Consider the following 144,179-nt stretch of genomic DNA (forward strand, 5'->3'; position numbering starts at 1 on the left):
GTTTCATGGTGCTGAATTCTCTTAACTTTTGCTTGTCTGTAAAGGCTTTAGTTTCTCTGTCAAATCTGAATGAGATCCTTGCTGGGTAGAGTAATCTTGGTTGTAGGTTTTTCCCTTTCATCACTTTAAATATGTCCTGCCACTCCCTTCTGGCTTGCAGAGTTTCTGCTGAGAGATCAGCTGTTAACCTTATGGGGAATCCCTTGTATGTTATTTGTTGCTTTTCCCTTGCTGCTTTTAATATTTTTTCTTTGTATTTAATTTTTGATAGTTTGATTAATATGTGTCTTGGCATGTTTCTCCTTGGATTTATCCTGTATGGGACTCTCTGTGCTTCCTGGGCTTGATTGACTATTTCCTTTCCCATATTAGGGAAGTTTTCAACTATAATCTCTTCAAATATTTTCTCAGTCCCTTTCTTTTTCTCTTCTTCTTCTGGGACCCCTATAATTCAAATGTTGGTGCATTTAATGTTGTCCCAGAGGTCTCTGAGACTGTCCTCAATTCTTTTCATTCTTTTTTCTTTATTCTGCTCTGTGGTAGTTATTTCCATTATTTTATCTTCCAGGTCACTTATCCGTTCTTCTGCCTCAGTTATTCTGCTATTGATTCCTTCTTGAGAATTTTTAATTTCATTTATTGCGTTGTTCATCATTGTTTATTTGCTCTTTTGTTCTTCTAGGTCCTTGTTAAACGTTTCTTGTATTTTCTCCATTCTGTTTCCAAGATTTTGGATCATCTTTACTATAATTATTCTGAATTCTTTTTCAGGTAGACTGCCTATTTCCTCTTCATTTGTTTGGTCTGGTGGGTTTTTACCTTGCTCCTTCATCCGTTGTGTGTTTCTCTGTCTTCCCATTGTGCTTAACTTACTGTGTTTGGGGTTTCCTTTTCACAGGCTGCAGGTTCATAGTTCCCATTGTTTTTGGCGTCTGTCCCCAGTGGCTAAGATTGGTTCAGTGGGTTGTTTAGGCTTCCTGGTGGAGGGGACTGGTGCCTGTGTTCTGGTGGATGAGGCTGGATCTCGTCTTTCTGGTGGGCAGGACCGCATGCAGTGGTGTGTTTTGGGGTGTTTGTGACCCTGTTATGATTTTAGGCAGCCTCTCTGCTAATGGGTGGGGTTGTGTTCCTGTCTTGCTAGTTGTTTGCCATAGGGTGTCCAGCAGTGTAGCTTGCTGGTTGTTGAGTGGAGCTGGGTCTTAGTGTTGAGATGGAGATCTCTGGGAGAGCTCTCGCCAATTGATATTATGTGGGTCCAGGAGGTCTCTGGTGGTCCAGTGTTCTGAACTCAGCTCTCCCACCTCAGAGGCTCAGGCCTGACACCCAGCCAAGCACCAAGACCCTGCCAGCCACACGGCTCAGAAGGAAAGGCAGAAAAGAAAGAAAGACATAAAATAAAGTAAAATACAATAAAGTTATTAAAGTAAAACAATTTAAAAATATTATTAAAATTTAAAAATACAAAAAGTAATAAAAAAAAGAAGAGAGCAACCAAACCAATAAACAAATGCACCAATGATAACAAGCGCTAAAAACTAAACTAAGATAAAGATATAAATCAGAAACTAGTCAGTCGCATACAGCAAACCCCAAGTCTACAGTTGCTCACAAAGTCCACCTCCTCAATTTTGGGATGATTCGTTGTCTATTCAGGTATTCCACAGATGCAGCGTACATCAAGTTGATTGCGGGGATTTAATCCGCTGCTTCTGAGGCTGCTGGGAGAGATTTCCCTTTCTCGTCTTTGTTCTCACAGCTCCCGGGGTTCAGCTTTGGATCTGGCCCCGCCTCTGCGTGTAAGTCGCCCTCTGGCATCTGTTCTTCTCCCAGACAGGAAGGGGTTAAAGGAGTGGCTGATTAGGGGTCTCTGGCTCACTCAGGCCGGTGGGAGGGAGGGTACAGAATGCGGGGCGAGCCTGCGGCGGCAGAGGCCAGCGTGACGTTGCAACAGCCTGAGGTGTGCCGTGTGTTCTCCCAGGGAAGTTGTCCCTGGATCACGGGACCCTGGCAGTGGCGGGCTGCACAGGCTTCTGTGAGGGGAGCTGTGGATAGTGACCTGTGCTTGCACACAGGATTCTTAGTGGCTGCAGTAGCCGCATTAGCATTTCATGCCCGTCTCTGGTGCCCACGCTGATAGCCGCAACTCGCGCCTGTCTCTGAAGCTAATTTAGGCGGTGCTCTGAATCCCCTCTCCTCGCACACCCCAAAACAGTGGTCTCTTGCCTCTTAAGCAGGTCCAGACTTTTTCCCGGATTCCGGGTTAGCTGTGGCTCACTAGCCCCCTTCAGGCTGTGTTCATGCAGCCAACCCCAGTCCTCTCCCTGGGGTCTGACCTCCAATAACCAAGCCTCAGCTCCCAGCCCCCACCTGCCCCGGTGGGTGAGCAGACAAGCCTCTTGGGCTGGTGAGTGCTGGTCAGCACCGATCCCCTGTGTGGGAATCTCTCCGCTTTGCCCTCTGCACCCCTGTTGCTCCACTCTCCTCTGTGGCTCCGAAGCTTTCCCCACACCTACCCCACCCCATTCCCCGTCTCCACCAGTGAACGGGCTTCCTAGTGTGTGGGAAGTTTTCCTCCTTCACAGCTCCCTCCCAGAGGTGCAGGTCCCGTCCCTATTCTTTTGTCTCTGTTGTTTCTTTTTTCTTTTGCCCTACTCAGGTACGTGGGGAGTTTCTTGCCTTTTGGGAAGTCTGAGGTCTTCTGCCAGCGTTCAGTAGGTGTTCTGTAGGAGTTGTTCGACATGTAGATGTATTTTTGATGTGTTTGTGGGGAGGAAGGTGATCTCCACATCTTTCTCCTCCGCCATCTTGAAGGTTCTCTAGACAATATATTTTAAGAATTCAGTCTACTCTCATCTCCTCCTTATAGCTGTCATTATCTTTTCTATCCCTGGAGATTTATTCTTTCCTTCAACAAATATTTATTAAGAACCTACTTTGTCTAGGTGCTGGGATACAGCAGTAAATTTTAAAACAAAAACAAAAAAACCCAATAATCTCTGCGCTCACAAAGTTATATTCAGTGTGAGAGACAGGTAACAGAAAAACAAAACAATAAATAAATATAATTCTAGACAACAAGTGCTATGAAGGAAATAATCAGGGTGTTAGGTTATAGAACTTTTCGATTAAGCAAGCTCAGTAGAACCAGAAAGAAGAATCTATCTGGAGCCCTGCTGACTTTAAGTGGCCAGGAGGAGGGCTTTCCATCCCTCCCCTGGGACTGACAACCCTCTCTAAAAGATAACAAACTGTTAGGAAGCAAGGGATTCTGATAGAAGTGCTCAATCCAGGAAGTACTTTTGTACCCAGCAGACCTCTATACAGGCCTAGGGAAACTCCTTCTACTCTCTCAGACAGCACTGGCAGGATTCTGTGACAGCTACAGGCACCAGATAAACCAAGCAGATCAAAATAGTACCACAGGGCTTCCCTGGTGGTGCAGTGGTTGAGAATCTGCCTGCCAATGCAGGGGACACGGGTTTGAGCCCTGGTCCGGGAAGATCCCACATGCCGTGGAGCAACTGGGCCCGTGAGCCACAACTACTGAGCCTGCGCGTCTGGGGCCTGTGCTCCACAACAAGAGAGGCCGCGATAGTGAGAGGCCCACGCACCGCGATGAAGAGTGGCCCCCACTTGCCACAACTAGAGAAAGCCCTCGCACAGAAACGAAGACCCAACACAGCCAAAAATAAATGTACATAAGTAAATTAAAAAAAAATAGTACCACAAAGGCTCTGAAATTAAAATGACATTGAAACCAGTTTCCAAAGTAGGCTAGGACTTACATACTAAACCTAAACAGGGTGACTGTCTTTTAAAATTAAATATTAAATAAGATCCAGAGTCTTCTGACATTCATGATATTCAGGATACAATGAAAATTCACCTATCATATTAAGAAATAAGAAAATCAAAATGTGAATGAGAAAGACAACAGATACCAACACCTAGATGAATCAGATGTTGGAATTATCTGGCAAGGATTTTGAAGCAGCCATCATAAGAATGCTTCAACAAGCAATTAAAAATGCTCTTGAAATAAATATAAAATCTCAGCAAAGAAACAGAAGGTTATAAGAAAGAATCAAATGTCAATTATAGATCTGACAAATACAATAACCAAAATGAAAAAAACTCACTGGATGGATTCAACAGTAGAGTGGAGATTTCAGGATAGAATCAGTTTGCATAGAATTAACTCAGTATGAACAACAGAGAGAAAATAGGCTGAAAAAAAATGAAGAGACTCAGGGACTCATGGGGTAGCAACAAAAGATCCAACATTAGTATCACTGGAGTCCTATAAGAGAAGAAATAGAGTGGCTAAAAGAGTATTCCAAGAAATAATGGCTAAAACCTTCCCAAATTTGGTAAAAAGTAAACATAAAAAATAAACCCACAGATACAAGAAACTGAGTGAATTTTAAATAGCCTAAACCAAAGAAACCTATACCAAACACATCATAATAAACTTCTGAAAACTGAAAACAAAGAAAAAATCTTGAAAGCAGCCAGAGAGAAATGACATTACCTATAGTATGAAAACAAATTTGAATGATAGCAAATTTCTCAGATTTCTCACCTGAAACTATGGTGGCAAGAAGCAAGTAGAACATTTTTCAAGAGCTTGGGGGGGAGAAAACACTGTCAACCATGAAATTATATCTGGCAAAACTACCCTTCAGGAATGAGGGGGAAATAAACACATTCCCAGATGAAAGAAAACTAAAATGATTTGTTGCTGGCAGACCTACCCTTAAAGAACAGCTAAAGAAAATTTTTCAAAAAGAAAGAAAATGGTAAAAAGAAGGAAACTTGTAGCCTCAGGAAGGAAGAAAGAACAACAGAAAGAGCAGAAATAATGAGCAAATACAATAGGCCACCCTTCTCCTTGTGAGTTTTCTGAATTATATCTGATGTTTGAAACAAAAATGATAACACTATCTGATACTCAAGACAATGATATTTAAAACTTGAAAAAGGGATCTAAATGAAGGTAAGTTTTCCTCACTTCACTCAAAGTAGTAAAATGCTGATACCATTAGACTGTGATAAGTCACATGGGTATATTGAAATACCCATAGCAACTACTGTGAAAATGATATAAAATGATACGCACAAAAACACTATTAGCTGACAAGTTCATCATTTGTACAAATTCACTGAGCCTGGTTCTAAAAAACACAATGTTTTACGTTTAATACTTGACAATTTAAGAAAAATGGGTGTTTGACTCAACCAGAAATTGTTATTATAGCCTGTCAACAATATATAAATTACTAGATGGCCTGCTTGATATTTTTCTCCTGAGATGTGTTTAAGAGGATTTTCTTTATCTCATACTGAACTTTATGATACTCACTTTCTTGGTAACATAGATGAAATTACCATATATTCAACAGACAAGATAAGATTAGCAGGAAAGTATATTTTTAAAAATCCCCCCAAAAAGGTTGGTCCCTTTATTAGGACAAAATTAACCACTGAGGTTAAAAAAATAAATTTCTAGCTCAGAGAGGGTTACTTTAGAGAGAGAAGTCAGGAAAGGTCTCTCCTTAAAGACAATGCTTGAGAAGATCCTAGGATAATGAATTCCAGGTAGAATGAGTACCTTCCTTACGCAAAGATTCTCAAGCAGCAAAGAGCTTGGGTTTGTTCAAGTATTCTACTAAGTCTAGCTCATTCATGTGTGCACCTTCTCTTATAGTTTTTATTCCCTATAACACATGGGTTCTTTTTTCCATAAAAGTTTTATTAACACTTGTTAGATGGAGAAATAACCAAGCAATAACAAAATCAGCAAAAATAGGGAAGTTACTAAGGTCCCAGTAAAGTCATAGTAAATGAGGCCTGAAGTTGTCTTGTAACCATCTTCTGCATCTCTTTGCAAGTGACTCCACGGAGGCATCTATCTTTCTACCTTACCCCTCCCTAAGACACACACACACACACACGTGCGCACACACACACACACACACACACACAATTTAATCTTATGGATCACTTCTCTAGCTTGGTACTTTTAATATGGAAAATGAGTGTCAACTTGTGAACAATTTAAAGTGACCTTAGATTACTGGTTCTCAACCAGGAGCAATTTTGCTCCCCAAGAAACATTTGGCAGTGCCTGGACACATTTACACATTTAGATTATCACGAGTGGTAGTTATGTGCTACTTAAGTGGGTAGAGGTCAGGGATGCTGCCCAATAGCCTACAATGCACAGGACAGCCCCAGATAGAATTATCTGGTCTAAAATGTTACCTGACTTAGATTATGATTATAATTTCCATCCCAAGGGAATTTCAAGACCTCTGTCTCCCAATCCAGTGTCTAATCCGGACTTCTCCTTGAAAAGTTACCTTACTCATTTCCAGAAGATCAAAACACTGTGGGCAGTAATTCCCAATGGATGTTTCATGTTCCAACAATTATATGACAAAATCGTTCTATGGTTAAATAAATTTTATAAATGTTTGGTCATCATAGGTTCCTTTTGTATAGGACTTCTTTGACCCAGCTAGGTCAATAGCATGGCTAAGGCCACAGGTCAGAATGGAAATGAACACCAAGCATTACAGCAAGAGCTCTTTAATGACTACCAAAAAGGTAGACAAAGAGACTCGAGTCTAGCAATTCTGCTGATGGAGACTAGAACCAAATAGCACTGCTGTTATGCACACCCATTGATTATCTTCACCCAGACACCCAGCTGGGGAAAGCTAGGGAGATGCATGTAACACCAGGAACAATAAATATCTAGGTAGGAATTTAGATCCAGTATTAGTTTCCTAGGGTAGTCATAATGAAGTACCACAAACTGGGTAACTTGCACAACAGAAATACATTGTCTCAGAGATCTGGAAGCTAGAAGTTCAAGATCAAGGTTTTTTCAGGGTTGGTTCCTTCCGAGGACCGTGAGGAAGGAGCTGATCCGGGCCTCTCTACCTGACTTATACACAGTCTCCTTACATGGTATTCCCTCTACGTATGTCTATCTCTGTGTCCAAATTTCCGTTTTATAAGGACTTCAGTCATTCTGGATGAGAGCCTACTCTAATAACCTCATTTTAATTTGATTACCTCTATAAAGATCCTATCTCCAAATAAAATCACATTCTGAAGTACTGAGGGTTAGGACTCCAAAACGTCTTTTTGGGGGAAACACAATTCAATCCATAACACAAGCTAGTCCAATCTCTTTGTTTGGGCCAATGGTTGTAGTCAAAAGCCAGAGTAGGGAGGAGAACAGAAGAGAAGCCACATGTTGAATAATCAGGACTAATTATGGACATTTGTGCTTTCCAAGGTAAATAAACTGAGCTATCATAAATGCGTCAGCATTTACTTTCAGACTTAGTGTGACAAGAGTTTAGGCAAAGGGCAGTTGTTCTTCTCACTGTCAGAAGCAATCCCAAAGTCTGTCAGACACTGGACACAAAGCTCACATCTGCACCTGTGGTGGCCCTTTCAAACCTATCCTGTCTTCTGCACCTGCTGCCATTTATTCATGTTCAATGGCATTGCAAACTGCAGCAATTACATGGATGCTGACCCAAAAGTTACCAGTGCTCATGAACCCCTCCCCAGACATTGTCCCCCCCTAGAGCACATGCTGCTTTCTGTTAGGAAGTCTGGGTCTCTTGGAAACTAGTCTGTGGCTAGTGTGGACAGCAATAAGTGAACCGCTGAAGCTGGTGTGCTTTGAAGTTTGACTGGGAGCCATAACCCAGGGAGATGTTCTTCCATATCAACTGTCACTGGTAATCACATGGCACCAAATGTCTGCACACTCTCACCCCTCCTCTCTGTATCTTTAATTTTATTTAAAATGTCATTTACTATGTCCTTACTATGTGGCAAGGGCACAACAACCCTGTGAGGTAGATACAACCTCTATTCCCATTTTATATAGAGATGGGTAAACCAGAAGGCATTGAACAGTTAAATAACTGGCCCGAGGCACACAGCCAGTGAGTGGAAGAACTCACATTTGAATCAGGCAACCTGGCTCCAGAATCCAACTTTTAATCACTGGGCTCTGACTTTCTATTGGCTTTGAGGGCCAAGGTGGGAGGTTTCCAAAGTGACATGACAGTATTTGTTTAGACATGATTATTGAGGCAACCTCTGAATGTTCCACTGTAAGTTCTAAATATACAGACACTGCTCAGAGTAACCCCATGAGATAGGTACTATTTCAACTCCCATTTTACGGTCTGGTAAACAGAAAGACACAAGGAGGTTAAATAACTTGCCCAAGGTCACGTAGAATGTATCTCCAAAATAGTGCTAGATGCTGGAGATAGATCCGCAAATGAGGTAACCACGGTTTCTGTCCTAACTGAGCTTACACCACACACAGAGGCTCAGACAAGTAAACAGGTAATTGGAACACTGTGGTAAGCGCCAAGGTGAAGTTCCACGTGCTATCAGAGCACATGCAAGCAGTATTTAGCCCTCGCTGGTGATGTTAAAAAGACTTCTTGAGGACTGATACTTTGGCTTAAACCTCACAATTGAGTTAGACAGGCACAGAGGTAGATAAAAGGAGGAAATTGTTCCAAGACAGGAAACTGTACTTGTAAAATCAGGAAGCAAGACAAAGAGCATGGTTCGTTCTAGGAGACAAAAGAAATGCAGTATGGCTTAGTGTGTAGAATGCAAGCAAAGGGGGCGACAAGAGGTGAAATGGGAAAATAACACTATGCTCGAAGAGCAATGAGGACTGGCTGAGTTTTAGGAGGTAAAGTAGCATGATCAGGTCTACATTTCAGAAAGACAAGGATGGGTTGGTGGGGGGAGACTAGAGGCAGAGTGACACATGTCTCCATCCTGGGAGTCACTGCAATAAGCCCAGCTTAATACTATAGTGACCAGACCTAAACTTGGTGATTGATTGTCTATGAGGGGTGTGTGGTATAAAGATATATGTTTGGTCTTTCCCCCAGTTCCTGGCACAGAGCTCCTAAAACCCTTGGAATTTCCTGAGTGATAGGATTGTCTTTTTTTATTCGTAGGGAGCCCTTTTAGAGCACACCTGACTTATGTTATGTGACTTAGAGTCACAGAAAAACCAAGAGATTAGAGGGTTGGAACTTTCAGCCCCACCCACTGACCTCTGGGCAGGGGGAGGGAGTTGCTGGAGATCAAGTTCTATAAAATCTCTCAAACATAATTTGATGAGCTTCTGGGAGAGAAAACATAAGGAGATGCTGGGAGGGTGGCATAGCCAGAGAGAGGATGGAACCTACATGTTGCCTCCCCCATACCTGCCCATGCATCTCTTCCAGTTGCCTGTTCCTGAGTTGTATCCTTTTATAAATAAATCAACAGATCAAGTAAGCAAATTTTTTTCTCATTTCTGTGAGCCATTCTAGCAAATTATCAGACCTGAACAGGGGCTCATGGAAGTCCCGATTTACAGGTCAGAAGTATGGTGAGAATCTGGACTTGAGACTGGGGTCTAAAGTGGGGGCAGTCTTGTGGGACTGAGCTCTTACCCTGTGGGATCTGACTCTATCTCCAAATCGTGTCAGAACTGAGTTAAATGTGTGGGACACCCAGTCATTACCCACTGAGAGTTGGAGAATTGCTTGGTAACTGAGAGTTGGAGAATTGCTTGGTATGGGAAAAACCCCACATATCTAGGATCAGAAGTACTGAGAGTAGAGGAGAAAAACAGAGTTTTCCTTTGCAGGGTGAAAGAGGGATGTCCAGTGTAACTCCTAAGTCTCTGATTTATACACTTAGATAAGCAGTGTTGCCATTTGCTGGGTGGAGAACACAGAGGAGAAATAAGTTGGAGCACAGCAGTAAAAATGCGTTCCATTTTGGACATTTTGAATGAGTCCCATTTCGAAACCAAATGGTTTCAAAAGCTGTAGGACTTCCAAAAGCAAATGGATAGATGGATCCAAAGCTAGAGAGAAATCTGGACCTGAGACAGAGCTTTCAGAATCATCAGCAAATAGGTGGATATAGAAGCCAAGAGAGTGGGTGCATTGACTCAGGACAGTGAAAAAAGAGAAGAGGGTCTCATGTGACATCATCATTTAAGGGTCAGCCCGGAAGAGGAGCCTACAGAACAGACTGAGAAGGATCCTTCAAAGAGGTAGGAAGGAGTTCAAGCAAATGGGTATCATGGAACCCACAGGAAGCTAAAGGAAGACTGCACACAATTTCGTGCTCTAGACAGGTCACTTAGGACAGTGACTGGGGTGTGTCCATCTGATTATGCCATATTAGAAAAGCAAAATGCTTGTTTCTGAAGATTGTTTAGGAAGACAACAGCGAGCCCTATGAAAAGAGATGAAAAACTAACAAGCAGTCATTTCTTATCCTTTACCATTCTGGGCTTGGCTGGTAATTAGATGGATAAATCACTCATGATCTTTGGGTGTCACTTGCAGCAAAAGGATAGCATCTTCAACTCTGTTTAAGAGGCAGTCACATAATAGTATCTAATGTTGAACTAATTTTCTATCTTTGGGTTCTTTTTCCATCAGAGATTTCTGAAGAAATCCCATTATAGTCAGAGATGGAGTTGGATAAAATTGTGAAGGAGAGAAAATTTGACTTAATGATCCTTAACTTCTACCCCCTGCCAACGATCTAGTGTCCTACATTTTCCCATTCCATCTCCCCAGACACTATGATCCCTCAAGGCAATACTTCCTACAGCTGTGTGGGCCGCAGACATGGTTTAAACTTTTCCCTATATTCTTTCCACTTTCCATCTCCAAATCAGAAACATCTTTCCTACTTCCCTCTTCTTTACAGCCCCGTGGGCATGAGATAAACCACCCAGAGACATAGCAATGTAAGGGAAAAACCTATTGAATTTAGAATCAGAAAACCTGGTCTGGATTCCCAGTTTTACCTCTTATCAGAAACTGTGTGACATTTGGTAAGCCATTTTTCCCATTAATCTCTCTCAGCCTCAGAATTCCTACCTCTCAAAAGTATACAGGTTAGATTTAAACAAATGTATGTAAAAACACTTTTTTTAATGTAGTATAGAGTCATACACAGTTTTCCCAACTGTATCTTACAGAATTCTTAAAACCACAGTTTTTCTGGCATGGAGTGAGATTTCTTTGGTATCTGGTGAAATATTAGACTTTTTTCATGTAAGTTTCTGGGAGACTCTTATTTCTGAAACTCTGTATGAAGGAACAAACACCTCATTTCTGGGTGGGCTGAGTTCTGGTGTGTTTAAGTCAAAGAGGTGTGATGCACCTCAGAGGAGGAATTTCCTGTTACTTCCTGTTACAGCATCTCTGTATAGAAACAGCAAACTCCTAGCATTTTTATGGTGCTTTGTCATTTCTAAAGCATTATTGCACATATGATTTGAAATTACCCCAGGGTAGCCATTCCAAAGTGTGATATCACAACAGATTGAAGGCAGAAGCAGATATGAAATACTCAACTGTCTTCTATTAAGCCAAATATAAAAGCAATCAGCAAAAATGTAAAACAAGGTAACTTACCACAAATATTTTTTTGATTTGGAAAGTATACTAGGTTTTCATAAAAATGTGTTACTTATATTAAAATGTAATGAGTTTTTAAAAATGAATTAACGCATAATTGTTTTAATTTCTAATATGGAAAATATCAATAGATACAACCCATGTCAACCAAGCTGGGAGACTTAATAATTTTTAAGAGTTTAACAGGGTCCCAAGACAAAAAGAGCTTGAAGATTGTTGCCCTAGTGTGGTGCCCAGCAAAATGGAACTTTATTTTTTGTTAAAAGAACTGCCATTTGGAAATTGTTAATTGTTGTTTGGTTTCTGATGGTAGCAACATGCAGCTGCCTTATTAAAGTCTTCGCTTTTCTCAGACAAGTCACCCAATTGCCCTTGAATCACTCAACAGTCATTGTGCCGGCATCAGGGCCCAACTCCCTCACCCTGACCCATACCCCACTGACACAAGCTTAATGATGGGCCAACAGGGTTGGTGCATTTGCTTAAAAGGCCCAGGGGCTTCTGGTGGGGACCAAGAGGAAGGAACTGAGAACCGCACCTCCTTTTCTGCCTGCTTCAAAGTTACCTTAACTGTCACCTGACCTGTGCTGAGGGGCAGGTAAACTCAACAGTACTCCTCAGGGTCACCCTGAGATCAGGGGTCAGGCAGTCAAAAGGGATCTCACCAGGCCATGGAGGCAGTTAAGCCCACAGAAGTGCCTGCTGTTCCAAGAACAGACTGGAAAGGCCATTTCAGTAAAGAAAGTTATCACTGAGAACCTGGGGCTCTCGTGCGTGGCGCACCCCCAGGTGAGAGAAGCATTCCCCCCCCCATCCTGCCCCAAGTCAGTTGCGCCAGAGCAGCAGTGGCAGCGGCAGCGAGCTTTGTATTTATCAATCTTTGTACCACCGCACTTTCTGCAGCACAGCCCTTGAGTGGGCCTAAAGGATGCCCGGGTTGGGGCAGGGCGACAGCAGCGGGTGGAAGCAGCAACAACATCAGGCTGGAACTGTGCTTACAGCCCTGACCACTTTCCTCCTTGAAAGGCAATACTGACCAAGGCTGACCCCTTGGATTAAGTCCCTGGGGCTCATGGACTCATCATAAGAGGGCCCCTTCCCACCCTCACTTCAGATACAGGACATCCTGCTAGAAAGGCAGGTGGCTGCTTGGGTGTAGCTTTTTTTTTTTAACGTCTTTATTGGAGTATGATTGCTTTACAATGGTGTGTTAGTTTCTGCTTTATAACAAAGTGAATCAGCTATACGTATACATACATCCCCATATCTTCTCCCTCTTGCGTCTCCCTCCCACCCTCCTTTTCCCACCCCTCTAGGTGGTCACAAAGCACCGAGCTGATCTCCCTGTGCTATGCGGCTGCTTCCCACTAGCTATCTATTTTACGTTTGATAGTGTATATATGTCCATGCCACTCTCTCACTTTGTCACAGCTTACCCTTCCCCCTCCCTATATCCTCAAGTCCATTCTCTAGTAAGTCTGTGTCTTTATTCCCGTCTTACCCCTAGGTTCTTCATGACTTTTTTTTTTCTCTTAGATTCCATATATATGTGTTAGCATACGGTATTTGGTTTTCTCTTTCTGATGTACTTCACTCTGTATGACAGTCTCTAGGTCCATCCACCTCACTACAAGTAACTCAATTTCGTTTCTTTTTATGGCTGAGTAATATTCCATTGTATATATGTGCCACATCTTCTTTATCCATTCATCCGATGATGGACACTTAGCTTGCTTCCATGTCCTGGCTATTGTAAATAGAGCTGCAATGAACATATTGGGTGTAGCATTTTGAAAAAACACCATGGGGTGGCATTGTTTGCACTCTAAACTGATGGGACTAGACACCCAGTTTCAGTTTCATCCCCGTGGCAGGCAGAATCATGTCCTCCCAAAGATGTCCAAAGTCCTAATCCCTGGAACCCATGAATATGGTACCTTACGTGGCAGAGGGGCTTTGCAGATGTCATTAAAGTGAAGAACCTTAAGCTCAGGAAATTCTCCTAGATTGTCCAGGCAGGCCCAGTCTGATCACAAGAATCCTTAAAGCAGAAAACCTTTCCCGTTATGGTGGGAGACAGACTTGACCACAGAAGAAGGTGCAGAGAGAGGCCATCTGAGGAAGGCTCTCCAGGCCCTTGCTGGCTTTGAAGACAGAGAAAGGGGGCCATGGGCCAAGGATGCTGGAAAAGGTAAGGAAGCAGACTCCCTCCTAGAGGCTTCAGAACTGAACTCCGTTCTACCGACAACTTGATCATTGTGCAGGGGAGACCCATGCTGGAACTTCTAAGCTCCAGAATTATAAGATAATAAATTTGTGTTGTTTAAGTTTGTGGTAATCAGTCACAGCAGCACTAAAAACCAAATGCCATTACTAATCAGGGCCTTGCTCAGAGGGGATTCGTAAACTCTCTCAAAGAAACTAGCTTGAGAATCATGTGTGGAAAGAGCTGGAAGGGCCAGCTGAGCACAGAGTGAATGAACGCCTCTGGAGAAGTTGAAGCGGCAGATCCCAAGTAGCAGAGACATTGCAGGAGACTCGAGGAGTCCTGTGGTAGCCCACCCCCCGGCCCAGGAGCAAGTGACCTTGATGACTACCTGAAGAGCTGGGATTATTGAACTCTGTTGCCGATCACCTCAGGTCTTCATGAATTTTTGAAGTTCCCTTAGGAACCATCTAGTTCTTGCATCTGCCCAATATATGATTCTCCTCCATCAAATGGCAAAAGTTCTTTCTGTGACATTGTGAGCATTTTGTTTGCAAGTGGGGACCTTGCTATTGGCTTCCCAGAGGGCCAAGGGGAGGCCATTCTCTCATACTTCTGGGCAAGGGCTTGTGTCAGAAGAGGTTGAGGCAGTACGGCACCATGGTTAAGAGCACAGGCTCTGGAGTCAGACTCACCACTTACCAGCTGTTTGACCTTGGCACTTTCTCCGTTAACCTCGCTGTGCCTCAGCTGTAAAGTGGGGAATAATCACAGTACTTCCTCATGGAAGATTTAATGAAATGGGGCATATAAAGTACCTGACACACAATAAGTGTTTTTATTAACATGTAGCCAAGGGTTACATTACTTTATTACAGACCAAACAAATGGTCCTTAAGGAAAGATTCATCCATGTGTTCACGCCTCTCCCATCAGTGCAACTGACAGAAACAAGTCACAGCTGCCAGCCAAATTAAAGTTGGATCATGTCTGTTCCCAAGAGCAGTAAAATTATTCTAAACAACTCAAATAATAATATTTAACCCTTATTGGGGATTGGCCATGTGCCAGGTACTATTCTAAGCCCTCATTTAATCTTTGTTTAATCTCCTATACCACAGTACTATAACTACCCCCATCTTACAGATGAGTAAAGCAAGGAACAGAAAGGTTCAGTAATTTTCCCAAGATCACACAGCTGGGAAACAGTGGAGCCAGACTTGCATCCAGTCTGCTCTGAGGTCCATGCCCTTAATCACTAAAACATACTGTCTTTAAATCAAGCCATGATATGAAACATATGCCATGAATAAACCCACATCTTAAGTACTGGCCCCCTCACTAAGAAATAGGCAAGTATTGATTGGTCGTTAATGATTTAAAGGAGCTAATCTTCTTAAAGGGTCAAAGGTTTCTTGGTAAGTTTTCAATAGCACAGTGTGGACCAGGCTTAACTGATCTTACTTAAACACTTTGGTTGGGTGCTGTGAGGTGTTTGAAATTTTTCAACAAAACTAATATAGCTTATAATATTACTTGAGGAGGAACATGAGAAGTACTTTTGGATGATTTATTCTGCCTGGCCCTATGCAATCAGGGCATTGTGCAAAGAAGGAAGTGGTTTGGGACACTATGGAAAGGAAATACTAACCCAGGCACAGGCCTAAGACGTGACAATATCCATGTGTCCCTTTGCCCCACGAGTTTCTCCCTACAGGCATTCTTCTAGCACTTTTCCTTGCTGGATTATTCTGTTTTTCAGTGGCTGCCCAGTGACCCCAACTGAGTTGCTGGTTGATCTCATCTCTAAACCATTACATTCTACTTTGCGCTTTCCCTAGGTAGATCTCAAGAGGATATTTAAAAACTAATTACTTCTCCTCTGAAGGAGGCCCCCTCTGAGACCAGAGAAGAGTCATTCTGGGTGTAAATGAAAGAAAATGTCATGGGAATGGGGAAATTTGAGCCTCCTCTTCCCTGCCTGACGCTGTCCTTGCCATTCCAGTGAACGTTACGTTTGATCCCGCCTGGATCCCCCTTCTTGTCCTTGCGTTTCCTCCTGCCCAGCTGCTTTTAGGGTATTTGGGTTGAGGCTATAAAGTTAAAGTTCTTTATACTTAGTTTTCGTCCTTGCTCCCGACTCCCCATTCCACCATCTTAGCCAAAGCAATTCCCCCAAACAATGTAAAAAGACCTTAATTAAAATGTTCTCACGTGGCTCAACTTGCTGCTAAAGCTCCTACCCCTGGCGCAGCAGCCTATCTGTCTCTTTGGGAAGGTACTGAATTATCTCAAATGATATAAAAATCAGTTTCTAAATCAAAGTCACATTCACTGTCCATTATCACCTCTCCCCTCCCCAGTGCTTCCCCATTTGGTTAGATTCCATCACAGTCCCTGCGTCGTCGGGACACCATCCCTATCTTCTTGGCTACTATTGAACACTCGCCATTGATTCACTGCTCAGGAAAAGCCATGGTTCTCCGTGATTGAAAGGAGGCATTTTGAGTCCCTGAGCCCTTGCATCAACTAATTAGCAGCAAAGGATGTGAGCAAGGAGACCCTGTTCATTGGCTCATTAATTCGCATACCCTAGACCTGTGTAGCAGAGGGGAAGCCTTGACCAAAGCCTGGGGCTCTAGGAAGGCTTCCCTGTCAGTCAGGAAGGAGCTGGAACAGCGATCACAACGTTACCCGCGATGGCTCAGTGCGCCTGCGCAGAGCCGCTTCCCTTAACGAGGGAGAGGCTCCGAAGCCTCCCACGCCGTAGGAAGGAAGCAGAGCCCTACAGCGCTACATCCCCGCTTCCTTTCTGTCCTTAAAACTCGGTTCAGCGTTTCTTTGTGATGTACATCACTTCTACCAGCTGCGAGGGCAGGAGGAAAAGCAATTAAGGGCATTATTAATCACCAAGTTCCCACTGAGAAGGGTCAAACTGCAGCAGGATTTGACAAAGCGACAATTCTATCACCAGTGGAAGTATAAAAGTAGATAGCTCAACATCTTAGAGCTATATTTGGGCTTATTCTTTCTTGGTCCTAAAAATCCTTATTGAAGGTGAACATCCCGGAGGTGATTAAAAACTTGCCTTCCTTTGAGTTTTGGAACTGTTTGAGTTCTAACAATATTTGAGTTTGGCAAGCTTTGAGTCTCTCCTTTGGGAAGTTGCAGCAAAAATGAATTGGAAAATGTATCTGTGCTTTTACAGAAAGAGAAAGGGTCTAATTGCCTTTTATTATAATGTCTATACTAGAATTTCTTCTTTACTGAAATCCATGGAAAATCAGGAAAACATTTTACAGAATTAGCTATGTAAATGCATTAAAAATATCTATTGAAATTCTGTTCATTTTATAGGATTAGCTCTATTCAAAAATTCTGAAGTGGGCAGTGTTTCCTTCGGTGACTACAAACTTTTACCCCAACCAACACTCATGTAGGGGCCCACTGGTTACTGCCCCTGAGTGATCTGACTGCTCTTCATGCTGCACTTTTAACTGTATGGTTCCTACATATTAATTTACTCAATCAGTCAAGAAATATTATTGAGCATCTATTATGGGTCAGGGATAGAGTAGAGAATAAAAAAGGCACTCTCCTCCCTTGTGAAGCTTATAATCTAGCAGGGAAGACAAATACTGATTAACCAGAATTATTAAACATAAATTATAGATACCACATTGCAGATCTAAACTAAAAGGAAGTCACTTATGCCAGAGACACAACGGAGAAGGTTAACGCAGGTGCATAAAGGAAACTTAACCTAACCTTACAGGAATTTACAACTCTTCTCAGAAATCAGCAGAGGACATCAGCCAATACCCAAATGCCAATTCTGTTCATGCCGTCTCTGGACTTCCTTGTTCCCCTAATTCACGTACCCTTAGCAAATAAGAAAGAAGACCACTAGGCAACCAATCAGTGGAAAAAGGCAAATGACTTCCATATTTGTTCACATAAATATCCCTCGGCCTATGAGCAACTAAGACCTCATTGCTCCCACAGTCTTTAGTTTCCTGGCTTGCAGGTCGAAAGCCTTGCAATAAACTCATCCTTCTGTTTTGTTTCATTCAGTGTGCAGAGTTTAGTTTTATACAACATCATTTTACCTTTAAATCCATGAGTACGTACATCTAAAAGATAATCTCAGGTTGTCTTACCTATGCTGCTAACTATACTAAGGGAAGAGTTTCTCTCGAGCCCTCAGGGTCTCTGTTGCCTTTAGCTCAAAATAATCCATATGCCAAAGTGACACATCTTGGGAGGCCTGTTCTGTTGGGAGGGTAGACAGCCTCAAGTAGCAGATCGTCTTGAACTTAAAAAAGGCAAGGATCTAAAACCTCAAGGAACTCTAGCCAAGAGAACATCTGTAAGATACACAAAGACTGATTATAAAATGTATTGAAGGGGATCACCCCAAAATATGCCACTGTGGCATAAGGATTATTTTGAGCTGAAAGCAACTGAGAAATAGCAGACACAGGAGGAGCTCTATGCCCTCCTCTATCAGACTAAAAGGAGGACATAAACTTACCTTTCATAAAGGAAATGTCCATTTATAAAGGTACCCCCCTGTCCTATACCAGGAAGAGAACACCAAGATGAATCTGCATAAACAACCCTTATCTACTATTAGCTTCCCCCATACATTTCTTAGTGACCTTCCCACAGTTTAACTCCTAAAAACTCCCTTTTCCTTTGTCTAATTACTTCTCTGCAATTTTTATCACCCTTTGTTAGAATGATATATAAGTCCCCAGGTCTAACCACCTCCTTGGGTTTTTCCATTCTTTTCTGTGAAGCCCCTGTGCACGTAAAAATATTAATATCAAAAAGTTTGTATGCCTTTTCTCCTGTTAATCTGTCTTTTGTCAGTTTAACTCACAGGCCCTCAGTCACTGAACATAAGAAAGTAGAGGAAAAGTTTCTCCTCCCCTACAGTCTCAATGATGAAATAACTGTCACTAGTCCTCTTTGGCTCTTATGCTCTCTTCAATGTAGATTTTACTTAAGATTTCATAGGAGAAACTGACAAAGGAGGTTACATTATATACCTTATGGGATTCAATGTAAAAATACTCCATTTGATATTTCAGTTCTCCCAAAGTCCCTCTTTAAAGCCAACTATCTCTGAGGCATCTTACTTCCTCTGATCCTAGGGCCTTCCTCCACAACTACAGAAACATTTCAGCAGAACTCCAGCTTCTGCCCCTGAATCTGCATACCCCAATTCATTTTAGGTTCTGCTGAACAAAGAGTATCCTAGTTCACAGACTCCCCATCCTTGGAAAGTAACTGCTCACCATTTTTACTACTTGCACAAGTCCTTCATGTTAAAATAAGAGAAGCCATCTGGATGCAGCCAAGTTTCTGCTCTGTGTGGCTGGTGAGGAGAGGTGAGAAGCAAATGTAGAGATGGGAAGGAGGTCCTTCCCAAAAGATGGGTCCAACAATCTAAGTCTTGTACTTATTTCTGAGTTCTCTCAGGATGTTCAGTTTTAAACTTTCCAAAACCCATCTCTTTAGGAAAATTGAGGAAATAAAATACACTATTTCTATGACAATAGAGAAATGTCTAAATCTATATGTTGACTTCACTGAGAATACCTTTCTGTAATGGTCCAAAATCTCATTTTACTAATTGAACAGTAATCTGAATGTATAAAAATGAAAGTAGGGCTTCCCTGGTGGCGCAGTGGTTGAGAGTCCGCCTGCCGATGCAGAGGACACGGGTTCGTGCCCCGGTCCGGAAAGATCCCACGTGCCGCGGAGCGGCTGGGCCCGTGAGCCATGGCCGCTGAGCCTGCGCGTCCGGAGCCTGTGCTCCACAATGGGAGAGGCCACAACAGTGAGAGGCCCGCGTATCGCAAAAAAAAAAAAAAAAAAAAGTTAAAAATGAAAGTAAACTTTTCAAGATGTTGAATTTCCGTGGGCTACTGGCTCCCTACCCCAAAATCAACCCTGAAAAAAACACATAGATTTATAGAAAAATGACTAGTCTTTTCTTGCACTCTTAGAATATTAACAGAAATTGAATATGTGAGAGGCCACAAAAAGAACAATAAACTTCAAATAATCAGTATCATACAAACTCAGCTCTCTAACCATAGTCCAAAAAAATTTTGATCAATAACAAAAAGATAAACTTTTCAAAACAAATCTCGTATGCTTAGAGACTAAAATATTACTAAATAACTCTTTAGTTAAGACAGAAATAAAGAACTATTTAAAACTGAATGAGAATGAAGACATTGCAAGTCAAAACTTCGTGGAAGGCAGCTAAACCATACTTGAGGAAAATGTATAGCTTTAAATATATTTACCCGGAAACAAATATCATAAATAGATGACTTGGGCTTCCCTGTGGTGCAGTGGTTGACAGTCCGCCTGCCGATTCAGGGGACACGGATTCGTGCCCTGGTCCGGGAAGATCCCACATGCCGTGGAGCAGCTGGGCCCGTGAGCCATGGCCGCTGAGCCTGCGCGTCCGGAGCCTGTGCTCCGCAACGGGAGAGGCCACAACAGTGAGAGGCCCGCGTACCGCAAAAAAAAAAAAAAAAAGATGACTTAAGGATTCAGCTGAAAATGTTGAGCGTTACAGGGCAAAACCACAGAGACAAGAAGGAAACAAATAATAAAGATAACAGAAAAAAAGAATCATTGTAGGAAAAAACAGAAGATTAACAAACCAAGAATTACTTTTCCTAAGATTAATAAATAATAAATATAGAGTTTTGGTAACACTGGTCAAAGAGAAAACCAGACAAAATGGAATAAATAAAATACAGAAAAAAAGAAAATACCTAAACATACAACAGGCACACTGACAAAGTTTAAACTGACAGTAAGTATTAAAGAAATTGAATCTAAAAAAATCACAGCCTCGGATGGTTTTACAGGTAAGTTGTTCCAAACTGTCTTATAAAATCTAACTTATACAGGTTGATCCAAAATAGGAAAAGAGTCAAAGATTCCCAGTTCATTTTACACCACTAGTATAATCTTTTACTCAAAACCAGGTAAGAACAATAGAAAAGAGGGAAATTTAAGCCTGTTTCAGTTTTACACATAGTTGCTCAGAAACTAAATAAAATATTAAATAATTGAATCCAACAGTGTATTTTTTTCGGTATAAAACTGTATTCTATAAGAATTACAGAAATCCTAGTCTTTATGAGAACATAACTTTTAACAATGAAACTAAAGTTTAGGTTTATAACAGAGAAAAGTCACCTTATCATAGCCATATAAAATGAGCACACAGGATAAGAAAAATACCTTTTTCTTGGTTTAGCCTATAGCTAAACCAAAAAAAAGCATATACTTTTTTTAAAAAAGTATTTATTTATTTATTTTGGCTGCGCCAGGTCTTAGTTGCAGCACGCAGGATCTTCGTTGCAGCGTGTTTAGTTGTGGCATATGTACTTCTTAGTTGCAGCATGAGAACTCTTAGTTGCGGCATGCATGTGGGATCTCATTCCTTGACCAGGGCCCCTGCATTGGGAGCATGGAGTCTTACCCACTGTACCACCAGGGAAGTCCCCCAAGTATATACTTAATGGGACAAAAGTACACACATTCCTCTGAAGATAAGGAATAAAAGCAAAGTTCCAATATGATTTTAGAGGTTAACTCTAAAATAAAAGAAAAGGAAATAATAGGATGGGAAGAATAGGATGGGAAGAAATAAAAATATTATTTGCAGATGATAAGATCATCAATCTAGAAAATATAAGTGTATTAACAGACAGTGAGTGTTTGAGAACTAAAAGAATAGAGCAAAATTAACAAACACAAAATCATCAGTAAAAATCAACAGTATTGGGACTTCCCTGGTGGTGCAGTGGTTAAGAATCTGCCTGCCAATGCAGGGAACACGGGTTTGAGCCCTGGTCCAGGAAGATCCCACATGCCACGGAGCAACTAAGCCTGTGTGCCACAACTACTGAGCTTCTGTTCTAGAGCCCATGAGCCACAACTACTGAGCCCACACACCTAGAGCTCTGCTCTGCAACAAGAGAAGCCACCGCAATGAGAAGCCCATGCACCACAACAAAGAGTAGCCCCCGCTCACCGCAACTAGAGAAAGTCTGCATGCAGCAACAAAGACCCAACACAGTCAAAAATAAATTAATTAATTAATTTTAAAAAAAATCAACAGTATTTCTCACAACAGCAATAGCCATCTAGAAAAAATAATAAAAAATAAGATACCATTGAGCAGAGCAACAAAACTCTAAAATATCTGGCATTTCATTTAACAAGGATACACAAAAACACTGTGGAGAAAACCTTAAAACTCTAATTTGAAAAAATAGAAGATTCACTGTATAAATGTAAAGTCACTTCACTATACTTGAAAATGACAACTTAATATTCTAAAGATATCATTAATAGCCAAGTGAATATACAAATTTAATGCAATCCCAATGAAAGTTCCACTTGGATTTTTTTTTTGAGGAACTTGTTAAACTTATTCCAAGTTTATATGTATATTTAAAAGTCCAAAATTGCTAAGTCAGCCTAAAATTGGAGGGATAAATAAGGGAGCTTACTAAATAGTAAGACTTACAACAAAGCCACAGTAATAAAAACGTTCTTGTTCTGGTACAAGAAAAACATATAAAATCAAAGGAATGAAAAAGGAAACTCAGAGTCAGCAACCTAATATATATTAAAAGTAGTACTACAAATCATCGCGAAATGACGTATTACTTAGTTCCTCATTTAAGAAAATAGAAGACTCCCCTGGTAGCTCAGTGGTTGACAACCCACCTGCCAACGCAGGGGACGACGGTTCGAGCCCTGGTCCGGGAAGATCCCACATGCCACTGAGCAACTAAGCCCGTGTGCCACAACTACTGAGCCTGTGCTCTAGAGCCCATGAGCCACAACTACTGAGCCTGCGTGCCACAACTACTGAAGCCTGTGTGTCTAGAGCCCGTACTCCGCAACAAAGAGAAGCCACCGCAATGAGAAGCCCACGCACCGCAACGAAGAGTAGCCCCTGCTCACCGCAAGTAGAGAAAGCCCGCGTGCAGCAACAAAGACCCAACACAGCCAAAAATAAATAAATAAATTTATTTTTTAAAAAAAGAAAATAGCTAATCATGTGGAGAAAAATCAAAGTGGATTTCTACCTAATACCCTAATCAAAGATAGACTCCAAATGGATTACAGACCTAAATATGAAAGATAAAATATAAAGTTAATAGAAGGAAACACAAGAAAATATCTTTTTGATCTAACAAAACAAGTGATAGCTTTTATTACCTCAAAATTAACTATCATTTTTTAACAGAGGACAACATGGATAAAGTTGAAAAATTAAAAATAAGATAGTTTCTTAAGCTGACAAGTGATTAATATACAAAATATATGATAACTCCCGCAAATCAATAAGATAAAGGCAATCAGCTCAATAGGCAAAATGGGCAGACAATATGAATAAGCAATTTATAAAAGAGAAAACTAAAAAGGCTAACATGCATAGAAGAGATTTCCAACTCACTGGAAATCAGAGAAATGAACAATAAAACAACAATGGATTCTTACGCTACCCTTGTAGATTGGTAACAAGTTGAAAACTGAATAATGAAAAACGTTTATAGGAACATGCACTCCTCATAGGAGTATAGACTACTGCCATTCTAGAGAGCAATCTGTAATTACTTAGCCACATACCTAGAATCTAGAATTCTCAGAGAATAATAAAAATGCTGGGAGAAAACAGTTACTATACATATAATATATAAATATATTTATATTAATAAATATTTTAATATCAATATTATAGAAATATAAATATCCAACAAAGAACTAATATATAAATATATAAAAACTCATAAATTCATAACAAAAAGACAAAAAATTATAAAAAAGCAAAGAACTTAAATGGACACTTCACAAAGAAATATACACAAATGGCCAATAAGCAATGAAAATGTTCTCAATCTCTTTAGTCATTAGGGAAATGCAAATTAAAACTACAATGGGTTACCATTTCATATCTACTAGAATGGCTAAAATTTCAATGACAGTGGAAAATATTGACAGGAACATGAACATTGAAATATCATATATTACTGGTAGAATTATAAAATGAGACAAACACTTTGGAAAGTTATTTGTCAGTTTCTTATAGAGTTAAACATACATCTACCCTATGACTCAGGAATTTCACTCCTAGGTATTCACTCAAAAGAACTGAAACATACATCTACAAAAAGACTAGTACAAGAATGTTTGTAGCAATGTTATTCATATTAGGCAATAAACTGGAAATAATACAAATGCCTCTCCACAGAAAAGGGGATACTACTCAGAAGATAGAATACTACTTAGCAATATAAAAGAATGAACTATTGAAACCGAGTCCTCCTAAAATCAAGCTCCCCTGTCAAGTTTATGATTAACCTCTCTATCCAAAACTTTATTCCCTTCTTGTGCTTCCCCTATTCCCCTCAGGATTGAGGAGTATCAAAGAAGAGAGGGGACTGAAATCAAGGGACACTGCAGGACCCTCCAGGGTACAAAAGCCCCTCTGTGTCCCCTGTTTCTTATTTGTAGGAAAAGGCTTTGGTCTCCTAGAGCTTCCCTGAGTTCCAAAGAGCAGACACAAGCAGTTACTAATTAGGGAAGTGAGGGAGTGCAGAAACAAAGGAAAACCAGTCAAGAAACAATAGTTCAGCAATAAAATAGAGTCCTAGTTCCTCCTCAAGGAATATACATAACAATCTGATGTATATCTTTGAGTTTGATGTAGAAACTAAGACTCCTGCCCAGGTGGAGGACGGTGATTACATGCTGACCACAAGCATGCAGACCCCAGATTAGTAAGAACTAGAAGGTTGATGATTAAGATTCCCGAAATATCACCCTGTTACCTCAGCACCAACCCATCAGGAGAAAATTATACACCTTCTAGCCCTCACCCCAAATGTTGCCTTTAAAAACCCTTCCCTGAAAACCATCAGGGAGTTTGGGTCTCTTGAGCCCAAGCTGCCCACTCTCCATGCTTGGTACCTGTCAATAAATGCTGTACTTTCCACCACAACCTGGTGTCAGCAGATGGGCTTTGCTGCAAGGCTGGCAAGCAGACCCAGGTTCAGTTCGATAACACAATTGATACACACAGCAAGTAAATGAATCTCAAAAACATGTTGAGCAAAAGAAGCCAGATACTGTGAACTAAGTCCTGAATGACTCCATGTATATGATGTTCAAACACAGGCAAAATAATCAATGATGATGGAAATCATAACACTGTACCTGTAAAACTGTACCCTGTAACTTACAAGGTCCATAATGTAGAAACAAAATGATACACCAAGAACATCAAGCCAGTTTGGCAGAACACCAGGGAAACCGCAGATATGGAAACAACTTGCTGACAGCACCCTGACTAAACATTACACAGGTGCTTTAAGGGACTAGGATGACTCATAGTGAACTGGAGACCTCACAGGCCAAAAATCCACTGTGTGTTGCATACAGAACACACCCCCTCCCCTGAATTTGCACACGTGGCCCATGAAGAGGCATGACGAACAGACATGCCTGCCCTGAGCAGAAGACTCTTAAAACTTACATTGAAACTTACACTGACTTTCCACCAATCATTCCCAAGCCCCCTCTCCATCTTGCTCTCTACTTCCAAGATAAACACCCTACTCAATAGTCAATCAATGAGGGAGACAGATCTGAGCATCGCCTCCTGTCTCCATGCTTGGCCACCCAGCAATAAAGCCTTTTCTCTCTGCAAAAGACTATTGCCTCAGCATTTGGCCTTTCCATTGTGAGGCAGGAAACCAGACCACTTGCTTGGTTACACGTGTGGGTTGAGAGTTGACTTGCTGGGTGAACAAAGGAACTTTCTGAGGTGATGAAAGCGTTCTTTATCTTGATTGGGATGGCAATTATACAAGTATGCATTTGTCAAAACTCAGTGAATTGTGCACTTAAGATCTGTACATTTGACTTTTGTCAAAAAAAATCACCTAATAAAAAATATTGGGGTGATATCACCAAGAGAAGGAAGAAGAGATATGGACAAGTAAAAGCTGTGAAAGTTAACTCTGGGGGAAAAAAATGCAATGGTGAAAAGAATGAAAGTAGACACAAAAATCACAAATCTCACTGATTAAAGCAATGTTCCTTGAGATTAACTGAAATCAAACTCTTCTATCTCATTTGGCTCCAGAAAATATTTTCTGAATCCTATAGGATAAATCTTGACAACAATTAATTTTTTTTTGAAACAAACAAGTCTTCAGTGATTTTTCTTTTTTTGTGTATGTGACTCAAAATTTTCTTAAATATTCAGAACGAAAAATGAAACTTGAAAATCGCTTTATGTTATTCTGGTTGTTGTTTGTGAAGAATTAACATGATACTTTTAAATAAATTTTGAATTAAAATTCATCCAGCAGCCTTGTTACAACCTCCTACACGTATCCTGATATAGCTGCAACATTGCCTTGGGAAAGCTACAAAGTCTTGTTCATTTTGTTTTATGATCATCCTTCATTCAGGTAATTACAAGAAAAATTCAGCAAGCATGAGGCAAAGTACTATAATAAGGCTGTGAATTTCAGAGTCCCTTTTAAGCTAGCCTGTTGTGTTTTTATTTTGCATTCTGATATTTTGCCTTTTTCTTCTACTCTCTCTTTATTAAATTCTGCATTCACCTTTTAAAAACTCATCACATATATTATATTCAGATTTGCCAATGCAATAAGACAAACAGTGTAAGACTTTTTATCAAAGTCTCTCCCAACCCTGTCTTCAGTCACTGGTAAATCTAACAAATACTTTAGCTGAAATGGTTCATATTTAGTCTTGGACAAAGGAGTAAAACATTATTTTCCAGCACAAGGAAAACTCCTAACTCATATCTCCTTTAGAAAAGTTTTCTAATTTTACTTGCTAGTATCAAAAAATGAATAGCATAAATTCCCCACATTTTATAAAATTAGTGGCAAGTTTTTAAAATAAAAAATCTCTATAGAGAATGTAACATATCAAAAATCTCAAAGTTGAAGATTCTCTGAATATAACAACAGAAAAGACTTACAGATATAAAGAACAAACTAGTGGTTACCAGTGGGAGAGAGAAGGGGGAGGGGTAAGATAGGGGTAGGGAATTAAGAGATACAAACTACTATGCGTAAAATAAATAAGCTAAAAGGAAATATTGTACAGCACAGGGAATATAGCCAATATTTTATAATAACCTTAAATGGAGTATAAACCATAAAAATCTTGAATCACTATGTTATACACTTAGAACTAATAAAATATTGTAAATCAACTATACTTCAAAAAAATTAATTCTTTTTAAAAGTTGAAGATTCTCTTCAAATCACTATTGTGTTGGGTAGAAAAAAAACCATTACTTTCCAGTTTGGATCAACGGAATATGAGTTGCAGAAGGACAGGGGTGGTATCTTTTCAGTTCCGCATTGGTACTCCTGCCTGGCATCATGCCTAGCACATGCCTAGCCTATTAATATGTATTGAATGAACAAAAGGAACAGTTGTTCTCAACCAAACAAGGTATCATGAGATGTTGGAGTGCCATCATGTATTACAAGATATGTTCAAAGCAATTAGTCCTGATAATAAACCTTTCTTCTGATAACCAAATTGTTTTAAAACTTTTTATTCTTGACATACTTTTAGATTTACAGAATAGTTACAAAGATAGTACAAGGAGTTCCTGCATACCGTCACTCAGTTTCCCCTAATGTTAATGTCCTGCATAATCAAGTTACATTTACAAAACTAAGACATTAACATTGGTACAGTTCTATTAACTGAATTGTAGACTTTATTTGGATTTCACTGATTTTTCCATTAATGTTCTTTTGTAGGTTTTTTTTTTTTTTTTTTCAGGATCCAATCCAGGATACCATCTTGCCTAACCTTGATTATTTGGGAAGGATAGTATCTTTCAGGTTTCTTCACTGTAACGTTACTATTTTTCCCTTTCCATACCCTATTCCTTAAAAGCAAGCTGCTACAGGGAGATCAGCTCCATGCTTTGTGACCACCTAGAGGGGTGGGATAGGGAGGGTGAGAGGGAGACACAAGAGGGAGGGGATATGGGGATATATGTATACATATAGCTGATTCATTTTGTTATACAGCAGAAACTAACACAACACTGTAAAGCAATTATACTCCAATAAAGATGTAAAATAAATAAATAAATAAAAATAAAACAATAAAAAAAAAAAAGCAAGCTACTAAGTCAAACTCACAATCAAAAGGAGAATTAAGCTCTACCTCCGGACAGATTTGTGACTATATGTCAAAAACACCACAGTAATTAATACATGTAATTAAATGTCTTTTGGGGAAATACTTTCAAGCTATGCAAATATCCTGTTTTTCTTTAAAGTTTCACCCACTAGTTTTAGCACTAAGTGCTAAAAGAACACTTTTCTCATATGGTTATATAAATGTTATAGCCAATTGAAAATTACTCCTATAATGTCACTTTCACTCTAATAGACACTGTTGGTTGCCTGTCCCTTCCTGACTGCTAACAGAACTCTAGCTTCAGAGAAGGTGAACCTCTCTGCCATTTCCCTTGCAACAAATGTTTGGTTTAGAAATTGACCCATGGGGACTTCCCTGGTGGCGCAGTGGTTAAGAACCTGCCTGCCAGTGCAGGGAACACGGGTTTGAGCTCTGGTCCGGGAAGATCTCCCATGCCGTGGAGCAACTAAGCCCCACTCACCACAACTACTGAGCCGGCACTCTAGAGCCCGCGGGCCACAATTACTGAACCCACGTGCCACAACTACTGACGTCCGTGCACCTAAAGCCTGTGCTCTGCAACAAGAGAAGCCACCGCAATGATAAGCCCGCGCACCGCAATGAAGAGTAGCCTCTGTTCACCGCAACTAGAGAAAGCTCGCGTGCAGCAACGAAGACCCAACACAGCCATAAATAAATAAATAAAATAAATAAACCTAAAAAAAAAGAAATTGACCCATGACAGAATTTAGGCCAAGGAGACATGAGAAGAAGTCTTGTCAGGGAGGTTCCAGCAGATTCTTCTTCACTCAAAAAGAGACACAAGAAAGGGATGTCCTGTTTTCTATCCTTTAGGCATAGCTACGTGAAAATATAAAGCTTGGAGCTGCCATAGACAACTTGTGGCCATGAAAGGATAAACCTGAAGACAAAAGCAAACACACTGAAGACGGTGGAGTGGAAAGATGGAAAGAGCTTGGTCTTGATGTTGTTGACTTGCTGAACTAACCAATTCTGGATCCTCTCTAACTCTGGATTTAGTTTTGTGAAAGAATAAATCCCCCTATTATATGAGTGATGTTGAGTGTTACTTGCAGCTGAAAACGCCCTGATGCACTTCATTTCGAGAGACTTTCTTGAGAAGTGGAGAAAAGGGTAGATTTACAGCTCCCAGTTAGAAATTGTACACAACCCTGGATATGCACGTGGGTGTGTGCCCTGCATATAAACTTCAGTGGGGGAGTGTGTCACAACAGAGGAAGAAAAGGGATTGAGAAAAGTGGCTGTGTGAAAACATATCTGGTTACAGTGTTAACTTCTAAGAGTCAGCCTCAGCACTAAAGATAGGTTCAAAATCATTCTAGGAAATTTTAGCAAGTAGAAACTTTTATTATCCTCTATTGCTCATTCTTTTTGGTTCTCATTCTTTTTTCTTTCAAAATATTCAAAATCCAAAAAACTAGTATATAAGGTTAAAAGTAGAAGTAGAATTATTTTAACAGGAGGTCAGTAATTAGAAACACAAGATGTAATATTGACCATCATTTTCTTACCTATTCATGTATTTAACAACTTTTGTGAATCTGTTATAGTACAGTATAAACTAAGTCCCTCATGTTATCTTAACTCACTGAGTGATCCCATCTACCCCTTGATTAAATAATTATAAGCACTACCTAATTCCTTTTTGAAAGTCAACAATTGCTACTTTCATTTCACTTTGAAAGGACTACTTTTTTCTTTTTAACATCTTTATTGAAGTATAATTGCTTTACAATGGTGTGTTAGTTTCTGCTTTATAACAAAGTGAATCAGATACACATATACATATATCCCCATATCTCTTCCCTCTTGCATCTCCCTCCCTCCCACCCCTCTAGGTGGTCACAAAGCACCGAGCTGATTTCCCTGTGCTCTGCAGCTGCTTCCCACTAGCTATCCGTTTTACATTTGGTAGTGTATATATGTTCATGCCACCCTGTCACTTCATCCCAGCTTACCCTTCCCCCTTCCTGTATTCGCAAGTCCATTCTTTAGTAGGTCTGCATCTTTATTCCCGTCTTAACCCTAGGTTCTTCATGACCATTTTTTTTGTTTGTTTTAGATTCCATATATATGTGTTAGCATACGGTATTTGTTTTTCTCTATCTGACTTACTTCACTCTGTATGACAGACTCTAGGTCCATCCACCTCACTACAAGTAACTCAATTTCGTTTCTTTTAATGGCTCAGTAATATTCCATTGTATATATGTGCCACATCTTCTTTATCCATTCATCTGTCGATGGATACTTAGGTTGCTTCCATGTCCTGGCTATTGTAAATAGTGCTGCAATAAACATTGTGGTGCATGACTCTTTTTGAATTATGGTTTTCTCAGGGTATATGCCCAGTAGTGGGATTGCTGGGTCGTATGGTAGTTCTATTTTTAGATTTTTAAGGAACCTCTATACTGTTCTCCATAGTGGCTGTGTCAGTTTACATTCCCACCAACAGTGCAAGAGGGTTCCCTTTTCTCCACACCCTCTCCAGCATTTATTGTTTGTAGATTTTTTGGTGATGGCCATTCTGACTGATGTGAGATGATATCTCATAGTTTTGATTTGCATTTCTCTAATGATTAATGATGTTGAGCATTCTTTCATGGGTTTTTTGGCAATCTGCATATCTTCTTTGGAGAAATGTCTATTTAGGTCTTCTGCCTATTTTTGGATTGGGTTGTTTGTTTGTTTGATATTGAGCTGCATGAGCTGCTTGTAAATTTTGGAGATTAATCCTTTGTCAGTTGCTTCATTTGCAAATATTTTCTCCCATTCTGAGGGTTGTCTTTTTGTCTTGTTTGTAGTTTCCTTTGCTGTGCAAAAGCCTTTAAGTTTCATTAGGTCCCATTTGTTTATTTTTGTTTTTATTTCCATTTCTCTAGGAGGTGGTTCAAAAAGGATCTTGCTGTGATTTATATCATAGAGCCTATATTTTCCTCTAAGAGTTTGATAGTGTCTGGCCTTACATTTAGGTCTTTAATCCATTTCGAGTTTATTTTTGTGTATGGTGTTAGGAAGTGTTCTAATTTCATTCTTTTACATGTAGCTGTCCAGTGTTCCCAGCTCCACTTATTGAAGAGACTGTCTTTTCTCCACTGTGTATTCTTGCCTCCTTTATCAAAGATAAGGTGACCATATGTGTGTGGGGTTATCTCTGGGCTTTCTATCCTATTCCATTGATCTATCTTTCTGTTTTTGTGCCAGTACCATACTGTTTTGATTACTGTAGCTTTGTAGTATAGTCTGAAGTCAGGGAGCCTGATTGCTCCAGCTCCGTTTTTCTTTCTCAAGATTGCTTTGGCTATTCGGGGTCTTTTGTGTTTCCATGCAAATTGTGAATTTTTTTGTTCTAGTTCTGTGAAAAATGCCAGTGGTAGTTTGATAGGGATTGCACTGAATCTGTAGATTGCTTTGGGTAGTAGAGTCATTTTCACAATGTTGATTCTTCCAATCCAAGAACATGGTATATCTCTCCATCTGTTTGTATCATCTTTAATTTCTTTCATCAGTGTCTTATAATTTTCTGCATACAAATGGACTACTTTTTAAAGCCTTAGTAGGTTATTTAAATACATTAAATGCTTACCACTAGTCAGTACATACCATGGCTTTCCTGTTCCTAATTCTTTATAATTATGATGTATCATTTAGTTGTCCATATTTCAACATCAAATTTTTTTTCCAAGCAGAGCTCATTAATACCCTGAGACTATGTATATTGGAAATGTCTTTCTGTTATACTTATTTGTAAAATAACTTGGCTAGGTATAAAATTGGAATTCTTCATAGAAATTACTGCACTTTTTTCTGGCATTTGATATTGTCATGGACAAGTCTGAGGCCAGCCTCATATTTTCTCCCTGTAGGTGATGTTTTCCTTTTTTTGGTTGGCAAACCAAAATAGGGTCAATGCACTTTAGTCTGAATTCCCTGATTTCTACTTTTTGCATTCATTGCAATAAGGAAACTAGTTAGTTCTTTAGGAAATTATTAGTTCTTTAGGAACCTGTCAGTGAAAGAGAATGCCAGAGCAAGTATTGCTCAACATACATATGGATTCTTTAAAGCATGGTTACCATCATCTCATCTTTTAAACTCACACTACTTGGTTCCAAGCTTTAAAGTTGAATAGTTTTTAATTCCTCTTTGAAGCAGTCACAGAAGAGGTTAAGGTTGAACTGCTCTCCTGGCCTCTTCCCCTTAATGGTTGAGAGAGTGATTAATACCTCTTTGGCACAGGGATGATTTCATCCAGGGATACAGCAGAAGTTCCATTTGCTTCCTCAACCTTAATCTCCAGTTCTCTCTCACTGCTATGCCAAACTTTTTCAGTGTAGTTTATGGGAAATGAGTCATGGAGCCACTGAATTAATTGCTCTTGTTCCAAGCACACTGGGAAGTCTAGCAGCAGACAGAATCACATGACTCCAGAATAAATAATTCAGACATCAGACCATTGTGGTGTCTGTCCAAAGTGAAAATGTCTAGGAAAGGCCACAGTCTCAATTTATTCCTGGTTTTTCTTGACCTCCTTATAACACACTTGACAATACATTTTTGTTCTCTTTGTGCCAGATAACATAACTACACAGCCCAGAGTGCTAATTATTTCAATTCACATGAGCTAAGCGATTGGAAGTTTTTTCCTAAGACCTTCAGACAATCGTACAGATTGAATCTCAGTTCTAAACCCATCCATTCACTACTTCTACACCTTCCTTTTACCTGCAAAAAGTAAAGCAAACCTTGCCCTCTTTTTTTCATCTGGCTATCTGCCTCCACAACACCCAGGTGACCTCAGTCCTGCCCTGAATTGGAGAGGCAAGGAGGTTATCTAACTGATAAGGATCATGGGACCTGAAGACTCATTCACTCACTCACTCGTTCATTCAATATACATTAAATGCCTACAAAGCATTGTACTAAGTATTGTGGAAAAATAATGATGATTCAGATCCAGGGCTTATCCTGAAGGAGTTTACTGTCTACCAGTAGAGATAAAATATGCATATAAATAAATAACTATTATAATGCTGGGAGAGAGTATGATGCAATCCAAGGAGAAAGAGAGCCATAAGGAAAAGCTATTGGGTACTAACTGATAGAATCTAAGAAAGTTTCATAAAGAAGGTGGCATGTAAGGATAAGTAGGGTTTGAACCTTGGAAAGGTAAAGAAGGACATTTAACCTCAGCTGCAAGCCTGAGCAAAGGCATAGTGGTGGGACAGAGCACCAGAACATACAGCATCTCCCAACAGTTCAGTACAGTGCAAAGAATCCTGGACTTGAATCAAAAACATGGGGCAAGCCCCAGTTTTCTAGCTTTTAGTCCTGTAACCTTAGTCATTTAACTTTTCTGAGCCTCAGTTTCCTTATATAAAGTGGGAAAGATAACTATTGCTCAAACTTGCATGATATTGTGCAAATAAAATAGGGTAATGAAGAAGTGAAAGTGTATGATTATAATTAAACTCACAGCCCCTTTTCTTAAGAGTCTTCTCTCCATTTGCCCTGAATTTCTACCATCTGATTTCTTCCCACATTTTCTCTCACCTTGCCTTCATAACCCCATCCTCTCCCATCAGAAAAATAATACAAATCTCATAAAACAGTCATCCCTGCTTCTTCCGAGGGTGAGTGTAGGTGGTATTGTTTCCCTTCTGAGGATGGCTCCAGATTGACACCCTTATTAAAACTGTCCACAGAATTTACACCCTTTGATGAGCCCCACTGAGAAACAGAAGGCTTCCAAATTCCAGCACATTGGAGTTGGTATTTTTGGCTCCTCTTTCATTGCCATTTCACTGCATTAGAGATATAGATGAGATGATCTAATCATGGGTCAAAGTCAAACACACATACAGATCCTCAAACTATTTCTTCTTATAATCACATCAGGATTTCCTTGAACCTTAGGTTATAGATTATAAGCAATTATGTTTGTATGATGAAACTCCTTCTAATTCAAACCTATAATCATAGCAGAACTAAAAAATATAAATATTCATGCCCATTATAAGTTATATTGTTGATCTTGATCATTTACATTTATATATCAATCGAGGAAAGTCTTCCTCTTGGTCCTGGGTCAAAAAGCTGGATATAGCAAAAGGAAACTCACAGGGACAGAGTTTACGCTTTTCATCTTTGTATTCCCAGTGACTGATACAGTGCCCGGCATATACTAGATGCTCAATAAATATTCACTGGACAAATTAATGAATGAGTGAAAACTACATCTCAAATCCTGCCTCTAGCCCCAAATTCCAACACAAAGCATGTTCCATTTGTACCTTAAACTCAACAGGTTACAAACCGAATTCACCATCTTCCCCCTCAAAAAATAATCCTCTTTTCATGATTTTCTATTTCTATTAATGGTACCACCATCCTCTGAGTCACCCAAGCTCAAATCTGCATTGCTTCCTCATCTATACTCAGCCCCTTCCTAACAGTTATCAATTCCTATTGATGATATTTTAATGATAATCTTGACATCTGTTCCTTCTTCTTTCATTCATCTCCACTGTGGACCACCTAAGATCATGGACCAATTTATCTTCCTATGGCTATGATCATTTTGATCCCCAGAGGGTAGGGGGATGTTTCCTTTGTCAGATGAACTGTCTAAGCACTTCAACCTGGCACTATGGATCCCCCATGATCACATCTAGAATTACCTTTCCAGCCTTAACTTGTACAAGTCCATTACGTACACCTTATGTACCGATTCAACAGGATTACTATTTGCCATTCTCTTCAGACCCTACACCTTTTCTCTAGCCCGAAGGGTCTTATGTATCCTTGATGTCCAGCTCAAACATTTCTTCATCCATAAGTCCTCACTGACCTCCTCAGCCAGAATAAGTATCCCATCTATGACCTCCCAGACCACTTAGTTCAAATCTCTCTTATGAAACTTACCACATTTGGCTTTGCATTTTAGAAGTTGGTGCCCTTGTTTTTATCATCCTCACTAGTTCATAAATTCATCTACTTGTCCAAAAATTTGTATGGAGTTCCTGCCATGCTCAAGGAGGTGGAATGGACATTTAGGAGTCAGTAATAAAGAAGACAGTCATGGTCTCTGCCCTGGTGAATCCTCCTTTGCAGTGAAAGAAATAGGAGTGTCCAAGGAACAGGAAAAAGCCAGAGTGGCTAAAGGGGGAACACAGATGGAGCAAGCTCAGGGATGTGGACAGGCTCAGCCTAGAAGGGGCCTTTTGGGTCATGATAAGGAATGGCGTAATCTTCTAAGTGTGAAGAAGCCCTTGGTGGGCTTTATACAAAGGAAAGAGATGTTGGATTTGGATTTGTCAGAGGTCTCACTGGCTGCTGAGAATGGGTTGTAGGAAGACCAGTTTAGGAGGCTATTCCCACTTCTAGGCCAATAATCACAGTGCTTTGCTCTAGAGTGGTAACAGTGAAGATGGAGAAAAGTAGATGAACCAGGGGTACATTTTGGAGATAAAGTCCACAGGACTTGTTGATGGATTGAATGTAGAAGGAGAAAGAAAGAGGAAGTAAGGATAACTTCTAGCTCTTTGACATGAGCAACGGCGTGGACATCATTTACTAAAATGGAAAATGTAGGCACAGCAGGTTTAGGAAGGTGATGGGTAGATGAAAGAACCTTGAACATGTCTGAATGCTGACGGAAATAATCCAGTGGAAAGGAAATGACTGACGATACATGACAAGGAAGGAATAAGTCCGAAGGGGCCCCAGGGTCACAAAGTCTGGTGACAGTCTAGGTGTTGGAGGGCTCAGTGTTACTAAGCAAATGAGATCTCAAACAATGGACCCCGGTTAGTTAGGATGGAGGAACACTGGGTTACACATACATGCATGCAGGAATGAATGAATGAATGAATGAGTCTGTTCAATGACCACAACTCTCTACCCTGATCTTTATATCTTTCAGAAGCAACATTAAAAAAAGAAATATTAGAACATTTTTATAATTGGATTACGAATAATTTTTTCCATTGTCTGCATTTTATACATTTTCTACAATGAACATGTAGTATTTTGTATTAAAACAGAAAATGAATAAATTTTTTAGATAAATATCTTGGGCTTACAGAGATAACCAAGTTCTGGGCAATTTTTCAGGGGGAAGGAGGAGAATAGCACGGTCAGCATCACAGTGTTACTCAAGGCATTTGCTCTGTTTGCCTGGTCTCTTCACCTCATCCACACTGAGCATGTATATCCTCCCTAAGTCAGCTGCTCAGGTCCCAGGCACCATCTTCCACCTGCAGGAGCCACCACTCATCTGAGCAATCTCCTTTACCCATATCGAGAGTCTAGTCAAGGGGCCCACCACCATTTCTCAAGCCACCATTTATAGTTTTTTAATTTTTATTATTGTTTTCAATAGGTATTATATTCATATATTTTAAAATTCAAAAGTCCAAAACACCATACAATATCACTTATATGTGGAATCTAAAATATGGCACAAATGAACCTATGTACAAAACAGAAATAGACTCACAGACATAGAGATCAGATTTGTGGTTGCCAAGTGGGAGGTGGGGGAAGGAGAGGGATGGACTGGGAGTTTGGGGTTGGTAGATGCAAACTGTTACATTAGAATGGATTAACAAGGTCCTACTGTACAGCACAGGGAACTATATCCAATCTCCTGGGATAAACCATAATGGAAAAGAATATTAAAAAAAAGAAGAATGCCTCTATGTGTATAACTGAATCAGTTTGCTGCATAGCAGAGATCGGCACAGCATTGTAAATCGCCTATACTTCAATAAAAATAAAAAATATAAAATAAATACATAAAATTCAAAAGTCCAGACAGTATATAATGAAAACTTATACTATACCCCTGTTCCCCAGATACCCAGCTCCCCTCCCTAGGGGAAACAAATGTTAGCAGTTTCTTGTGTAACCTTCTAGAGATAAATTTTGAAACAATCATTTTTTAAAAAACATCTTCATTGGAGTATAACTGCTTTACAATGGTGTGTTAGTTTCTGCTTTATAACAAAGTGAATCAGCTATACGTATACATATATCCCCATATCCCCTCCCTCTTGCATCTCCCTCCCACCCTCCTTATCCCACCCCTCTAAGGTGGTCACAAAGCACCAAGCTGATCTCCCTGTGCTATGCAGCTGCTTCCCACTAGCTATCTATTTTACATTTGTAGTGTATATATGTCTATGCCACTCTTTCACTTTGTCCCAGCTTACCCTTCCCCCTCCCCATGTCCTCAAGTCCATTCTCTATGTGTGTGTCTTTATTCCTGTCCTGCCCCAAGTTCTTCAGAACCTTTTTTTTTAGATTCCATATATATGTGTTAGCATACAGTATTTGTTTTTCTCTTTCTGACTTACTTCACTCTGTATGACAGTCTCTAGGTCCATCCACCTCACTACAAATAACTCAATTTCGTTTCTTTTTATGGCTGAGTAATATTCCATTGTATGCATGTGTCACATCTTCTTTATCCATTCATCTGTTGATGGACACTTAGTTTGCTTCCATGTCCTGGCTATTGAAACAATAATTTTTAAAATGTATTACATAATGGAAAAAAATTTAGGAAAATTAGAAAATACAAATAACCACTAAGAAGACAATAAAACCACCCCTCTGATGCTGTTAATATTTAGGTGTATATCATTCCAGATTTCTATGTGCTTAAATTACTTATGTATATCTAAAAAATTAGAATAAAACAAAATAATTAAAATAATTTTAAAAAATTATTTTACATCTCTTTGTATCAATTATTTCTCAATATCCTCTTTCAAAATTTAGATTATACTGTAAACTTTTTCTAATATATTGTGAATATCTTTCCATGTCAACAAAGATACTGGTACATAATATCTTTTTTTTTTGAATTTTTGAATTTTATTTATTTTTTTATACAGCAGGTTCTTTTTAGTTACCCATTTTATACATATTAGTGTATATATGTCAATCCCAATCTCTCAGTTCATCCCACCACCACCACCACCCCCGCCACTTTCCCCCCTTGGTATCCATATGTTTGTTCTGTACATCTGTGTCTCTACTTCTGCCCTGCAAACTGGTTTGGTACATAATATATTTAATGGCCAAACAGAATTCCACTATTTGAACATAATATTTAAACAACCCTTTCTTCCAGGACATTTAGATTGATTTATATTGTTTAATGTTGTGATGAATATTCATGAGTACGTGTGTCTGTATCTTTCTATGTATCACTGATGATATCTAGAGCATATATTCCTACGAGAAAACTGCTCGGTCACTTTAAGCCTTCCAGAAGGGGCATCTCCAACAGCTGCCCATGAAAACTGGCACTTCAGTTTTGAAAGACTGCTGGTTCCTGATCGGCCGTGAGAGGAAGCCATTCTCATCTTCCTTTCTAGTTACTTCCATGCCCAGCACAATGTTAAGAACATAATTAAGAATTCACTAAATACTTTTTGCATGCAGGAGCTGAATTCATTTAAAAATGGCTACCATTTCCTAACACCCACTGTCTCTTCAAGCCTCTCCCTGTACCTCTTTTCCTCACCCCTCACCCAGGGATGAAGTTAAATTTTTAAAAATCGATGAGCTCAAACACAGAGTTGGAGAGAACATAACTACTGTAAGTGCTTTCTTCACAAAACACTTTAGCTAAAATGACTGACAATCACTCACACATAATCCAGTTATCATTTTTTGAGGGCCTACTGTGTGCTGTGCCAGGTACACCATTCATATGATCTTTTATCCTATTCTATGGGGTAGGTGTTTTATTATCCTCAATTTATAGACAGTAGCTAATGATTTTTCAAAGGGACTCACATTTATGGGGTGCTTATCATGTTTGGGGCACTGTTCTATGCATTCCATATTCATTCATTCAACAAAATGTGCCTTTAATACCTGCTATGTGCTAGGCAATAGAGCAGTGAGCAAAACAGACAAAATCTCTGGCTTCACAGAGCTTATACTGGGGAAGGTGAACACTTATGAAGCTGAACAAGGAAACTAAGTGAGATTGTGAAAGGAACCTAAACGGAAAAATGGTGATATGAAGTTCTCACTCATCCTTGCAGCAACTATATGCAGCAGAGACTGTTAACTTCTTTTTACAAGTAAAATAATTTGAGAGAGAGGTTAAGTAACTTGCCCAAGCTTTATGGAGCTTAAGTAGATGAGCAATGGACGGACCAAGGGGGGCTGTGGAGGGTACACAGCCCCCACCCCAAGCTTTGAAATGAGTAACTTGTGCTTTCTCCGTCTTCGCTACAGAGCCCTGGAAAGCAGCCTCGAAGCCCCAAGGCCTACCAAACTTGCACAACACTACCATATGATCACCACAGCCACTGCTCTGTGGAAATTCTGCAGCTGCTGCATAAAGACAGAGCTGGTGCGTGATTTACCAATGACAGACAGAGCGAATTAGCACTCATCCTGAAGACAATCGTGGGAGACAGGCATTATTATCTCAGTAGGGACACCAACGCTTTTCAGATGAGCAAAAATGAGAGAAGTTAAGTCTCTTGCCCAGTGTCATACAGGTAACAAAGGCTGAGGCAGGATTCCAACCCACATCACTCCAGTTCCTAAAGCTAAGGGAGACGATGGCCCCAGTGTGGACATGGCTCCGGACTTCGAGATGCCTTCCCAGAGTCACCTCTTCTGAGGGCAGGCACACCGGATGACCTAGAGCACAGCTGTCTGACTCTACTGTCTGACTCTTTCTCTCTCTACTCTTGGAGAGAAAGCGATAGGTGTATTGGTGAAAGAAAGTACTTATGAAATCATTTCTGAGGAAAGAAACAGAAAGACTCTTCACAAGAAACCAGCCTCAAAGCAGCAGTGTGAAGAGATTGGCTGAAAGGAGAGGTGGTCTTGAGTCTTAAGTACTTTTCCACTCCCTGAACAATTTATTGGGCTCCCTACCTCTCCCACCCTTATGATTAATAGAACTTCAAGAGCTGTTCAGTCTCCAGGCCATTTTGCTTTAGGGAAGCTTTGATTTGAAAAATGAGACAAGTCGTTTCAGTGCTGTCATCAATAGGAAATTAGAAGATAAAAAGAAATCTATTTAAATGGCTTTTAAATATTCACAGGGAAAGCCGTAGGGTCTCAGCCACATTCCTCTCCTCTGTCCCTCTTGCCCAGACAACCTGTCACATCAGAATAATGAACACAGTCTGTGCCACTGTCAGCAGATGTTGAAGACAGTGCGGCCAACGTGGCCTGAGCACTTGCCCCTCAGGAACTTGGGTCTTTAGGGATGTGCTTCCATAAAGGGTCTTTGACACGGTTTATCTCAAGCAGGATGCAAGATAAGATGGCTGGAGAGTTACAGGCACAGGAAAATGACAATCTGATTCAAAAGAAGCCTTTAAGATTAGTTCTATACAACTATTTCCCTTTCTTTCAAGCATCCAAGAAGATCAGAACCAAATTTGAGGATCAAGCACAACACTTGAGGCCCCTGCAGTCGACAAATTTGTGGTCTTCTGTTCGTCGGAGAGGCAGGACAGGACAGTGCTTAAGGGTACAAATTCCAGTATCAAACTGGTTTCAAGTACTGGCTCTACGGCTTACTACCTATGTGACTTTGAGCATCATATTTAATCTCTCTGAGCCTCAGTTCCCTATCCCTCAACAGGAAGATGATAATAGCACTTGCCTCAAAGGACTCTTTTAAGGATTAAATGAAATAATGTACACAAATTCCTTTGCATGCAGGAAGAACTCAATAAACATCAGCTGCAATTATTGGAAAAAAAAAAGCCTTTAAGGGGGTAAAAATTGGTACAACCTCTTTGAATGCAACTTGTCAAATGTATCAAAATTTAAAATGTGGATTCCCTTTGACCTACTGGTGCCACTTCTAGGACACTTATTAGAACAAGTGTGTAGATACATGGAAGGATGTTTGCGTGCACACTTTGTATTCTGAAAAACAGCAAAGTAAACATGCATCCATGGAGGAATGGTTAAGTGAATTACAATTCATCTATGCGAAGCTATGTATTATTCAGTGAGTATAAAGGATAAGATGTTTCAACCAAAAAAAAGGTCCACAAGGTATTATTCTGTGCACGGAAGTAGGATGCAAGGCAGTATATTTGGTATGAACTCATTTATATAAAATACACAGGTACATATTTATATTTGCATTTAAAAGACCAGAACGATCCACACCAAACACTAGCAATCATCAGCTCTAGGGAGCAGGACAGGCTGGGGCTTCGGGGGAGCAGCTTTTCACTCTTTACTGTATGTGGTTCTCTATTAGTTGAGTTTTGACAAGCAAGAGATATTTTATAATTTTTTAAAGATATACATTTTAAAAGACCTCATACTTTTTTGAGCTTAGCCACTCATGGAAAGAGAAAAATTAAGCAAATCAGGTACACTAGCAAATGAAGCTTTAAGCATAAAATTATGTGGTTCATTTTAGCCCTTCCAGTTGGATAAAATTCAAGGCAAAAAATAATACAATTATGAAAGTTTTACTTTGGGACACAGTGCACATTTGATCTCAAACTGTTTAACTGAATATATACTTTGTTTCCATCTTTATCTTTGCAACCTTAGTTTTATTTTCTTTTCTGATCTATGAATTCCCTTACAAACCTGCATACCTGCCTGACAGGTGCTTCCATGTGGATGTTTCAATGTACTTCAAACAAACACGTCTGAAAACAGATCTATCATCATCCCCAAATATCCTATTTTTTCTAAGGATAGTCCCATTCTCCCCACCACCCAGGCTCAAAACTCTAACTCTAGTCGACGAGTCCTCTGTCTTACTCCCTCAGCAGACTGATGGGCAAGTACTTCTTGTTCTTCAACTGCAGTATCTCTGACATCACTTCCTACTTTGCCATTCCCAAGGCTAACCCCTAACTGCAGGCCTCCCACCACAGGGTCACCTTGTATCTTTATGACAGTACCTGTAATATTGTGTCGATCAACCCACCACGCCCACACCCCAAACACAACCTCTAATAGACCATAAACTTCTCAAAAGAAGGTTCATGTTCTGTTCATCCCAGCGCCCAACATCCTGCTTACGGCCCAGTAGGTGCTAGATTAATACTTTTTCAGTGAACAAATAGATGGAAAGAAGTAATTGGTCTTTATTTCTAGCAGGTTCTCCTTTTCCCATTTCCTCATTCCCCAGCCATTTTCTTCAACAGTTCTCCCCAGTTGATACTAGCAGCAGCAGCATCGGTAATTTGCCACTTCTGGGACGAGAGCACGATCCTTTCAAGTTCAGCCATGAATAGGATTTAAAGGGCTTTGTTTGATATATTCAGTGGTTTTCAAAGAAAACTTGAAAAACTCAAAGCTACAGAAACCGAAAAACTCCAACTGGCCTTAAACTTCCATTGAGACTCTTACAAAACAGTAGAAATGAGCATTTATGAATCATCAGAGGGTTAAAGACCAAGTTCCTTAATTATCAATCTTTAAATACTATTTTATGATGGGAATGCACATGCATTAGGAACAAATCACGTAATTTAGAAATCGCTTCTAAATAGCTCTCTGACTATGATGTCCAGCTTATTAGGACTTGTTAATATTCTATTACTCGGAGGTCATTAGCACACTCCGCTAGCAGTGTAGATCATATAATATCAAGTGACAAGGGGAGAACGTGAAGTATCCCAGTTATGATCTCTCTTCAAAAGGTCTGTCGTGACCTTCTCCCCAGAGTGTGAACTAGATCTTGCAAAGTCTGAAAATACTACAACTTTTCTCCATTCAGTGGGCTACTGGGCGGGGAGGGGAAGATTGCCTAAAGAGAAAAATAGCTGACATTTCTTATATGCCTTCTACATGCCAGGCACAGTTCTAAACCTTCACAAAGACTTTATGAGGTATAGGTACTGTTATTATCCCCGTTTACAAATAAAGAGACAGAGTCCCCAGTTGAGGTTAAGTAACATGTCCAAGGTTACATAGCTTCTAAAAGGGAGCCAGGTATGGTAGACACAGAGATGTACTACCCGGACCCGCCTTCAAGGAGGGACTTGTCTCAGCTTCTGGGAGCGCCACCAGCGACAGCCTCAAGTGGTCAGCTTCTCAGAGTCCCCCTCAGCTGTGTCCAGAGCACCTCGCCAAGAGCACACCCTCCCCAGGGCAGCCCAAACCCAATGGCTGATCACTGCCAGGGTAGAAAGGTCTGACCGATGGGGCTCTGTGAGGGACAGCTGAAATGGGTCATGCCAGGGCCCACCATCGAGTGGGCTGGTGCTTTGCTGGACCTGCAGTCAGTTCCACTCCTCCCCCTGCCCACACCGTCCTCCCTCTCCTGTCCACGGGGGTCCGTCCCTCTAACTACCACGCATACCAAACTCTGTCCAAAGACCCCAGCCCAGGACACCAGGGTTGGAGCCAAGTAGCCTGACTCCACAGCCCTCACTCTTAACTCTCCACTGTCTCCTCTGGTAGAATGGCAGACAGAAGAAACCTGCAAATCATTCTATAGCCTCATCTTAGCTATTTATTCCTGCCCCTGCTTATACCAAACATATCTTAGAATTGTTAAGCATAAGCAATACTATGCCATGCTTTGGCTCAAATTCTAAAAGGAGAAAAAAAAACCTGAGGCCTTGATACCAATATCAGGCCCCCAAATACCATTTTCTATTCTTTGAATACCCTGAGATATACATATGCATTATGTTTAATTCTATAATCAACTCACCAATCCATAGGCTTTCTCTCCTCCTGCTCATCTTACACTACTCACTGCTTAAACTGTGAACTACATGTAGTCATGCTGACAAATTTTAAGGTTTCCGTTAACTCCAAGTGGCTGATTGCACACTCAGGGTCCTGACTCAAGTAACTTTAAACTTTATATTTTCTGCAGGGAAATGCTAGCACACGAAGGAAAGGACAGTTAATTTCTCTCTCTCTCTCTCACTCTGTCTCTCATTCCTTCCCTCCCTCTCTCCCTCTCTGTTCTCTCTTGCAAGATATCAACGGGCCAACTTAGAAACAAAAGCTAAAAGGACAAGTGCAGACCCAGAGGTTCTCCCAAAAAGTTTTCCCAATATCACAAACTCCTAGGTGGAACACCAACCAAATGCTAATGGAACTGTCAGCTGGGCACTGATTCATGCTTAAGGTGCAGCAAATTCATGAGAGCCTCAGAAATACTTATCCTTTAATACCAGATTACCTTAAAAGTACCTTCCGACCAGAAGAATCTGGTCGTACATAATGTACCAGAAGTACATAATGCTGTGGTAATTTCAAATGGAATCAAGAAAGAAAAATCACCTGGGTGTATAAATGAATGAATCCAGGTTGAAATAATACACACCTGCACTTGCTATAAACACTTTAATTTTAAAAATAAAACAGAAACTTCCATTTCATATAGCCTTGTTGCTCTTTTCTTCACCAAATGTTAGTGTGTTTTAGTGATAAATGCTTGTAGTACATTACAAAGAAACAAAGAGTTTTCTAAGAAGATACTCATAAATGATAAACAGAAAACCTAGTCTATAAAACTCGAAGTGAAATCCCAGAGTGGCAATTATATAACATCCTCTGAAAATGTGTAACAAGGCTTGACCTTGGCTCCTGCTTGTACTTTTAGATCATAAAAAAAAATCACCCAGGAGGGTATGAAATTCAGTGCATAGAACATAGATGAACACAAAAATGCATGTAGAAAAGAAGCCACCACCAGATCATCTCAAAGCTGTTCCTATAGTTAAAATGCTGCCTTTCTGACTTGCTTGCAAGGAGCAATGGTGTCCCATTGAACAATTTCATCCTTTTAATGTCATCAGGCACTTATATGAAGATGAACGTGCAGGCTTTTAACACACTTCCTTCGTATTGCTAAGAGTATACACCTCCTCTGGAGAATGTTCATTCTCCTCCTTAACAAAGAGCATGATCGTCTCAACCCCTGGCATTTCTTCTTTAATAAACAGGGAACTTGTACATAGGCTGAAAAACGTCATTAGACATACTTCCTTTAGTCATGCAGTAACTTAGTTGCCATGGTAATCTTTGGTAAACTTGAAAAGTACTTTGGAGGGGTCATTTCTAATGCTCGTTTTTAAAATTCTAGAACTTTTAAAAGTCATAGAGGTTAAAGAGGCTGAAAAAGCTTTTCTCTTCAATGCCTCACCATGGACTCACCGAATTGAGCATAGCTCTTCACAATATGACATCCATTACATCTCTGACAATGCTCACTTCATCATTTCCCACCTCAGGATCATTGTTATAAACTGCCCATATCTTCCCAACTGAGTGAAAGTATTAACCCAGGTCTCTGTGTCAGTGAAGGGAATTAATTCATGAAATAAGCACTTTCCCTAATAGTCCCCAAAGCTCACAATTGAGCACTGTCACTTCGGCCTCCCATCAATAATAGGGTGACAAAGTACACTCCGAAGCAGTTTAACAAAGGAACATCAGATAACTCGGGACTTGAACATATCCAGGCTGCTACCCTAGGAAACACGGTCGGACAGGAGCCTCTGATGATTCACGGCTCTAACCCACTTTGTTCGTCAACCATGTCCAGGCTCAAAAGGCTTCAGGAAACACATCTGAAAGACTTTTTGGCTAACAGTCACATTTGACAACTGACCTTTAATCTTTATTTCACATTATCCGTCTATCATTAGCCAAGGATAATACACGACCATTTTTCAAATGTAATTTCATGGACTGAAGATGTTCTAAAGGCTTTTTTTTTTTTTTTTTTTTTTGCGGTACGCGGGCCTCTCACTGTTGTGGCCTCTCCTGCCGCGGAGCACAGGCTCCGGACGCGCAGGCTCAGAGGCCACGGCTCACGGGCCCAGTCGCTCCGCGGCATGTGGGGTCTTCCCGGACCGGGGCACGAACCCGTGTCCCCTGCATCGGCAGGCGGACTCTCAACCACTGCGCCACCAGGGAAGCCCTCTAAAACTTTTTAACCAAAGAAAGACACTATTATTAGCTTTACCAGACTCTGACTATACTCTGGATTTTTTTGAAAGAACTTAATTAAATAAAATTAATGGTTTCACTAGAGTTGAATAAGCAGTCACACACTATTTGTTTTCTTCTTTTCTGCAGGGCTCTCTTGGTCACATTACAATAAGATAACACACATGAACTAAAGCGGTCCAGGCTGCATGGCAGAAGGAGCACTGACCTGGAAGACAAGAGCCTGCTTTGACCTTAAGCAAACCATTTAATATCCCTTAGTCTATTGCCTCATCTGTATATATGAGGATTGAACAAAATAGGAGAGCATGTGACTCCAGTCAGTGTAGCTGAAACACAGAGGAAGAAGTAAAACAAGGCAGGATGAGGTTTGGACAGGTAGGCAGGGGCCAGGCCATGTCTTGTAGGTCTCCTCAAATATTCTGATATTTACTTTAAGAGCAGTAGGATAAAATTCACGTATTTAAGCAAGGGGGTAATGTTGTTACCAGCCAGGGTTCTTGGCCTTCCCCAATCCATAGAAATTGACTACAGACCAGACAAGAAATTCAGGCAAGGCTTTATTGGGGCCCCTGCTGCAGCAGGGGGGAGTGAGAACAAACAGCAGGTTCCCCTGCTTGCTCGCTCCCAGAGGTGGGGCAAGCCTGTTCCTTACATGGGGTGAGGGTAAGGGTGTGTCCAGGGCTCAGGCCAGAGGGGTGGCTTAGGTGTTTTGACCACCCCTCGGGTGGTGTTGTGTGCAGGGGGCAGGCTCACTACCTGTGCTTTTGCTCCCAACACCCTATTTCTGCTCCAGGCTCTTCAAAAGTGGCAGTTGGGTTTTTTTGGTCTCTTTGTATCTTTTGGGTCCAGAATTTGCCCCAACTGTGCATACACGCAGTTATTTTTAGTCTCATACAGTTTCTTTGTATTTTGTTGCTCTAGGAGAGGTGTGTCCAGGTGCAAGCACTGCAGCACTGCAGCAAAGGGTCCCGGGTCCCAGCAAAGGGTCCCAGGTCCCAACCTGTCTCAGTGTGCTCAGAGATGTATTCTGGAAAGCTCCTTGTGGAGTTTAGATTGGAGATCACAGCAGAGACATGGAAACCAGTCAGTAAACAGCTTTAGCAGCCCGGGTGATAGATGCTAAGTATTTAGACTAGAATGATGGCAATGAAGATGGAAGTAGGGTAATGGATTTAAGAGATACTCAGGAGGTAAAACCAACAGGATTTTGTGGCAGAGGACAGAGAGAAGCACTTGTCAAGAATGGTTCCAAAGTTGACAGCTCATACAACAAGCTAATTGGTGACGCCATGGGCTGGAATAGAAAACACTGGACGAGAACCAGTCTAAGAGAAACTGTTCAATGTTTACAAGTTCAATTTGAACAACTTGGTTAGAGGTGCTTTGAAATATCCAAATGGGGGTGTCAAGGCAGTAGAGGGGTCTGGAGTTTAGAGAAGGGATTTGAGCTGGAGATATAAATTTGAGAGTCACGGGTGTGAGGCAATTGAAACCATGGTAGGGAGCAAGTACAGAGTTAGGAAGGAAGTCCTAGAGCCAAGATCTCAGAATCTCCAACAATTCAACCTCAGAGTGTGGAAGCAGGAGCTGTGAACGAGACTGGGAAGGGAGAAGCCACATAACTGAGGGGGAAACCAGAATGTACTGTTAGAGAAGCCAAGGAGGAAAGTAGTTTCTTGGAGGGAGAGCTCAACATTGAATTTAGTGACTGGAGGTCACTGATGATCTGGTGAAAGTGTGTGAGCTCAGAAGCAAGATTAGAATGAGGGGGTTAAGTCTTTAAAACTTTATTTACACGTAACAATTTATCCCAAAAGAATGTTAGATAAAGGGGAGTCACAAAAAGAATACTTCAATGAATCATGTTTAAAAAGAAAAAAAAAAAAAGATTGGCTTCTGAGCAGAGTTCTGTTAAAGACCCAGACTGCTCTGTAAATATAGCTACAGTGCAGGTCTGTTCCCTCCCTCCCCAGCACAGTGCCCTTAGGTGGAGAATTTATACTGCATTCGAGTACAGGGCAAGCCTTCACGATTCACAATTCCAACAATCCCCAGAGCCTTATTAGTTCTCAGAGTCTGGTCAAGGAAAACACTAACTACATGACACTGCCTTACTGCAAGCACTTTGGGCACTTAGTCACCATCACAGACACCTGCAGAGCATATTCTATGTCCAAGGGACCATGCTACGTGCTGGAGCACAAAGAAAAAGTCTGTAGGTCAGTTTAAACCTATGGGGGGACTACCCTGGGGGTCCTTCCTACATATGACTGCATGATTCTCCCTCCCAGTATGAGCCAAATGGGAAACTATCACGTTTTTCGGAGGCATCGAAGTTTGGTTCAATCAGCTCTCTGAATACGATGAAATGATCCTGGGACAACATCACCTTCCTCTCCCCAGTCTTCTTCGGCAACTGTGCTCATTCAGTCAGTCAGTCGTCAGTCAGTCAGTCCTCACTGTCCAATCATTCAACTACGTACCAGGCTCTGGGACTGGCACTGGGAATTCAGTGGTGAGCAAGATGGGCATGGTCCTTGCCCCTGTGAAACTTACTGGGTAGGGGATGTTTCTGTTAAGGATGTGATGGTCTGCACAAAGATGAGAGGTCAGTGGCCATGACTGATGGGGTGGGGCTATCAGCCTTTTACAGATGGCTGTGTTTACGATCAGGGAACAGTTCCCTGTTATAATGCAGCCATTATGGGACCAGTTTGGGGGAAGAGTGAGAGAGCCTCCCAGGAACCATGGAGTGGCTGGCGGTGGGGAGCGGTTTGGGAAGGCACCTGTAGGTGCCCAATAAACACACTGATAAAGAAAGACCTTACCAGCAGCACTTTATTTATAAAATGATAGATGCTACAATTTGGAAGGGACCTTCAATGTCATGTAACCTCCTACTATTCTCTAACACAGGGTTCTCCTCTACTGCAGAACCTGCATCCAGCCTGTTTTACAAAGCAGCTGATTTCATTGCTGGATGTGTGGCATTTAGCCCCTACCTCCACCCCTTTCCTTGGTCCTAGGATGATCTGCTTATGTCCCTGCCCCTGCGGCTGAGGCCACTTCACTACTATCCGTAGTAGATCCAGCCCTGCCCCAATGTTGAACCAATCCTTTTAAATGAAGATATATCCCACCTTCAATGGATTGTTAAAAAGTGCCCAGCACAGTGCTTTATCAAGCTGACTGCTGTCTTACTCCCCGTTCTCCCTGCCTTGGCTCCAGGATCTTCTGGTTATGGGATCTCGGGATGCTTACTGCTACCAGGGGTCCTTCTAGAGACTCAAGACCTAACGCCAAATCCTAGTTCCATAGCTGGGCCTCTGCTTCCTGCTGCAAGAGCCTCTCCCTCCCCCGAAAGCAGGACAATGTTCTGCACACCCATTAGAATATCCACCTGTTTGGTCCTGGACTCAGGATTTCTGAGCCCCAGTCCCTATTTTGATACTTCCTGGCTATGTGAGCTCAGGCAGGTTGCTTACTGTTTGCAGCCTTCGGGTCCTCCTCTGCAAAAAGCAGGGTAACAACACCTATCTCACGGTGGGATCAAGATGATCAAATGAGGTCACCTACATCAGTCATACTGCAGGCCCTGGACCTTCAAGCCGTTCCACTGAGCATCGTCCCCTTCCTCAAATACATGAAACCATCATATCATCACATCAGGTGATGGCCCCACCTGAAGGTCCTCCTTTGTCCTCAGTACTATGTGGTAACACCCCCTCTGAGATGCTCCCTTTTTCCCATAACGTCACTTTCTCTCACTATCATCCTCAGTTTTCATCATACTGCTCCCTCCCATCCTCCTCTACAATTTTCCAGTTAATGACACCAGTCTAGACTCTTCTTCTAAGAGAAGTGAGGGTAGGAAAGCGAGAGGAGGCTGGGAGTCCCACAAAAGTTCCCGAAACATGTGTGCATGGGGAGAGTGGCTGCTGCTTTTGAACAAACCTCATTAGTTTTCCACCTGCCTCCCTGCGTGGATCTCTCTATTGACTGTGATTAGGCAAACTTGGTATTTGTTTTAATGAGCATGTCAGGTGTGCTTCGCTGTAACATTATGTATGATTGCGGTATTAAAGTAACAACTTGATGACAAGCATAAGAATACATGGAGCCGGCAAGACACAGGTCCGGCAAACTTCTCTCCTCTAACAGTGGCATAATGTCTGCTGGACAGTAGGAACCTCAATGTTCTCTAAAGCAATTCCTGCAATGTGAAGAAAATTCAGATAGTGAGGATCCACACCTAGTCATTATTTCTGCCAAACTTCTTTGGAGGCACAAGAGTGGCCTGGGGCCCCAGCTGGCCAGTTGACTACTCCTCGTGAGCTGGTCTTCAGACCACATGTGGACTTTCTGTGAAGCTGTTCGGACTTGGGGGAGGGGCATGCTTTTTTGGGGGGATACAGAATGCCAGAGTGGTTTTAGAGTCACATCACACCTGAGTTTGAATTCTGATTCCCGTTGCATAATCTTAGAAAACTTACTTTCTCTGTGGATCTTGGTTTTCTTATCTGTAAAGTGGAGATAAAGGATAATGCCTACTTCGTGGGGTGTTGCAGGAATTTAATAATGTTCTAGCTGCCAAGCACGTAGCATAGTACATGGGCCCTCAATAGGCTGTTTATCAGTGGCTAGAACTGCCAAGGCATTAACTTTCTGTTCACTGTCATAGGTGTTGGGGAGAATATTCAACCCTAGATTTGTCCTCCCTTATTTCCCTCCTCCCTCCAGCCTCAGTTCTCCCTATCCTGACTGCCTCTCTCCACCTGTATTGCAAAATGTCAAACTCTCTTCTGAAGGATGCACGTAAGCGACCAAAAGGACGGGAACTGCTGACCTCTGCTCTCTCTGGCTCAGACAGTTGTCTGGCAGGACCAGGAGAGGAGCTCACTGACAAGGAGGTGCTCCCCCTTCAGCGCCTGCTCTTGGTTACACGTGTTGGGTAGGGAGAAAGGGCGACCTGCTAGAGGAAGAGCCCCAGCATTCTCTGGGGTGTGCACAGGGCAGCACCAAGGAAACCAGCACATCACAACTGAGTCAGTCGCCGAGACAACCACTTTGGACAAAAATCCATTTTCATTTCTTCGATTTCACCATATACCCTCTAGTTATTGCTCTGACCCTTCCTTTCACAACACACACTTGTACATATTTCACCCAAATCACATAAAGTTGGTATTGAAGGACCAAACATCATGGGCCACCACTTGGCCATTGTATCTTCCTTTCCTGACTCTAGAAAAGTGTGCTGTAGGAAATGTACAAATGACGACGGCGACAACAAAATTGATGGAATAGCTGCATTCTTATGACAAATTATAGTAAGCCAGGAGCCTTCTGAGCATTTCCTGTTGTCACAAAGGCAAAAAACACATTTCATTATCTAGAAAGTCTGAGCATCAACAGGGCAATAACGCTGACCTTTAGGCTTATTCTTTTTCCAACAGTATACAGGTCCTCCTTAACTTGGGGCCAGCACTGTAGCATTGTTCTCTTCAAGTTGTTCAATTCACTGTTCTTAAAATGTCAAACCCTCTATATGTACACATACAAAATGGTTTGCCTTGTGGGTGAAGGCCATCTACTCCTTGTGCCATCAGTGAACCAATGATAATTTCAGGGTGCGATCAGCTGAGGCTGGGTGTGAATATAATCTATGCTCTCCTTGGGTTTCCAATCTATGCTCTTCTTAGGTTTTACTGTAAAATGAATTCACATTTCAAATATTGGAGGCTTTTTTGAAACTGAAATATCTAAAATTTTTAAAATAGCTTGGCTTTAAGATCCACAAATAATCCAAAAACGTTTTAATAATTAAAGGCCTTAACCTTCTCCCTCATGAAAAATTTAGCCAGAATTCCTAATGAAATAAAGTGATTTGAACTTTCACTCATATAACATAGGATTAAATGTTTCCAAACCAGTTTTGCTCAAAAAGATCCAAAAGGCCTAAATAATTCATTGACAGTCAAGAATTGGATATCATTTATAAACCCCAAGACTGGGGTTGAGCTGAATGAGCAGACAAATAATATATAAAGCTAGACACAGCTTGGTGAGGCCTTCCCAAGCGGGCAGCACAATAACACCTCAGCCCTCACAGCAGAAATAGCAATTCATCACCATATGCTACTATCTTTTTTATTTAAGAATAGCATTTAACAAGCTTATTTTAGAAACTGATTCATTTTCATTTTTAGGAAATTTATAGACTTTAAACCTTCTCCATACTGTGTGTGATTACACTTAATTAAGGTTCACATCTTTCGCAGAAAGTTGGAACATCAGTTCTAATTTTATACACTAGTGTGATCTACAGCATAACGCGTGAGACCCAGGTTCTATTTCAGACTTGGTCACTACTTTTCTGGCTTTTCTTAAATGCCTCAGTTTTTCCATCTATAATACATGGGCAGAGTTCATTACAACTTGTCAGAGTTCATGACAACAAATTATGTCATCAGCGTTTATGAAACTATCAAGCCCATACTGTGTGGCAGACACCATCCTATTTGCTAAAAATACAACAATGAACAAGAAAGGCATGTTCCTAACCTCACAGAGCTTACATTTGTTCCAAATATTTTTACTGCCATCCAATCACTGATATGACACTCTCAGGAACCACTAAGGACACACAAAGTCACTAAGACAACCAAGTTAACAAATATTTGTTGACTATAGACAATGTGCAAGGTATTGTTCTAGATGCAATGAGAGAAAAAAAAGTCCCTCACTAGACCTACGCTGCGAGAGGACAGAGGACATGTCATTGCGCTCTGTGCTCTCAAAGTCTAGCAGAGTGCCCGTACTCAGCACGTGCTCAATATGTAATGGTTGAATGACCAAGTGAGTGAGTTTGTGAGTGAAAAAAGAACCATGAGTCCTGCTCTCAAGAATCTAATGGGGAATTTAAAGCATCTGTGCGTCTATGCATCAACTACAATAAATCACAGTATGTTGTGAAAAGACGTGAAGGATACAGAAGAATTAAAAGCGTGAACTCAAACAGATAGCTGTACACCAATGTTCAAAGCAGCATTATTCACAATGGCCAAAAGGCAGAAACAACCCACATGTTCATCAACAGATGAATGGATAAACAAAATGTGGTATATTCATACAATGGAATATTATTCAGCCTTAAAAAGGAAGGGAAATTCTGACACATGATGCAACATAGATGAATCTTGAAGACATTATGGTAAGTGAAATAAGCCAGACACAAAAGGGCAAAATATTGTATGATTCCACTGACATGAGGTACCCAGAATAGGCAAATTCATTGAGACAGAAAGTAGAGTGATGGTTACCAGGGCCTGGGGAGAGAAGGAATGGAGTTAGTGTTTAATGGGTACAGAGTTTCTGTTTGGGATGAAGAGAAAGTTCTGGAAATGGATAGTGCTGATGGCACAACAATGTGAATGTACTTAATGCCACTGAGCTATACACTTAAAAATATTTAAAATGGCAAATATTTAAAATGGCAAATTTTATGTTATATTTTGCCACAATAAAAAATAATGATAGTTATAAAAAGACATACAGGAGTTTGGGAGGCAGTGACAACATCTGCCTGGCTTAATCAAGAAGAGGGTTCCTAGACGCAGTATCATTTGAGCTCGCTCTGCCTTTTAATGCCTACAAATCAAAGTTTTCATTGATATGAATAAGAAGCAAGCATTCGTTTTCATATGGATCACCAGTTTTTGTTTTTGTTTTTTTTTCTGGTACGTGGGCCTCTCACTGTTGTGGCCTCTCCCGTTGCGGAGCACAGGCTCCGGACGCGCAGGCTCAGCGGCCATGGGATCTTGCTCCGCGGCATGTGGGATCTTCCCGGACCGGGGCATGAACCCGTGTCTGCTGCATCGGCAGGTGGACTCTCAACCACTGCGCCACCAGGGAAGCCCGGATCATCAGTTTTTTATGGCTCCTTCTTATACAAGAAACTGGTAAGAGCGGTTGCTCCCAGGGAGAGGCACTCGAAGTCTGGAGGGCAAGGGATCTAATGGCCTGGGGTAGGAAATGACTTACTTTTCACTGTACATTTATTCCTTTTTTATCTTGTACATTTATTCCTTTGTTGTTTAAAATACTAATATTAAAATAAATTTTAAAACAAATGACTCCTGATCCACTTTACAAAGATTTCCTAAATGTGGTCTGAAAGATACACCAGTTGTCTTAATTTCCTATACTTCTTTTATTCAAAGGACATTAAAATAGTTAATGTTCCATGTCAGAAGCATTAATCAGATAACTACAGAAGCACCTTTTCAATTGGAAACTCTAACCATCTGAGGACGTGTAAGTTCTGTGATTTTGAAATCTCCCTCTTTGTTAATCACCCCTCAACACACAAACATAAAGAACTAATGATATCAAATTATGCAGACAGTACAGTTTTAAACTACCAACACTTCCTTCCAGGCATGATTAAATCAAGGTCTTGGTCTGGCTCTTTTATGCTCTGTGTTTTAATTTTGGATCCTTTCCTAATAAACTGTAGTTTATCCATTTATTCCTGTGGCATAGATGTTTGTGATGGCAACGCCCGGGTTAAAATACCAGTTTCGTAAGACTCTTTTATAGCTAGCTAGATATGGCTAGGTAACTAAGCTCTAGCCTGTGAGAAGTATTGTGTCATTTTCTAGAAGATTCCTCAGCCAGGAGATGCACGCTTTTGCCCTTCCCTTTGCCTCCTTCCAGGAAGTGATTTTGAGGATAGAAGGCATGTGATCAGGATGGAGACCAGATGCTGGGTCGCTGATGGGATCCTGAAGCTTCCATACAAGCCTGGCTCCCTCCTATGGATTTCTTTTATGTGGTGGAATAAACCACTGTGAGGTAAGCCATTGTTATCTGGAGATTCTGTTAGGTGTTGTTTACATAAGCTTTCTGTCCCTTCCTCCCCCCTCGCCCTGCATATTCTTTCTTCTTCACGCCCACTTTTCTTTTCTGTAATTCCTGTACTTTTGCACACTGTGATACACTCTATTTTCTGGAAGCTTTAGCTCTCCTGCACACCACACCTTTCGGATCCCCTCTGTCTTTTGCTTAGGGCCATTACTAGGTGTTCTCCACCACCTCTGACTGCTGTAGCTGCTCTATCAGCCCCATCGTGCTGTCCTCCATACAAAATGCTGCACACTCTGCAGTTCTGCTTTTCTGCTCCTAGTTTCCTTAGGAACGTCAGCTCCAAGAAGGCAGAGCTGTCCTATCTATTCACAGCCATATTCCTAGAACTTAGAACAGTGCCTGACTTTGAGTAACTACTCCATAAATATTCCACTGCGTTCACTAAGCAAATATTTATTGAGCACCTAGTACATGACAAGCACCTTTCTAAGCACCTGGGACACCTCAGTGAACAAAACAGATAAAAATCACTTCCCTGGGGCACTTACATTCTAGTGTGGGAGAAGGAAAAGTAAACAACTAACATTCAATCAATCAATCAATCAATATAAAAACTGAAAACTAATCCAGTATGTTACCAGGGTAGAGGTGCTATGGAAAACCAGAGCAGAGCAAAGAGGGTTGGGGTCTCATGGTGAGAAGATGGGCAGGAGAGAAAGTGGGTCAAAGTTTTAAATAAATAAGCGGGTAAGAGTTGGCCCTCAGAGAAGGCAACATTTGAGCAAAGACGTAAAGGTGGTGAGGAAGAAAGCCGTTCAGATATGTGGGAGAAGAGCATTGTAGGCAACTAGTACAATGAGGGAACAGCTAGTGCGAAAGCCAGTGGCTTCAAGGAACAGCATGGAGGACGAGCCCAGAGAGAGTGAGCAGGTGGAGGAGAGGTGTAAGGAAAGGTCAGAGAGATCGCAAACCCTGCAGGTCAAACTCAGTTTTCTGGCTCTTATTCTGAGTGACATGGGGCTCAGGAAAGAAGAAGGACAGGATATGGTTTTCATTTTAGAAGAACACTCTGACTGCTGTGTTGAGAACAGATTATAAGGGAATAAGAATGAAAGCAAGGAGACCAGTAAGGAGATCTGCAGTAATTCAGGGAAGAAATGGTTAAAACCTTGGACCAGGATGTAGCAAGGGGTAGGGAAAATGACCAGATTCCTCATATACTTTGAAGGTGGGCGGTGGGATTTGTGAGCCAATTGGATATGGGATATGGAAAAAAGAAAATGACTTCTTGGATGACTCCAAGTTTTTGGCCTGGGTAACTGGAAGAATGGTGTTGCCATTAACTGAAATAGGAAAAGCTGTAGGTGAACCAGGCTCAGAGGGAAGATTTTAGTTGCTGTGTGAGGCAGGAGAAGTATACTATACATTCAAGTACAGGTGTCCAGCAGGCAGCTGGATATACACACTTGGAGTTCAAAAAAGTTCTGCGTTAGGAAGATAAACTTTGGAGTCATCATAAATATATGAAAAAACGGCTCTGGACAATGATAAAACATGTTTTCTTTTCTTCAAGGTGTTCTAACATTTTGTAGCTGCAAGAATGGCTTCCAAAGAGTGTGAACAAGACCAGTTATCAAGAAAACAAGTCAAAACCTCTGTAATGCTTTCCATTCCTTCATTTTTAAAGCATCGTGTCTCAAAATATGGTCTGCAGATCCCCTGAATCAGAATAAAGCTGACTTTTGTAATTAGCACACTTAGTGATTCACACGCATACTCAAATCTGAAAAACACTCACTCTGTGTGTAACTCTGTGGCATGGAGTGTCATTTGGAAACTTCTGCTTTCATATGTGGGTTACACATGATGGTCATAGCCTAAGGACAGTCACCAGGAATCCCTGATATCTAATTCATTGTATAATAGCCTGACACATGTTGCATGGGATTTATCAATATTCAATAAAATAAATTTCTGGGCAATATCCTGAATCATTTCCTGCATCATCTCCATAGCAACCTTCATCATCCACCTTTGCCATGTATCTCTCTTGTTATGAGTTATAACTATTTTGGTCCAAATAAGCATGATGCTTCAGGACAGATGCTGCTGTTTCTCAGCCATGCCTGATTCTCTGGTGTCAACATTTAGAATCCTGTATTCCCATCATAGTTTTTCAGTTGTCTGTGATCTCAATTTTTTTCCTTTACTATTTTTCGCTGGCTGTTGAAGTTTAAGAGCATATGCGACTATGCTATAGTCTGATGAACTGGAAAGTCCTTACAAAGTAATTGGTTACTCAGAGAAACAAACACAGCAGACACCTGAAAGGATTAGCCAGGTACCTTTCAGGTTAATGCAAGTTCCAGGAGATTGTGCAAACACACTTAACAGGTTTCTTGATTAATTATTTTAGGCCCAGATTAACCTATAATAATTAAGTAATATATTAGAAATGTCTGGACCAGGGAAGCCATAAATCCAAAGATCTCTTCAGATAGTTTGTCAGAATGTGTGGCAGCTATGGGCTTCACTCATATACATTTCCTGCCTGACCCTTTCGGGTATTGGAGTTACCATTCCTACCTAGATCAATTGTTCTTACAGGTTAAAGATCCTGGAGCTACACTTTCAATCTCCTATATCAAAAAAGAAAAAGAAAAAGCCACTTGACTCATTATGCTATGGTGAATCTGGTATTAGAGAATCTTTAGAAAGTACTTAGGTCATTTTTAAATCATAAAACCCAAATTTGTGGTTTCTCTAGGTTTTATTTTCCAAAATTCTATGCATTTCTGACTTCGGTTCTGCTTGACAAAAGGTTTGTTTTAAATTACAGCTGTCACTTTCATTTGTCTCAATTCTAAAATGATATCATATTATATTTTTATAGTTTTTTTGGTACAAAACACTATTAAGTTGGATTGACAGGTGCACCTAAATTCACCAATAGTGCACAGAGACTGAGAAACCAGAACAGGAATCAGAGATCATAAGGAACCACAACTACATGCTTATGAGAGAGCCTGAGACTGAGATGCCTGGCCTATAACATCTCTGAAATGGGCTCAGACCTGACACTTGTAACCCAAAGAGGACAGGACCCAGGAGTGGGAAAGGCAAAGGATGCAGAGTCAGAAAGTGCCAACTCTGATGACTCACTGGCATTATCCTAAGCACCCGCTCTGGCCTGGACTCTGGTGCTGGTGGGAGGAGAGCACAGGGGGAGGCCCCAGTCAAAGACAGTAGTTGGAGGACAGGTTCCCTGGGGAAGTCACTCCTCTTCTCTGAATGTAAACAGGAAGGAGTGGTAGCATCAAATAAGGAAACATTCACTTTTACTAATTAAACTCATGAGCTTATGACTCTTGGCAGGCAGCAAGTTTGTAAGTTATATCATTTTTTATTTTCCACTGGTTACTACTAAACCAGTCGACAAGGACTGCATAAACATTAAGCTACCCTTTCAAACTTTTATCCTCCACTTTATTTAGATGGTACTTCATTCAGATCTTGTTTCCTCCTGGGAGGCATTGGATCTTATTCCCAGAATTGTGAGGTAGATGATTTCCATTCTTTTTCTACACATAAGTAGGAAGCAGGTGGTCATGAAAAATATTGGGACCAGTATGGAGTATGATGGGAAGGGAGCAAATACATGTGCCAGGGGTACATTACAATGTCTGGGAAACCCTGCCACACTTTTTATATGACTTCCCATGGTGGCATTTTGTCCTTTCAATTACAGTAACAGTCCCTATAATGCAGGCAACCTGTTGTCTTTTTGTTCTGTTGCATTAGGCAGTCACCAAGTATCTGCTGATTCATAATCGATGCAAACCAGAAAAGGAGAAAAATAAAGTATCCTATCATATGTCCATTTCCAAGCCTGCAAACACACGAGATGCTGTCCTGAAGGCTTGGTAGAAGAGCTGCAGTGTGCAGTTGATGTATATGGCTAACCTGGGAGTTGTAAACAGGGAGAAAAATATAATGTAACAAAATGTTCTCAACACTTATTTGCTTAGAAGAAATTATGATTTGCAAGGTATCGATAGTGTCTGCTAAATCGTCTGTATTAAATATGTTGCCAAGGGAATAAATCCTTTTGTTGCATATTATGAGAAAACAGATTTCAACAAGATGCAAGAGGAGGGAAAGAAAAGGGAAAGGATATTTGGTAAAACGTCCTTTGTTAAAACGGCAATTGCCGTGCCCCCTTTTTTTATAGCTATTGAAAGATGATGAAGACAACAAAAACTACGTCCCTAAATATTTCAAACTATATACATTTATACATAGAATTATACAATATTGCCTCATTTAGCAATTCTTTTTATAACAATTATATAAGATAATTCACAGAATTTCCTCAAAGGGATCTCCAACTGCTCTAGTAAAAACTAAGAAAATAACTGAATTCCTCCACAGGAGCACTTCCAGTAAGTCAATTATGATGAACTAGCTGACTGTGAACTCAAACCTGGCTAACAACATCCTGTGTTTACTGGAAATACAGATGCAATGCTTCAAGCCATGGGGAGCAAGATGGGCGGTTAGACTCTTTCTCTCCAAGAACCCATAAGAAGCAGAAATAAGAGCTGAGACGTAGCAACATCATCACCATTTTTAGACCAGACAAGGATGGATGCAGCTAGAGGCTATTGGCGTTCTTCCCTCTCCAGGTCCTGCCTCCTTGACCTTTCTCCTGGCCCGTGCATGCCTCTCTATTACCTCTGCTCTACCAGCTGCCATCACTCTCCAAAGTCCAGGCTTGCATCATTTCTCCCTTGAACTAAGGCAGTTTCCTACCTATCTGGAATCCTTGTTTCCAGTCCCTTTGCCCTTGACTGCCACCAGACTGAACTTTCCATCAATCTACAGGCTTAAATCACTCCATTCCATCAGCTCCTTAATGCCTGTAGCTCCTGGAGAGCGGGAACACTGTCTCTCACTCATCTATCCCCAGTGCTGGCATGGCTCCTGGCACATAGGAAGTCTTCAGTAAATGTTGGGTGAATACAGAACAAAGTGTGATATGCAAATGCCTCCACAGTCTGGCCCACCTGATCGCCACAGCCTCATTTCCTGCTAGCCCTCCAAATGTCTCAGCAATTCTGAACTGTTCTGTTTTCCCAAACACATCATGCACTTTCACATTTCTGACCTTTGATGAAGCTGCTCTCTATTTAAAATGTTCCTCACCCATTTCTATTTTGTTACCTCCTAATTCATCTGGTGAAGTTCAGACTGAGAGGCACTAAATGAACAAATGAACACACAACTCTCGGAAGAACCTGGCCTCTCCTCCTGTATCTCACTGGCAGGGCTTCCCTGTCAACACTCTTCTCTCCGTCTCACTGCTTCCTGTCAAGCGTCATACCCCACCATATCCCCCTAATATTAACTAAAACAAGCTATATGACCCTGAACCAGATTCAGTTTCCTTATTCATTTTAAAAATGCGGTTGGCAGACAGATTCTGGAGTGATGTCAGCCTGGGTATCTGTTTCTAATACTCTGATTCTTATTTCTCCCACTTTCTGCTAGAAGATCTGGAAAAGAGAAAGTATATCATGTGTCCAGGAAACAGAAGAGTAATTCAGCATATGAAGCACGTTGTGTGTGCAGGAGCAACAGGAAAGGGGAACAGGAAGGTAGATTTGGGCTGGATTATGAATATGCCCACGTGTCATACTTCATTCCATATCATTTAATAAGCAAAATAAACAGCTACGGGAGAAAGAGGTGTGTGGATGTGTGTGTGTGTGCGTGGTGCGTGGCCCACTGTTACAGACAGAGGCAATCCCACACCCATCTGAGACATTTGGTTCCCAGGAAAACTGAGCCAGGCAGCCAGTGGAGGATGCATACCTCTGGAATGTTGTTTACAACTCCAGGAGGACTCAGCCACTGCAGAGAAAATGGCTTCTCCAGCCAAGCCTGGTACAATGCTAAGATTGCCTGACGGGCAACCGGAGCTAGAGACCCTGAACCTCCCCAGAATTGAGAATCATGCTGCTCAAAGAGACCCCACATCCTGCTCCATATGGGATCCAACCCCACCAGCTGACATGAGCAGGCAAAGAGTTTACAGCCCATATTTGAACAGGTGGCTCCTACTGAGGCAGATTTAATGGGGTAGAAAACCTAAGGAGAACTTTAATTAAAATGTAATGACAGGGCTTCCCTGGTGGCGCAGAGGTTGAGAGTCCGCCCGCCAATGTAGGGGACACGGGTTCGTGCCCCGGTCCGGGAAGATCCCACATGCCGTGGAGCGACTGGGCCCATGAGCCATGGCCGCTGAGCCTGCGCGTCCGGAGCCTGTGCTCCGCAGCGGGAGAGGCCACAACAGTGAGAGGCCCGCGTACCGCTAAAAAAAAAAAAAAAAAAAAGTAATGACAACTCTTGGCCAGATTTATTTAAAGGGAAGAAATATATTTCAGCATGAGTTACTATTTAGTGACTTTTGAAAGAAAAGAATTGTGCTCCAAGAATTCTATGCCTGTCCAGAACGTCATCTATATGGAAGCTGGAGAATCTTCTCACTGGTGAGTCCCCTCCCTCTGAGACTTCCCTCACTTTGCCTACACCTGAGTGAGTAACAAACCTGTGAACTACTTGCTATCATGGCTTTGGCGTAGTATGTCTTGACATGAATATTTTTAAAGGAGCGAAGAGTGGGCCCAGCAGTGAACAAACCACAAAAGAGGTCAAAGAAGAGCATTTTCAAACATAAAAGAACTCGGAAGTTATAGGGTGGGCCAAAAAGTTCATTCGGAATGAACTTTTGGTCAACCCAGTATACCACCTACTCACTTTTTCTGAGGAAATTATGATGAAGTATAAGAAACAGTGGTGATCCATAAATCTAGCAAAATATATAGTTATATCAAAATACATGGAGGTATTATGTTTATGTAATACGAAAGACAGCCCACTTCTCAAGAGCAGGAATGGAAACCAAAAGGGTGAATAATATCTTCAAAGTACTGAGAGTAGGTAACTATCAATCTAGACCTGCATATTGAACTAAACTATCTTTCATTAATTAGGACATTTTCAGATAAACAAAAAATGTAAGAGTTTGCTATCAGGAAACCTTAATGAACGAATCTTATAAGAATATACTTCAGGAAGACAGAAAATGACCCTAAAAGAATTTTAAGAGACAAGAAGGGAAAATGAACAGAGATATTTGTAAACAAACTGGGAAATTTAAACATATTATCTATAACTAAAATAATGTCTAATTTAGGAGTTTTAAAAAGATACAACCAAAATACTGGCCAAGAATAGTGAATAATTTGATGGAGGATGATCAAAGTTCACAACCTTCTATTATTTGGCAGGGAGTGTTAAGATACTGATTAACCTTAGACTTCATGAAGTTAAGTATAAATGGAAAAAATCCAGATGCAACCTTGAAAAGAAAAAAAATAGTGTCTAACTTCTAAACAATTAGAGAGAAAAAAAAGAATTAAAGAATAAAAACAAACTATTCAGAGAAAAAGAGAGGAAAATAAAAGGACCAGAAAACCCCAAAAACCTGAAGACAGTTAAAACAAACCCCAAAATATTCTAAATTCCATTGAATGTTAATGAATTAAGCATGCCAGTTAAAAGAGACTGTGAGGTGGATTCTTTTAAAGTCCAGCTATAGGGCTTCCCTGGTGGTGCAGTGGTTAAGAATCCACCTGCCAATGCAGGGGACATGGGTTCAAGCCCTGGTCTGGGAATATCCCACATGCTGCAGAGCAACTAAGCCCGCAAACCACAACTACTGAGCCTGTGAGCCACAACTACTGAGACTGCAAGCCACAACTACCGAAGCCTGTGCGCCTACAGCCCATGCTCCACAACAAGAAAAGCCACCGCAATGAAGAGTAGTCCCTGCTCGCCGCTAGTAGAGAAAGCTCATGCACAGCAACGAAGACCCAACACAGCCAAAAATAAATAAAATAAAATACTTTAAATTTTTTAAAAAAGCTTTAAAAAATATTTATTCCAGGAAAATACAGAAAACTGAGTGAAAATCAAAGTACCATAAGTTTTGTGAGAAGTGGTGAAAGTATTACTTGAAGGGAAAGGTACAGCTTTAAATACTTACATATAAAAAACAAAGTCTGAAAATTAAGAACTTAAGTTGAACTACAGAAGCTTTTTTTAAAGAATAACAATATCGGGGCTTCCCTGGTGGCACAGTGGTTGAGAGTCCGCCTACCAATGCAGGGAACACGGGTTCGTGGCCCAGTCCAGGAAGATCCCACATGCCATGGAGCAGCTAGGCCCGTGAGCCATGGCTGCTGAGCCTGCGCGTCTGGAGCCTGTGCTCCACAACGGGAGAGGCCACAGAGCGAGAGGCCACAAGAGCGAGAGGCCCGCGTACTGAAAAAAAAAAAAAAGAATAACAATATCTAAGTTGAAGGAAGATGAATAAAAAAGCAGAAATTAATAAGATGGAAAATAAAGATACAATGGAGAGTATCAAGTTAAAAACTAGATCTCTGCAAAAACTAATTAAATAGAAAATCCTCTGGTAAGACTGATCAAGAAAAAAAGAGAATAGACAAAATATTAGGAGTGAAGTGACAGGCATAACGTCAGATAAAGAGGAGAATTTTCTGAGAGACTATTATGAAAATGTTACGCCAATAAATTTGAAAAATTAGAAGATATAGACAAATTTCTAGAAATATGTATCTTACCAAAACTGTTTTGAGAAGTCAAATGACTCCATCTCAAAATGAAATCAGATGATAAAAACCCTGCAGAAAGTAGGCATAGAGGGAACTTTCCTGAACAAAATAAAGGCCATATATGACAAACCCACAGCAAACATCGTCCTCAATGGTGAAAAACTGAAACCATTTCCACTAAGGTCAGGAACAAGACAAGGTTGCCCACTCTCACCACTATTATTCAACATAGTTTTGGAAGTTTTAGCCACAGCAATCAGAGAAGAAAAAGAAATAAAAGCAATCCAAATCACAAAAGAAGAAGTAAAGCTGTCACTGTTTGCAGATGCCATGATACTATACATAGAGAATCCTAAAGATGCTACCAGAAAACTACTAGAGCTAATCAATGAATTTGGTAATGTAGCAGGATACAAAATTAATGTACAGAAATCTCTGGCATTCCTATATACTAATGATGAAAAAATCTGAAAGTGAAATTAAGAAAACACTCCCATTTACCATTGCAACAAAAAGAATAAAATATCTAGGAATAAACCTACCTAAGGAGACAAAAGACCTGTATGCAGAAAATTATAAGACACTGATGAAAGAAATTAAAGATGATACCAATAGATGGAGAGATATACCATGTTCTTGGATTGGAAGAATCAACATTGTGAAAATGACTCTACTACCCAAAGCAATCTACAGATTCAATGCAATCCCTATCAAACTACCACTGGCATTTTTCACAGAACTAGAACAAAAAATTTCACAATTTGCATGGAAACACAAAAGACCCCAAATAGCCAAAGCAATCTTGAGAACGAAAAATGGAGATGGAGGAATCAGGCTCCCTGACTTCAGACTATACTACAAAGCTACAGTAATCAAGACAGTACGGTACTGGCACAAAAACAGAAAGATAGATCAATGGAACAGGATAGAAAGTCCAGAGATAAACCCACACACATATGGTCACCTTATCTTTGATAAGGGAGGCAAGAATATACAGTGGAGAAAAGACAGCCTCTTCAATAAGTGGTGCTGGGAAAACTGGACAGGTACATGTAAAAGAATGAAATTAGAACACTCCCTAACACCATACACAAAAATAAACTCAAAATGGATTAAAGACCTAAATGTAAGGCCAGACACTATCAAACTCTTAGAGGAAATCATAGGCAGAACACTCTATGACATAAATCACAGCAAGATCCTTTTGACCCACCTCCTAGAGAAATGGAAACAAAAATAAACAAATGGGACCTAATGAAACTTAAAAGTTTTTGCATAGCAAAGGAAACCATAAACAAGACCAAAGGACAACCCTCAGAATGGGAGAAAATATTTGCAAATGAAGCAACTGACAAAGGATTAATCTCCAAGATTTACAAGCAGCTCATGCAGCTCAATATCAAAAAAACAAACAACCCAATCCAAAACTGGGCAGAAGACCTAAATAGACATTTCTCCAAAGAAAATATACAGACTGCCAACAAACACATGAAAGAATGCTCAACATCATTAATCATTAGAGAAATGCAAATCAAAACTACAATGAGACATCATCTCACACCGGTCAGAATGGCCATCACCAAAAAATCTACAAATAATAAATGCTGGAGAAGGTGTGGAGAAAAGGGAACCCTCTTGCACTGTTGGTGGGAATGTAAATTGATACAGCCACTATGGAGAACAGTATGGAGGTTCCTTAAAAAACTACAAATAGAATTACCATACAACCCAGGAATCCCACTACTGGTCATATACCCTGAGAAAACCATAATTCAAAAAGAGTCATGTACCAAAATGTTCATTGCAGCTCTATTTACAATAGCCAGTACATGGAAGCAACCTAAGTGTCCATCAACAGATGAATGGATAAAGAAGATGTGGCACATATATACAATGGAATACTCCTCAGCCATAAAAAGAAACGAAATTGAGTTATTTGTAGTGAGGTGGATGGACCTAGAGTCTGTCATACAGGGTGAAGTAAGTCAGAAAGAGAAAAACAAATACTGTATGCTAACACATATATATGGAATCTAAGGAAAAAAAACAGGTCATGAAGAACCTAGGGGTAAGACGGGAATAAAGACAAAGACCTACTAGAGAACGGACTTGAGGATATGGGGAGGGGGAAGGGTAAGCTATGACAAAGTGAGAGAGTGGCATGGATATATATACATTATCAAATTAAAACAGATAGCTAATGGGAAGCAGCCGCATAACACAGGGAGATCAGCTCGGTGCTTTGTGACCACCTAGAGGGGTGGGATAGGGACGGCAGGAGGGAGTGAGACACAAGAGGGAAGAGATATGGGACCATATGTATATGTATAACTGATTCACTTTGTTATAAAGCAGAAACTAACACACCATTGTAAAGCAATTATACTCCATAAAGATGTTAAAAAAAATGAAATCAGAACTTTAAAATCTCCTCACAAAGAAAATGCTAAACCTCCATGATTTTATACGTGAATTCTACCAAACTTTCAAGTAATCAGGTGTTCCAATCTTATACAAACACTACCAGAGATGAGAAAAAGAGGAGTACTCCCCAACTTAGCCAGTAATGTTACTGTAGCATTGATATCTAAACCAGACAAGGACAGTACAGAGGAAAAGTAAAAGGCCCACCTCACCCGTGAACAGAGGCAAAAATGTAAACAAAATGTTAGCAAACCAAATCTAGCAGTACAGAAAAAGACAATATATCGTGATCAAGCAGGTTTATCTCAGAATGTGAAATTTGTGAAATATATAAACATAATTTACCATATTACCATATTAAAAGGGAAAAACCTTTATGATAATTTTAATTGATACAGAAAAGTTTTGATAATATTCAACACTGACTCATTAGAAAAGATATCTGCAAATTAGGAGTTGAGTATAGAGTTAATTACCCTATACAGGGCATCATTTTTATAAAACATTATAGAAGGATTCCTCTGAAAACTAGGAATAAGTTAAGGATATCTACAATTCTCAGGGAAATGCAGATCACAAGCACAATGAGATATCACTTCACACCTGTTAGAATATCTATTATCAAAAAGACAAAAAATAACAAGTGTCAGTGAGAACGTGTGCACTATTTGTGGGAATGTAAATTGTCACGGCCACTATGGAAGACAGTATGAAGTTTCCTCAAAAAACTAAAAATAGAACTACCGTATGACCCAGCAATTCCACTTCTGGGTATTTATCCAAAGGAAACGGAACCCTAACTTGAAAAGATTATTTGTACCCTCATTCACTGCAGCATTATTTACATTAGCCACGATAAGAAAACAACTTAGTGTCCATCAATGGATAAATGGATTTTTAAAATGTGGTGTGTATATATATATATATATATATATATATATATATATATATATATATATATATACACATACACAATGGAATATTATTCAGCCACAAAAAGAATGAAATTTTGCCATATGGAAAAACATAGATGGAGCTTGAGGGCATTGCTAAGTAAAATAAGTCAGACATAGGAAGACAAATACCATACGAGCTCACTTATATGTGGAATCTTAAAAACAAAAAAAAATTAACAAAAAACCCCAAAACTCACAGACATAGAGAACAGACTGGTAGCTGCCAGAGGTGAGGAGTGGGGAGGGTGGGTAAAATAGGAGAGGGTGGTGAAAAGTATAAACTTCCAGTTATAAAATAAATAAGTCCAACAGGTGTAATGTACAGCATGGTGACTATAGTTAATACTGTATTGTATATTTGAAATCTTGCTAAGAGGGTATCTTGAAAGTTCTTATCAGAAGGAAAAAAACTGTAACTATGTGTGGTGACAAATGTTAACTAGATTTATTGTGGTGATCATTTCATGATATATACAACTACTGGATCATTATGTTATACACCTAAACCTAATACAACATGTTAACTATGTCTCAATTTTTTAAAAAAGGAAAGAAAACTAAATCAAGCTAATCAATCAATACAAGAGCAGAGAAAAATAGGTATAGAAAATACCATGTAAATAGAAAGCATAAAATAAGATAATAAATACAATATAGCAGTACTCACAATATATTAATTAGTCTAAATATATTGATGAAAAGTCACAGACTGTCAGATTTGATTTAAAAAAACAAACCACCAACAAAATCCAGCTATATACTGTTTACAAGAAACATATCTAAGGCAAAAGGACATATGGAGTTTGGAAATAAAAAATGGAAAAAAATAAATCAGACAAATACTAACCAAAAGTGGTAACAGAGCTATAGTACTGTTGAAAGCATTATTCAGGATAAAGATGGTCACTATGTTGTGATAAAAGGATAAAAAAAATCATCAGGAGAATTTAGTAATTCTAAATGTCCATGCCCTTTAATAACATAACATCAAAATACAGAATGGAAATTTGGTAGAATTACACATTGATAAATCTATAATCAAGATAGAAGATTTCAACACACATCTCACTAACTGATAGGTCAATAAGATAGAATATCAGTAAGAACATGGAAGATTTAAAAATATAATTAAGAAATTCTATTTTGGTTATGTCTTCACTGGTCTAAAATCTTCCATGGCTCCGTATTACCTCTGGGATCATATCCAAATTCTTCCTGTAATCAAAACAGTATGGTACTGGCACAAAAACAGACATAAAGATCAATGGAACAGAAGAGAGAGTCCCAAAATAAATCCACACACTATGGTCAATTAATCTACGACAAAGGAGGCAAGAATATACAATGCAGAAAAGACAGTCTCTTCAATAAGCGGTGCAGGGAAAACTGGACAGTTACATGCAAAAGAATGAAATTAGAACAGTTTCTTATACCATATACAAAATTAAACTCAAAATGGATTAAAGACCTAAATGTAAGACTGGAAACCATGAAACTCACAGAAGAAAACATAGGCAGAACACTCTTTGAAATAAATTGTAGCAATATTTTTTTGGATCTGTCTCCTAAAGCAAAGGAAATAAAAGGAAAAATAAACAAATGGGACCTAATTAGACTTAAAAGCTTTTGCACTGCAAAGGAAATCATTGACAAAACAAAAAGACAACCCACTGAATGGGAGAAAATATTTGCTAATGATATGTCTGATAAGGGATTAATATCCAAAATATATAAACATGGTAGAAAATATTTGCAAACGAAGCAACTGACAAAGGATTAATCTCCAAACTTTACAAGCAGCTCACGCAGCTCAATATTAAAAAAAACAAACAGTCCAATCCAAAAATGGGCAGAATACCTAAATGGACATTTCTCCAAAGAAGATATACAGATTGCCAACAAACACATGAAAGGATGCTCAACATCACTAATCGTTAGAGAAATGCAAATCAAAACTACAATGAGGTATCACCTCACACCTGTCAGAATGGCCATCATCAAAAAATCTACAAATAATAAATGCTGGAGAGGGTGTAGAGAAAAGGGAACTCTTTTGCACTGTTTGTTGGAATGTAAATTGATACAGCCACTATGGAGAACAGTATGGAGGTTCCTTAAAAAACTAAAAATAGAACTACCATACGACCCAGCAATCCCACTATTGGGCATATACCCTGAGAAAACCATAATTCAAAAAGAGTCATGTACCACAGTGTTCATTGCAGCTCTATTTTCAATAGCCAGGATATGGAAGCAACCTAAATGTCCATCGACAGATGAATGGATAAAGAAGATGTGGCACATACATACAATGGAATATTACTCAGCCTTAAAAAGAAACGAAATTGAGTTATTTTTAGTGAGGTGGATAGACCCAGAGTCTGTCATACAGAGTAAAGTAAGTCAGAAAGAGAAAAACAAATACCATATGCTAACATAAATAAATGGAATCTAAAAAAAAAAGAAAAAAAAGAAAATGGTTCTGAAGAACCTAGGGGCAGGACAGGAATAAAGACACTGATGTAAAGAATGGACTTGAGGACACGAGGAGGGGGAAGGGTAAGCTGGGACGAAGTGAGAGAGTGGCATGGACATATATACACTACCAAATGTAAAATAGATAGCTAGTGGGAAGCAGCTGCATAGCACAGGGAGATCAGCTTGGTGCTTTGTGACCACCTAGAGGGGTGGGATAGGGAGGGTGAGAGGGAGATGCAAGAGGGAGGAGATATGGGGATATATGTATACGTACAGCTGATTCACTTTGTTATAAATCAGAAACTAAGCATTGTAAAGCAATTATACTCCAATAAAGATGTTAAAAAAATTATATATATATATAAACAACACATACAACTCAACATCAAAGAAAAGAAAAAAAAACTCAGTCCAATTAAAAAATGGGCAGAAGACCTGAATAGACATTTTTCCAAAGAAGACATACAGATGGCCAACAGGCACATGAAAAGATACTCAACACTGTTAATCATCAAAGAAATGCAAATTAAAACCTCAGTGAGATATCACCTCACACCTGTCAGAATGGCCATCATCAAAAAGACCACAAATAACAATGTTGGAGAGGATGTGGAGAAAAGGGAACTCTTGTGCACTGTTCGTGGGAATGTAAATTGGTGCAGTCACTGTGGAAAACAGTATGGAGGTTTCTCAAAAAAGTAAAATACAACTACCATATGACCCAGCAATTGCACTCCTGATAATATCTCCAAAAAAAATGAAAACACTAATTTGAAAATATATATGCACCCCAATGTTCAGAGCAGCAATATTTACAATTGTCAAGATATGGAAGCAAGCTAAGTGTCCATCAACAGATGAATGTATAAAGAAGATGTAATACACACACACACACACACACACACACACACAATGGAATATTACTTAGCCATAAAAAGAATGAAATGTTGCTATCTGCAACAACATGGATAGACTTGGAGGGTATTATGCTTAGTGAAATAAGTCAGACAAAGACAAATAATGTGTGATATCACTCACATGTGGAATCTAAAAAAGAAAACAAACTAGTGATATAACAAAAAGGAAACAGACTCACACACATAGAGAACAAACTAGTGGTTACCAGTAGGGAGAGGGACCAGGGGAGGGACAAGATAGGGGTATGGAATTTAGAGGTGCAAACTATTATGTATAAAATAAATAAGCTACAAGGATATATGGTACAACACAGGGAAGATGGCCAATATTTTAGAATAACCATAACTGGAGTATAACCTTTACAAACTGTGAATCATGTGCTGTATACTTGTAACTTATATAATATTGTACATTAACTATATCTCAATTTTTAAAAAACTGAAAAAAAAATCCAAATTCTTCCTCTTGATCCTAAAAGTGCTCCACATTTGGTACTGCTCTACTTATCTACCCAAGCTTATTAGCTTACTTCTTACCTGGCTTATTTCTTACAACACAAATCATCTATTCTAGACAAGCAAACTGCTAATGGACCAGAGAGAGGAAGCTCTATGGGGTGGTGCTTACGTAGCTGGGCTGGAATTACACTGCAAAGATGCAGATCCTGGTTCTACCATTTACTAACTGCATGACTTTGGGCAATTTACTTAACCCTTATGATCTTCAGTCTTCTCATCTATAAAATGAGGATACTGGTAATATCTACCTCCTAGGCCCACTGTGAAGATTTATAAAAATAAGCACTGCCTGATACATTGTACTTGCTCCATAAATACTGGCTACATGTCTTTATTCATATCGCTACCATCTACTGGAATGACCCTCTTCCTCCTCCCATCTATTCAAATTCTATGCAGGCTCAAAGGCCAAGTTATTCTTCCATAAAATCTCCACCAGTTACTCCCTTCATTATCTCCCTCTTCTACAGTACACTAGTTCTCAACCTTGTAGGGGAGGGGTAGAGAGTCACAGAGGTCTTAGAGAATCTAATCGTGAAAAAAGAAGATCTTCTTAAGAGTTCTTCACAAACGCGTGTTTGAATAACTTATCTCCCACTCATAGAACTCTAAAACTGAGAAATAATGTTAGCCCATTTTTCAGATGAGATGATGATCCCTTGGGGAATCTGTCCCCAGGTAATCAGGCCAGAAATCACCAAGACTCATTCTCAGAATGATAATTACTAAACATGCCAGCAATGTTATTATATTTTATTCTATAGGAATACCTTGTTTTATTGTGTTTTGCTCTATCGTGCTTTGCAGATTCTGTTTTTCACCAATTGAAAGGTTTGCAGCAAACCTGAGTTATCAGATGATGGCTAGCATTTTTTAGCAAGAAAGTGTTTTTAATTAAGGTATGCACACTGTTTTTTTAGACATAATGCTATTGCACATTTAATAGACTAAAGTATTATCTAAACATAACTTTTATATGCATTGGGAAGCCAAAAAAATTCATGTGACTTGATTTATTGCAGTATTCACTTTATTGCAGTGGTCTAGAACCAAACCTGCAGTCTCTCCGAGGTATGCCTGTACTTTACCTTCCTTGTATTGAAATTTTCTGACTAGTTTTCTCTGAAGCAACACCAAACTATGAAACACAAAATTGCCCCAATTTTATTATTTGAGGGAGTTAACTTTGAAGCTTTCTTTAAAACTTTTCTGTAATTATAATAAACAAAGAACATCATTAGTTCTAGGTCTCAGGCCAGAAAAGATACAAATAAAGCCAATCCACCATAATCTTTCATTCCCAGACATGACTTCATAAATATTTTAAAATATAGCTTCTATTGGGGCTTCCCTGGTGGCACAGTGGTTGAGAGTCTGCCTGATGATGCAGGGGACACGGGTTCGTGCCCCGGTCCGGGAGGATCCCACATGCCGCGGAGCGGCTAGGCCCGTGAGCCATGGTCGCTGAGCCTACGCGTCTGGAGCCTGTGCTCCGCAACGGGAGAGGCCACAACAGTGAGAGGCCCGCGTACCGCAAAAAAAAAAAAAAAAAGCTTCTATCTTCTTACCTACAAGAATTTTTCCAGAACAACTAACAAATAGTAAAATAATCTATACTCTGCTCATTCTCTACCCTTTCTTCCAATTCTCAAAGAAGTTTAACGGTAAGCAAGAAAAAAAGAAAAAGGAAAAGCATCATGAATAACCTACAAAACACAATAATCAACCTCCACGTTATTAAAAACTGATTAGCACATCTGTAGTCACAGTCTCCTTGTGCACACAGGAAGCTGTTTCACTATGTGGAGTCATACAACCAGCCTAGGAAATGAGATAAATGACTCAGGAAGAGGGGGAGGTCTGTACATGGATACATCAGTCAAAAGCTTTAATCAAAAACCAGGAGAGAAATCACTTTATAAGAAAGTAATATTGGAGTATCTGAAGAGCATAACTTTTTAACAAAAGAAAAGGATCATACAGATGAATCGTAAAGGCCACCTAGTCAAAATCCTTCATTTTCCAGATGAAAAAACTGAAGCCTGAGACCTGAACCATGGATTCCTTCGAAATCCACAGGCCTTCCAGAGAAGGGAATCTAGGAACCACCATAAGAAGAAAGCTTCCTCCCCAGCTGAAATTCACACTATCTTGTATAATGAGGCAATTGAAATAAATACTGGAAAATGCCAGGAACATTATTTATACATTCTAAATAATAACTCCTACTTAGGCCTTAGGGGAGAGTACACACACCACAAGCAACTGGATCTTCTGGATTACCAAATGCCCAGGGAGCTGGCTTAGACGGCAGTGCACTCTTGGGATGCTGACAAGGATGCAGTCACACACCTACCTGCCACTCAGAGATCGTTTCCTTTGCTCTCTTCCTTTGGCAAGTAAAAAGACCTAGAAAAAGAAAAGTGTACGCTACAGAATTTGCCATATATAGGGTCATGCTTTTTAGGTTTTCCACCTGTTGTTTTCATTTTTCACAGACATGTTCTAAAAAAGAATGGGTTAATGTTTAGAAACAATTTTTGGTTAAGAGGGCCAAGAATTAATGTTTATTTGGCATAGGGGTAACTTCCCTGCACATTCTTTTCTTAAAAATAAATTTATTTATTTATGGCTGCGTTGGGTCTTCGCGGCTTTCTCTAGTTGCAGAGAGCGGGGGCTACCCTACATTGCGGTGCGCCGGCTTCTCATTGCCGTGGCTTCTCTTGTTACAGAGCATGGGCTCTAGGCATGCGGGCTTCAGTAGCGCGCAGGCTCAGTAGTTGTGGCGCACAGGCTTAGCTGCTCTGTGGCATGTAAGATCTTCCCGGACCAGGGCTCGAACCTGTGTCCCCTGCCTTGGCAGGCAGATTCTCAACCACTGAGCCACCAGGAGAGCCCCCTGCTCATTCCTGATATTGCTCATGTGGGAAATTTAGAAGAACATTTTTTTTTTTTTTAGAAGAACATTTTGATTGGCAGATCAGTATATGTTCACACATGGTCTATAACTGCGAAGACAAATTGAAGGCCGTGTGGTGATGCAGTTGCTTTCTTTAGGGGAAAGGCATTCAGGACTCGGTTGCCTAATTGGGAGTAAATCTACTTTCAAGCCATTTACAAAAACTGTTCAGATTTTATCGACTTAAGAAAAACACAAAAAAAGATTTCTTACTCATTGCAATTTTACTTTTGTAAGTTAAAACAGAATAGAAAATGATCATTTAATAAATGGATCTAAATTTTTCTGTTATTGGACTCTAAGTACAAATATCCGTAAAATTCTGGACCTTCGGCTCTCCTTTGTATATCACTCTTTCATTTTTATATTGAACTCTAAATCTAAAGCCAATTTCATTCCCTTGGGATTTGGTGATGAAGTCTCAGGAATGAAAACCATCAGCCAGTGCCGCTTGCTCAACTCACAGGTGATTAAGATTTTGGCAAGGGCTTCCCTGGTGGCACAATGGTTGAGAGTCTGCCTGCCAATGCAGGGGACACGGGTTCGTGCCCTGGTCCGGGAAGATCTCACATGCTGCAGAGCGGAGTGCTCCGCAACGGGAGAGGCCACAGCAGGGAGAGGCCCGTGTACCGCAAAAAAAAAAAAAAAAAAAAAAAAAGATTTTGGCAAACGCCGTTTTCTGAAGTGCAACCATTGTGTGTTTTACAGAGAACAAAACAACTTACGTCAGTTCTAAAATGCTACCATCATTTTTTTTGCCCTCAAATCCAAAGTTCCTTCTAGGCAAATGTACAATGTTCAATCTGCTTCTCCACTAACCGCACAAAACCTTAGCGCTGCATTTTTTTCCTTTTTAAAACGAAATAATAGATTTTGTGTATGGGTTTCTGACTGAAACTGAAGCACATGAATACACAGATTTTTATCTATGATTAAGAAATTTTCAAAATTAAATTTTCACTTCAAGTATTTCCAAGTTAAATTATAAATCAGTTAAAAATGAACCATGTGGAAATAATGTAAGTGTTTTAAGGGTCCTTTTCTATTATTTTACCAAATTACTGGAACATTGGATTTCCTAGACAAAAATACTCTAACTATATTCACAGCAGGATTAAAGAATGGTCGAATCAACCCTAATGATTTCCTTTACCAAAAAGGGGCAACTGAGAAATGTTTAGAAAGTAAATCTAAGTTAATCAAAAGAATGAAGAAAGAAAGTGCTTACAAAAATGTTTAACTGACCAAACTAGTTGTGTTTTGAGGGAACCTGAAAGGTAGTACTTTCACATGTTTAACCTTCTTGCCCACAGTTGGGGGGAGGGGAATCTCCCTATAGGTTACATTGCTACAAAAACATAATTGTTGCTTCTTCTGTCCTGTCCCTCATTTTTACCTTTCTTGAGAAAAGTTCCTAAGGCTCTAGAAAATAGCTAAGATGGAAAATAGGAGTGGGTAAGAAATATCTGGAAAAGAAGCATAAGGAGAAGTGTCATCCCACGTGAGTAGTTTGGGGCCAGATCGCAAATGTCCAAGCCCAAGAACAAGGTAGAGAAGGGAGTTCTTGAGGAGAAGAGTGATTTGGCCAGATCTGTGGAAGATAAATCCTCTAGACTAGCTCAAAGAGAGAACGAAGTAAGGAAACTCTTAGGATGCTCCAGGGATAGGTCCCCAGGTATCAGTCAAGGTCCTGGCAGAAAACAGGTAGCAGTCAGGCTGGGTAATTTAAGATCAACAAAGGCAATACTACAAGGATGTAGACATGGCTTAAGGAAATTCACAAAGGATAGGACTACCATGGCAAAAGCCATAACCACTCCGAGGCCTGCAAGAACCAGGGGAATAATTAGAGTAGCTGGGAGAGGGTGGCTGCATGGAGAGAGCTGCCTGATTGGAGCTATGGCCTTTCAGAGGAACCAGCCAACCCACAGTAATAACCACAGAGGGCTAGGGACAAACATGCCCTCACCTCTCCCTCTTCACATCCTCTGATCTTCTGTCACTGCCTCCTCTGGCTGCACGAGGCTGGAAGCCAGGGGCAGGAGCAGAGTAGAGAGAGTACCGGGAGAAGTAGACAGAAGAGTCCCAGTCTAGGGGTGAGGTCACAGTAGTGGGAATGAGAAAGGAACAATACAGAGACAAATTTAATAGGACTTTTAGACCAACTGAATTTAGAGATGGGAAGAGAAAAGCCAAGGATGACATCATAGGTTCAAGCCTTGCTAGACTAGAATGGATGATTACATCAACTGAGAACCGTTGTATTCCCAACGCCCAGCACAGTGCCTTGGCCATGAAAAACCGTCTATAAACATTTGTTGGAGGGGAAAAAAGGTGGATGGATGATGGAAGAAGCAAATTTTCAGGAAGATGATGTGTTATGTAGTCTTAGACACATTGAGTTTAGAGTATGGTAGAAGAGCCCAGCAGGTGGTTGGAGATTTGAGTCCAGTGCTCTGAAAAGGAAAGGGAGAAAGAGGTACCTCTAAGAATCATCTGCACAGAAGTGGCAGCTGACACAATGAGAGTGGATGAAATGGCATAGAGAGCAGGTATAAAGAGAAAAGAAGTGGGGTCTGATGACCAAACTGGGGATCTATCTGCAATATGGGACAAAGGAAGAAAGACAAAGGGAAAAACCAACAAAAGGAAACGACAATATTTACAACCCTTTGCCGTACTGTTATAGTATATTCACATATATCTGCACATCCCTGGTAAGCTCTCTTTTTCTTAACACTGCACAATCTTGCCCAGCATAAAGATGATACAAATGCAAGCTGGAGACTACCACATACCTATCTGCCTCAGTAAGGTATTTTTTAAAGCCCCAATCCTGGTCTTACTAGTTTTGCTCACCTTGAATCTAACAGCCAACATTAATCCCTTTTTAATTTAGAAATTAGGCTTATTCTTTCAAGCAATCATGTACTGAATACCTATTATGTATCCAGCACTATACTCAGCAAAGTGGAAGTAAAAATCAGTCTCTGGTCATCAAGGAAATTAAAATCGACTTGGATTATAAAGAAACACTTGAGCATAAAACAATTAAAGTTCGGTTAAGAGCTGACCTATATGATTTGAACCAAATAGCATTTCATCCAGTGAGAATACCATTCAACGCCCATCGACATCTGCTCTTTCTTTTCCCTAACTCAGAAGATTGACAAAGGAGCTGAATTCTACACAGCTGTACTTCCTATTTAAGGCCCAACCATGCCATATTGTAAATTTCTCTTAACCTTTCTTTCTTCCCCACTGTTCCATAAGGTCTCGTTAATCTTTGTATCTAGTGTCTCAAACACGGTAGTCATTCAAATGTTTGTTAAATGAATGAATGGATCAGAAGCTCAGCCAAGCCCAGAACAGCCATATCAGTGTCCTTAACACTCTCCTATGGCAAATCCCAAATGCTTTAAGGGTCAAGGAAGTTACCTAACATGACCTTTGACCTGGCCTTGGCCCCATGGTATTAAAAACTTGGTGTTGAGCATTAAGGCAAAGGCTCAGAAAAACCCCAGCAAATCTTAAAATGCTTTTAGAAAAGAGGAAGAAAGAATATTAGAGCCCAATTCCTGAGGCATAAAATGTGCTCACTAAATGTTTGATGAGTGAATGAACAAAGGAGAGCTGAGGAAAGCCAATGAGCTCAAGAAGAGACCAAACTCAGGGGGGCAGGTGTGATAGGTGGGGCTGTATCTAAAGCCCTCTCTAGCTGACACTCAACTGAATCTATTTCCTAACTAACGGCTATTATGTCCATTTCTATGGATTAATTCTCCAGCTAACCCCTTCTTCACTAATCCCAACTTCCCATTAAAGGTAAAACAAATCCTATAAACCACACAATCATCAGTGCCTCCTACACTGGACTGTACATATTCATCACCTCGATATTTTGTTAAAATGAAGGTTTTGAATCATTACATCTGAGGCCAGATGTAATGAGGCCAGAGATTCTGCATCTCTAACGAGGCCAGAGATTCTGCATCTCTAACGAGTTCCCAGGTGATGCTATACTGCTGGTCGACAGACCACACTTTTCCAGCATGAAGAGCCTAGAAGACATTGCAGATAATATGTACGTAGTCTTAAAATCACAGTTAAGATAACTCCTGCTCCCACACTTCCTAGTTGTAAAATCTTAGACAAGTCATTTTACTGAGCCTGCCTTTGGAATATGGTGCTTACTAGGTACCAGGAACTAAGGCTTCAAATTTATCAACTTATGAATAGGACTTAAGTTAAACAACCTGTCCAATGTGGATACAATAAACCCAGATCTTATTCTAGGAGTTTGATTCAAGAACCTGGTGCTTAATCACTGTGTAAGACTGCCTTTTCAGCACAGCTCCCAGAGCCATTATGAAGATTAAATAATAATTGGTACTTAGCTCACATTTACTGAGCACTCATAGGCTCCAGACCTCTGTGTAAGCTCCCTTGGGAGCATATTAACTCATTTATCTTCATGCCAGCCGTAAGAGGCAGGTACTATTAGTAACCCCATCGTACAGGTTTTAAAATAGGCCCAAAGAAGTTAAACAGCTTAAGGTCAAACACTAGTGCAGTCAAGGTCGGAATCCAGGCAGTCTCGCGGCAGAGCCCGGCGCTCTTTTGCCACAAGCCAGCAGAGGATGCGGCCCAGGGTTCCGGGGACCAGATATCAGCTCACCCACTCAGGGCGGTCTAACTGCCAGGTCCGCTCACTCCCAAAACAAACCAAGCCCTCGTCTACACGTAGCTTTACGTACATCTGTGGGAAGTGTCTTTCTCGGCCCACAACCCGGACCCCCATGAACAAGTCAGGGCTCTGGAGAAAAATAATTTGTCAGGTCCTAAGAAGAGCTGATTGGCTAAACATCTTGAGAACTGACTTACACTTAAACTGTAACACAGTTGCTCCGGGACCCACTTAATCTGCGGCCCCCAAAACATGCACCGCAGGCTGGGCTCCGCGCGCCTACTCCGCCTACATCCGGTCTCGAGCCCAAGGGCCGCCTCTAATCCCATTTGCTCTCCAACACCGCCCTCTGCCGGCCTTCCCTTGGGTCGCCGGCATTGTGAGTCCCTTCCGGGTGTCCCGGAAGCGGAGTTTTCTCTTCCGGGACGAGCGTCTGGGCGACCGCACGTGGTAGTAGCGCCGGGGCTTGAACCTAGCTGGCAGAGAAGTGATTGTAACTGTCTCCCAGCGAGAGGGAGCCGAGCCGGAGCCATGGAGGGTCAGAGCGTGGAGGCGCTGCTGGCAAAGGCGGAGCGGGACGAGGCAGAGAAGCTGCAGCGCATCACGGTGCACAAGGAACTGGAGCTGGAGTTCGACCTGGGTAACCTGCTGGCCTTGGACCGGAACCCTCCGACCGGGCTGCGGCACGCGGGACCCACGCAGGAGGCCGAGCTGCGGGCCCTGGCGCGGGACAACACGCAGCTGCTCATCAACCAGCTGTGGCAGCTGCCCACCGATCGTGTGGAGGAGGCGCTGGTGGCGCGGCTGCCGGAGCCCACCACTCGTCTGCCGCGCGAGAAGCCTGTGCCCCGGCCGCGGCCGCTTACACGCTGGCAGCAGTTTGCGCGCCTCAAGGGCATCCGTCCCAAGAAGAAGACCAATCTGGTGTGGGACGAGGGGAGCGGCCAGTGGCGCCGCCGCTGGGGCTACCAGCGGGCCCGCGACGACACCAAGGAATGGTTGATCGAGGTGCCCGGGAATGCCGACCCCATGGAGGACCAGTTCGCCAAGCGGATTCAGGCTAAGAAGGAACGGGTGGCCAAGAACGAGCTGAACCGGCTGCGTAACCTGGCCCGCGCGCACAAGTTGCGGCTGCCTAGCGCGGCCGGCATGCACCCTACCGGACACCAGAGTAAGGAGGAGCTTGGCCGCGCCGTGCAGGTGGCCAGGGTCTCCACCGCCTCTGTGGGGCGCTTCCAGGAGCGCCTGCCCAAGGAGAAGGCGCCCCGGGGCTCTGGAAAGAAGAGGAAGTTTCAGCCTCTTTTCGGGGACTTTGCAGCCGAGAAAAACAGCCAGTTGGAGATGCTACGAATAATGAACAGCAAGAAGCCTCAGTTGGACGTTACGAGGGCCACCAATAAGCAGATGAGGGAGGAGGACCAGGAAGAGGCGGCTAAGAGGAGGAAAATGAGTCAGAAGGGCAAGAGAAAGGGGGGCCGACAGGGTCCCGGGGGTAAGAGGAAAGGGGGCCCGCCCAGCCAAGGAGGGAAGAGGAAAGGGGGCTTGGGAGGCAAGATGAATTCCGGGCGGCCTGGCTTGAGTGGCAAGAGAAAAGGAGGGCAACACCAAGGAGGAAAGAGGAGGAAGTAAATTTCACCCTCGGACCTGCTTGTAAACCAAGAACTGTACTTAATGTTAAGTTCTAGGTACAGTAGGGGGATACAGAAGATGGGGCCGCTGCCTGCATCGAGCTTCAGGTTAGAGGGCTAGGCTTGCCCTCCTCTGAAGATGGTTGTAAATGTTTGATTCGACAAATTAATGCATTTCCCACAACCAAAACTTTTGCTGGAGATTAAAGGATGTATTTAAGGACATACGAATTGGAAATAATTTGTGGAAACTAGGAGTGAGTTCTGTTTTTAAACAGCCATTTTTTCTCTCTCTCTCTTTAAACTTTGGATGGGGTGTAAGGGAGAGAGCTGGTCATATTTCAGAGACTTTTAATAGATTGGTATCTGCATTATTTTGATAACAAGCTTGTGTATTTATCAAAGGAGAGGGACAGAAAGGTTACATTTTCAGAACGGTTGTAAAGGTTATTTAATAAAAGTGTCTTACGTAATGTTGCTTTTAACTTTTTGGCTACTGGTACAAATCTTAAGTAAAGCTTGTGACCTGGATACCTGGCACAGATTACTTTCATTTACTTTCTAGAAAACATAGCAGCTAAATTATGATTTCAGTGAGACCACTTTTATTAGAAAAGCTCATACTTCTTTTGGTATCAGATATAATATTGAAAGTGTAGTACAACTGGTGCCTTTTTCAACACTGAAAACATTAATTTGCTGTAAATGATAAATTGGGGCTTCACTAAATAATAGTAATAATCCTCATTAATCCTAATTTTATACTTAAATCTTTATCAACATTTATGTCCCCAGTTTTTTTTAAAGCTTCAGGTAGGTCTGTTTGGGGAAGAGAGAAAGAAACTCACAAAGTCCTTACTTGGAACATTATCTTTTGATTCATTTGTCAAATTTACCTGAGCTGGTTTGATTAGGAGGTGAAATGTTTACAGCTATTCTGGGTCTCTTTCCCTAATTGATATCAGTAACTCATCTTCGTAAAAATACATATCTCCTGAAAAGGATTCATAGTACATCTAGAATGGGGGGGGGGGTAGTGCTTTTTTGCTGCTGTTATAGGTCTGAGGAGCCACTCGACTCTTGCTTTTTGGTCTGACAATTGATAGGAAATTAAAATTGAGATCGTTTGTCTCATTTTTTCACTGTTGTCTCATCTTTGTTACTTTTAGAAATTGCTATGAAAGAAAAGATTAATTCAGATTTCATAATAGGTTACTAAAACACAGATGTTCAGTTGTTACTGTCTTAAAATACTTTGTGATAAAGTTAACTCTGCCATCATTGATCATTGTTTCCACTGGGACCTGGAAACTTGGAGCTGCTAAACCCTGGCCCTCCCTTCCCACATAACCGTGGAAACTTAACTACTGATAAAACCATTTAATGGTATCCTGAACAACTTCATCAAAAGCCAAACCATTCATAGACCATTTAACACCTTTTAAATTCTTCTCAACTGTCCGGGATTTTTTGTTTTTGTTACTGTTTTGTTTGGGAATTTTTCTGGCTTTTGTTTTGTGACTTGATCTAGCAGTTGGACACAATACTGGCCTTTTAAAAAAAAAAAAGACCCTAGGGCTTTTTGCAAAGTTCTTGTTTACCGTTAAAACAAATTTAAATGCAGTGTCTTAATTTATTCTGAAAATACTCTGAGAAGGCAAAACAGCAGTCAGAGCGGAAAAAGAATGCCCTTGTTTCTCCCTTTCCCCTCGTCCCCAACTTGTGACATAGTTTATATAGAGACATAGGAAAGCACCCCAAATCCCTACGGAGCAGTTACCTGTGTGGCAATTTCAAAGGTGGATGGTGAGACTTTGCAGCTGGGGCAGTCGTAGTTTCCGACTGGTGGGAAAATGGTCCTCTGCCAAGGGCTGTCGCTTGGGCCAGAGACCGCGGCGCGGGTGGGCGGAGGAGAGGCGGCGGCCGGGATTGGCCGGCGGAGGAGAGGCGGCGGCCGGGATTGGCCAGCGGAGGAGGGGGCGGGGCCGCGGAGAGAAGCACTCCGCACAGCCATGGCCGCTCCTCGCGACAGGGTAGCGCACTTGCTGAGGCAACTGCAACGCGCAGCGTGAGTGCGGGCGGCGCGGGCTGGCGGGCAGGGGATCGGAGGGTGCGGCCGACCCCACGCAGCCCCCGGGGAGCAACTCGCCCGGGCCGGCACGTTCTTCCTCGTGTCACTTTCGAGAATTTGGGGACCGGGTACCGCAGTGCGCGGCGGCCTGGACGGCGCTGTCTGCCAAGCAGCTAAGCAGCCAGACGGCCAAGCGCGGCGCGATAGGCTGCTTTTCCTCTGCCTGATCTGCGGTTTAGGAAAGTAAGGCCCAGCGAGGAGAGCGCCTGGTCCCAGATCTACGCAGGCAGCGGAGAGCTTGGAACAGTGACCCAGAGAAATGCATGTATCCAATCAACACATATGTATCGGGTGTATGTAATGTGCCCAAAACCATTCTAGGTGCCGGGGATACAAAGACGAAAGACTCTGCAGCAAAGTCTAGCAGGGAATTGCATGAGCGGACAGGAGTGAAACGGGCCGCTGCAGAATGCAGCGGACAGAGGGTGTAGAAGAGAGGGATGAGAGAAATCACCAGGAGCTTGACTCCCTGGCATGTACAGGGCAGTCAGGGTATTAAACGTTATGACACGTCTGACTCGCCCTCCAGAAATGCCGGGTACATAGTAGCTGCCTGATAAATACTTGTTGAATGTGCAGGTGCACAAGTCCGCCTGGGAACACAGGGGGGAAAAATGAGCTAACAGGTGGAGATAAATAGGGGGAAAGGAGGGGACTAGAGAGGAATTTCAGGCAAAGGGAAGAGCAACACCAGAGACAAAAGCCGTAGTTCCAGGATCTAAAAGTAGCTAAAGACTGGACCTACCATGATAGGAGGACGTGAGGAAAGAAAAAACAGATGGCGAAAGACCATGAATTAGAAAATAGCCAAATTTACTGGGCACTTACCAAGCACAGGGCGCTGTCCTACACACTTTACATGTACTACTACTAATAACTCTAATCCTTACAACAACGCTATGCCAAGCTGTATTATTATCCTTCTATTACAGACAAAGAAATAAAGGCATGGAGAAAAATAATTTGCCCAGTGTCATACACTAAGCAAGTGGCACACCCATAATCTGGACCCAGGTGTTCTGGCTTCACTATCCTTGTTCTCAGTCCTATGCTAAGGAATTTTAATTGTGTCCTGTAGATAACAGAAAGCTGTTGAAGCAATAGTCCTCACTGTGAAACATACTCTTTGAGATGCCCCATGAAAAAAGAATCCCATGGCCAGATAAGTTTGCGAAACTAACCAAATGCTGCATCACCCTGTGGAGAGTCAGGATATACGTCAGCACACGAAGGACACTGAGAGCTCCTGCAGGGAAGAAAAGAAACAAAAAGTTTAGCTGTATTTAAACTCTTTGTTCTAAACCTGTGTCATCACAGAACTCTTTATCAAGCAACCCCATTCATAGCCCTTGGAACCAGTGTCACGTAGAACGTGTTTTTGGAATAGCTGCATGCAAAGGAGGGTGGCATGATTAGAATTAAGCTGAAGCTTTCTGGCGGCAGTGGAGAGGAAAGACTGGAGGTAATTGTCAGGCTCCAGCTAAAAGGCACCAAGGAGCGGCAGTTGGTACAAGAGGGTAGATGTAAGAGATATGGAGATGTAAGAAAAATTGGTTAGAATCAGCAGGATTTTGTGTCTGATTAGTGAGACAGGAGAAGTGGAGGTTTCTGGCTGGGGCATCGGTCAACAGTGGGGCCATTTACCAACGTAGGGACTGTAAACTTTAGGAGGAAGATGATAATCATTTTGAGTTGGACATGCCTCACGTACATCCAGGTGAAGACCCCGAGCAGGTAATTGAATACATTGTTCTGGAGCTCGGGAGCGAGTTGGAAACACACCCATATAGAGAGAGCAGTTGACACCATGGATGTAGAAGCAAAGGCCTTGACAAACTGTATTCCTAGAAGAAAAGGGCTGAGGATGAAGTCCTGCGGAGCAGCACTGTGTGGTGCTTTGTTCTTTGCATTTTTTTTTTTAATCCCATGTAGAAAGTGAGAGATTGCAGGTAAAAATCTTGGAAAATTGGGAAATGGTATCATTGGGCCCACGTTTTGCCCGGGGGAAAGTCTGCCAGAGCTGAGGTGAAGCTGTGCCCACCTGCTTTGGACAGGGCAGCACTCCAGCTTCCTGAGAGACAAGTCCCTCCACCCCAGGGCAGCCCACCACTCAGTCCACACACACAGCAGCTGTGCTGACAGCCAGCTGCTCTGGCCTCATTTCCATTACCTGCTGGCCTCCTTAGGCACTTGGATTTGCACGTGCTTTGCACTCTGACTGCTGGAAAAGGAACCAGCATTAAAGGATAGGAGGGGTGACCAAAGAGGTGAGAGGAAGGAAGGGAAGGAGGGAAGGACAGTTTGCAGTGCTCTCATCCCCAGGGTACCGCAGGGAACCAAGCAGCCTAACATCCATGGGACTTAAGTGTGTGTGTGGTGGTGTGGGGGGGTCGGTGGGGTCAGGCAGGGCAGATAATAAACAATAAACTAGTAAGTAAAACTTAGAGTATATTTGATGCAGCTAGGTACTAAAAAGAAAGAAAGCAAAGGGGGATGGGGTGTTGGAGGAGAGGATGCAATTTTAAAGACAGAGAAAACCTCAACTACTTACAGTTTCCTGTGGCTGCTGTAACCAATTACCATGAACTTAGTGGCTTAAAACAACACACATTTATTATCTTACAGTTCTGAAGTTCAGAAGTCCAAAATCAGTTTTCCTGGGCCCAAATCAAGGTGTCGGCAGGGCCACATTCCCTTCAGAGGCTCTAGGGCAGAGTCCATTACTTTGCTTTTAACAACTTCTAGAGCTACAGCGCCTGCATTCCTTTGCTGGTGGCCCCTTCCTCCATCTTCATAGCCAGCAACGTAGCATCTCGCTTCAGCGGTCACGTTGCCTTCTTCTGTGTCAAATCTCCCTCTGCCTCCTTCTTAGAAGGACACTGTGATTACCTTTAGGGCCCACTCAGATGATCCAGGATAATCTCTCCATCTCAAGATCCTTAACACATCTGCAGAGTCCCTCTTGCCACACAAAGTAATATTGACAGGGTCCAGGGATTAGGACCGGAACAGCTTTTGGGCTCAGCTCAGCACACTCACCGGGGAAGTAACTGTTGCAAACCATGTGGCTCTCTGGGGATGTATCTGGAGGTGGAGCATGCCTGGCATGGTTTCAGAACAAGGTGTCTGGATCAGACTGAGCGAGAAGGAGATGAGGCCAGAGACACGGTGGGCATGTCGGGGTGGCCAAGGATGACCCTAAGGTTTTTGGCCTAAACAGCCAAAGTTGAAGTTGTCATTAAGCTGGGATAAGGAAGAGGCTTTGAGGGGAAGACCAGGAGCTGAGTCTTAGGGACAATGTGAGACGCCTAATAGGCATTCAAGTGATGATGTCGAGTAGGAAGTTGATTCTGGAGTTCAGGAGAGAAGTCTAAACAGAAAGAGTAAAGTGGGAGTCATCAACATAGAAGGTGATCAAGGCCATGAGACCAGGTGAGGTCACTCAGGGAGTGAGTGAGTGTGGTAAGAAAAGAGAAGGATCTACGGGCTGAACGCTGGGACCCTCCAGCATTTAGAGTCAAGAGCATGAAAAGAAACTAGGCCAGGAGCAGGCAGTGCAGTAAGAAGAAAACCAGGAAATTGTGTCCTGGAAACCAAGGGAAGGAAGTATTTCCAGGGAGGAGGGAGTGAACGGGAGGATGCAAATGACAGGTCTGAACTGAGAACTGAGTGGTGTATTAGCACCGAGGGGAGGGCCTTAGCGACCTGGTAAGTTTGTCAGTGGAGACATGGGGCAAAGGCTCATTGGAAGATATTCCAGAGAGAATGGGAGAAGAGAAATTGGAGAGAGCAGGTGTAGTTGGCTGAAGGGAAGGGGGGAGGCGGGGGCAACAGTGGGAAAGGGAAGGGGGACAAGAGGAAGTTGTTGGATGATGGTTGATATAATATGCGGAAGTCAACATTTTCCTACTGATGGATCAGATTTGGGGGCAGGGAGATTTTGATGACGCAGGAGAGGAAAGGAAGAACTGTTGGTAGTGATGCTTGACGTTTAGTGCACAGGGGAGAGGTTGGCCTTTGCTAAGGGCGTGGCCAGTTTATTAATAATACCAGGAGGGAAGCCAGAATAATGGTGCCAGAGCCAGATGGTGGGTAGATAAGAGCCTCGCTCTAACCCTGCAGATTTCAGGGGCCCAAGGATGCGTGGGAGAAAAGGAAATGGAGTCGGTGGATGTAGGCGAGGAGGAGAGAACCAGAGGAGAGCAAGCAAGCCGGAGGGGTTAAGAAGTTGAGAGTTTTAAGCATGAAACTCTTAAATATGATGACAAGGATCAAGTAAGGGGGAAGAGGCTAGGACATACAGAACAGATGGAGGTCCCAAGACAGCAAGAGGGGGTGGGATTCAGACCACAACTAAGGAGTAGGAATGATGAATTGAGTGAGGTAGCCTGAAAACTTGAAATATATATAATAAAAAGAGAAGAGGGGATGGGTGTTCCCACAGTCCTTCGTGTTGGATAGCTTCAAGTTCGGATTTTTCCTTCCCTTTGAGTCTCTTTTTTTGTCCTGGAGGGGCGTAAAGCAGGGAAAGACCTCGAAAGTAGTGCCTTGTGAAGGACAACGCCAGGGCCTTGCCTAATGCCGGTTTTCCTGCGGGAGCCGGCAAATGGCTCAGACCCGCCGGGATGCTCTTGGGAAACAATTCCACGTGGCGTTCTCAGCCGTGCCCACCAGATGGCAGCCTCGGCTCATGGTGGCGCTCACACCCGCCCACGCCCGTTTTCACTTAATTCAGTTTTTGAGATCTTGACCGTCAGTGAGTTTAACCCTTTTCCTTCCTTCCCCCTGTCCCCTCTCAGATGTGTTCATTCTAAGTTTGCAGGCCGGGGGCAGGGGGGTGGTATGCACGCACGTACCTACTGGACTCACCGGGACAGGGTCCCCTGGGCAATAGAGAGAAACATAAACCCTTTTGCGAGGCTCAGTCGGATGGCGAACAGCAGGAAGAGAAGCCGGAGAAGAGACCGTCCAAGAAATCGGAGGCGACCAGGACAGGAAGGGATACGGAGGTCAAGGGAGGGAAAGTCTCGAAAGAGGAGGGCGTGGGAAATCCGTAGAGGAGCGGACTGAGAACTGAGCCGGGGTGAGGGATTCGGCGAGAAGGTGACAGATGTGACAGTAGGTGTGACAGTAATTTATGCGGACCCGGAGGGTGGGGCCGGGGAGGGGCTGAGCAGGCGGAGCCGAGAAGGGACGGAGGCGCGAGGTGATGACCAGGGTGGCCTGCAGGCCCACTGAGGGCTTCCGGAGGAAACGGCCCAAAGCCTGCTGGAAGAAAGACGAAACACCCTGAAGACAACGGGAAAATAACACGGAAAGTTCCGGGGGAGAAGGATGGGGAGATGAGGTGCGAGTAGTTAACACTGGGTCAATTTGGCCAAAGCTCCTAACCTAGGAAGAGCTGAGACCCCATCTTTTTTGGGGGGCTTAAACAATAGAAATTTATTTTTCCACAAATCCGGAGGCTAGAAGTCTGAGATCAAGGTGTCAGCGGGGTTGGTTTCTTCTGAGGTCTCTCTCCTTGGCTTGTAGACGGCCGTCTTCTCTCTGTGCCTTCACGTGATCTTCCTCTGTGTACGCCTCGCGTTATATGAGATTCCACCTTGCTAGCAGGTTCGCTCTGGAGACTCTCCTTGCTGACCTGATGAAGTAAGTGGCCGTGCTGGCCCAGGAATTCCAGGTGCCGTCTAGGAACTAAGGGCAGTCTCCAGTGGACAGCCAGCAAAGAGCCAAGGCCTCAGTCCTATAGCTCTCCGTGCCGGTTCCTCACGTCCCCCGGAGTCGCCAGAATGGGTTTGCGAGTTGCTGCGTCCATGTAGGTCCCGAGGCGGCAGTGGCCGCCGGGAATCAACCCGATGAAGCCAGGAAGCGGACAGAAGTCTTTTGGGAGAGCGCACAGCGAGGCCTCGGGTGCCCGGCCGGAGAGGCCCTCGGGCGATGCCGGAGGGAGTCCAGCGCCCGCCCCGGGGCCTCACCTGGCCTGCCGGTGGGGACGGGGACGGGGCACCCTCCCTTAAACCTTCCTGTAGCCCCAGAGCGCTCATCCCAGCTCCCCGCATTTAACTATAGCTTGAGAAATAAGTGGAAGAACGATCCTACAATGCTGGAAAGACTCCGAGTCAACTTTTTGTCCATGGTGATTTCTGGCTTTTTCTGTCGTGGGGTGTTTGCTGTAGCTACTACTCTGATAGCCTCTTAAGACCAGAATGCAATGTGTGTTACTTTAAGGCTTCTTATATTCTGGTTTTCTGGTTTCACGCTACTTTTTCTTTCCGTTTCCCTAGATGCCAGTGCCCAAGTCATTCTCATACTTACTCCCAAGGTAATAATACATTTTGTGTTTAGCCACAATTTCAGTTTCCACTGTTGGCAATACATTTGGGCAAAGTGTAAAGTAAGAGAATCAAGGCATGTGATAGGAAGATTGGTGAAAATTTTCACTTGAAATTGGTAGTATGAAGTTCTAATTATACTATCTCAGCTGAATGTATGCTACTGATTATGTTTTTGGCTCAAAGATATATTTAATGCTATTTACAATGTCTTTCTATTTTAAACAGAATTACTTGCCAAAGCTAAAAGTGGTGACACAAGTAGGATTTTAGGGTTGTCTGAGCTCATCAAACAGAATTAATCAAGATGAAATCTCTGAAAGGTTCTAATACATCCCCAAAGAAGAGTCTGAAGAACAATGTGGTTCCCAGAAGGAAAAGAATTGCTTGGATCAATTTTTAAAATAACACTCTATTTCTTAATAATTAAAAATGACAAAAGTTTTCAGTTCCTACAAACATCTTCATTCTTACTAACTCCATTGTCCACAGAGCAGTGGGCAGCTCATTGTAGCTTCAACGTGTCCTCAGAATGTCACATGAATTATACCGACACAAAAACAGATTTCACCTCTTAGGAGAAAAGGTCAAATCTAAACAGTGGTAAGGGATGGAAGGGAGGGGCCTGCCCACACAGGATCCTAAGCAGAAACTCACAAAGAAGCCTGTTGGGATTAGAACAGATAGAGTAACTAACTGAGGGCTTTTTCCTGCCTAGAGAGTGACTCATCCTTCAGGACCAGCCAAGGGACCTCCCCCCGCAAGTCATTAACAGCCATCCACTAAGCAGAAGCATGCATGCCTTCCAGGCCCTCATGGACACATGCAGAATTTTGTCTTCAGCTGATTTTCTGCAAATCTTAATTGGTTTCAACAAAGAATCAGTAATTTTCCTATTTGGGGCTATAAAATTAGTAATTTAGAGAAAGATAATCTCAGTGTTTTCTAGGATCCAATTTATGTCTTTTCCTAAATTTTAGTAACAGGAGTAACAGATTATTTCTTTAAAGCCTGTTGAGATCAAAGAAATTTGGATTATGATTAAGGATACCCTTGCCAAAGGTAGATTTTTGTCCCGTTGTGGTCTGTCTTGTAAAAAAAAAAAAAAAAAGGTAGTAAAAATTGTTCTGTAGACTTTTTTCAATCTTATGACTGGTCAAGACTGATAAAAATAAGTAGATGAAAACAAAGATAAAACCCACTAAGTAGAGGCCTCTTATTGTTCCAATATAACAGAAAATCATTTTTGCCATAACGAAACCTGATATTTTGTAAAGAAATATCAGTTTATAAAAATTTTTAAATTTCCCAAAGAAAACTAAATAGTTTACATGTATAAGCTTGAGAAATATAAATATCTCACTGTGATAAGTACCCCCCATAGAGAAAAATCTTAATTTAAATAAATTATCACAGTTGCTATAAGGAGTGTAAGCAGGACTCCAATTAATGAATTTACTAATAGTTGTTCCCTAATAATAACTGAACTCTAGAGTCTAGAGGATTTTTTTCTAGTGGATTTTTACACATTATGTTTTCAAAAGTATATTTTAATTTCAACGGAGAAAAGATTTTAAGTAACTTTATTTTCACACACTCTGCATCAAGCTAGCGTTACATTCTCTTAAAATGCAGGTTTTAATTTTAATCTAATAGGCAACAATGAAACCTGAAAAATGTATTTTAGGTAAGGCTTCAAGGGAAATGTTTATATTCACGGCTGAAAATCCAATTCACTATCAAATGACAATATTTTTGCTCTGTTTTTGAGGCCTACTCTGATGCTAATTTTTACATTTCTAGCTCCTGGACTTTCACCTTCTGGGAAAACAACAGATTATGCCTTCGAGGTAGATTTGATCATTCTTTCTTTCTTTTATGAATGACTTGAAAGAAATACAATCAGAGTATTTTGCTAATGCATTATTATCTCATTTGAAGTCTGTTATTAATAGACGTTCCCTAACGTTATTTTATCAGCACCTATTTAGCAAAGTACTTTGTCAGGATAATGGAATATAAATCTTCTGATAACACAAGTAATGTGTAGAATACTGTTTTCTGTACAGCCATTAAAATAGAGCAAATTCCCAGTTCTACGAACTCTCCAACTTGTATGATAAATCTTCTTTAGTTTTGTAATTATAACAACCCCAAAAGAGGCGCAAGTAATCGGTTGAAGCAAGAATAACGGAACAGTTAATTCCGATGAATTTTTATCATACTGTAATTACATAATTATTTGTATAAATCCCTGTCTCCTCCTAGTTCAGGGGTCCTAAATTAACATGTGACCAGAGGCCTGACAGTTAGTCATTCCAGGAGCAGGCTGGGGAGGATGGTGCTGAGTTTGCTGAGAGCACAGGCCCATCTCAAGGGTGCAGCCTGCCCTCAGCCCCCTGTGATTGCAGCCACACTGGAATGCAGCCCGGTGCTGCCCGATTATTCAAGAGAGATAGAAATCCAGATGGTCACATTGCTTTTTATTTTTAATTAGATAATAAGAGTCATTATCGAAACCAAGAAAAAAAAAGAGAAGAAGAAATTTAAACATAACATCGATCAAACAAAACATGTCTTCAGGCCAAAAGCGACCCATCATGCATTGGTATAAAAGCTCTTCTCTCAGCTGTAAACTTTATGAGGCCATGTTTCTCTTGTTCGTAGTTGTGTTACCAGAGCCTAGCACATGCCTGGAATATAGCAGACACTCAGTAGTGTTGGTTGGATGGGAGGATGGATGGATGGATGGATACACGCATGCAAGGGTGGTTGGATAGATGAATGGTTGGAGGAGTGAATGAAGGCACTAAAAATACACAAAGATAACAACATTTACATTGGAAAATAAGAAGATATTTGTTCATTTAAGTGTGGAGGCAAGAAGAGGCAAGCATTTCAAGTTGAGGGAACAATTGAGAGATTATGATATATTTGGGAAAAAATACATAATTCCAGTGTGACTGGAGCCAACGTTTGCTTAAAGAAGTACGATGAGTGTGAGGCCAGATGCGATGACCTAGAATGCCATGCTGGGGAATATATACTTTATTCTCTAGACAATGGGGAACCATTTCAGGGTTTTAGAAGTGAAATGACCAACTCTCTAAACACCATCACCTAAATCTCTTTTTATTTCCAGATGGCTGTTTCAAACATTAGATACGGAGCAGGAGTTACAAAGGAAGTGGGCATGGCAAGTATTTAAGATTTCTACAGTCTTCTACTGTAAACGTTACACTGATTTTATTTTATTTAGGCTTTTTTAAAAACATTTATTTATTTATTTGGTGGAGCCGGGTTACAGCATAGGGGCTCCTTAGTTGTGGCATGCAAACTCTTAGTTGCAGCATGCATGTGGGATCTAGTTCCCTGACCAGGGATCAAACCCAGGCCCCCTGCATTGGGAGTGCGGAGCCTTATCCACTGCACCACCAGGGAAGTCCCTGTATATTTTAAAACAAGTACAAATTGACAGCAGTTGAGTCTTTCGTTTTGGACTCAATGTTAAGTTTGCCAGAAGTATCTAGTGTAATCAAACCTAACTTATACATTATTTTTGTTATTGTAGGACCTACAAAACATGGGTGCTAAAAATGTTTGTTTGATGACAGACAAGAACCTCTCCCAACTCCCTCCTGTACAGACAGTGATGGATTCCTTCGTGAAGAATGGCATAAACTTTAAGGTTTATGATAATGTGAGGGTGGAACCAACCGATAGAAGGTATTCTTTGATTGTCCTTAAATTTACTTTAAGCAGAAGTCAACACATACCAATGTTGATTGAAACTTGCCCCAGGCCTTATTTAATGGCTCGGCAATTTATTTCTGAAAAACCCGACATATGGCCTTTATTTTCCCTTCTCCAAGCTTCATGGAAGCTATTGAATTTGCCAGAAGGGGAGCTTTTGATGCCTACGTGGCCATGGGTGGCGGCTCCACCATAGACACCTGCAAAGCCGCTAACCTGTATGCATCCAGCCCTGACTCTGATTTCCTGGACTACGTCAATGCTCCCATTGGGAAGGGAAAGCCTGTGACTGTGCCTCTTAAGCCTCTGATTGCAGGTAAAGACTGGTTGTCTCTTTTATTTTGCAACTGGCAAAAGGCCTCAGGAAAGACACAAGCCAGTAATTTTTGGGTGTATGTTTTCCAAAGTTTCCTGATTTCTTCATTTCCATATAGTACCTTGTTTGGAGATTGAAACAGAGAGCAATTCATTCATGTTTAAAATTCTGATTTTCATTATTGCACAGACAGAGAAAATTTGGGTCACTAGTAGGAAAGTTTGCAGAGTTAAGCTATGAAGTCACTATGTGGAAGAGAAGGGAAGGTCATCGTCTATAGATTATTAGATCCTCCTGTGGGCAGGTTTGTCTTCTGAGCCCCTCTCGGTTTTGTCCCACTTTGCCAGCCACTGTGGAGTTTAAGGGGAACGTTCCCTTTTATTTTTCTGATGTTGACTCAACCCTTTCTTCCACCTAATGGCTCCTCAGCTGACCTGAGGCTTTGTCTCTGCCCTGGGACATGTGGCCAGCGTGGCCTCGTCACTCTGGGCGACACCTGCTCTGTGGCTGCCAGGGCACAGACACGCACATCCAAATTAGAATCGCTTGTCTGTTCCACACAGACCTTGGGACCTTTCTGTCTTGTCTTCCCTCCCATTTTATGGCTGTCAGCATATCACGGTCTAAAGTCTTACATCTTACATCTACTAGCTGGACAATATCAGGGGTTTTTTTAATTTAATTTATTTATTTTTATACTGCAGGTTCTTATTAGTTATCTATTTTATACATATTAATGTATACATGTCAATCCCAACCTCCCAATTCATCCCACCACCCCACCCCCAGGAAAATATTAGTGTAAAGTCTTGTCCTCTCTCTCCTCCTGCTCTCCTACTCCCACTGTGAACGGGCCCTGTGATGGGGCAGGAGTGAGTTGACAGCGGATGAACTGCTTTGACGTGAATGAGTGATCAGCAGGGGGCAGCATAATTGATGTCTGGCAAATGGAACCCTCTGGTGAAACTGTGTCAGCATCACACAGAGGGGTGATTAGTGAAGTTTAGAAACTTGACAGAACTACAAAACCGCAGAGTCCGGCAAAGGCAGAGTGTTACTGTTCTTGCTGCCAAGAGGGAATAAAGATGTCTTTTAGAGACGGCAAATACGAGTTTTCTTCCCAGAGATGCCGAGAGGCCTCCTTTTGAATTCCCAACTGCAGCTGCTTAAGCTCTGACGCTAGAGGAGCCCGAGGCTCCCAGAACTCCTCCCTGTTAATACAGAAACAGACATCACACATACACGTTAAACACACATGCGTGTAATACAGACATGCACATCATGCATACATATTAGGCATACATACATGTTAGTACCAATATGGACATCAAACATACATGCTAACACAGATACAGGCATCATGCATACACATGAACTGCACGTACATGTTAGGTTTACATGCATGTTAATGCAGACATAGACACCATACATGCCAAACATGCATGCGTACTGATGCAGACACTGCCATCACACATATGTTAAACACGGATGCTGGCATGTTAATGCCAACACAGGCATCAGACCTGTTACTCACATGTTAATGTAGACACAGTCATACATGTTAAGCATACATGCATGTTAATACAAATACAGACATCAGGTGAGCAAACAAGGGCAGCAAAGCTTTCTCCTCTAACCTTGCTCCTTATTTCCTAAGACTTAATTATCTCCACTGACCTTTATTTAGATGCTTTATTAAAATTGACATTTTTTTTGTTCAAGTCCCAACTACCTCAGGAACTGGGAGCGAAACTACTGGAGTTGCCATTTTTGACTATGAACGCTTGAAAGTAAAGACTGGTAAGAACTTTTGCCCATAAAAAATTTTTTTTAATTCTCTCTCTTACCTTTCAACCAACTCCACCCCCTTTTCTTTAACCCTAATATTTAAAATTCAAGGAGTTACAGAGTTAAGCAAAGGGTATGTACATAGACACATTTTCTTTCTTTTCCCACATACATATAAAAAATATGAAGCAGTCTAATAAACACGTTTTTGAGAATTACCTACAAAAGCTTATTGAAATGCCATGAATCTTAATTGGCCATTTTTCTGCCCAAGTTAGTGACTATAGATCAGTGATAAGTGGTTATTCCCTTTCTCAGACATCTTTTTTACATTCTAACTCAATTTCATTGAGGTGTAAATTTTATATAATAAAATGTATACATTTTAAGAGTCTAGTTTGATGAGTTTTGACAAATATATACCACAAGTACCCACCACCCCAGTCAAGATACAAAACATTCCCACTTCTCCAGAAAGTTCCCTCATGCTCCTTCCCAGTCAATCCCTCCAGCCCCATTCCCAAGTAACCACCATTCTGCTTTCTACCTTCTTTGTCATCTTTATCCTGTCTTCTTCTCTGACTCTCAACTAATGTGGGGGAAATGTCCCTCTCCTTGAGTCTGGTTCAATATCCTTCTTCCAGGCCTTCGTAGTGGAATAGATTGGCATTGAACTGCACATATATGGTAACTTCTCTTTTTAAATTACATTATCCTTTGACATTGTTAAAGATAATAATAACAGAAACCAACACTTAAATACTACCTTAAATTTTTTTAAAGACTTTCCCGTCGTATTATCTACTGTGATCCTTACAACGGCTCCGGGAGGGATGGAGGCCCTGTGTTATTAGAGTCTAATCTTACAGAGAACTCAGAAAGGCCCAGACACGTACCAAAGACGTGCAGCAAATCACAGAGCAAGGACCCAAACCAGTGGTTTGCTAGTAAACCAGCTCTCCAGAGTTTAATGAGTAAATAAGCCCTGAGAGCTTATTTACTTCCCTGGAGCTGGGAAGACATGGGTATAGTGGCTCGTGTAAACTGCAAGGGGCTTCGGCCGCTGAAAAACCTGGTTTCTGACCCCAAATCTCTTCCCGCTAATCCTTGCTGCCTCCCTATATGAGAATGAATCTTATCTCATATTTTAATTTTTTTTAAAGGCTAATGAGATCTGGAGACTTATGGTATATATTTTTTTAATTAATTTATTTATTTATTTATATTTGGCTGTGTTGGGTCTTCGTTTCTGTGTGAGGGCTTTCTCTAGTTGCGGCAAGCGGGGGCCACTCTTCATCACAGTGCGCGGGCCTCTCACTATTGCGTCCTCTCTTGTTGCGGAGCACAGGCTCCAGACGCGCAGGCTCAGTAGTTGTGGCTCACGGGCCCAGCTGCTCCGCGGCATGTGGGATCCTCCCAGACCAGGGCTCGAACCCGTGTCCCCTGCGTTAGCAGGCAGATTCTCAACCACTGCGCCACCAGGGAAGCCCTCATATTTTATTTTTTTTAGGATAATTTGTTACCCTAAAGTTATTTAAATTTTTAAAAATTGTGTACGTACCTATAGCCTCTGTTGAAAATCCCTGCCTTAGGTATTGCTTCGCGAGCCATCAAACCTACACTGGGCCTGATCGATCCTCTGCACACCCTGTACATGCCTGAGCGGGTGATCGCCAACAGTGGCTTCGATGTGCTTTGGTAGGTACCCATGCCACCTGCAGGGGCTCTGCCGGTACTCGGTTGACGGACAGTATTTTACTGCTGAAAGCCCTTGTTAAGCACTCACTGATTGTGCGCCACAACAGCGCTGGCTTTGGCTGTCATTATCCCCTTTCCCGAGTGACAAAGCTAAGCTGTAAAGATGAGGTGAGGTCCTAGGTGAGCCACAAACCTGCTGTTTGGGATGGACCGGCCCAGCCACAGCTGCAGCCACGGGGGCACAGGGAGGGGAGCAGCGGCAGCTAGCAGGCAGCATCTCAGACCCACAGCACTGCCTCTGCTGCACTAACCAGGGGATGCCAGGGCTGCAGCCTCAGGCACACAGCAGGGGCGGCAGCGCCCACCGCCGGAGCTGGAAGGGCTCGCTGTCGGCACTTCACACGCATCATCACTTCACCACGGCTCTGTGCCACACAGAAAAGAAAACTGGGCTGGAGGTGTTGAGCAGCTTGCCCAGGGTCACACCATGTGCTCCCTGGGCTTCATCTGCCATGTGCTGACGGCTCCCTCATCAGTGTTTCTGCCACAGGCCTCGCTCCCGAGTTCTGGGCCCTGCATTCCAGCGGCATCACGGGGACTCACGGGTGCTCCACATTCACCTGGTCCAAAATACCCTATTCCACCCATTTGCACATGCACATTTCTTCACATTTTAACATCTCTGAAATCAAGGCATATCTGTATATCTGTGGCATGGCAGTATGGTTTTCTTCCTCAGTGGTACTTTTTTTTTTTAATGGTGCATCTTATAAAGCATGGCATCTTGAAGTTGATGAAATCTTACAATTCTCTCAATCCCCCCACCCCTCACAGCTTCCCCTCCTGGGTCCCTGACTTTAGCGAGCAGCAGGACCCAGTATGGACTTCTCCCTCGCCACGTGCTCACACCGAGCCACAGAGCCCCTCTCTTGTCCAACTCAATCTCTCCCATCTGCTCCCGCCTCAGCTCAGGCCTGCCCCAGCTCTTGCCTGGACAGTATCCAATCTCCTTATCAGTCTCCCTGCTTCCATCCCACAGTCCTTCTGTCTGTCCTCCATACTGGCCTCAACAAGCTTCCAGAATGCAATATGACCACCGTGCATACACACGGGCATTTATATACACACACACACACACCCCCCTCTACCTTACAAGTCTGTCATTGCCTTTCCACACCTACTGTCTGAAAGCCAAAGTCCCTGGAATGTCCCCAGTGCTGAGCACTTTATCTGCTTGGAGAACTCTTCTTTCACTTTCCACTGGAGCATTCTGTCATTGATGGAGCCTTTGCTGACCCTCCCCTCCCCTCCCCTCTCCTTAAGAACCACTCTGTCCTTTGCTCTTACCCACTGGGGGCCTGTGCATTGCTTCGGAGACACCGCTCTTCACACCCCAGTCTCCCTCACTGCACCGCGGGCTTGGCAAGGACAGGACCATCTCATGCGCTTCTCCATCCCTACTCCTTGGCACAGGGACCGTCACGTCATTGGTACTCAATTAACAACTGTCGAGTGAAGTTCACACAAGCAGGAGGCAGCAGAGTTAGGATTCACATCCAGGTCTACCCAAGTCCATGGTCTGCTTTTCTTACTGCATTACACTGCCCGCCAAGAGACTGGAGAAAACTGTGTCCAACTCCATCCTGGTCAATGTTGTCAGTACTCTGAAGAGTTGTCCTCTAATAACTTGGAAATAAGATTACGCTCCCTAGCTGTGAACTGCATAATAAACATATAACAGACTAAAGCAGTCATGTTTAAATGAATGACTCACAGACCCAAAGACTTTGCTGTCAGTAAAAGCGGGGAGTGGGCTCAGAAGAAAGGGGAGTGATGGCAGTGGCCCTTCCAAGGACTGACCACGGGAGAGCGCACGTGGCCCGAGGAGTCTGCCCCTGAGGCCCAGCAGCCTGTTCTGAAGATGGACACACCCTTGTATTCAACCTTAGAGGCAGTTCCCCTCGTGAGGGCTCCATGGGCTTTCTGACCAGAATTGGGCATCCACAGACTTGCCAATAGGGAGAATGGATACCTAGAAGACTCAGGTGTCTGTCCCCTCAGCAGTTATATTTCTTGTTATAAGTCAATAATCAGACTTCCAGGTTTTACACATAGTTTCTGTGAGCTCAGCTCAGTGAATCTGCCCCTTAAAGACAGATCTGATCTTGTGCCCAGAATCAAGATGCACAGCAGGGCCGAGGTTTAACTCTGCACCTTGGTGGACTCATCAGCACCCCGTCCACCCCACGTGGACACCTCCTTCTTGCCTTGCCCAGATTTTCTGTTTAGAACCACAAACCCATAGCTTTTGTCCACCAACTAATTCTTTTTGAAGTTCTAATACTTTTTCAAAAGATGTTATCTGCTTCACACATGTAGAAGTAAATTCTCCATTCTAAGACTGAAAACTATAACTCATGCACAAAGTAGTTCATGTTATACTGTGTTCCCAACAAATCGTTGATCTAGCTGATTGTGTTTATTCTCATCTTCTGCAGTCGATTAGCTAGAATTCATGGCAGGCCAGTAGGTAAAGGAAGCTCTGATGCTTTATTCTTAAAACAGCCAACCCTGAATTTAGAGCATGTAAGAAGAAAGAATTAGATTTTTTGTTCAGGCCAAGAATTAATAATAATGGTGAATGATAAGTTTTACAAAGTGCTGGTACTTTACATATGTGAACTTAATTTTCACAGCAGCACCATGAAGAAAGACATACAATGATTTATCCTCATCTTAGGATCACAGGGAGGATGGTGACTCCCCTCAGGCCCACAGTGGGAAAGTCTGGTGCCAGAATTTACATTGCGGGGGCCGACCCACTGCACTGCACTCTCACAGGAGGCTAGTGTAACTATGACCCTTCTTGGATGGGTAATATGGTGTCTGATCAATGCAAGGTGTAAAATGGTAAATATACTTTAGAAGGAAGTCATTTTTCAGATTCAGTGCTTTTCTTGATGACTTAAATGTTTAAAAATTCAACATCATAAAGATATACCGGCACTAGAAGGGAACCATATGTAATCTTATACATACGGGTCAAAACCACTGTAGTGCTGTTAATGTCAACTTCCCTGTGTTAATTGCTATAATAAGCAATGACTGTCGTGGACAAGAGGCTGATTAGTGAGATGAGTTGTGCTTATCAGCACTACAGAGCATATCCACGGGGGAGTGAGTACCGAGCATTCTGAGACGGTTTGGGATCTGAATGGAGGAAAGGAGGAAAAGGATGCTTTCAACTGTGTGTTTTAAATATTCCTTGTTAGTCATGCCCTGGAGTCCTACACTGCCCTCCCGTACCACATGCGGAGCCCCTGCCCTGCAAATCCCATCACTCGGCCAGCCTACCAGGGCAGCAACCCCATCAGTGACATTTGGGCAGTCCACGCGCTGAGGATCGTTGCTAAGTACCTGAAGAGGTATGTCGCCCGGAGGGGACGGAAACAGAACAGAAAAGCCACTTTCCACCTTCCCGTGAAATGTGGCGCACCAGATCCTGAAATGTCCTGAGCAAGCCCACTCACCAAAAAAATCAGTCACTGTACGTACAGAAGCACCAGAGACCAGCAACCTCTGGAGGGAGCCCCATGAGGACAGATGAAAACTGGATCCTTTGATCTGAAAAGGCAAAGATCATGAGGGGACAACATAGGAGCCCCTAATTTATGAAGGATGCAGGTAGAAGGTTTATTCATCAAAGCCTCAAAACCAAACCAGGAGGAGGGGAGATGTCCTTTGAGGTCTGGCTACCAAGGGCAGAAATGAGAACCACAGATGAGACAGATGTTGGCCCTGTCCAGAGGCACACAGGCTGGACAATGAGCAAACGCACGTGAACTCAATTTAAGAAATAAATGTGTAGAGATGTCTGTCCTGGGAGATATGAAAGCCTTCCTGAAAAGATTCCTAAAAGGTTTGGAAAGATTTATGCATGAAATAGCCATAATAGGCCCTTGAGAGAGAGCACAGATATACTTAGAGATGAAAACTGATCCCTGAGACATTAAGACTTGAGCAAAGTCGAACTCCCCTTTGTATTTATACACAGCGGAGGGCAAGAACGGGCAGGTTAGGACTAGATGTGAGCACGGTGCCTCCTCGGCCTGGAGGGGGAGGGGCCTAGGACAGCATTTTGTAGTAGAGGTAGGGGAGGGACACAGAACTGTCTCCAGCTCAGAGCCCAGCAGGGAGGATTTGTCTGGGTAGAAGCAGATGCAGATGATGGCCAGCCAGGTGTCTGACGGGGACACAAGGCTTGGCATGGCCACTGTGGGAGGTGAGGGGGGCGAAATGGACAGAAGAGAGGCTGAAGCTCCCTCACCTGCTGTCTCACCTTGTTATCTGGGAATAAGGAACGAACACTGGGTTTAGGAAAGAGACACACGTGCCTGACTACTCCAGATGAAAGGAGGAAAAGGGCTGTGGCACTTTTATTTCATAGCAAGAGCCCTTACTCCAGGCAGGATCACAAAAAACCACGCGGGAAGGGGTGCCCTTGGCTGTCTTAGGGTTCCTCCCTGGGGCAGGGTTTCCAAGCCCGGGAGCAGGAAGGCTGAGCTGCCTCTGAAAGGGGCCTTTGAGAATTTGCTTTTCCAAAGTGGCACTGAGGAGGGATGGAGCAAGTGAAGGCTTGTCCTACAACAACATCCCACGTCCACAGTAATAAGTATTAAAATAACATGTGCAATTTCCACAGATACCAAAAGAGGTCTCCAGTGGGTCCGATTTGGGGTGGTATCACAGAGAGAAAGATGTCTGGGCAGCTCATTTGGCCAGTAAGTAGCCCCAGGCGACAGGGACTCACTGCAGCAAACCAGCCTGGGCCCTGGGCCTTCTGAGTATGTGTTTACTCTGAGTCCACTCACAGCCGCGATCAAGGTCATTGACAAGTGAAGAAGAAGAATGAGTCTCAGGGCGCTTTTCTTGAGCAGCTTTCATAGTCCAAGGGTCAGTGCTTTCTTCCCTTGGCACTTTTATCCCATGAGCAGCCTGACAGCATATTTATTATGCCTTTGCTCAAACTGTTGATGAGAAAATATGTTTCCCTTTGGTTTTCGTCTAGAAGACAAGGTGTCATTTGAATAACTTGCCTAATTTTTCTTCCTATCGGGTAGCATTTCTTTTTTTTTTCCAGATCTTTCCCTAAGGCGGCTCTTTATTCACTAGGAAATGCCAATGTAGATGTGTTATTGTTAGGTATTGATGTCATCCACAGGGCTGTCAGAAATCCTGACGATCTTGAAGCAAGGTCTAATATGCACTTGGCAAGTGCTTTTGCTGGCATTGGCTTTGGAAATGCTGGTGTTCATCTGTGGTGAGCAAATTTGAGATTTTATTTCTTCACCTAAAGCTATTGCCCTTAAATTTTTTAAATGTTTATAATTTAGGACATGTGGTCAGATTTTAAATATGCTATAGAAAGAAGATATTTAACTTTGTGTCCCATAATATTTTCTTAATTCAAATGCAGTTTATCGGGTCATAGATTTTTTTCTTTTTGGTAACAGCTTTTTTGAGCTATTAATTATTCACATACTATGTAATTCACCCATTTAAAACTTTCAGTGGTTTTTAGTCTATTCACAAAGTTGTGCTACCATTACCACAATAAATTTAGAACATTTTATCACCTTGAAAAGAAATCCTGTACCCCTTAGCTGTCGCCCACCAATCCTCCTATACCCCCAGGTCTTAAACAACTACTAATCTACTTTCTCTCTCTATGGATTTGCAAATTCCAGACATTTCATATAAATGGAATCATATAATATGTGATCTTTTGTGCCTGGCTTCTTTCACTTAGCATCATGTTTCCATGGTTCATCCCATGCACATATTAGTACTTCTTTCCTTTTTACTGCCAAGCAATTTTCCATTGCACCGATATACCACATTTTATTTATTCATTCATCACATGATGGACATTTGTGTTGTGTCCACTTTTTTGGCTACTATGAATATTGCTGCTTGAATAGTCATGTACAAGTTTACCTGGTGGACATATGTTTTTATTTCTCTTGAGTATATACCTAGGAGTGGAATTGCTGGGTCATATGGTAACTCTGTTTAAATTCTGAGGCACTGCCAGGCTATTTTCCACAGTGGCTGCACCATTTTACATTCCCACCAACAGTGGATGAGGGTTCTGATTTCTCCACATCTTCATCATGTGTCATGGGTTTTTAAAACGTCAAACACAGGATTTTTTTTCTCCTAATCTCTCTCAAAAAGAAGGGGATTAGAATATTTGTCAATAGCCAGAATTAGTCTTTTGATCAGAACTTTATTGGTATGTTGCCTTAAACTTGAAAACCAGTGAACACGGAGAATTAAGAATTGGCCTTTGCTAGGGGAGCGCAATGAAATGTTCACCCTCAAACTCTGCTGCTGAGAGGAGCATAGATGGGTACCACCTTTCTAAGAAGCAGCTGAACAAAATCTACCCAGAGCTTGGAAAATGTTTATACCCTTTGCCCCACTGATGTTACTTGTAGAAATGTAGCCTAAAGAAATAATCATGGTATGGTCAAAGAATATCCTTATAAGGATATTCACCTAAAAGTTATTTATAACTGAAACTTTTAGGAACAACCTAAATTCCCAACAGTTTGGGAATGGTTAACTGAAGTTTAGTACTCAAAGAATAAAATAGCTATTAAAATAATATTTTAGAAGAATAGAAAATGATATGGGGAAATGTTTATAAAGAATATTAAGTAACAAAAGCAATGTCAAAAACAGTGCACAGTACGATCATAAACATATGCGTAAGAAGACTAGAAGGAAATATTCTATGATGGCTATCTTGAGGAAATAGGATTATGGATCATTTTTCTTTTTTACAAAGAATATATATAACTGTTAAAATAAAAGAAATCAAACTAAAATATTGGCTATTGTTAGAAAGGTACTTTGAAAGTTACATGAACCCTTTCACATCACGGAAGCTTGCTAAGCGATATTTTTCTGAATACTATGAAGCCCGAAAACAGTAAAGCACGTCCCTAAGTATCCAACAACTCAGAGAACCGATAGCTTCTGATCTGCCTCGTGAGACATGACAGGCATGGGGCACCTTTTTTTGGATAATCATACAATTCACCAAAATACTTCATCTGTCTATGAAATGTAAATCTTTTAGCAAATAAAAACAAAGTCATCCAATAACCCACATTAATAGACTTACAGACCATTTTACTATTGTAAAACATTTCATTTTCAATATATTAACGGTAAATATATTAACTTGTCACAATGTGTATCTTCTGGGTCATCTAGTAAATTATCATATTGTCCTATTTGTTCACTAACAATTCGAGAGGATAAAGAGTTTTCCCATTAAAACCAATCAAAAAATCCCCACAAATAAAAACGAAAATGCCTTTTCTGGATAGCCTTTCAGGCTGAAACAATCACGTATGATTCAACTCCCATTAGTACGTAGCATTTAAAAGAAGGTATCAATCATTGGCAAGACAGATCACTGGCGGAACAAGCTTGCATGTCTAGTGCAGTACATCTTGGCTCATAAAATTCCCACCGACATCTTCAGTTTGTGAAGGAACACACTGCCAAGGCAGTGCAGAGCAAGATAGGAAATGCATACCCTGAAGATTATTAAAGAAACTTCAAAGTGAATTCTTGATTTCTTCAAGATCATAAGCTTAACCAATGTGCTTGGCCAGCAACTTGAGCATCAATACTTTTTAACGGCATACAATTCTGTGAGCATTTGAATTTTAACATTTCAGAAGTTTTGTGAATGAAAGCACCAAATATCAACTGCATAATAATGTATCCCCATAGGAATCAAAGAAAACAGAATGTCTAACTTTGTGGGTTAATAATATTGTCAAGAGACTGTGAAGGGCTCTCCCATAGAGTATTGTTAACTTGAATTTCTGATATCTGTATGTCAACATATGGACTTTCTTTCTTTTCTAGCCATGGAATGTCTTACCCAATTTCAGGCTTAGTGAAGACATATAAAGCAAAGGATTATAATGTGGATCACCCACTGGTGGTAAAATCATAATCAATTCTTTAATTTCATCTTAGACTCCTCTCAATTGACATAAACGTATCTGTCAATTCTTGATTGCTTGGAGTACAAGGTAAAGTAATTTAATATCTAGAATACGCATGTTGAAGACTGGCTCTGCCACGTCGGTCACCATGTTTCCTTTCTCCCCAGCCTCATGGCCTTTCTGTGGTACTCACCTCCCCAGCAGTGTTCACTTTCACGGCACAGATGTCTCCCGAGCACCACCTGGAGATGGCAGAAATATTGGGTATGAACCATGAATCATAACTCTGTGACCCACATATGTGGAGCATTTCCTAGGATGCTTCTGAAGATAAACCGTAAAGAATAATACCAAAAAATATTGCTTGGGATAATTTAATAATAAAATGTCAGTGACCTGCTCAAATTCCTATCTAGCACTAAAATTCTGTAATTTTGTGTTTCTAAGAGTCTATCAGCAATGAAATGGAACCAAGTACTGCTTACATTAAGTTTACAGTAATAATATTTCCACTGTTTTCGTCCCCCAGGAAAGTGAAACTGTTTATATACTATTCATGTTATATATGGTTTTTGTTTTGTTTAATAGGAACTAAAACTGAATCTAAATCAGGAAGTAACAGTAAGTTCCCAGTTATAGAGAACCTAAACAACTAGAAACTTTATAAAAAGTTCCCCAAAGAAGAATTTGTTTGCTTTTTTTTAGGATAGATAATGTCTATAATAATATACTCACAGTGCCTTTTAAATCTTACAAGAAATACAGTTACATTTAGGGTCGCTTTAGTGTTAAGTAAAATATTGGTATTTTTCTAATACAAGAATTCTTTTAAGGAAACTTAAGTATTCAATTAACTTTTAAAACATCTCTTCCCCTACTTGTTTTAGAAAGGGAAAAGCTAAAAAGAAAACTGCATTATGCTCCTCTAGCTCGAGCCGTTGGAGAGAGTAGTTCCAAGAAGGTAGGAATGACACAGATATCCTTCCGAGTGTGTTGCTTCACCTCCACCTCCCACTGCTAGGTTTCCCGGCATGTACGGCCAGAAACATGGTGCCTACTTTTCCAAGGATCTTGTATCCCTTTTCCCTTTTGGACTGGGGATATTGTTCAGCTCTATGTTGGGACTCAGACCCTTTGTAAATACGTAAACAGGCAGGAGCCCAAATAGTAGGCTAGATGTATGGTAAACGGGAAAACTTTAGAGAGCCTAAACCTAACATTCCAGGCCACCAACAAAACTACTGAGAAAGCAAGGCCTCTATTAGACAAAACCCAGGCCAGAGGAACTACCGGTACTTTCCTCTTGCATAGGAATCTTTGGTTAATATTATTCCATATTTAGCCATTAAATATTTTTGTTGTTTTAATTTTTACTGAAGTATAGTTGATTTACAATGTTGTGTTAGTTTCAGGTGTACAACAAAGTGAATCAGTTATACATATACATATATCCACTCTTTTTTAGATTCTTTTCTTATTTAGGTCATTACAGAGTATTGAGTAGAGCTCCCTGTGCTATATAGTAGGTCCTTATTAGTTATCCATTTTATATATAGTAGTGTGTATATGTCAGTCCCAATCTCCCAATTTATCCCTCCCCCCACTTCCCACTTGGTAACCATAAGTTTGTTTTCTACATCTGTAACTCTATTTCTATTTTGTAGTTCATTTGTGCCCTTTTTTTATATTCCACATATAAATGATATAATATGACATTTGTCTTTCTCTATCTGACTTACTTCACTCAGTATGACAATCTCTAGGTCCATCCAAGTTGTTGCAAATGGCATTAAATATTTTGATTCCCTATGTAATCTTAGATTGTCTTAGCTTTATACCAATGTATTCTCTTTCCTACCTTCTCTTTTTTTCTAAAACACTTCATAGGAAAACCTGGAGCTTTGGATGGCAGCAATCCCGGGAACATAAGAACCTCATAAACCCCGTATCATGTGTCACCCTCCATTTAATCCATATTTGAGCTGCCGCTGTGTAATACAGACTGGCCTTGTCGGGCAAGTTTTACCTTCCATCCAGCTGCTCTCCCAACTAGCTCTGTATCTGGTTCTATTTATACCTTTTCCTGGATAACATAAACAGGTCTCTGTCAGAGAACAGAAAGGCTAAAACTGATTTAATAAGATACTTCAGTATGGAGTGAACCATACCTTCTAGTCTCTTTTTGACCTATACAGAGAAAGTGGACTTGGACTACAGCATGAGGCATTTTGGATAATAAATAAATAATGCTACCTTCTGATTGCGGCACGTCCCGGCGATGAATGTGTCCAACCAGAATAGATGGGGGCGTGGGGCGTGGGTGCTAAGGGTTTAGGATCGATTCCCTTCATCTGGGAACTTTCACTGCCACCCTACCTGAGGGCAGAACCCCCTGGCTCTTCCAGATTGACATCTCTATGCTTTTGTGTATTAATTAGTAATTATGTCCAAATTCTGCCCTTACGAATCTCCAATCCCTGGCAACCTTCTTCCTCATTCACCAATATCATTATTATCTACATGTTAAATACTGCTTTCTAAGAGTCTCCGTATTCTTAATTCTGCCTGACAGGTTGTATAATATATATTTAGAGGGACCTGCCCTTTGGCAACAGAGTCCAAAAAAGTTTTCTAGCTGGAGAGAGGAAATATACTCCTTCCCTGGCCACACCTAATCCATTTTTGTCATTTTCCTTCTTTTTGGCAGTTAATGTTGGAGTTTTTTGAACTTCTGTAGATCCTTGTCTCACAAGGTGTTTGCAAAGGGTTTTTCTTCTCCTCCTAAGCTGTCACCTTGAGAAAGGACATTGAATGTGTAGACCTCTAGATGTCAGCAAATTCCAAGCCTTGAAAGTTACATAAGCTGTGTTTTCTCCTACAGATGCTCATTCCTCCTCATCCAAACACCAGCCTTCTTTCTTGGTCTCCTTCCTGTGCCTCTTTTCTGGGCCGTTTCTCTTCTTCCCACCACACAGAGGGCGAGCAGCCCACTGGAAATGTGAGAGCCAAGTTAGCGCCCCCTCCTCCCCGCTCCCCGACTTCTCTATGGAGGCTCTGGGGGCTCCCAGGATGGCCTGTCTTCTGCGGGGCTGACAGCTGAGCCGGCCTCCCGGCTGGGGGCACAGCGGTGCCCTTGTCCTCAGTGTGAGGGGCCGGCAGCAGGTTATGTATTCAGCTATCCTGTGACTGAATCACACCCAGGGCCAGCTTCCTCCCCTCTACAGTCAGTGCTTTGTGTCTTCCAGGAGCCGACACCCGCACTGCCAGGATCCCAGATGCTGGGCCTGTTTTGGCAGACACGCTGCGGAAATTCTTATTCGATCTGGATGTGGATGATGGCCTAGCTGCCATTGGCTACTCCAAGGCCGACATCCCCGCATTAGTGAAAGGAACACTGCCCCAGGTAAGAGACGCAGCCCATCCTCACTGCCTTCTAAGAAGCACCAGGCTCCAGGGGAGACACGGTCCATTTGGGGCATCTTAGGGAAGAAGATGACAACCCAGGTCTCTCCCCACCAGGCAGCAGCTCTCCCCTTCCCCAGGGGGAAGGGGCAAGGCTCCCTCGCCTTTATATTCTTCCATTAAACTGTGGCTTACGTGAAGCTTTGACGATGTAATGAAAGGATCCTTTATAAAAATTTAAGGCAAAAACAACCAAGCTTATCTTGAGTATAGCAGACTTTCCCTTTTCTCCATTTCTGCTCTTTTAAGAGTCCCCTATAAAACTATGTGAAGCTATTCCAAAAGGGCCACTAATATTATTTTCCATTATAAAGAGTTACAAATTCTACTATTTTGTGAAGAATAGACATGGCTTTTAAATTAAGATGATTACAAAATCACTTTTTAAACATATTTGGGAGATTATATATTTTATACATACATATATATATATACTTATTTGTGTCACTTTGAGTCTTATTTCATTTATTTATATGCTCCTAAAGAATTTAAACTGAAAACAAAAAAAAGAATTTAAACTGAGCAGCTATCATTTATATGGTAGAATTATAATAGATGTAAAGTTTCCCCTCTCAAGGTTCTCATGAAAAGAGTTTATCCCCCATTGGACCTCTCTTCCATTTAGGATCAGATACCCTTGTGTTATAGCACCAGAGCCTAACAGGCCAAGACCCTGTTTGTTGTAATTCACCATAAAACAGAGAGCTCAGAGCCAGGAGATGACACCATGCTCACCAGGCCCAGAGCACTCACTAAGTCCTCCTGTCCAAAATGCGAAAGGCGGGCTTCCCTGGTGGCGCAGTGGTTGGGAGTCCGCCTGCCGATGCAGGGGACATGGGTTCGTGCCCTGGCGCAGGAGGATCCCGCGTGCCACATAGCGGCTGGGCCCGTGGGCCATGGCCGCTGGGCCTGCGTGTCCGGAGCCTGTGCTCGCAGCGGGAGAGGCCACAACAGTGAGAGGCCCATGTACCGCAAAAAAAAAAAATGCGAAAGGCAAGGGTCATTTAAACACCATGAGGATATTCGGAAAAGACAAAAATTCTAATTTGAAAAGATACGTGCAATGCTCATAGCAGCATTATTCACAATAGCCAAGACATGGAAGCAACCCAAGTGCCCACCAACAGATGATTGGCTTAAGAAGATGTGGTATATATACAATAGAATATTACTCAGCCATAAAAAAGAATGAAATATTGTATTTGCAGCAATGTGGATGGACCTAGAGAATATCATACTAAGTGAAGTCAGACAAAGAAAGACAGATATATGATATCACTTATATGTGGAATCTAGAAAACATTACAAATGAGTCTATATACAGAACAGAAAGAGACTCAGACATAGAAAACAAACTTATGGTTACCAAAGGGGAAAGGGAAAGGGGGAGGGATAAATTAGGAGTTTGGGATTAAGAGATACTAACTACTCTATATAAAACAGATAAGCAACAGGGATGTACTGTATAGCACAGGAAACTATATTCAATATCTTGTAATAACCTATAATGGAAAATTATCTGAAAAAAGTACATATATATAACTGAATCACTGCTATACACCTGAAACTAACACAATATTGTAAATCAACTATACTTTTTAAAAATTTATTTATTTGGCTGCGTTGGGTCTTTGTTGCTGCGCGCGGGCTTTCTCTAGTTGTGGCAAGTGGGGGCTACTCTTCATTGCAGTGCGCGGGCTTCTCATTGTGGTGGCCTCTCTTGTTGCAGAGCACGGGCTCTAGAGCGCAGGCTCAGTAGTTGTGGTGCATGGGCTCAGTAGTTGTGGGGCACGGGCTTAGTTGCTCCACGGCACGTGGGATCTTCCCGGACCAGGACTCGAACCCGTGTTCCCTGCACTGGCAGGCAGATTCTTAACCACTACTCCACCAGGGAAGCCCTATACTTCTATTTAAAAAACAACAACAACAAACAAACACTATGAGGATAAGGCAGTTCTCCCCAAAATTAAGGCATTCATGTATCTATCCCTGACGTTGGAACAGAGTTAACAGCTAGAATATCCACTCACACAGCATCCTGCTTACCACAAGTGGCAGTGCTTTTCCCTCAGCCCACTTAAGTTAAGCAAAGGCCTCAAACTGGCTTCTTCCCTACTTAGCAAGTACTTAGAATGTTGAAAACCTCACCACTCACATAAGATAATATTTGTGTGGACTGGGTTCACAGACTTATCTGTCCATAGGAGCAAGGTAAATAATAGCAATGAACAAAGTAATTTAAGGCACTAGGGAATGGTGGGGACTTTGGTGAACTGGAAAGCACATGACCCATCTCATTGGGTGAGCAGCTTTTCAGCTACAATTTATTATCACCAAGCATAAATTCAGTTCCCAGTGTTGGTAGAACTTGCATTTTTAAGAAAAATCAGCAGTTGGGATGTTTGTGTTGAATTTCTTGATTTCCCAATGTACAAACAAAACATGGCCCATGAGCCACGAGTTTCCCTGATTTAGGGTCAGGCCCAGTGGGCTCAGTTGCATCCAAAAATATAAATGAATGAGAAAAAGAGGAGTCTCACAGTATAGCAGAGACACCAGTTCTAACCCACAGTCCTAACCTGTAAGTCGAAGGGACTAAATAAAAACTATGACCATCACAATCATTTTTTCAAAACCTATTAAAGTTCCATGAAGGTAGGAGCCTGTCTGTTTTGCTCATCTATCTTCTATAGCACCTAACCCGGGCTAGTGAACATTTAAAGGAGCACATTCCTGCAACCCTCTCCTCTTAAATCTTCTGTCCTTGTTTTTGAGCAATTTCCTTAGACTTAATAGGACTCAGCCAATGAAAAGGAGCCATGAAAGCCTGTCCAGGAATACCAGAGACCGAGAGGCCACCACAATTTTGATGTAGCCTCTGGCTCTTATAGCATGGTCCCAGCAAGAGTGTCCACTCTTCAGGGGGTCCTCTGAAAAGTTCTGCTTGTGTATCCCAGGAAAATGTTCAGGCAGATGTGTTTATCAACCTCCAAGAATGGTATTCATGAGTTTCAGATCAAACTGGATGGTATTCTTGGCCATTTAATTGCTGTGGCAATGCATCTTCCAGCCATCAGCACACACTGGCAGGTGTGGACGGTTTTAATTCTACTGTACCCAGGCTTCCACTTTCAAAAGCTGCTCCAAACAGCAACAGACCCAGACTAACACTTGAGACCATCCTCTAAAATAGCAAGTTAATTAGGTATCATTCTGAATGCCTCAGTGCACATGTCATACTGGGAAATCACAGATAGCAGAACCTTAATTAGACAAAACTAATTTCTTAGTTTCACAAAGGATGCAAGGTAAATTGAATCTTTCTAATACAAGTCATGTCTATAAAGTAGGAAACCAGGATTTCCTCAAGCTATGTTCATAAAGCAGCCCCAAGGTGGATGCTGGCTTTTTTTCCTTTGATCATGTTTTCACAATTAGGAGAAACACAGTTAATTTTAATTCACTGGCACTAGTTCATTTTTGAAGTCAATATGACAGATTTATATGCAGGTATGGGGAAGGGGGGAATATTCATAGGACTTTAGAAGGCATATTGGAAATAAGCTTGTCTGTTTTGCAGTTGAACTACTGTTGGGTTTTTGTTTCGTTTTTTTTTAGTGAACATTTTACAGGAATGCTATGGCAACTTCAGAGTTTCACACATGCAGCAGACAAATCTTCACTTATTAGTGTTACAGGATTTAAGGTGGTGAGAGGGATAGACTCTTCCTGCAAAGAACATCACCAGAAAGGATATTTCATGCAGTCAACATCTGATAAAGCTTCTTTTATGTTCAGCAAAGAGGGATCGGTTTTCTCTGGAACAACCAGGCCAGTATTCTTAACCAAACACCACAGCCCATACTGGTGGCAGCAAATAGCAGCCCTGTGTACAGAGGTTTCCAACTGCCATAGCCGGGCTGCTCGGGGAGCAGGCACGAATAAATTAATCTTCCAAGCTGGATTTCTGAAACCTCTGGAAAGAAACATTTACATTTCCCATCAAAACATTTCATTACTGAGGAGAGCTGTCTACCGAAATGAGCACTTCCACTCCCTGGCAGACAGGCCTGCTAAAATGTTATTTTATGAATGTGCTAAAAGTAGTAGTCTGAATTTATTTCACTGCCCATGTTAATCAGTTGTCCTTCGGTCTTACGTGTCTATAAATAATAGCAGTGCAGAACACATCTGAATCCTGAGAGGCTGGCTTTTATATGGCACAAGTGATACGTGCAAGGATATATCACAAACTTTACGTCCTTGCCCCTGTTGAACCAATCGTTGGGGGGTTAGAAAGGTGAAAGAGAAACTCACCTCAGCTTGGCCTGAGCTGAGAGTCCTGAACTACTTCATGCAAGATGAACAGGGCTGTTTTAAGGGCGCTTGAGCTCATCAGATAAGACGCTCTGCCATTATCAACAGAATAATGTGGCAACTTGGGCCATAGCAAATACCGAACTTCCGTTCTGCACCCTGCCACAAACGTGTGCGTAAGTCACCGTGAACAAGTCTCTGCCTTGCTATGGATTTTCAGAATTCTTTAGGGTCTGTGCTGGGATATGAAGGTTTACCTTGGCTTCACCCATCCTCTTCAGCATTGCCCCCCATCCTTCTCCCATCTGTCCATCCATTCTTTTTTTTTAAATTGTGGTAAAACATACCTGACATAAAATTTACCATTTTAATCATTTTTAAGTATACAACTCAGTGCCATTAAGTACATTTTACAGGGTTGTGCAACCATAATCACTATTCATTTTCAGAACTTTTAAATCATCCCCAAAAGAAGCCCTGCTCTACTGCTAAATGGTAAACAGCAACTCCCCACTCTCCTCTTCCCCCAGCCTCTGATAACCTCTGTTCTACTTTCTAGCACTGTGACTTTGCCTATTCTAGGTACTTCATGTAAGTGGAATCATACAATATTTGTCCTTTTGTGTCTTCACTTAGCATAATGTCCTAAATGTGTCAGAATTTCATTCCTTATTATGGCTGAATAACATTGCATTGTATGGAAAGGCCACATTTTGTTCATCCATTCATCTGCAGATGGACACTTGGGTTGGTTCCACCCTTTGGCTATTGTGAATAGTGCTGCTGTGAACATCAATGAACCAGTATCTGTTTTAGTCCTTGCTTTCATTTCATTGGGGTATATACCTAAGGAATAGAATTGTTGGATCACAGGGTAGTTCTGTGTTTAACTTTTTGACAAACTATCAAACTATTCTCCATAGTGGCTGCACCATTTTACATTCCCACCAACAATGCACAAGGGTTCCAATTTCTCCACATCTTCACCAACACTTGTTATTTTCCATTTTTTGGACAGCCATTCTAATAGGTATGAAGTGGTAACTCGTGGTTTTAACTTGCACTTTCCTAATGACTAATGACATTGAGCATCTTTTCACATGCTTATTAGCTATTTATATATCTTTTTTGAAGAAACATCTATTCACGTCCTTTGCCTATTTTTGAGTTGAGTTGCTTGGGGTTTTTTGTTATTTAGTTGTAGCAATTATATGTATATTTTGGATATTAATCCCTTATCAGATATATGATTTGCAAATATTTTCTCCCATTCTGAGTTGTCTTTTCACTCTCTTAGTAGTGAAAAGACAACTTTTCACTACTATTCCTTGATGCATAAAAGTTTTTAATTTTGAGGTAGTCCAGTTTATCTATTTTTTCTTTTGTTGCCTGTGTTATGGTGTCATATCCAAGAAATCATTGCCAAACCCAAAGTCATGAATATTTCCCCATTTTCTTCTACGAGTTTTAAGGTTTTAGCTCTTACATTTAGGTGCGTTTAAAGTTAATTTTTGTATACATCCTTCCTTCTTTTTATTCTACCTTTTACCTGACAAATACTTACTGATGTCTTACTATATAACCATGAATTGTATGTGATACAGTTTAGAAAATAAAGTCCCTTCCCTCCCTTGTGGAGCTTACGTTCTAGTGAGGAAGACAGTCAATGGTCATCTAATCAAATCTACAAATAAGATACAAATGAAATCATTTCAGATAATGATTAGTGGTCTGAAGGAAACCTGGGTAATGGGATAGTGATTTCACATGGGACCGTGTGGTGGGAACTCCAGCGAGTGTGGTCAGAGAAGGCCTCTGATTGGAGGTGGAGTCAGCCGGGTGAAGATCTGGGAGAAGCATTCCAAGCAGAGCGGAAAGGCCCTGAGATAGGGTGAAGATTCACATTTTCATGGGACTGAAGGGGGACCAGGGGTCTAAGTGAGATGAGCGGGTGGGAGAAGAGTCAGAGCTGGGGTTAGAGGACATGGTTTTGTTCTAATTGCAGTGGGACGTCATCAGAGGGTGTCAAGCAAGGGAATGGTGTGATCAAACTTGCAATGCGGAAAAATCACTCTGGCTGCTATGGGGAGAACGATGGGGGAGTCGGAGTCCTATCTCGTATGTGTGAACCTTGAGATGCCAATATCCCCCCTCCCATCATCTTTATTAATCCAACCGGTAACTACTGAGCACCTGTTTGCCACGTGGGGCGCTGGGCACAGCCCTGCCCCATGGAGCTTCGCTCTCCTACCAAGTGTTGTTCCACACAGGTGCTCATCACAGATAACGGACCCAGAGACCCACAAACATGCAACCAAAACACTGGCACGTTTCTTAATTTCATTTAGGCCTGGAAATTTGGGGATTAAGGAGCCACTGACGGGAGTGTCAATAGCAGTAGGAGGTGCTGGTGTCTTTGCTGACTTGACTCAATAATCACTGGAGAAAGTAAGGAAATCACTGAATTCATTTGGGAAGGTAGAGATAACACCTTAATTTTTTTTTTTAAAAGAGTCACTTGCTGCCCATAGCCTGAAAGTTAATGTCCTAGTGAAGTCCTTTGTAATATACATGAAGTCCAAGTTGCAAAATATACGGTCTTTGAAGCCAAGGATGACCCCGTTCTGTCTTCCCTGGCTGCACACGTGCCTGGGACAGTGCCCTCCACACAGGGAGAGCCTGGCAGGGGCACCAGACTGGCGTGGTTTGGTCATTGTAGGAGGTGTTTTTCCTGAGGTTGGTTTGGTTCTGTACATTTGAGCAGAAGGCTATTCTCAGGACCTCAGGCAAGAGTAATGGCTTTGAAAACTTCGCAGGGAAGAGGCATCACTTGATAAACTTCTGAGCTGGGAATCAGCTAGTAAGAAGCAAACAAGAAATATGATTTTTAAAGCTATGACTGTTGTCAAGTCACTGTTTCTCATGACTGAGTTAATTTACATACCTCGTAGCTTTTACAAACTGTCTTTGCAAAGCCCTGAGTAATTCTTTTTGTTTACTGTTTCAGGAAAGGGTCACCAAGCTTGCACCACGCCCTCAGTCGGAAGAGGATCTGTCTGCTCTGTTTGAAGCGTCAATGAAACTGTATTAATTTTCATTTTCACTGAAAGAATTACCATTGGCCATCGTAATTCTGAAAACAGAAGTTGATCTAGCAAGAGCTTTGTCTTTTCACCTCCACAGATAACATCCCTGTTACCAGCTTGAATGTGATATAATTTTATCCTGTAGAAGATTCCCTGATGCTCCAAGTCCAGCTACTTCCATAGAACACACTGGACAAATGCCCACCGTGCTGGACCCTCAGCCAGACTTTAGAGGTCCATGTTCCTGCCCCAAACCCTGCAGACTACCCCTGCTCCATGTATCAAAAGGGCAAACACTCAGTATCTACCAAAAATATTAATGTGTGTTATCCTATGCCCAGTAATCAACCCCACATCTAGAAATTTATCCTATAAAATACTACCACAAGTGTGTAAAGAAATATGGCAAGGATGCTTCTGGCAGCGCATTTTCTAACAATAAAAAATTTGAAAGAACTTAAGTATTCATTAATATATGGATAAATAAATCATAGTATATTAAATAATGGAATGCTTTTGTGCTACTAATGAGAATAACTCTACTAGAAATACGTCCATGATAAACTGCTAAGTGAAAAAGAGTAAGTTGCAGGACAGTTATATATTAATATGGTCTGATTTTTACTTTTTAAATTATATATAAATATATGTCTATATATATCTAGAAAGAACGTTACACATCAAACTTAAAAGGGATCACTGAAGAAATGGAATTTGGAGGATAGAAAATTAAGAGAAAATGTTTACTCTATATTTTATACTTTCACTTTTTAGTTTACAAACATCTGTATTGTTTGCATTTGTTAAAATAAGCACATATTTTCTAATTCTAAAAGAGGAAGAGAAAAGAAAGAAAAATATCACTTTGCTGTTTTAAGTCAGACTCATAAAAGTACTAGTAACTAATATTTAAAAGGTAAAAACAAATCCAAAGGGGTAAGATATTAGAGATGGATCCTCTGGTGGAGCAATTGTTCTTTTGAGAAAAACACAAACAACCTACATGGTAATTCCCTCTTTGGAAAATGGTTCTGGTGCTCAGAATAAATTCATTCAAAAGCAAGCCGTTTTGCGGTTTACAGACTTCAGGATGCAAGTCGAATCCTGGTAGCTGGGTCATCTGCCTCCTGTTATTCCCAGCCTGCTGAAACGTCTATGGCTCGTTTTTCCTCCCAGTGGTGAGTGCACTGCTTTGGCAGTCTAGATCTCAGTGTACTTGCAGATTTATCCATATTTTAAACTGGATTAAAGTTTTCATCAGAAAGTATATCAAGTAGAGTATATAATTACATATATAATTATATGTAATTACTGGGCATAGGATGTATGCATATATAGTACATAATTACATATTATAGTATATAATTATATAAAGTATATAATTACATCAGGATTTTAAAAAACATGAGAAGGGCATTACTGTGCCATTCAACCTGCCTGGCCCTACTTTATCTCTGTGAACATCTTTGTTTACTTGGGATTTTAAAAATAACATTTAAATATTGTTTATTGGGAGTCTTTCTAATTACACACATAAGATATGTTCAGTACCAAAAACCGGTAGTACAAAGAGACACACAGAAGAAAATATTTGTTCACATTGCACCATCCAGAAGAGAGCCACTGTTAAAAAGTAACAAAACTTAAACAATAATATGTTCTCCCCATAATTTTATACACATATATAGATACATTATAGATAACTATGTGTGTGTGTGTGTGTGTGTATATATATATATTTATTTTATTATTTTTTTTTTACTTAGGAACAGTATCATTAAGGTATAGTTTTACTTCCTACAGAGCATTCAAATGCTTTATGCCAAGTGCCCAAAAGGCAAGCACAAGAGAGTCCCGACAGAATTTCATCTCTACCATCAGACTATGTCTAGCTAAAATTCCCTCCAGCTTTTCAGGAGAATTATGGATTCTGAGAGAGAAGCTTTGTGAATAAGGCAGAGAATAGGGAAACTGCCAATCTGAGATCCTTCAGGAAACTTTAGTAAAAGTTGTTGATCAATGTCTCAAAATACATTTGGCGTAGCAAAAATATATATGTGCCCCACCCCCTCCAAGAAAGTCCAGGTAAATTTGAGACCTCTTGTAATATATTTTGCAAGGTGATATGGCATCATTAGAACAGCATAAGACTAGGCAGTCCAGGGGTCCAGGGCCCTGGATTCCACTCCAGCCCCTTGGTCTGTCTGAGTCTTACTTTATTCAACCAATTCCTCTCCAAGCCTGAAAATACCATAACTAGATTTTATGTACTACCTTGTCCTTACTGTGAGATTTTGAGTTTGGGAAATTTAATGTAAAGTCAATTTAGATAGGAAAATGCATTCTTTATCTCTCTGAAATATTCGATGCCATTTCCACCAGTAACCAGATGTCTCACTGTGACTCACCAGGAGGAGTGTTTGGCATTCATACTGATGATGACTTGGTAAAGGGAGGATTTAAAGGTCAAGCATGAAGAAACAGATTTAGGAAGTCTTCGTGTTTTTTATCCTAATACCCAACATTTTGGCCCTTACAATTTGAGAATATACAAAAGATGTGTTTCTTGACTTTACCAGCTATTAAAAGAGTGTGAGAGATTGTGTCCATTTCTGTAGCAAAAATATATAATTGTTTTCTGAGAAAACAAGTACATTTTTCTAAGTCAAATCCTATTTATCTACTGATTTCCTTAAAAGCTCAAACAGTCCTTAGGGGTCACAGCTTCATTTATATGGATTAATGTACTTGCTAAGGAAAGGAAAATTAAAGGAATAGTATTCAAAAGTTTATATAATATTACTTTCATAAAATTATCATATATGGTGGCATTTTCACTTAAAATACATCATCCCTAATTTATTTCTTGATACAAAATTACTAATTTGTTTCAAGCGGGTCATGTTTCTCTGATTTTTGCCAAGTGCCATAATAAATAGCTGGCGTGTTGCACTCCTGTCCCTCCCCTGTGCACAGGGAGGCTTGTGCTGGGTTTGGCATTGTTAGTGTAGCTGTGGACACAGCTGTAGGGTATTTTCCAGTGGTCAGTGAGGTAAGTCTGCTCTTGTAAAACAGAGACAAAGTACAGTATCAAAATAGAGAGAGAGCAAAAATTGCTTTTCTGGCCTTTTAACCCTGAGAAAGATTAATGGTTGTTTGCATTAGAAACTACCCTAATCAGGGACTGTTGCCTCCGGGGAGTGGGTATGAGAAAGGGGCCTATTCACCTCCGGGTCAACATTGCACAGGTTGCTGGGTCTCTGATGAGCAGCAACCCCGAGCTGAGACAGCTGCCCGGGCTCTTCCATTAAATGCCTTGTCCTCTGGGAGCTGTTGAGGAGGCCAGGCCACATCCCGCCATCACCATCACAATGGCCTGCGGGAGGCAGTCTCCAGGGACAAGTCGCACTTTGAATGCGCAGAAATTGGCTCTTGAAGCCCTAGGTTGAATTACTGGCAGCTGGGGGTGGGAGGGTCTAGTTTCTCATACTATTATGCTTTCCAACCACCCCAACTCTCAGAATAAATGCATACCCTCCACAAATTGCAATAACTGTTTGCAGTTTTGGCCCATGTGAAATCCCTCATGAAATTATGTGCAGGACAGCTAACTTTGTGTGTGTGTGTGTGTGTGTGTGTGTGTGTGTGTGTGTGAGTGTGTGTTTCCCAGCTCCCCACTCTTTTTCTTTTTTGAATTTTATTTTATTTTATTTTTTTATACCGCAGGTTCTTATTAGTCATCCATTTTATACACATCAGTGTATACATGTCAATTCCAATCTCCCAGTTCATCCCACCACCACCACCACCCCGGTTTCCCCCCTTGGTGCCCATACGTTTGTTCTCTACATCTAGGACAGCTAACTTTAAAGTAACTCCATTTCATTCTTTCTGGCTTTAAAATTGGCTTTTTTATTTGAGTGCTTTTTTTTTTTTTTTTTTTTTTTTTTTTTTTGCGGTACGTGGGCCTCTCACCGCTGCGGCCTCTCCCGTTGCGGAGGGGCCCAGCCGCTCCGCGGCACGTGGGATCCTCCGGACCGGGGCACGAACCCGTGTCCCCCGCATCGTCAGGCGGACCCCCAACCACTGCGCCACCAGGGAAGCCCCTATTTGAGTGCTTTTAATTGGTTTTCTAACTGATTAAAATAATCATGAGCAAAAAGGGAAAAAAAAACTACCATCATGCCATTACCCAAACACAGCTGTTATCATCTGCTATATTTCTAACTTTTTCATTTGGGTGGTGTAATCTCTAGGTCTTTTCCCCTAAGGAATGCCATTTTAAGTATTTTCTATGTTGCCACATAATCTTCATAACCATTACTTTAAAAGGCAGACAACAGTTTACTGAATAGGAATTTAATAATTTATTTATTCTTATTATAGGGCACCAAAATTGCTTTCAAATTTTTACTCCTACCAATGCCACAGCAATGAATAAATGAAAAGTTGTATGTGGCTTTTCTCATATTCTAAATTAACTTCTTAGGTTAATTAATCCCCGAATGGAATTTTTAAAGTATGGACATTTTTAGGGCTTCCCTGGTGGCGCAGTGGTTGAGAGTCCGCCTGCTGATGCAGGGGACACGGGTTCATGCCCCGGTCTGGGAAGATCCCACATGCCGCGGAGTGGCTGGGCCCGTGAGCCATGGCCGCTGAGCGTACGCGTCCGGAGCCTGTGCTCCGCAACGGGAGAGGCCACAACAGTGAGAGGCCCGCGTACTGCAAAAACAAAAAACAACAACAACAAAAAAGTATGGACATTTTTATGGCTCTTGACTCACATTATCAGATTATAAATACCTCACTATTGTTTTATGATGGTATATCTTAACAGTGCACATGAGCAGATTCAAATTCTCAAAATTATGAAACTTACTTCAGTGTTATATTTTTGCATCTTAAGTGAAACTGTAAACCACCAAGTCTACTTTTTTGTGTCACTTATATTTTCTTCCCCTTCCAAGCCTATGGGCCTGTGTTATTACATTCATGGTCCTCAGTTTTGCTGGCCAAGGAAAAGAAAACCAAAAGAGCAACATATAAATGTCCTTTTCTATAATGGTGTTCTAGAATCGTCTGGGGCTCTGAGTGAAAAGACTGCTACATGGGGAGGGAGGTAAGCAATGCCAAGGAATCACCCACCAACATCCCTTCCAAGGCTCTAAGCTGCTCTTCTAATCAGAAACCTCCCAGACCTGTGCAGGTGTGCGCATGGGTCCCACCTTGGCTTTGGCAACATTACTGCGGACCACGGTGAGCTTTATCTCAAACAGGGCGTAAGAGAAAAGAATGTATGTACAGCAACATATACATTAATGAGATGTCAAAATAGTACCAACAAGCTGAGTGGCCACCTGAGCAAGGACAGGCTAATTTTCTTTCATTTTTTTACATCTCGTTTAACCACTGCATACGCAGCACATAACTCAGTACCTTGACGAAGCAAGTTCCCAAAGGAGAACAAAGGGGAACATGGATTTGGGGGAGAGGGGGAGGCAGGGATGGGGTTTGTTTGGGGAGTGGGGGTGAGCTGGGGAATGATTACAAAAACATGACATTTAATTGTATTTTTTAAGCAAACTATTGATAACTTATAAATAAAAATATCAAATCTTATGAAACACAGTGGCCTATTTGCTAGGGCATCTTCCACAGCTGGCAACAATAATAAACTAAAGACAATAATAAGTTTATTTATTGGGTAATTTATTGAGCCCTTAGCCTGTGCCAGACTCTTTGTCAAGGAGTTGCCTACTACGAGAAGCAATGCTATTATCGTTTTTGTACAAATGAGGAAATTAAGACTCAGGTTAATAAAAACAAACAGCCTAACTTCACACAGCTGATAAGTGGCAGAGCCAGCTCTCAGTCCCAAGGTTCTCCTGACCCTACCTTCCCACCACCAAGTTCACTGCCTGTCGAATGCCTTCTGTTGTCAGAGACTTCCCTGAATCCCATTTTACACACTGTAGATGCTTGTGTACAACACGGTACCTTGAACACAGTAGGGACGCCATAAGTATTTGTGGAATAGAGGACTGTATTTCATTAAAAGAGGGAGAAGGAGAAGAGAAAAGGAGATTCTGCAAGCCTTTGACATGTCAGAGGGGAGTCAAGCTGGCCAAGCTGGTGGCCACACGGATGGGTGTTAGAGGTAACAGAGCCGCCTTGGGGTGAAGCCAGCCCTGATCGCCACTGACTGAGTAACTTGGGTGATTCACTCAGATTCTCTGAGCACAGTCTTCACCTTACAGGGTTGTTATAAATGTCTACAGGGAGTCACGTGTGGTAAGTGCCTAGAACAGTGCTCGGCCTACAGTCTTTGCCCAGCACTTGTGAGTTCTCCTCCCTCCCGGAACACTAAGCTGGCATCAGATCTCTACACGATGTCAGCTGGGCACCAAGGGCTTCCAAGCTTCCCTCAGGACAAGAATGACCTGGGATGCTAGTTAAAGACAGAGATCACCAGGCTCTTCCCCCATCCCTCAGAAATTCAGATCCTGTCAACCCAGGTTGGAACCCATGGATCTATTATCGGTTGGGTAAGTTTCACTTCGGAAAATTAAACTGCACTTGGACCAGTTGGGCAGCCTCTCAGCATAGGTGGTGACAGAAACAGAGCATCAGTCCCAACCTTCAGTATGCACAGAAACTTCCGGAGGGCTTGTTAAAACATGGGCTGCTGGGCCTGGTCCCCAGAGTTTCCGATTCAATAGGTCTGTCTGGGGAGCAGGAATCTGCATTTTGAACTAGTTCCCAGGTGACGCTGCCACTCTGACACCACACTTTAAGAACCACTGGACCCATGGATTGCAATTTTCTCATGTTTCAAATTTAGGAAATTCCAGCTGGAATTAGTTCTACCCAGCGTGTAGCAGGACCATGGGTCCATGGTGAGGGTCAGGACAGGACCAGGACACTGACCACAGGACATACCTCTCCACCAGACCAGGGCCCCCAGCCCCAGGCGCTGGGCCCCCTCTTCCCCGCCATGACAGCCTTGCCAAGAAGCCCCTGTCTCCCTTGTGTCCACTTTCTTTTCAGGCTGAGGCCTTTCCAGGGTGTGAGGACGTTCTGCTTGTCAAAGCCCAAGCAGAAAGTAAACACTCACGAGTGACTGTAGCGCTTTGGAAGGCCACGGTATTGGCAGCAACCACGATGGGACTATTAAAAAATACACTATGTACCAGAGCTCTGAGTTTCATTTCAGTATAATTGGTATAAAGAATATAAAACTCCCAACTACGATGTTAACAGACTGGTAAGACCACTATGTCTTATCTCTGTTTAAAAAAGAAAACAAAAACTCTCCTCATTACGCTCCTGTTTAAAAAGTTATTCTGGGAAAAGTTTCCATTTTACCTGGAAAGTGGATATAGAAGGAGTAAATACATATAGAGTGGTGCATGTAATTATTGGTAAGAATCCTTGGATATGAATGAGAATAAAATGAGCTGTGCTTCAAGGGACCAAGAGAAGGACGGCTACTCACATCCAGTTAGGAAAAGACAACCCAGGCGTCCTGAGCTCACTCAGAGGCACCCCAGGCTTCTCTGCTCTTCCTCCTGACCTCCTTGAACTATCATGTGCCCGCGAGCAAGGGTTTCGGATGCTCTCCCTGGAAATAGGCAGAGGCTGGGAGGGCTGGTTCCCTGTCATGCTACCGGACCACCAAAGTCTATGGATTTAAGAATTTGACTTGACAGTTGAAATCGAGTACAAAGAAAAGGATATTCCCTAAGTGTGTGGAGGGGCAGAGACGGAACAGCTCTCAAGCTTCGCCTGAATGCCCGCTATGCCCCTGCACTGGGATGGGAGCTGCTGCATAAACGAGACCCAGCCTCCCCACTCAAGGGACTGGAACACGGAAAGTTCCGTGGGAGCAGAAATACCTGAGTGGGTGAGCACTCATAGCCTCTACCCATTCTGGCTCCTACAAGGAATTTTGGCTTTGCTAGCTTGGGCCTCCAGCCTTCTCTGGGGGAAACTGGGATACCCAGCATGATGGACTGGATTGTTTTCCCCCCAAATCATGTGCTGAAGCCCCAACCCCCAGTACTTCACATGTGACTGTATTTGGAGACAGGGCCTGTAAAGAGGTGTGTGGTTAAATGCAGTCCAAAGGGTGGACCCTAATCCAATCTGACTGGTGTCCTTTTACGAAGAGGAAGTTTGGACACAAAAGCAGCACCAGATATGCACACAGAGGAAAGAACATGTGAGGACACAGCAAGAAGGCACCATCTGCAAGTCAAGGAGAGAGGCCTCAGGAGAAACCAAAGCTGCCAGCGCCTTGATCTTGGACTCCCAGCCTCCAGAGCTGCGAGAAAATAAATTCCTGTTGTTTAAACCCTGTGGTGTTTTGTTTGGGTAACCCTAACAACTAGGGTGTGCTAGCAAAAGAGGGGGAGCCTTGAGGATTTTACATCAGAAAGGGCTAAAAGCCACTGGCAGAAAAAAGATACTTGTAAATCAGAAGGCAAGAAGGAAAGGACTGGAGGCCCCAAGTTGTTTAGAGAGAGTCTTGCTGGAGTTTAGGAGAAAGGAAGAGATTAGGGGCAGCTGCAAGCCAGGCATTAGAAGATAAATAGGGAAGAGAGGTTTGGTTTGGTTTTTAAAGGTTGGTTCTGTGTTATGAACAGAACTCCCTTTGGAGCTTCTTAGTAGATGGTGATGATGACACAGATTGTTTTAAAATTTTGCGGTGATGGTTTTGCGAAATTGCAACACCAAACCAAGACCAGGTCCAAGTTAAGGGGTGTTGCGTTATAATTTTAAAACAATGTAGTAAGCATAGTGATTAAAAAAAAAAAACCAAGTCAGGGAAGGTTTCATGAAAGAGAGGACTCCTGGGTTGAACTCTGAAGGAAAGCAGAGTTAGATGGGAGATAGGAAGTTGGAAAGATGGTCCAGGTAGAACGAACAGCATAAACTATAGCATGGAGTAAAAACACGGGGTGTGCAAAGAGTGTAACAGTTTGGTATTGCCAAAGTGTCATGTGCAAGTCAAGAGGTGGTAAGTTGAGGCTGGAGAAGTCAACATGGTGCCCAGTGGAACTTGGAACGAATCCAGTGAGGTGCTAAAAAAAAATAAAATCATTAGGGACCAGCTAGAGTGCCAGAGACAGATGTGTGTTGGAGATCAGGCACTCAAGACAAGAAGCTAGATTAAGAAGTGACTGATACTAATTACAGAATAACGAAAAAATCATGATAAATAAGCTAACATTTCTTTCATCTTTCTCTAGATCTTCTTTTAAATTTTCATTTTGAAATAACTGTAGATTCACATTCAGTTGAAAGCAATAACACATAGAGATCCCACATACCCTTTACCCAATTTCCCCCAATATAACATCTTGCACAACTGTAGTATAATAGCACAACCAGGAAACTGACGGTGATACAGTCCATCCACCTTATTCAGACTTCACCATTTTTACATGCACTCACTATGAAATGTTATCACATGTGCAGATTATGTGACCACCACCACAGTCCACATACAGAGCATTTCCATCACAAGATGCCCTGAGCTACCTTTCAGAGCCATAGCCACTTCCTTCCCTCCCTCATCCCTGACAACTGCTAATCTATTCCCTTTATCTATAATTTTGTATAATTTAAGCTAGGAATCTTTGAGATGGACTATTTTTCCACTCACCATAATTCTTTAGTGATTCATCCAGGTTGCTGTGTATACCAGGAGTTGCTTCCTTTTTATTACTGAGCAGTATCTCATTGTGTGGATGGGCCACGGTTTGTTTAACCACTCCTGAAGGACATTTTGGTTGATTCCAGTTTTGGGCTATTATGAATCAAGCTGCTCTGAACAGTTGTGTACAGGTTTCTGCATGAACATAAGTCTTCATTTCTCTGGAATAAATGGCCAAGAGTGCCATGTGGTATGACTTGGTGAGTTATGTAAAGAACTGACAAACTGTTTCAGGGGGCTACACCATTTTACATTCCCACCAGAAATGTTTGAGTTTCTCCACATTCTCATCATCATTTGGTGTTACCACTATTTTTTTTTTTTTTTTTTTTGCGGTACGCGGGCCTCTCAATGTTGTGGCCTCTCCCGTTGCGGCCTCTCCCGTTGCGGAGCACAGGCTCTGGACGTGCAGGCTCAGCGGCCATGGCTCACGGGCCCAGCCGCTCCATGGCACGTGGGATCTTCCCGGACCGGGGCACAAACCCGTGTCCCCTGCACTGGCAGGCGGACTCTCAACCATTGCGCCACCAGGGAAGCCCCCACTGTTTTTTTATTTTAGCTGTCCTGGTGGGTAGGTAGTGAGCTTTCATTGTGATTTTAATTTCCATTCCTCTAATGGCTAATGATGTAGAACATCTTTTCATGCACTGATTTGCCATCTGTACATCCTCTTTGGTGAAATGTCTGTTCATGTATTTTGCCTGTTTTCTAATTGGATTGTTTACTTTCTTACTGTTGAGTTTTGAAAGTTCTTTATATATTCTACATATAAGTCCTTTGTCAGATAGGTGGTTTGCAAATATTTTCTCCCAGTCGATTGCTTGTCTTTTCATCTTCTTACAGGGTCTTTCACAGAGCAAAAGTTTCAATATATTTTCTTTTTTTATTGAAGTATAGTTGATGTACAATATTATATAAGTTATAGGTGTACAATACAGTGATCCACAATTTTTAAAGGTTATACTCCATTTGTAGTTATTACAAAATATTGCAAAAGTCCTTAATTTAATGAGATCCAATTTATCACATTTTCCTTTTATGCACCATGCTTTTTGTGTAAAGTCTAAGAACACTGACTAGCCACAGACCTCTAAGATTTTATCCTAAGTTTTTTCCTAGAAGTTTTAGTTTTATATCTAAGTCTGTAATCCATTTTGAGTTAATTTTTGTATAAATTATGAAACTTAGGTTGAGGTTCTTTTTTTCCCTATGCCTGTCCACGTGCTCCAGCACCATTTATTGAAAAAGCAATCTCTCCTCCATTGATTTTTTTTACCTTTGTCAAAAATCAGTTGGGCTTATTCACGTGGGTCTACTTTTGGTTTCTCTAACCTGTTCCATTGATCTATCTATCTATCTCTCCATCAATACCACACTGTTTTCATTACTGTAGCTATCTAGTGGGCCTTAACACTGGATAAAATGATTCCTCCTATTTTATCCTTCTTTTTCAAATGTGTTGTAGCTATTCTAGATTCTGCACCTTTCAGTATAAATTTTATAATAAACTTGTCTATGTCAACAAAAATATCTTTCTGAGATTTGATAGGAATTGCATTAAACCTATTGATAATTTGGGGAGAACTGACATCTTTAGTATGTTGAGTTTCCAATCCACAAACACAATATGTCTCTCCATTTATCTAAATCTTTGAATTCTTTCATGAGCATTTGTAATTTTCAGGACACATATCCTGAACATGTTTTGTCGTATTTATACCTATATACTTCATTTTCTTTGAAGCAACTATAAATGGTATTGTGTTTTTAATTTCCATTTCCACGTGTTTATTGGTAGTATGCAGAAATGTGATTGATTTTTGCATACTTACCTTGTATTCTGCAACCTTGCTGAGCTCACTTATTAATTCTATAAGTTTTTTTGTAGATTCCTAGAGATTTTCTATGTAGACAATTATGGCGTCTGCAAATAGGGACAGTTTTATTTCTTCATTTCCAATATGTATACCTTTTATTTCATTTTCTTGCCTTATTGCATTGCTAGAACTTCCAGTACTATGTTAAATGGGGGTGGTGAGAGCAGACATCCTTCCCTTGTGCCTGATCCTAGGGAGAAAGCATTGAGTCTTTCATATTAACTATGATGTTGGCTGTAGAGTTTCTGTAGATGCTTTTTATCAAGTTAAAGAATCTGTGTCATCTTTTTAAAATATTATAACATAGTAGCTTTTCTTACTTCCTGGTGTTCATGCTTAGATAATTTATTGGAGTTAGGTTATTTTTGTAATCAAAGGACAAAGTGATCTTCTCCATTTCCATTATAATCCTGTTAACGTACCCACGCAGGTATTACAATTTCCATTTATCACATAAGCTTTTTAAAAATAGAGATTCCAAGAGGTAAATTGATTTGCCCAATTTACATGTAAATTAGTAGAGTCAGACTGGGCCCTAGGGCATTAGTTCAATAACATTTACTGTAAGCCTAATATTGATAATATGGTTGAACTCTTATGTGCCAGGCACTATAAGTGCTTTACATGCATTATGCCATTTAATGCTCAAAACAGCCTGATGAGGCAGATATTACTATCACCCCCATTTTACAGATGATAATGCAAAGCCTTAGAGAGGTTGGATAATTGAACAAGGTCACACCACTAGCAAGAAGCAGCAAGTGATTTGGACATAGACACAGATCTTGGTCTTGAAAACCACCCAGTGCCAACTCCTGTGCCAGGTTTTAGGGATACAAAGCTGGATGAGAGACAGTCCCTTGCCTGAAGGAGCTCACAGTTGAGAAGGGGAAACAGATCAGCATATTCGCAGCTTGGGCCCTGAAGAAGCCATAGCCCCGGTTAGTGAGATATCTTTGCAATGTTAGAGGAGCTCAATAATATTTGTTGAGTGAATGGCCAAGCAGAAGGGAGGAAGGGAGGAAGGGAGGAAGGGAGGGAGGGAGGGAGGGAGGGAGGAAGGTATTATTCTGGTTTCTTGGACAGATCTAAAGTTGGTCATATTTTATGTAGAAGATAGTTCTTTCTAGTACTTTATACTTTCTAGAAGTAGAAAGAATTCCTTAAACCTAAATATCTACCTGCCTCTAGCCAGCCTGGTCAGTTTGCATAATTGTGCTGGGTAACAATCACTGAAAACTATCAAATATAAAGAAAGGGACTGAAGCATCATGGAATATCAGAACCAAAAAGTAGCAGGATCTGGTCATCCAGAAAGAAGAGCAAATCCTTCACACACAGCTCTGTGAAATACCCAGGTTAAGCCACAACTGCTGCCCAGGACAGGTTTTACTTTCCAAGTAACTTTGACCTCAGTGTTCCCAAAACTCCACCAACCCACAAGACCACCAACACCAAGCTCACCTCTCCTTCTTCAGAGTCTCATCAGCAGGTAAGGTTTCCTACAGGGCAGAGACTCGAGGAGACACTGTGGAGGATGCTCTCCCCTCCCCACTGTGTCCTTTCTCCCCTCCCATCCCCTAATTATCCCCCTCCTTTTACTCCTCTTCCTGTTTTTCCTCTGTGCTATTCTATGACCACTGGGAATTATTCATTCCCAAAGAGGAAAAAGAGAAACACGAGTTAACACTGATTGAGTGTCGATTCTGTAACAACTTCTAAGCACTTTACTTATTTTACAGTTTTGACATTTCAACAACCTTATGAGTTATTACATCTTCCTCTTCACCCCAAACGCAGACACAGACACACACACACACCTCGTTCAAGCCCACCATCTCTCACCTGGATCACTCTAGTCGCCTTTTTGTTTTTTTTTTTTTTTTTTTTTTTTGCGTTACGTGGGCCTCTCACTGTTGTGGCCTCTCCCGTCGTGGGGCACAGGCTCCGGACGCACAGGCTCAGCGACCATGGCTCACGGGCCCAGCCGCTCCGCGGCATGTGGGATCTTCCCGGACCGGGGCACGAACCCGTGTCCCCTGCATCGGCAGGCGGACTCTCAACCACTGCGCCACCAGGGAAGCCCGCCTTTTTGTTTTTTAATTAATTAGTTAATATATTTATTTTTGGCTGTGTTGGGTCGTCGCTCTGCACACGGGCTTTCTCTAGTTGCGGTGAGCGGGGGCTACTCTTCGTTGCAGTGCACGGGCTTCTCATTGCGGTAGCTTCTCTTGTTGTGGAGCACGGGATCTAGGCGCGCCAGCTTCAGTAGTTGTGGCACGTGGGCTGCAGCAGTTGTGGCTCACGGGCTCTAGAGCGCAGGCTCAGTAGTTGTGGCGCATAGGCTTAGTTGCTCCGTGGCATGTGGGATCTTCCAGGACCAGGGCTCGAACCCATGTCCCCTGCTTTGGCAGGCAGATTCTCAACCATTGCGCCACCTGGGATGCCCTCTAGTCGCCTTTTAATGGTTTCCCAGCATCCACTTCTTAACCCCCTGAAATCCATTCTCCATCCTGCCCTCAGGATGGTTTTGATAAAACACAGATTGTCTGAAAGCCAATGGCTTTCCCTTAAAGTCTTTCAGTGGCTTCCCGTGGCCTTTACGAGGAGGCACACACCCTGCAGCAGACAGGCAGGACTGTCATGATCTTGCCGCTGCCTCCCCGCCCACGCTCCTGTCTCCCCATAGATCCTTCACTGTGGTCACACCCTTCTCCCTGGGGGAGTCAAAGAACCCTCCTCTGAGGTCTCCTCTGAACTCCCATAACATCCTCTGCATGCCTGTACTATGCTGCAAAAACGTCTTACTCTGTGCGCATTTATTTTCTTGTCCATCTCCCCCTCTAATCTGGTAACAGAGGATAAAATTATGTCTTAATTATCTCTAGAGCCTTACTGCCTAGCAGAATAGTGTGCATGTACAGCAGTAAGTTTCCAGTAAGTATTTGCACAACAAAATGGACAGGAGAGAACGAAATTCTCATTAGCCAAATTCTCCAACTTGTTTTTTTTTTACTTTTTTTACTTTTTTTTTATTGGAGCATAATTGCTTTACAATGTTGTGTTAGTTTCTGCTGTACAATGAAGTGAATCATCTCTATGTATATATATTTCCCCTCCTTCTTGGACCTCCCTCCCACCCACCCCCATCTAGGTCGTCACAGAGCACCGAGCTGAACTTCCCGTGCTTTATAGCAGCTTCCCACTAGCTATCTATTTTACACATGGTAGTGTATATATGTCAATCCTGATCTCCCTCCAACTTTTCAAGTAAATTAATACAAAGCCTGTGAGCCCCAGATCCTCTGCAATAACCAGTGAGTGCTGGAACTAACATCTTTTGCCCAATATATCCTGATATAAAAAAACCTGACAAAAAGCAAAAAGTGTTCTAGGGCCCACTTTTTAAAGTCCTGGTGCATTGAGAATGTTGGGAGGGCAGCTTGGGGGGTCCACAGAACTTAGGAGCCTCCTCTTACAGATCAATGGAGAGAACCCCCCAGCTGAGCCAATAAGGAACAACTTTATAAAGAACAGACAGTTATTTAGCCATACAAAAGAAAATCTTCCTACCGGTAGTAACGCCATTAACATCTTAGCAGCTTTTGCATTATGAATCTGACACTGCTTTCTTCTTCAAAGCCCAATCTGAGTGCTTTTGATTTTTTTTAATGAAGTAATAAAGCCATCAACACACAATAAAAGCTATGCAATATTTATAATCAGGTGTCTCTAGAGTATATTTTCTGTTGAAGAAAAGATTGAGTTACTAGGCCTTCCCTTTCAAATCCCTTAAAACCTCAGCTTTAGAATGAGAGACTCAAACTCTTCTCTTGGGTCTTAATTTTTATACGGCTTATTACTAATTTATCCTCTCTAAAACTCTAAATCTCCTCAACATAGCTTCAGCTCCTTCCACGGCTGAACTGGCAGCCGGCTGATCTTTTTATTGGTGGGTAATGGATTTAGTTTGCTGACACGGGAACAATGAGAGGATAAACAATTCCATTTGTGGCCATGAAATTCCCCATCTGTTGAGGGCGTTCAGGCCTGGAGAGGGCTGGGCAGAGCAAGCCGCCACGCCTGATTTTAATGGCATCCATCACACAGGCTGAACCTGTGGCTTCATAAATCAAGAGCTAACAGCATCTCTGGTTGCTCTTGTCATTAACTCGCCAGCCGTTGAAATACCCAAGAATTTACCGTAACGTTGAGCCTAAAGACCTGATTTGCGATTCTGATCTCACCGAGAGACCAGAGGTAACAAGGGAAGCCAGAAATCATTTTCCTAAGTCAAAGAAAAAGAAAAAACTTTCAGATGCACATTCAAATATTTGTGAATGAAATATATAATACTTGGAATGGGTTTCAAGATACAACCCATTGGTTGGGGGAGTGGGAAGATGTATAGGTGCAAAAAGATTGGCCATGAGCTGATCACTGGTAAAGCTGAGTGATGGGAACCCGGGGGTTCATTATACTATATTCTTTACTTTTATGTTTGTTTACAATTATTCATAATATTAAATGTTAAATTATCAGAAGTTAAAGTTAAAAGAAATACTTGAAGATAACTGGAAAATGGAAGCTTCCATTGTTTAGCATAAGCATGTTTGCCTAATTCTTCTTTTCTTAAAGAGAAAGAAAAGAATTGTGCTCACACAATAGCTGGAGCATTTCACAAGGCAGATCGGCCATGGCCACCAAGCAGGAAAGCCACACACCTCGGAGGGAGAAGATGGCGCAGCACCTACCGCGGTTTTTAAGGAAGCCACGCCTCCCACAGCCCAAGCGCTAAGGCCGGGAGCCCACGGTGCTTGGGAAGCCTTAGCAGTCCCCCCACCGCTCCCTCTCTCTTTTCACTTTCCTCTGCTGCGAGTTACCTACTGTCACCATCACTTCTGCGTTTGGAGGCCTCTTTCCACGGATGTTCAGTCTTAGGTGCTTTAATTCGGCGGCAATTTTTTGTCAAAGAAATAGAAAAGGAAAGAACAATGGGAAGGGAAACAACCAAAGGAAAGTGACGGCGCCTTGTGCAAAGGACCGGACCCATTCAGTTCATTTCTGCTAAGCAAGTTCCTCTTAATGCCACCCCGGGCACACTACCTCAGATTCAGCTGGATTCCCCAGAGGAAGCTCTAGGTGTGTCCCCATTAATCCTGAAATTGTTGGAAGGCCGGAAGGGGAGAAAGAGAAAAATGCACATACCTATTAGCCTCCCCACCTCTAAATCCTATGCAAATAGAACGTTGCTCTAACTTACTCAAGCAAGATATAATCACTGAATACCTACTCTGTGCCCAGTACTATGCTGGGCACTGGGGTTACTATATTGAACAGGGCACGTGGCCTTCTGGGGGCAGGCAGACCAATTAACAAGCAACCACTACTCAGTACAGTGCTGCAGTGGAGTTCAGACCCCTGACCTGCCTTGGGAATCTTCCAGTAGAAGTGATGCTGAAACTGAGCATGTCAAGGGCAGAGTCCAAGAGTAAGTAGCGGGATTTGGCTGGTGGAGAACCTCTAGAACCATGTCTACAGAGCCTTTGAAATGTGACTAGTCCAAATTGAAATGTGCTGTAATATAACTAAAATACACAGAGATTTGGAACACTTAGCATTTTAAAAAGTCAATATGATTAGAATATAATATTTTAGATCTATTATGTAAATAAAATATATTATTAAAGTTAACTTCCCTTATTTCTCTGAACTTTTTAAGTGTGACTACTACAACATTTTTAATTAGATATGTGGCTGCATTTTATTTCTATGGGACGGTGCTGCTGTAGTGGCTCAGCGTGAGCTGGGGAACAGTATGGGTGAGAGGCACCTTGAAGGAACTGAGAAAATGTACAGGCCCCTGGTGTCAGCAGAAAAGGGACAAGAGTCAGTTAACGTCTCCCCTTGAATATCAAACTTCACAGGGCCAAAACTTAGCTTCCGATCCACAGCGAATGCTAGAGTCGCCACCCTGATTCTCCAGGACCAAGACGCTCCTCTCCCCTTCCGAGTGCTGGTGACTGACAGCTCACAGCTGAGGCCCCCCAGAGCTTGCCCTCCACCGGAGAGGGCTGCCTCACCCGAGATCACACCCCTTCCCAAGGCGGCCTCCATCCAGTGTTAGTCGAGTAGGAGGCCACTTAGGAGGCCTGCCCAACCACCTTGCCCCAGTTCGGATAACTCTGGGGGCTCCTTCATGCGGCTGGCTGAGTCCCTTGTTGGGACCACAGAGCAGCTCAGCAACTCCCTCTGCTCCATCTCACTTCCACCCCAGGGGCTGACCACTGGCCAGCGAACTTCCTGCACACACATCTCAGCTGAGTCGGCTTCCTGGGAACTTGACCTGCAATGGGAGCCCCTCACCCCCCAAATCTCTTCCTCTTTCACTCTTCCCCTGGTGCCATTATTAACTCCTCTCTTTCTCTCGTACCCACAGCCTACTGGTCAGAAATCCTACTGGTTTTACCTTAAATTATATCCAGAATTTGACCAGTTCTCACCACCCCTCCCACCACCGCCCTGGTCCAAGCCCCCCTCAACACTGGCCTCCCCTTCCACCACCGCCCTGGTCCAAGCCCCCATCAACTCTGGCCTCCCCTTCCACCACCGCCCTGGTCCAAGCCCCCATCAACTCTGGCCTCCCCTTCCACCACCGCCCTGGTTCAAGGCCCCATCAACTCTCACCGCCCCTTCCACCACTGCCCTGGTCCAAGCCCCCATCAACTCTCACCGCCCCTTCCACCACTGCCCTGGTCCAAGTCCCCATCATCTCTCACCTGTGGTACTGCAGTGACCTCCCAACTCCTCTCCTGCTCCTGCCCTTGCCACCCTTCAGCACCTCTCAACAGAATGAAGCTCTCAAGTCAGGTTATGGAGCAGCTCTGCTCAAAGCCCACCGGTGACTTCCCATCCCACTCAGAGTAAAGGCTAAATCCTTGCTCCTTGCTATGACCCAGTGTGGCTAGGACAATCTCAGTTTATACCTAATATCCCAGCAAAATTTTAATAGCAATTGCTTTCACTTTCAAAATTAGCCTAGTTTGGGGCTTCCCTGGTGGCGCAGTGGTTGAGAATCTGCCTGCCGATGCAGGGGACACGGGTTCGTGCCCCGGTCTGGGAAGATCCCACATGCCGCGGAGCAGCTGGGCCTGTGAGCCATGGCCGCTAAGCCTGCGCGTCCGGAGCCTGTGCTCCGCAACGGGAGAGGCCACAACAATGAGAGGCCCACATACCACACACACACACACACAAAATTAGCCTAGTTTGGATCATCAATTATATGGTACCTACTATAAGGCTCTTCATGAAGGAGCCTCCTGCTACCTCTTGGACCTTATCTCCTACTATCCTCCCTTGTTCACTCTATTCCAGTGACTCTAGAATATTCTGCAAACAAGCAAACTCCTGCCTCAGGGTATTTGCACTTGCTGTTCCCTTGCCTGAGATGTTCTTCCCCCAGTTACTTGTAGCCTAACTTCCTCGCGTCCCTCTGGCTTTGCTCAACATCACCTTTCTGATGAGGTCTTCTCTGGCTGCCCCATTTAAAATTTTAAATCTCTACCTCAATCCTTCCTATCTTTCTTCCTTACTATATTTTTTTCTCCTTTTTTACCCTATCACTATTTAATACATTGTATATTTTACTTATTCATCATGGTGTCTTAGTCCATTCAGGTTGCTATATACCACAAACTGGGTAACTTGTAAACAATAGAAATTTATTTCTTACAGTTCTGGAGACTGGGAAGGCCAAGATCAAGGCCCCAGCATAGCCATGTTCTGGTGAAAGCCCTCTTCCTGCTTCATAGCTGGTGCCTTCTTGCTGTGTCCCAGCTGGTGGAAGGGGCTAAGGAGCTCTCTGGAGTCTCTTTTACAAAGGCACTAATCCCACTCATGGGAGCTCCACCCTCATGACCTAAGAACCTCCCAAAGGCCCCACCTCCTCATACCATCATACTGGGTATTAAGATTTCTACATATGCATTTTGGCGAGGCAGAAACATTCAGACTATAGGATCTGATTATCATCTGTCTGCCTCAATAGGAGATAAGCTCCATGAATTTACACTTAATCATCCCCAGTGCTTGACGCATAGTAATTGTTCAATAAATATCTGTTGAAAAAAATGAATGAATGAAACATGGATGAACTTCAAAAAGAGTATGCTAAACAAAAGAAGCCAGACACAAAAGGTCATATATTGTATGATTCCATTTATATGAAAAAACCAGAATAGGTAAATCCGTAGAGACAGAATGCAGATTAGTGGTTGCTAGAGTCTGAGGGAAGGGAGAATGGGGAGTGATGACTTAATGGATACAGGGTTTCCTTTTGTTTTTGCTTTTTTTAAAATTGAGGTAAAATTCACATTACATAAAATTAACCATTTTAAAGTGTGCATTCCAGTGGCATTTAGCACATTCACAATGCTGTGCCGCCACCACCACTGTCACCACTACCTAGGTGCCAAACAGAGGAAATCAAGCTGCAATAATAGGTCAAGCAAAAGTTCTGTCGTTTTCGGGACTTCTCTGGTGATCCAGTGGTTAAGAAGCCGCCTTCCAATGCCGATGACACGGGTTCGATCCCTGGTCAAGGAACTAAGATCCCACATGCCACAGGGCAACTAAGCCCGTGTGCTGCAACTACTGAGCCCACGCGTGCCCTGGAGCCTGCGCACCACACCTAGAGAGAACCCTGCACGCCACAATGAAGAGCCCGTGCAAAGCACCGAAAGATCCCGCATGCCGCTGCAAAAGATCCCGCATGCTGCTGCAAAAGATCCTGCGTGCCGCAACTAAGACCCAACACAGCCAAATAAATAAATATTAAAAAAAAAAGTTCTGTCATTTTCAAATGATTTTCTTCCAAATAAATGTGATATGATAGATTCCTCTTCCTTCCTGAACTTTTCCCTGGATAAAACCATTGCAGTGTCTAAAAGCACACGCTTTGGGGCAGTCTGCTTGGCTCTGATCCTGACTCAGCATCTAACAGTTACAAAACCTTACATCAGTGGTTCTCAACCAGGGGCAAATTTGTACCTCAGGTGACACCTGGTTATGTCTGGAGACAAGTTTGGTTACAACTGATGGAATGCTACCAGCAGCTAATCTCTAAAGGCCAGGGAGGCCACTAAACATCCTAGAATGTACAGGACAGTCCCCACAACAAAGAATTATCGGGCCCCAGATGGTGAGAAACTCTGCTTTCAACCAATCTCTGAGCTGTTTTCTCAATCAACTGTTTTTTCAACCAATCTCTGAGCCTCAGTTTTCTCATCTGTAAAATGGGGATATTAGTTCTGGGCCGACTTACAGGGTTGTGAGGATTAAATAAAATAGTGAGCAAAGGTCTCATAGCATAGTGCTTGGCACATAAGTGCTATTTTTAAAATATTATTAGGTCAAGCCTGTATCTGATTATCTCGATTATTGCAGAACCAGGAATTAGGTGAACCTTATTCATCTAATAAGACCAGGTGAAATTTGCCTTCTTCCCCAACTCAAGCCCTAGATGCGAGCTTCTAACATGGAAGCATCACAAGGAGATGGAGCACACCAATAGGCTTGCCTGATTTAGCAAATAAAACTACAGGACACACAGTTAGATCTGGATTTCAGTAATTCAAATAAAGTTTTAATTTCAGTAAAAACAAATCAGTTTAAGTATGCCCCATGCAATGTTTGGCACATACTTATACTCGAAAAACTATCTGTTATTTCTCTTAAATTAAAACTTAACAGGGTAACCTGTATTTTATCTGACCACCTACATCCCAAAGCACACGCCCTCTGATACGGAGAGTCTTCTTCACGCACAAAGAGCCTCACTTTGCATAAGTTAGAGATCGAAACCACCTCTCTCTCTCTCTGAGGAACTGAAAGGAGAATGTGCTATACCTGCTATAATTACAAATGTATCCCCAATTTCACAAAACAAGCCACTGAAGATGAAACACAGAGGTTTCTCAGAGGCCCACAGCCTGGTGCCCCCCAGTCTGCAAAGATTGGTGCTGGGTGCGGTGGTGGGGAGTCCAGGTTTTAGAGCCATGACTGACCCGGGTTAGGGGCTTTCTTCTGTAAAATGGCAGTAGGCTCACCTCCCAGGGGTATAGTAGGCTAACGTGTAAAATGCCTGGTATACAACGGGTGATCGACAGTGATGCCACTTGCATGGTGTCTGGCTCATGATGGGGTGGTAAACATGAAGTGAGTGAATGACTGCTGTATGGGGCCAGCCAGGAGGCCAGAGGCCACCATTCCTGTTGGAGGTCCGCCCCACCTCTGCTCAGCCACTAAATCTGCATCCTTCAAGTGCTTTTAAAGCCACATACTCCTGGGCACCATTCTGGATCTTTGGAATCAGAAAGAATGGGCCTGGGGCCCAGGAATGAGGATGTTTATCAAGCTGCTTAGCAGGTCTGAGTTAAGAACAACCAGGATGAAGAACCATGGATCCAAGTCTTGGAGGAGGGCTCTGACAAGAACCCTCTTCTTTCTTCTGCTCATCAGAGGTTCTTAGGCTTCAGCGAGATCAGAAGCCCTGGAAGAGCTTGTAAAACACAGATTGCTGGGCTGTACCCCAGCATTTCTGATTTAGTAGGCAGGGTGGGCCTGAGAATTTGCGTGTCTAACAAGCGTGATGCTGATGCTGTGGTCTGTGGACAACTTGAGAACTACGTCGCTCCATCCAAACCCCAGCTGCGTATCATCATCACCAGAGGTATTTATACGTACCTATGTCTGGGCCCTAGAGAATCATATTTAAGTAGTCTGGTGGGGGACCTGAGCTCCTCAAAATTCTAATGCATCCGGGTCAAGGATATCTGCCCTCCTTAAATGAACTCCATGCGTGAACCCCAAAGTGCATCTTGGAGCCAGCGCGGAGGGCCTCTCAGGAGCTCCTCGAAACTCAGTCTCTTAGGCCTCGCCCCCAGTATGCGGAATCAGAGTCTGCATTTTAACAAGACCGCCTGGCAAACCCATCACAGTAAAGTCTCAGAAGCAGTGCTTAGGCTCCGGCCTAAATGGAATGTCTTCAGAGAGGGCTTCCTCTAGCACCTCTGCCAGGGTAGGTCTCCAGAGCCCTCAGGTTGGAGAGAGAAACACAGAGGTAACACCACTCAGCCTCTCCCGTTAGCCAGCCAAGCAGGTAGCCAAGCATGCAAGAAAGTCTTCCACTAACGTTGACTGACTGCTGCTGAGTAAGTGTAGAAGCAAAATTTTAAAACAGAAGTAAGTGGGCATCCACACACTAACAGTATAGAACTCTCCGCAGTGAATTCCCCTAACCTGGGAGAAGAGGACCCCTAGGGCAGGAAAGACTCTGTTAACCTAGGCTTAGCCTGGTCCTGGACAGGGGTGGCGACCAGTACTCAGAGGTGTGGTGTATACTTACTACTGCATACAGATTATAGAGTTTGTATTCCAGCATGAGGGCTCAGCCACCCACCCCTCCATGGATTGTAAAGTACCTGAGCTAGGAGGACCCTAACTGTCGATCGCAATCAATATTCTGGACTCAGAATACAAAAACCAAACAGGATCATTCTGGCAAAAAATTAATAATGTCAATTTCACCAAGGGTGTAGGGAATAAGTCCCTCATATCCTATTGGTGAAAGTGTCAACTGATGAGAATTTTTGCAAGGCACTTTGAAAAAAATCCCTCAAATTTTTAAATATGCATATGCTGTGACCCATACTCCCACAACTAGAAATGTAACCTACAAAAATATTAGAAGAAGATATATATAAAGATACATATATAAGGATGCTCTTTGCAGCACTGTTTCTAATTTTAAAAAATTGAAATAAGCTCTGGGTCTATCAAGAAAGGAGTGGATAAACTCTTACAATGTAGTAGTCTCCTGCACATTTAAAGAATGGGAACTATGTACGTCCCCACATGAATGAGGGCGTGCATGTACGTGCGTATGTGTAGTATAGTTCCATTTCTATTTTTTTTAATTATACATATATATACATGAAAAAAAGTCTGCAAATACACCCACCAATCTGTAAACAATGATTGCTTTTAGGAAGTGAGGCTGGAATGGGGGAAGTGGATTTCACTTTTTCCGTATACCTATCTACAATTTTTGAATTTGTTATAATAAGCAGGTATTATTTTTATTATTTAAAATATATTTCCAACAGGTAAAAATGATTTCTTAAGAACTGTTTATCTCTGGATGTGTTTCCTAACATAAACTCATTTAGTTACATGTTTCAGTCTTATTCATTAGACATAGTACAATATACTCTAATTAAGTTTAGGCTTTCTTAGAAAAAACCTAATCCAGCATGGACCCCTTGAGATTAATTCCAGGTAATCCTGACTGGATTCTGGGTGCCCTAGAGGGCTCTTAATTTCAATTTAGTATCAGGTCCTTGAAACTACATTTGTATCTTTTAGCCTCTGCCCTTTAATACCGCCTCTTATTAAGCATGTGTTAACCCAAAGCCAGGATTTCTTTTTAATAAATTGCTGTTAAACCAGGTCACCCCAATTCTGTACTTCATTTTTTTTAATGTAAAGGGAGATGTTTTCATTTAGTTTTGTTAAGTTTCATCTTGTAGTTTTTATTACCTAGAGTCTGTTACATAATTTCTGTCTTCAACATAATTTTGGATCTTACTTTCTATTGTACTAGGTACTCCTCTAAACTTTTTATTATCTAAAAATGTAATCACTGTGGAGGTTACAAAACTTATAGACATATCTTTTAGACACGACTCTGCTTAGCTGAAAATGACCAAAACCTACTTAAACTTAAGCACAAAGGAAATCTATCAGATGGAGATGGAGGTATCTTATTGACCACGAGACAGGAAGACCACGGGGCCTGAGAGAGACAAGGCAGAAAATGGGAAACTATCAAGCCTGGGCAATTCTCCCTCCCTCCCTCCCTCCCCTCTGTCTTTTTCAATCTCTCCACACCCACCCCTCGCTCTCCCAACACTCCCCTCACCCCCCACCCCTCCCACTGGCCCTTACCTGAATGCAAACAGAACCACAGACACACCTGGTGTAGGCCAGGGTGAAAGGATCTGCTCCCCTCCCCCAGCTAAAACTCTTTACCCTGAGTTTCCATCTGGGCCTCGGGCCCCTTCCAGAGCAACAGTTCCATTTCTGTCTACTGGCTTGCCCTTAACTCTGCCCCCACTGGCCTTGAAAGCCACCTCAGATGTTAAAAGTCATTACCTTTCCTCTGGCCTCAGGCCAAGGCCCAAATTTTGTTTCCAGGAAGCAGCAGTTTGGGCTATATGTTCGCTCTGGTTCAATCAAATGTGGCCAAGGGGACAAATTCAGGTGGAACAAACATGGCTCCCCAGAGCCATCCTCTGTGGCTGGGTGCAATTCTCAGATACAGGTGTAATGTTGACAACCACCCAATGAGTAAATGCCCCAGATTTGTCTACAGTAGAAATATCAGTGGTCACCAAATCCAAGCCTAAGAGAGTACGGCTCAGGTTCCCCCTGGTTCAAAGTAGGGGGGATGGCTTTGGAGGTAAAGAATGGACTACAATTTAGTGGTTAATTAACTTGCCTTTGGAGTCAAGTTACGGTTTAAATTCTAATTCTGCCATGAACTACATATTTTAATCTTGGGCAAATTATCCAATCTCTTTATGCCTCAGTTTCCTCACCTATAAAATGGCAAAAATAGCTAGTCTCATTGAGTGGTTGTAGACATTAAATGATATTATATATCAGGCTTCCAGGCTCTTAGCAAGCATTTAATAAATGCCAACTATCATTATTAGTATTACATCACCATCTGGCCGACAGACACATGAAAAGGTGCTCAACATCACTAATTACTGGAGAAATGCAAATCAAAACTACAATGAGGTATCACCTCACATCAGTTACAACAGCCATCATTAAAAATTCTACAAATAGCAAATGCTGGAGAGGGTGTGGAGAAACCCTCTTACATTATTGGTGGGAATATAAATTGGTGCAGCCATACGGAAAACAGTATGGAGGTTCCTCAAAAAACTAAAAATAGAGTTGCCACATGATCCAGCAATCCCACTCCTGGGCATATATCTGGAGAAAACTATAATTCAAAAAGATACATGCACCCCAGTGTTCACAGCAGCACTATTCACAATAGCCAAGACATGGAAACAACCTGAATGTCCACTGACAGAGGAATGGATAAAGATGTGGATGGAATACAATGGAATACTACTCAGTCATGAAAAAGAATGAAATAATGCAATTTGCAGCAACATGGATGGACGTAGAGATTATCATATAAAGTGAAGTAAGAAAGAGAAAGACAAATACCATAGCACTTATAAGCGGAATCTAAAATAAGACACAAATGAACTTATCTACAAAACAGAAACACACCTGCAGACATAGAGAACAGACTTGTGGTTGCCAAGGGGGAGAGAAAGTGGGGACGGAATGGATTGGGAATTTGGGATTAGCAGATGCAAACTATTACATATAGAACGGATAAACAACAAGGTCCTACTGTAAAGCACAGGGAACTATATTCAATATCCTGTGATAAACCATATGGAAAAGAATATGAAAAAGAATGTATATATGTATAACTGAATCACTTTTCTGTACAGCAGAAATTAACACATAGTAAATCAACTATACCTCAATAAAATAAATTTTTAAAATATTACATCATTATCAACATGAAGAAATAAATCTGTAATGGTGTAATGAAAGGCCATGGGTTTGACATAAGACACCTATGCTTCAACCATACCTTATTTTTGTGTATGTATACAGAATATATAGGATAAAATATAGGATATATAGGATATATATAGGACAGTAGGATATTTAGGATAGTATACAATATATTAGGACATTTAGGATAATAAAAATACAATCTCCCTGTAGCTGGGCACCTCAAGCGTCAGGCACTGCTTGTTACCCCCATTCCTGCAAGCACCTGCAGGCTTGTACAAGGAGATGCTAAACACACAGCTCTCTAGAAATGTCAGCCTTGTCATGTACTGGCATGAGGCGAGAACGCTCTGGAAGAACAGTCCTTTTGTTTAAAATAGAAACTTTCAAGGAAGCCAAATTAACACATGACAGATTACTGAATAGCCAGTTCTGGAGGGAGGGGAAAAAAAAAAAAAGCCTCTTCATCTCTGAAATGAAAAGGGGAGTTGCTGGTACCAAAATTCACGTTTCCTTTTCGGTAAAATCCTCCAGCCACGCTTGGCGCTACCCGAGTAGGCGATTTCACTTCATCACCACTTCACAAAAGACTTCCAAATTCACTGCGGCAGACACGGCAAAATAAAAATGTTAAATACATCCTGGCCGCGAGGGGACTGAAACCTCCAGGCTCCATCAAAGGTTCGCAATAATAGGATTCATAAAAAAAAAAAAAAAAAAAAGACAGATGGGATTAGAAAATGTTGCAGTGAAGACTCTGGAATGAGATGAGATCACAGCACCAGCCTGTCTTTTGTGGACCGGCACAATGATCCCCGAGCCAGACTGGATTAGGAAACCTCACGACTAGGGGTTCAGAGAGAGGCCTCCGGTTCCCAGGCACTTTTGGGGAGAGAAGGCTGAAACGATGCATCAGATTTACAGCTGCAGTGATGAAAATATAGAAGTTTTCACCACCGTGATTCCTTCCAAGGGTGAGTAAAATTGCCCTCGACTGTTTCCTTAACGTGGCAGGCTAAGCAGGAGAGTAAAGACAGTCATGTGCTGCTTATTACGGTTTCTACCCCCAGGTTTCTGAGGTCGGATGGTCTCTCTGTTTTGACCGTGTTTGTGGTTGTTTCTGAAAAGGAGGCATATGGATGAACATCAATCATTGAGAAACAGTCCATCAAAGGGGAAATGAGGGCAGCTAACTACTCCTCGTTTTACTTAATTCCATACTGGCAACCCAGTATGCCAAACGAAAGTGACAGCAAGCCATTGTTTTAGGAAACAGACATGAAAACAAAATTCCCAGGGCAGACAGATTCTTTCCTCTTCTCCAGTGAGCAAATGGGTTCTGAAATGAGAAGCAGCTGGCTCAAAAGTACGATTTCTAACTGTGCCGTGAAATATGAGGAGGGATCATATTTCTGGCAGTGGCCTAAAGTCCAATGAAGCGGTCCAAGAATGCCCTGACCCAGGCTGGCCTCTGCACAGACCCCAGGGCCATGCTCCCAAACTTAACCTGGCACTGGCACCGCCAAAGAGTGTGACTTTGTAAAAGCCCTGCTGCTCTGAGGTGAATGGTGTCAAGGCCCGGGAAGGGCTCTGTGTCCCTGGATAGTTCCCTTGCCCCCTGCAGAGCTGGGCCCTCTCTCCTGCCGCCCCTGTGCTCTCCCTGCAGCCCCTGTATTGCTGGGAGAGCCTGGGACCCCGGCTTAGCCCCTGGTCTCATTGTCAGACTGAATGAAGAGGGCCGGATGTCTGCTGGTGCTGTGACCCCCTGTTCAGACAGCCCCTTTCTTCTTCCCATGTCAGCCATCGACATGGCCACTCCTGGGGGGAAGGGAGAGACTCAGCCTGGCCACAAAGAGAAAGCCAGCAGAACATAAATTAAGCTTTAGACATCTATTGCCAGTCAGAGGGAGAGAAGAAAAAGCTGGGAGTCTGCCCACGTGCTGAAGTTGGGACACCCTCTGGAGACTCGGGAATGTACCTGAAAAGTCAAAGCCGACCCTCTGACCCAGCAGTTCCACTCCTGTAAATGCTCTTATACGTGGATGCTTACAGGGCCACTGGGTCTCCAAGGGCAAAACTGAAAACAACTTGAATGTCCTTGAAGAGGGGAAGGGGTAAAATGTGGTGTCATCAGACTCTGGAATACTCCACAGTAGTCAACAGGGAAAAGAACTGGATCTATGTGTGTGGACACAGCTCCCAAGAGCATCATGTTGAGAGAAAAAAAAAGCAGGCTAGAAATTATTAAATTTGTACAGTACTATATATTGTTTATGGATACATATCTAGAGAAAAGCATAAAAAACATAGGCTGGAAAGACACAGATAAAGTTAGTGATAATAGCAGCCCTGGAGAGGGAGGAAAGTAGAATTGGGGAAGAGTAGAAAAGGGACCAAAACTTGTCCTCTCATTTGTTATTTCTCTTGTATGAGAAGAAAACAAATTGAAAGCAAACATGAAAATCTTAAAATGTCTATGTTCTATAATTTTTTTACATTTAAAAACATTTAAGGGAGAAAAACATCAAAGCTGAATGGTCCTTATTCAATTAAAAACTTATTATACGATTCAGGAGCAACGTCATACTTCACCTGAAGAAAATCATTCAAAACAGGGCCTTTGAATCCATTTGCTTAGCAGAGTAGTCAAGAGACCCACCACCACTTATACGCTGTGTGACCTTGGACAGGCACTTAACCTCTCTGGTCCTGAGTTTCCACTCTTATAAAAAAGGAAGAACTAGAACTTACCTCCCAAGGTTATTATGGGGGGAAAAATGAGATATAGACAAAATACATAAAGCATCTAGAACAGTACCTGGCATGGCAGTAAGCACCATTAAATACATCACTTACAAAGTGATTTCTATTTTTATTCCATATTTTGAGCAATGAATATG

The 144,179-nt window shown here is 41.9% G+C and overlaps 3 protein-coding genes and 1 long non-coding RNA gene across 8 annotated transcripts in view; 3 read left to right on the top strand and 1 right to left on the bottom strand.

Annotated features, from left to right (window-relative positions):
- Positions 1 to 2,694: 2,694 nt before the first annotated feature.
- Positions 2,695 to 78,731, bottom strand: LOC309973900. The gene is made up of 3 exons (XR_014326846.1): positions 78,665 to 78,731; positions 73,178 to 73,230; positions 2,695 to 2,816 (listed from the first exon to the last, which is right to left on the bottom strand). It is a non-coding gene; the product is annotated as an uncharacterized lncRNA (long non-coding RNA).
- A 174-nt stretch (positions 78,732 to 78,905) lies between these two features.
- Positions 78,906 to 92,146, top strand: RRS1 (ribosome biogenesis regulator 1 homolog). 2 transcript variants are annotated; one of them, XM_082858775.1, is made up of 3 exons: positions 78,906 to 79,959; positions 91,701 to 91,754; positions 92,130 to 92,146. In XM_082858775.1, the coding sequence occupies exons 1-2, from the start codon at positions 78,999 to 79,001 to the stop codon at positions 91,718 to 91,720; spliced, it is 981 nt and encodes a 326-aa protein (XP_082714901.1). In that variant the 5' UTR covers positions 78,906 to 78,998; the 3' UTR covers positions 91,721 to 91,754; positions 92,130 to 92,146. The 2 variants fall into 2 exon arrangements, with proteins under 2 accessions (XP_082714901.1, XP_082714900.1); XM_082858774.1 differs by lacking the exons at positions 91,701 to 91,754; positions 92,130 to 92,146 and having other exon boundaries at positions 78,906 to 81,118.
- Positions 82,090 to 115,428, top strand: ADHFE1 (alcohol dehydrogenase iron containing 1). Of its 4 annotated transcripts, none has more exons than XM_082858772.1 (14): positions 82,101 to 82,163; positions 88,511 to 88,548; positions 90,362 to 90,408; positions 91,701 to 91,754; positions 92,130 to 92,284; positions 92,431 to 92,627; positions 94,350 to 94,427; positions 96,008 to 96,113; positions 99,386 to 99,538; positions 101,335 to 101,433; positions 104,064 to 104,142; positions 104,314 to 104,410; positions 107,392 to 107,549; positions 114,933 to 115,428. In XM_082858772.1, exons 1-14 carry the CDS (start codon positions 82,108 to 82,110, stop codon positions 115,014 to 115,016), a joined length of 1,401 nt encoding a protein of 466 aa, XP_082714898.1. In that variant the 5' UTR covers positions 82,101 to 82,107; the 3' UTR covers positions 115,017 to 115,428. The 4 variants fall into 4 exon arrangements, with proteins under 4 accessions (XP_082714896.1, XP_082714898.1, XP_082714899.1 ...); XM_082858771.1 differs by lacking the exon at positions 82,101 to 82,163 and adding an exon at positions 87,718 to 87,875; XM_082858773.1 differs by lacking the exon at positions 88,511 to 88,548 and having other exon boundaries at positions 82,112 to 82,163.
- Positions 115,429 to 141,649: 26,221 nt separating this feature from the next.
- VXN (vexin) overlaps positions 141,650 to 144,179 on the top strand; it is a gene marked incomplete at its 3' end in the record, with an annotated part of 23,168 nt that continues 20,638 nt past the window's right edge. Inside the window, exon 1 of the mRNA XM_082858670.1 lies at positions 141,650 to 142,253. Within this exon, the coding sequence (XP_082714796.1) occupies positions 142,187 to 142,253 (67 nt within the window). The 5' untranslated portion in view covers positions 141,650 to 142,186. The remainder of the gene's footprint in view (positions 142,254 to 144,179) is intronic.

Source organism: Leucopleurus acutus (assembly GCF_964270905.1).
Source record: "Leucopleurus acutus genome assembly, chromosome: 17".
NCBI classification, from domain to species: Eukaryota; Metazoa; Chordata; class Mammalia; order Artiodactyla; family Delphinidae; genus Leucopleurus; species Leucopleurus acutus.

Excerpts from the sequence above, each read along its gene's own strand:
- RRS1 (XM_082858774.1), top strand. The coding sequence starts at position 78,999 with ATGGAGGGTCAGAGCGTGGAGGCGCTGCTGGCAAAGGCGGAGCGGGAC.
- ADHFE1 (XM_082858771.1), top strand. The coding sequence starts at position 87,817 with ATGAGATTCCACCTTGCTAGCAGGTTCGCTCTGGAGACTCTCCTTGCT. Across the intron at positions 101,434-104,063 it reads AATGCTGGTGTTCATCTGTG|CCATGGAATGTCTTACCCAA; the intron begins GTGAGCAAATTT and ends TTTCTTTTCTAG. Across the intron at positions 104,411-107,391 it reads GGAGATGGCAGAAATATTGG|GAGCCGACACCCGCACTGCC; the intron begins GTATGAACCATG and ends TGTGTCTTCCAG.